We start from the raw sequence: 144,179 nt of genomic DNA, 5'->3' as shown, positions 1-144,179 counted from the left end.
CCCCTAAAGAAAAAAAAAGTAATGTGGTATATGGAGTCCAGTGTAGCAAGGAGTGCACAGATCTATACATTGGGGAGACAAAACAACTGCTCACCAAGCGAATGGCTCAGCATAGGAGGGCGAACTCTACAGGGCAAAACTCAGCTGTCTTTCTACACTTAAAAGACAAGGGACACTCCTTTGAAGATAGCAAGGTCCAAATATTGGATAAAGAAGACCGCTGGTTTGAACGAGGCGTGAAAAAGGCGATTCATGTCAAGGTGCAGAAACCATCCCTGAACAGAGACGGGGGCCTTCGACACCACCTGTCTGCTACATACAATACTGTTCTAACATCTGTACCCCGGCGGTTTCGGAACACTTCACACATACATTCATGCAACTCTCACAAGTAACACCTCTTTCTAGGAGTTGCATGACACATTGGATAATCCTATCACATGTCCATTACCATGCCCTGGCTACACAATTAAATGGTAAAGAGAATGGGGGAATGTGTGGGAAGCAGTGACATCTAGGAAGTGCTGAATGGAAAGTGAAAGAAATTGTCTGCCCCGCCTCTATGCCCATGGCATAGAGGAGGGGCAGACAATATTTGATTGACAGCTGAGATTTTTAAATGAGCTTACAACAGCTATGAATGCTTTAATAAAAAAATTAAATTGGATTTCATGTTTAATTTGAAAAGGACTTTTATTATACAGATTTTTGTGTCTGGGTGACAGGTCCACTTTAAATGAGAAGGATCTGGGGTTTTTTGTACATAACACATTGTCTAACTCTGGGCAGTGTCATTCTGTGGCTACTAAAGCAAATCAAGTTATGTCTCGATGTTGTGGTGGCTGATTCAGTTAATGCCTTTAAGAGGGGCTTGGATGATTACTTAGACAGACATAATATCAAAGGCTATTGTGATTTTTCAACCCGATTTAACTATTTAACTATGTAACTATCCCAGACACCTTACAGAAAGCTATTGTTTTATTATATGCATTTTTACTTTCATGGTCCCCATCACCTTGATTTCATGGTCACTTGGCTCAGTATGACCAGAAAGAAACTCATACTTAAATGAAACACTTAACATGCATAAAATAAGCTTCTGAAAACTTGCAGTTTACAATCACAACTGTTTTTGTGCAAAGGAGTTTATAGTCATTTTGACAGCTCCAGTCAAAGTTCACTGCAAGGAAGGTGGTTCAGAAATGATTTACCCGTCTAATCAGAAGCCTTCTGCATAGCTTGCCATCTTTCCCTATCCTCTAATGTAGCAGATATAATATTGCTGGGCTATTGAGGGCTCCAGGGTGAGAGAGGGTTTTATTTTGTATCTTATACAATGGCCTGACCAAAGCTCCCTATGCAAGAGGCTTCTGATTGGAGCATTCTTCTAAATAAGATTTCAATAATTTAAGATATTAAATAGCAAACATGCCCAGAGTTTTTAAAATTGCACGTCTGTAGCCTGGGTCCAGACTTTCTTTCCCTCTCACTAAGGGCCTTGGGGTAGGCAGGCAAAAGTGGTATGTGCCCAGTGCTACCCCCCCCCCCCACCCGTTTCTATTTAAAAAGCTAAATTTCTCTTGGAACTGTGAGTATGCTAAAAGAATTTACATTAATTTACTTACTTTGGAGACTGAAGACCTCAACAGACCCTTATCTGTGGCAAGGCCTACAGCCACAACATAGGTTTACATGGGGCACAGGGGTCAAGGTACGCAGGAGATCTTTTGGCCAGCATAAAATCAAAGTATGTTCTTGCGTGTGATCCCGGAGGGGGGGGGGGTATTCGGGATGGTGGGATGTTGTTGGGCCATTATGCTAACCCCAGGGCACCATAGCAATAAATCCAAGTCTGGAACTAAAAAACAATGTCCAGGCCTATATAATATTAGATTATCATGACTATTTAGATACAGTGCTACAAGTTGCAAACAGATGAACATTCATTAATCTAAAGTCACTCCTTATAGTTGTACATTGCATTAGGCACATCTCCCAATTGTGGCCTTAATTACACAGGAATTATGGAAAAACACTGCACTGTGGGTAAAAAACTGTGCAGTCTCCAAAGTAAGAAGGTTAAGTACTTTGAGGCCAACTTTCACTTTGCAGAAGCAGATGACCTTTTCTGAGATGTGTGCTGTGCAAGTCAGTGGGTTCCACATTGATAGTACAGAGATTTATTGTACCCTGTTATAGCAATAAACATTTTTTTCTCTAGGGAAGTAAAAAAAAAATAAAAGTATGGGTATGTTACTCTGTAAACCCACTATCCAGATTGCTAGTGGCAAGACTGACAATAATAGTCTACATAGTGTATTGTTTTAAATTAATGAATAATTAATTGTTGTATGATCTGCCATTTGTCAGCATTGAGTACAGTGCTTTGTAGCTGATAATAACTAAACAAGCATGCATCCGTGTTTATTCAATTTTTTAATTCTTAAATATGTTCAGTAAAGTTTGGACACTGCTCCAAATTCTAGATACAAACTTTTATCACTATCCTACATTTATATAATGCAAACATATCCCATAAAACTTTACAGAGATTGTAAATCATTAACATTAATCGTTGCCCCAGTGGAGGTTATATATAACTTTCTCAAGAGACAAAAAAATGCCAAAGTCCCGGGCATAGTGGATAATATAAACTGGTATATAGATTTACAATCTTACATAATTCATAACATAAATACATAATTCATATACAAAAACAGAACTTTTAAAAGGCTAAAAATCGTAGTAATATGTTAGAAACCTCTTAAATAATGTACATGGTAAAATCAAACCTTGTGAGTGACTATCATGACCATTTAACCAAAGAGACATTTGTCAGAAGCTGCTTTGTCCAGTCCCTGGTTACCTCCAATAGCAACTCATAAATTGGCTGCCGGCTCATTAACTCTCCTATTTCATTCTGAAAGGAGAAAAATGCATGAGAAAATAAAGACAGACTGGCCTGCAGAATTTACATAGATTTCCTGGAAAATGCTTGAACTGAATATACTTGTCAGGTTGTATTTATGGACTCATTGCTCCTCTAATCCTATCTCCTTAAACAAGTCTTTGTGACACAGTTCGTATTGGCTGGCCAAAGGCTAAAAGATTAATCATGAGGAATTTAATGGGTGATATTCAGATTGATATATTTGGCTCAGAATAGCTTCACCTCTCTATTGTGCTTAAATGGGAGGTGATGTGTAATTATCTTGGAGAAGAATCTTATATGCATTGCTCTAACTCCCCCCTGGGAGAGTAAACTTCACAAAGCAACATTTTTCCAGTACTGTAAATATTCAGTGTTCACACATTAATCGGGGTTAATAGGGAAGTTAAACGACCTGTAGCCTGCAAGCTGGTAACAACGAAACGTATACCTAGAAACACAAATTACTGCACACAAGCTCTGAATTGAATGTTAGACATCCATCCAGCAACTATGTAGCAAGCCAGCCAGTTCAGGTTATGATCGCAACAGTATATTAAAACTTAACCCTTAATAGTAACTATGCTTAGTAAAAACCAAATAGGCTCAAACCGACATAAACACACGCAGCATGTTCCAATCACAGCTGTGCAGGACAATGTCCTTAAAAATAACACATATTAAAAACTGAATGTGTAGGCGGATTAGGTAGGCTAGTGGTAACCAAATGTTTAAATGCACTTCACTGTTCACACAGCGTTAATACCAGTAGCGCTCTTAAATGTATTCCACACCTTCCAATGAGCCACCTTTGAGCCCCCCACCATTCCCTCCCAATGCTATAGTTTCTGCCTAGCTACGTTGGGAAGCGTGGGAACTAGCCTCACCACCTTCCACCTACACCACCCAACGCGTTTCACTGCTTGGCAGCTTCGTCAGGGGCCAGATGAGGCTAGTTCCCACGCTTCCCAACGTAGCTAGGCATGAAAACATTTTTTAACCCATCGAACTGCCAAGCTACAACCAAAAGTCTGGTAGTAGCTTAAATTAAATCGATGCAGAGTCAGCGCAGCTTCATGAGTCTTCAGTAAGTAAACAGCGTATCTGCACATGCGCAGTTGTAGTAATTTTCTGGTCCCGAACAACTTAACATGCGTTGACAGCCATGGAAATTGCCTAAGGGACCCAAAGATTCCGAAGCTGTGAAGAATTTGGCCGTGAGCTCCGCTGCGCTGACTCAGCATTGAGGTGTAATTAAAGACTTATGGGCATTTACAGGTATTAACACCTGTGTGTGGGGGAACAGGGAAGGGGACTATGGAGGGCAGGGGTTTTCATTAGTTTCGGGTTTAGTTCTCCTTTAACGTCCACAGTTCCCATTAACTGTCTTTTGTTGCAGTTAATGGCTGGGACCACTTGTTGCTCCCCTCCTTCTCCTCCATGGCATGCGCAAGTCTAATGATGTCTTGTCCAGAGCACTGGCAATTAGCACAAAGTAGATTTAAAGAGCTAGTAAATCTCCAGCATGTCCCCAGTGCTTCAGAATCCATTCAAGTTTGGCTGGGCAGCATGTGCCCTTTATTCTGCTTCCCTAGGGCCAGGCCATGGTACATATGAGGCTAGCACTCAATAGTAAAAATCCATGTCCCACTGCGACTACTTCAGTTACATTCAGTAGCATGTAATTTGGGAATAAAACGTAACCATAAAAATCATGACATTATCTCTTTAACACTAAAATTTCCAAATAAATAGTTTTTAACACACCGATTCCTGCAGTAGTTCTTCCCTAATTTTCACTCACCAAATAAACGAAATATAAAATATGGGAAGACCATCTTCAAAAGACACCATTTTTTCTTTTGTTCTGTTTTTGGTTGCCAGGCATTTACTGGGAAACATTGGTAACACTTTCATGATACTTAAAATAACTTCTGTTCTGGCAGTCCATGTTGTGATAGGATAATTGCACGCTTCTTTAAAATTAGCTATTATACTTTACACCTTTCACACCTCCTTTTAAAAATGCTGCAGCTTTGAAAAGGGACGAGCAATTGTCATGGTGCCAAAAAAATTCTACCAGGCAGTCAGTTGCCAGAGTATGAAATATGAACATATCTTATTAGCAAGGATCATAATATATGGAATTCCTTTAAAGGGCACCTGTTGGGTAAAAATGTTATCCCCAACCAAAGGTGCGGGCTAATAGACCCCACATTCTGGTTGGGAATAACAGTAGCTTTTTAAAAAATGCCCCCCCACCAGCGCTGTTCTACCTGAACCGGGAGGGAGCTCCCTGTGCGATCAGCCATGTCCAGTCACTTGCATGCCTATAATGTGAATGTGACGTCATGCGCATAATGAGCAATTCGGGCAGCTTTTAATTGAGTGAATGACCGGACATGGCTGCTTGCACTGGGATCTCCCTCCTGGTGCAGGTAGTGTAGCACTGGCGGGGGGCATTTTTTTTTAAAAAAAAAGCTACTGTTAACCCCAACCGGAATGCGGACTCTATTAGCCGGCACCTTTGGTTTGGGATAACATTTTTACCCAACAGGTGCCTTTTAAGTTTGCTTCTGATGTTTTTTATTTTTTAAAATAGTTTTTAGAAACATTAGTCTCTCCATTTTAAATGCTACATCTTCCCACAGTGTTGCCTAACTGCTACTTGATCCAGAGGAAGGCAAAAAAAAACCCATTTGAAGCCTCTCCAAAAAATTCCTTCCTCACTCCAAGATGGCAATCGGACCAGTCTCTGGATCAACTTGGACTATGAGCTATCTTCCATAACCCTGTATTCCTTCACTCGCTAAAAAGCCATCCAACCCCTTATTAAAGCTATCTAATGTATCAGCTTGTACAACTGATTCAGGGAGAGAATTCCACTTTAAACAAACACTTTCAAATATTTTCTTCTAATTGGAATGGGTGCCCACATGTCAGCTGGAAAGACCTACTGGTAAATAAAGCATTAGAGAGATTATTATATGATCCCATAATATATTTATACATAGTCATCATATCTCCCCATAAGCGCCTCTTCTCCAGCGTGAACAACCCCAATTTGGCCAGTCTTTCCTCATAGCTAAGATTTTCAATACCTTTCACCAGCTTAGTTGCCCTTCTCTGTACCCTCTCTAATAAAATAATGTCCTGTTTGAGTGATGGAGACCAAAACTGTACGGCATATTCTAGACGGGGCCTTACCAGTGCTCTATACAGTGGAAGAATGACCCCCTCCTTCTGCGAATCTATGCCCCTTTTAATACAGCTCAAAACCTTTTTTCAAATAAAACTCAGCCTAATGAAGTTGTGCACTGAGGGAGGCATGCATTCAGGGGATACACACTAATTCCTGTGAAACAGGAATGGGATTTTTTCCAAATCGAAAGAGAGCAATGATGAGATGATCAGATGTAAGAACTTTTGCGGTACTTTAGAGTTGATCGTCCTGCAAATCAGAAGCTGATTTGAGCTGAAAACTCTACTGACCATAGAAATCAAAGGAAACTTCATGCATCATTTATATAGAAAGCTTAGAGTACATTGCATGAGTATATAGGCAAAATACAGGTCTTTTTATAACAGTACATTTGAAATCACATATATATAAAAAAAATAAAAACAGTCAAATATGTTACCATGAGATGTGTAAAACACAATTTTCTTCTGCGAAGATCTTTAAACACCACCCTGTTCTGAATTTTATGTACAGTCTTGCACAGGGGCGTAACAATAGCACTGCCCCCCCACGACACATTTTCAGAGGGCCCTGAGCGCATAGGCACCCCTGGGATTTTAACAATATAGAGAACAGAACCTGTGGTCTGAACCCTCCTTTTCCCCAGCCCCCCCCCCACAGGGTCTTCTTCCTCTATAGTTACACCAGTGGTCCTGCATATAGTGAAACACGGTCTTTTATGTTAATATTAACATACCGCTGTTTCGAATTTTACTCTTTCATAACATGAAACACACTCTTCAATGCAGATATTAACATACCATCATATTTTGAACTTTAGAGCTGCAACTACACCCCTACAAAATATTTGCAACCTCTGTATTTTATAATTATATTTTCTGTAATTCTCCATCTTCACCTTTTCATTTTTTCCCTCTTGTGCTATAAGCCACTTTTCCTTGAACTTTTATTGGCAATTCTGGTCTGTTATTTACCTGGATAAGCAAACTCCAGAATACACAACCATGAACTCCAAATCAACAACAATATATCCATTGTTATCAGCCTTTTGATATGTTTTTGTGTAGGATTCCATCTCTCTTCCCTTGAGTTAAGCTGGCCATAGAGTGCAGATTTTAGCCTTGTATCCAACGAACGTTGCAATCTTCCGACCTGCAACTAATAATAATAAAGTAGTAAAAGAACAAATCAGACGACGTTCTGCCAGTTACAGCAATTGTACAATTGACAAATAGCAGTGACAGTCACCCATTGATATAGTCAGATAAGCAATTATCATTAGCCGACAGAAATCTTTTAACCTGTCTGATCGACTAAACGACCGATCGCCATGGTACAAAAAATGACAGGACAATCTACACACGGTCCAAAAATTGTACGAAACGTTAATTCGTACGACTATATATATATAAAAATTTCCTGTGCCTAGTTGATCCTTAAGTTGTGTTTTTTTTTCTAAAATTCTTTGTACTGTATCAGTATTTTGCTTGAGTGACCTGTTAGTAGCGATGAGTGAAATTTTGCCACAAAAATGACACCCATAGATTCCAATGGGTGAAAAAAATTGTCGCACAACAAAGAATTTGACACCCATAGACTTTACTGCATTTTGGCTAATTTTCGCCGTTTCACAAATTCACAAGCAGGCAAGCAATCAAATATGTTTAAAATTAGAATTTATTTGAATTAGAAAAAACCTCTAACATCTAACTAAAATTTTGATAAATAAGCCCATAAATAAGTCAAATGGCTGGGGTTTAGCTCACTGTTTAGGTTGTTTCTTTAAAAAAAGAAAGAAAAAAAAATGAACTAGCGATGAAGTTTCGCTGCAAAAATGACGCCCATAGACTCTAATGGGTGATTAAATTTGATGCTTGTCAAAAAATTGGTCACGTGTCAAAAAATTCGTCACGTGTCAAAAAATTCGTCACGTGTCAAAAAGATTTTGTCCCCCCCAGACTTCAATGCATTTCGAAGCGAAATGGGCCAAATTCACCCATCACTAGAATGAAGCTTTTGTAATGTTAATGTTTATTGCATTAGAATGACTGAATTTCAAATATTCTTTGGTTTAAAAAGCATACTTCTTATATGATTGTTCATATATTTAATTCATTGTATTTTCATTAAAATTCAATAAAAATAATTTTAAAAGAAAGAAAACGCATACTTCTTTGGATAATTTAATAGTGTATCAAATACAGGTATTGAATCTTGGAACATATGCAGAAAGCTCTAAATTATAGGAACGCTATTCCAATATTGCTATTCAGTAGATAAATTCATTTCTGACAGATTGGGTTGGTCTGATGAACACGCAAGACTAGTAACCCTGGACTGAATTACATACAGTATGCAGAAGGCATTTCTCTCAGTTGACTCTCAGTACATAGGTCAGCCTATGCATGACAAGGGGACTCCTAGACTGACCCTTTGCCCTCCCACTGAACCCCAATGTTACATACCTTAATGTATGTATGTACCTTAATGTACCAGGGGACAGATGTGGGGTAAAATGGCCTCAGCATTTATTCACATTTTATCAAATAAATAGGACCTTGCCAGCCTAACCCAAGGCAATATTGAAAGCCAGAATTTCATAAGAGATCGCTACTATGCTTTGTCATTCCTCACTGAAGACTTGAGATCAGCACTATGTCATTATATCCACCACTGAGTATTAGGCTGCCTCTACCTACAGAGAGGATGGACCCCAAACTCTGCTACAAGCAATGAGGTTGAAAAGAGCACCCCATAACTGTAAAGGCCCATTGAAGACAGGCTATAGATACAATGTCGCGGTCGGCACCCTAAATCCAGAACCAATGCTAAGCACCCTGTTCTCGGCCTTTAACAGCCGCCTTTCAACACGGGAGGAGCCCTCGGCTAATCAGATGCCGCCAGGTCTTATTAAGAGCGGTGCCAATCGAAGGGTTCTGGACGAGCAAAGGGGCACGACGGTAAAGCAAAGTCTTTTGGGCAGAAGGTCACAGTACAAGGCGTAGACAAAAGGCATAGTCAATCAGCCTAGGTCGAGGTAGGCAGAGTACAAGCGGAGTCAGACAGGCAAGGGTCAAACCAGGAGATCAATTAGAAGGGATACGGATACAGAAGAGTCGGTTACCAGGCAGGGTCAGGATTCCAGAAGTCAGGATAGTCTCAGGATAGTCTAAATAACACCAGGAACTCACTAGGAGAGAACCTATAACGGGCAAAGAATTACACACCGGAATTTCCTTTTATAGTGTTTGCGTCATCACACGACTGGAAACTGGCGCTTGAGAAGAGGAAGATCGGCATGGCGGGCGTCCCCGCAGAGAGTGCGGCAGGCGTCCCCACCGGCCCACTAGACCACCAGGGTGAGTAGCCCTCACATACATTATACAGAACCATGACACATTTATTAGTGAAGAAAAAACAATATTAATGGTAGCTCTAGGGACTGGATAGGGTTAAAGGGCTCAGTTTATAATGCAGCATAGGCTGCAACAATGCTAATAATGCAGTCACCTGACCCAGACATTTTAGGATACCTTTAATTCTAAACAAAGCAGCTATGTCAAGAAAGGCTATAAGCCTCTCATCCTGTTCCTTTAACAGTGTTCTGCTCTGATACAAAAAAAACTTCTGACAATCAGCATATGGCTAAATCCATCCTTTTTTCCATAACACACAGGCTATTCTATACTGAGAGGGCAAGACCTAAATGTAGATAAAAGTCTTTCATACAGTATGTGTTGTAAATCTGCTTACGTTTCATCTCCTATTTATGTATATCAAGAACACATAATCACAGGATAGACTCTTCAGATGTCCTCACATATGCAGAGAGCTTGTATCCTTTTAAACATTGCCAGATACATAACTGACCTCAATCAGGTTCACTTTTAATCTTTAAATTGCGAGAAACAAATGCAGCCCATAAAAGAATGAACCACAGTTAAAGTATAGCATCTTCTGATATGATATAAAGACATTAAAGGCAAGAGTGACTTTTTTCCTCCTTTTCCTGGTCACTCTACCACTATATATATATATATATATATATATATATATATATATATATATATATATATATATATATATATATATATATATTCGTCCCTTTTATAAAATGTATAATGAAACCATAGAATTCTTAATGAATCAAATGAAAATTGAGCATAGGACTGGCCAGATATGGGATGACTTTGACGTAGTTGGCCAGCTTAAATATATTGCAATATATGGACAAACAATCCCTGTGTTGTTTAAAGGGTAAGGCATTTTTCAGTAGCAGTATGCACAAAATGTCTCTGTCTTAAATATATTGATAATGGGTTGAGTGCAGAGGAATCTTGTATTTGTCTATATGTATTTTGTGGTCACACCCTCATTGCACCCCCGCCTAATGTTTTTAAAAACTAGTGGTGAGCACAACTTTCCCTTGTTTGTTATAGTTCTACAAGAGCAGTGACCAGCTCCATGTTGTAGCTCCCACCCCCTCCAACTATAGTCAGGTGATCCCACTGGTGTCTAATAAAAGGGCAGCCAAGTTTGGGAGTTTTACTTTGAAAGCAGCTAGTAAGTTGCAGGTAAAACGTATTCGTCCCTTTTATAAAATGTATAATGAAACCATAGAATTCTTAATGAATCAAATGCAAATTGAGCATAGGACTGGCCAGATATGGGATGACTTTGACGTAGTTGGCCAGCTTAAATATATTGCAATATATGGACAAACAATCCCTGTTTTGTTTAAAGGGTAAGGCATTTTTCAGTAGCAGTATGCACAAAATGTCTCTGTCTTAAATATATTGATAATGGGTTGAGTGCAGAGGAATCTTGTATTTGTCTATATATATATATATATATATATATATATATATATAAAATTCACATTACATCAGCTCCTAAACCAATGCATTCCGCATTAGAAATTAATTATAAGCCCTGCAGAATCAGCATCTAGGACACATGAACATGATTTTCCATTTGGTGATTTCCAGCAATCCTTCAATCCTTTGACCTAACAAGACAGTGAGCTCCTGTTCAAAATTCTTACAGAATGTCTGTGATGTTACAGTAAGTTTAGTATACAAAATACAGTATTTATAGCAATATTCATTTTCAGGCTCTGAAGTTCTCCTTTAATTAAAGTCTCCAAATGTTATGCACCAATTTTTTTTAGCAAGATCATTTTTCTTGCACTTATGTAGATACTAGATGTTCTTATTTATATATTTCTATATATTTTTACTTACTCTCTACTTTGCTTTTTTAATAATGATTCCAACTTTTGCTTCAGTTCATCTAGTAATCCTCCTATAAGTATTATATTCTCTATGCTCCATGTACTCATCTTTCTGTCTGCCTCATTAATTTTACATAAGCCCTACTATTTTAGATATCATTGAATGCTAGCTGCAAACATGTGCCCTTACTCCTGCTCAAAACTTGTGACTGTCAACAAGGTAAAGCCTCAAACCTCAAAGTCTCCTCCAACATCACATTTACAACCTCCCTAATTAGATGATGGAATGGGCAGTATTTCTGATAATGCAAATATGGACGTTTTGTGCTTCTAAATATCTTCTCCATCCCTTTTAACATTTGACTCATTGCAGCAACTATAGAGACTAGCGTCCTAATGTAAAAGCTACTGATGTAAAAGTGCTTTCAATCTCAGTGCAGCCTCTGTAAGAGTTTAAGACCCTGATCTTAAAGCGTTCGATGATGTCAAGGAGAATTTCTCATTCCTACTAATTAAATTCAAGTCAATTAAAGTCAAATGAAATATGAAATATTTGATTTTTATTTAAAGCAGTATCTACTTGCATTCATAAAACCTTACTGCTATATCTGAGCAATATGCTGTACATATGTGCACCATAATTATCTTTTAACCATAAAGAACATTACAGACTCCTGCACTGGGACAGCAACTTTCTCACAAGAAACTGTTGAGCAACATTTAATTCCTTTTTCTTTTCTTCAGTAGTTAAATGAGGGGATCTTATATTTACTGTCATCCCGTGTTTTACTATAGAGTAGAATTTGGCTGTTACCCAAAGTAGTTAGTAGTAAGTATACAAAAGCTATTAGGCCAGTCTTTGAGTTGATCTGGTTGAGCAACAGGTCAGTATCAGGTTTCTTACTCACAATCACTGGGGCACAGAAAGGAAAATTGGTATTTTATATTCAATATATTCAATATATAAAAGAGTTGGGAAGCAACACAGGCATATTCCTGGGTGGTGCAAAATAAGTGCTGTGATTGGCCATTTGGTAGCCCCTTTGTGGACTGGCAGCCTATAGGAGTTCGTATAACAAAGAAAAAAAGGGGTAGGAAAAATGTAGTCTTTTTAGTTCTGTTGACTCCTGCCGGTACTGTTTCAGTCTCTCAACTGTTAAGTATATGGAGTAATGGCTGAAAGATTATAACACGCAATTCTCAAACTACTATCTTATAAAATAGGCATTTCGGCTAACTTTGGTGGAATAAGGTATGCATGCCTAAAGGATCTAATGGTCATTTAAAGGGAAAGCACATGGGATATCCTTTTATGGTCTGAAAAAGTGAAATAACTTGGAAAGGGAAAATAGTATAATAAAGCACCGTTTCCATACTCCAACACATGGGGGCTCATTTATGAACAGTGGGCAAATTTGCACCTGGGCAGTAACCCTTAGCAACCAATCAGTGATTAGCTTTTTTCAGCGAGCTGCAGTGTGAGCACTGAAAACAATCATCTGATTGGTTGCCATGGGTTACTGCCCAGGAACAAATTTGCCCACTGTTTATAAATGAGCCCCATGGTGTCCAATTGGATTATTTTGAAAATACTACACTATATTTTGTTTTTTGTTTGATCCGTTTGTTTTGCCAAGCCTACAGGAGGCTCTTCTTGGCAGTACACCTGCTTTTTTATGCAATGAAAACTGGCCTCCAAGCCTGGAATTCAAAAATAAGTACCTGCTTTAAGGCCACTGAGAGCAACATCCAAGGGGTTGGAGAGCAACATGTTTCTCGTGAGCAGCTGGTTGGGGATCACTACTCTAAGCCAATATTTTGTTAGTTTCTTACATTTAAATATACATCTTGTAGAATTGTCGACTGCCCATTTCATACCTCCCAACATGTGAAAAATGGAAAGAGAAAAAACCAACATCTGCGTAATGAACGTGAATTTTTTTACCACACCCGTTTCAAAGCCACCCTCCCAAATAAAGTTTTGCTAATGAAGGTGAAATTGCCCTTTAAGCTGTGAGTATCAGTTCCACCAAGAGACCTGCTTATCTTAAATAGTTACAATTATATCTGCTTATCTTAAATTGTACAAATGTATCTCAGTGCAAGTGCTGACTATTCTGGCCTCTCTGCCAAAAAAGCCTCTTATTTAATTAGGTTTCAGAAACTTTGTATCTTTTTTCTGGCATCAATGCTGGAGATCAAAGAGAAACTCAAGGGTTTTTAATAAAAACCCAGGACTGCGGGCTGAGCTGTCAATAACAGGATGTCCTGCAGTTGTGTGGTAAGCCTATGAGTAAGTGCCCCCAATAGGCACGAAACGCGTTAGGTTTTATGTCCTAATAAATTTTTCTACTTTTTACATTTGTTTTCTCATTATTGGAGATCCTCACATTCCTTTTGGACTTGGTATGCTATTTATCCTTCTGGCTTCTGCACCATATCCACCCATGTTGTATAAAGCATACCTTCATACCTTCATAGAGTTTTGCACACAAATAATCTGAGTTTGTCAGAAGATTTGAATAATTTATATGCTGTAACATTCCAGTTTTGCTTCCACCAAATACCCTGCTTGCTTTACAATTGCAGCTGCACATTGCAATGTACATTAGGGGTTTGTTGTCAATAACAAATAATTTCTTTACACGCTTGAGATGTAAAAATATTTCCCCCACTTTTCATTCTTAACCCAAAGTTCTCAACCCAAGATAAGTCATAAGGCATATTTTTACAAAACGAAAGTATATTTAAGTCAAATACCAATATGCATTACAATGAATTACAATTTTTGCAATGGTTTTAAATGTTTTTCAAGATACTAAATGTTTTTGCAACTGAAAACAACAATTGTTTATACATTGCTGTACTCCGGTTCTTACTCCTAAAAGCAGAGGTTTCCCTCAATTAAGCATTAACAAGATGAGGTCTCAGAGTCTGAATAAAGTTGCAGTTGATGACAGCTGTGGAAGGTGTAAAGAGTAAATATAAAGTCATGCGACAACAACAAAAATAAACACACTACCATTCTCTCTTCAACATAGTCTGCATCCTGCTTAAAGGAGACCTAAACCTCAACAAAGAATTAAGGGATCATTAACAATGACCATGGCTAGAAGTGCATGAGCTCTAAGAGACACAAAAGCACTCAATTAAATAGCACTCGCTGGGCTCTAACTGTGCTCTCTACCTTGCACCAGATAAGCCCAGAGTCAACGGTAGGCTGGTCCTTTCCTTACTATTTCTCTACCACCCAGTGGGGCCCTTGTACTAAGCAATGTGATTTGGACATAAAGGTTTAAAGTGATATTGGCACCACATGGCAGCAGTATGACAGAACTGCATTACAATTTACCTTCTAATTATTATTATTATTTTAATGAATAATAATAATATTATTATTATTTTAATGAATAAATTGGAAAGTAAATCTGGTTACCTTACTCATAATGTGCAGTGACAAGTTAAGCCTCAGATCTCATGGCATATGTTCTGAAAATGACAGTGCGTGCACATTATAGGCATATAACAAGGCCTTTACATTTTAAATAATTCACTCTACAATATAAAATTGAATTCCTGAATCAGCAAGTATATTTTTTTTAGTTGTAATATTGGTGCTTTCAGAAAGAGCCAGCTCTTTAGGATGGAACTGCTTTCTGGCAGGCTGTTGTTTCTCCTACTCAATCCAACTGAATGTGTCGCATGTGGGACCTGGATTTTACTATTGAGTGTTGTTCTTAGATCTACCAGGCAGCTGTTATCTTGTGTTAGGAAGCCGCTATCTGGTTACCTTCCCATTGTTCTGTTGTTAGGCTGCTGGGGGGGAGGGGTGATATCACTCCAACTTGCAGTAAAGAATGTCTAGCGCCATGTCAGATTTCAAAACCAAATATAAAAAAATCCGTTTTTTTCAGAAATGGATTTCAGTGCAGAATTCTGCTGGAGCAGCACTACTTAAGGACTCACTCCCATGAATGCAGTGCCTGTATGTGGATCTGGAAACCCGGTATCCAGAAAACGCCAAATCACGGGAAGCCCATCTCCCGTAGATTCCATTATGATCAGAGAATTCTAATTCATAAAAATGATATCCTGTTTTTTTTGTAGTAATAAAACAGTAGCTTGTACAGATCCCATACTTGAAACAATAAAACAGCTTAGCGTTGTGTATATTTGTGCTTGAATGTAACTTACAGATAAAGCCACTTGGATTTGTGTGTTAAATGCATCATGACTCGAGATAAACTGAAGACATTGTCTTATCTAAACTCATTTTGTGAGTATCACCATCCACTAACCATCCACTCCAACATTTATATACAAGTGTTTAATGAGAAGGGGAAAAAATTAGTTCAAAAAATGAATTTCATTCATTGTATTCTCTTAAATAAGATCAATTTTGTCCTTATATTTTGGAAAATCTGCTAGTGCTGGTGGCAGCGGTTATTGCAATCAGGGAAAAAGTGTAGTTTCTTTTTGCTCCCTGGTCCCAATTTGTGACCAAGAGTAAAATTATTATTTTTTTCTCTGACCAGGGCTGAAATACAAATTCATCTCTTTTGATGGCTACATTCTCTTTCTCAATCCAACTTTAAAATTCTATATTATTTATCCCAGTTAATGTATCTGCTGAATTTTTATATTGTGAGCTGTAGTTACCTTTGCATGTAAATTGTTTTTACTCCATCCCTGCTTATATAAGATGACCTTGTCTTTTCTAAAGCTGCTACAGATTGTGAGGCACATATTCTTATCCTGACATGTTTCCAGCAATCTTAAAATCATGTGAAAGAAAAGAGATTTCTATCACATCTCTCATCTCCTTCAGATTAGTAGAAAAAAATACAGATGATACATAAATTTGATCCACAAAAAGTCTGGAGTGCAAAGACATGTTTTCCATCCCCATTTATATTTACCCCTCTGTTATATAACGGCGTGGCATCTGTTTTTCATTAAAATAAATAGTGTTTACTTCAACTATCAACACATTTTTCCTGTCTTATCTTTTGTTGTAGACAGTGGGTGTAGTAGTGTTTTGGACCACATTGATAAATGCAGATGCTCCTAGAAGTAAATGGAGCAGCTGCTGGATATTTCTTTGAATAAGGTGACTTCTAAGGTCATGATACTATGTTTTATTTATTTTTTTTCCTAAAAAAATAATTGTCTTGTTATTTGTTTGAATGACGCATGCCTCTGTGCAGAGTTAAAATATAATCATACATCCTGATTCAAAGGACCTGTATATGCTTTGTTAATATTCATATAGGTTTGGAAATTTGGAATTTGTCAATGCAGAAGCTACTGCATAAAACCCTGATCTGCCACAACTCTTTTCCACTTCTCTACCTGAACCGTGGAGAACCCACCACCAACTAGTCCATTTACATAAATCTTCCAAAGGAATTTTGCTGCACCCAAATGTTGATGAAAATACAATGTACAATGTTCTCTAGTTAAAGCATAGCATGAGCGAAAGGCTAGTAACCACAGAGACAGATTCTTAAAGCTGCACTGCACAATAAATAAAAAGTAAGTGTGTGTGCAAAGTAAGTTTTCTAGCCCAAATGGAAATCATGTCCGCATTGTTTATACTTTAATCTCTTCTGGGTTTGATATTATTATTGCTGGAGGTATGACTTTAGGCTAATGCCAGATGTGGATCTTGCAATGTGGAGAAATGCAGGGTGTGCGGAAATCTGCTCCTATGCTTCCTGGATGTGCACCCAGATACATTACATTGGCCTGGGTGCAGGCACATGTGACGGATATTGGTGCCAAAATTCAAATTCTCATGTTTTGCTGCTGAAATCCATTGTGTGTGTCTGCACTTAGGCTGATGTAATTTATCCAGCTGCAGGCACATCCAAGCAGTGTAGAAGAGCATTCACAGGCTATGTCTAGCATTACCCTTAGGGCAAAGTCACAAGGAGCATTTGCTCAGATGCTCTCCACATGTGGGTGCAAATTTACTTAATTAACCCTCGATATTCGACTGCCGAATTGAAATCCTTCAACTTTCAAATATTGAAGTTGAAGGATTTACCGCAATTCGTTAGATCAAACGATCGAACGAAAAATTGATTGATCGAACGATTATCATCCTTCGAATCGTTCGATTCGAAGGATTTTAATCCATCGATCGAACGATTTTTCTTCTACTTAAAAATCGTTCCAAAGCCTATGGGGACCTTCCCCATAGGCTAACATTGACTTCGGTAGGTTTTAGGTGGCGAACTGGGGGGTCGAAGTTTTTTTTTAAAGAGACAGTACTTCTACTATCGAATGGTCGAATAGTCGAACAATATTTAGTTTGAATCGTTTGATTCCAAGTCGAAGTCATAGTCGAAGGTCGAAGTAGCCCATTCGATGGTCGAAGTAGCCAAAAAAACATTCGAAATTCAAAGTTTTTTTTTATTCTATTCCTTCACTCGAGCTAAGTAAATGGGCCCCGTGATTTTTAATAAGGTGGAGAGAAGCGGTCCTCTCTAATCAGCATTAGTGAAGGGTGAATTTACTCCTCAAGCATGGATTTGCATTTTGCCACCTGTGAAACTGCTGCGAAAATTTTCCGGCGGAAAAAAGTTGCTCATATAAAAATTGACGCTCCTGTAAAAATTGTTGCATGTCTAAATAATTTTGACACCTATTGACTTCAATTCGTTTGCTTCAATGTACAATGCTATATGGAAATAGACCTGAAAATACAAAGGCAGGCATTTTTGGGCTGATCTCCACAGGGAGCTACAGGGAGATGCTGATTAGAGCAGATCCACTTCTTTCTGAGAGAAGCGGATCCAACGCTCTGTATGACCATACCTTCAATGCCCTTGTTAGTTACTCTCTGCATAACATGGTAAAGGACATCCACACCCCATATGTATCCTCTAATTGCAAAATGTAAAATGCAAGCAAGGAGAGTTGCAGGTCTATTTGTTCTTTGTACTGGGGAGCTAATTAGAATGTGTGAGGAGGGAGGGATGATGCCAATAACATTATGCTATATAGTTCTACCACACCTAGAAAGACTGAATCATTGGCATTTCAGAATTCATATTTGTGCTAAATCTATACCCTAATGCCTCCTTCTGCTGTCATTGGGGTTTGGTAACCTAATTTTAACACAAGCTACAGAACACATGTGTTCTACCATGATATAAAAAGCAACTTGCCTTCCATCTTCCTACAGCTGTATAGAACCTTTGTATTCCGTCTTCTGCATACCGATGCTGCCCTCTAGGGCCAGGACAGTTACTGCTCCATAAATACAGTTCTTGCTACTTGCATATTGGTTTCTGTAGCCATCGAGATATTAAGATATTATATTGGCAGGAGTAGATCATTTTTCCACTCATCAAAACGAAATAAACACGAAATCAAGCCAAATGTTACAAAAGCAAGCCATGAATACAAAAAAGGTAGTTTGTGTCCCTGATGTGTTGAAAAGGATATTCTACAGAACTGATTGCGACACTTGGAAAATAATGGAACGTGCCAGAATAGAAATCACTGCATTTTTATCATCTATTACTTCCAGACCAAGCCTACAACAAATATGGAAGATTCCATATGGAAAAGCACTCAAGTTACAGTGTGTTGTTTATTATACACAGCATTTCTATAAAACATGGTCTCTTAGTCTATGAAATAATAATGGTGGTGTTTGCGTTGTACAGAATGCAGATGTATTATGGATTATTAAACTGCAGAATCCTGCTCTCAGGAATACTCAGCGCACATCTGTCTTGGTATAAATCAGAATAGCTATATTATCAAGGGTTTTGGCAGTTATGTATGTTTTTACGAACTTCTTGAAATGCTGTTACCATAAAGTACTTGCTGAATATTAATAGCCACACATGTGTTAGTTGTGCAGTCTACTGCCGATTGTGACTATGAAAACTTCAATCCATGTGCTGGTTTCATAAGGGGACGGCAAGGGAAGCCTCATAAATATTAACTGTGCAGCTTATTACAGAAAAAAACAAAACCTGTTGGTTTTACTAGAAAAATCAGGGTAAGTAGAAGAAAAGCTATCTCCAGCATGCAATATGAATATGTGTGCACAAAATGTTGCTGGACATTGTTGCAATAAGCTATGTCACAAACATAAAAATATTAAAAAATACACATTATCTGTATATATGATACGATACAAAAAGTAATAGGACTGTGCTTCCTCAAAAGATGTATACAGCTCTTGGTTGCTGTATTGTAGCAAATGTGCCCATGCTACTACACAATCCACAGGAATATTCACATGTAAGCATTGGTCCAAAAAACCTTTTTTGAATGCTGTGCCACTCTCCATTATGGCCTTATGCCAAAGAAATAAGTGCACTCGCCCCCCATGTTCCCTTTTCTTCCACAATCATCCAGTGTGGGTATCATTCTCCAAATCTTTGAAGGCATGCAGGTAATTGCGCACCTCTGCAGTGAGTTCTGACCCATGAGAAAGGTGTTGACATGTGACTGCTAACTGTAGGGCAATTCCCATAGGGAGGAAGCACACCAAACATATGATTTTGCCTTTTAGGACATTTATTCAGCAGTGTTGGCACAAGCTTTCGGGGTCAACCCCTTCCTCAGGTGCAATCCCCGAAAGCTTGTGCCAACACTGCTGAATAAATGTCCTAAAAGGCAAAATCATATGTTTGGTGTGCTTCCTCCCTATGGGAATTGTTGTATGAAAACCAGGCTTGGAAGTAGCTGGAGGAGTTGAATGCACCCTAAAGAAAAAAGGAAAAGTAAGTGGTGTGCCGAAGAATATGTATGCAGGTATATGCTAACTGTAGGGAGCAATGCAACATCCCTAATGCTCTATGACTTAAATGTACTGGAACAATGTCTGGGGCCTATTGGCTCCTTATGGTGAAGTCCGGGCCAAGGAGGAAGCTTTAGGGCAAAGTTCAAGTTTGCGGTAACCAGAGGGATCAAGAGTAAGCTTAGTCTGAATTCAGGCAGTAGTTCAATAGGCAATTTTCTTAAATACATTTGGGAACAACCAGGAACACAAGCTAGCAATTCCTATAATCGGGCATTGAACCGTGACCTCATCCTCTTATTCTGAATTTTCAGGCCAAGCATGTGACATCATCACACCGGCATCCAAACCCAGCATCATTACCCACGTGGGTCATGGGTGCCACCATTTTGGACGCAGCTCTGCTGGAGACAGGAGCAACATCGGGCGCTCCTGACAGACAATTGTTTCTCTTGAAGAGAAAGTTCTTATATACCAGATTGATTCCCTTTCTTGGTCTCAAACTGCTGGACTACAAACAATGAAGGATTCCTTAATATATTTTGTTTAAGTAACTGCAGTTGTAAGGAAAATTCCAGTGAGACAGAATCAATGTATCAGGACCAGTCAGGATTTGAATTTTGAGGTGTGTTTACACTTGCCATTAGAGCCACCTGAGGCTCTCACAGCTACTCCTGACCAGTCCTCCTACTTATGTATTCAGTGTGTTCCTTCTGTCTGCTCCCTTGTCTCCGCCCACCTCATTAGTTCCATGTGTTATTCATCCTGTAATCAAAAGAGTCTGAATAACACATGGAACTAATGAGGTGGGCCTGTTCCTGACCATTTCCCACCAATTTCCCAAACCTCTATCTCCACTTGTGAATTTGTTTTATAAATAGACACTTTTCAGATTTGTCTTTTGCACAACATTTTTTCTTAATTTGTTTTTAACTCTTACTAAACCATCAGCCATCAAATTGGAATTTCTGTGGGACGGGGTTATTTTACCTAGGAAATTATACATCATTTTTTTCAGGATAACCTGGGCTTTCTGAATCTGCCTACATGTTTGTGTAATTCCACTTCTGTAACAAGATATAAGGGTCTTCACCCAAATTGCTAATATTGCCTCATTTGTTAAGATAAAACTAGTAAAATAATGCAAGTGTGAGTTGAAAACATTTAACATATCAAATTGTAGAAAACACTTTTTTTTGTTTAATCAGTGTTTTACTTGTTATGTTAATGAGGCTTTTACACCTATAGGGTTAGACAGAAATTTGTGCCCTGACTATAAAATCCTAATCCCTATTAATATGATAATTATTCCCCAATGGGGCACCTACAAGAGGCATGAAATGAAGATTGGGTGAACCAAAGCAGAGCAAATTTACGGGTATACCCCAGGATTACCGCCATACAAGCTCCCATCCGATTGTTACACTTAAGTGTCTGATCATTACACAATGGTCTGTATTGATAGTTTTTGTAAGTAAGTGATAATGCTACTTTACATACTGTATAATGGAATAAATTCAGTAAGGTTGAAGGACTTAATGACACTGATGAGTGACCCAAAACTGCTTTGAGCTAATGGATCAGTGAAAGTAAATTGTACAGGCTCAAGGAATTATGGACATTTTTGTTATTTCATCACAGAAAATTCCTTAATAAATATCTAACAACTTTTATGCAGTACCATACCTCTGGGAATATAGGTGCCAATTTATAAGCTGCTATAGAGTGGAATAATTTCCCTTTAATCAAATATACAACCAAGGAATGTTATATTCATGATGTATATATCAGGTCATACCAAGTTGGAAACAACTGTTTAGAAATTTTTTATTATAATCTTATAAATATCATTTACACTTCAGTTTGATTGGTGTTTTGAGTAAACATTTACTTTTAGTTTATTTTTATGTACAATATTGCTCAACTCTAGAGACTATCATATACAACAAGAGTTTGGTGATGGCATTTGGTTGGCTTTTAATTGAATAAGAAAGCACTACTTGTTATTTGCTCTATAACAAGTGAATTAAAAAACACTACTAGTCCCACCCATTTATGCAGAGGACCCAGCCAGGCTTGGACTGGCAATCTGTGGGTTCTGGCATATGCCAGAGGGTCTGCTGTACAATGCCATATAAAGTCACTATTTAATGGGCTAGTTGAGGGCTGTTTTGGCCTCTATGTACTTGAAATGGCAGGGCCTTTTTTGACTCCCAGTCCAGACCTGGATCCAGCTGCATTCACTGTAGGATAGGAACCAATCAGCAGCTAGATTGGTCTGATAAGGAACTGAAGCCTTTCTTTGACTTCAGGGTGTGATTGGCTATCCCCTTGTCCTATGTTTCTGACAGGGACAGTTGGGACATGTCAACTTTTGAAACTCGGACAGACAGATCTAGAGGGAGCTTGAATAAAGGCGGCATTTTTAAAGTAAAGGATAATTGGCCCAAAGTAAAACAAACACCATATTTAATTCACTATTGCCTATAAGATTAGGGCAGGGGGTTCACTTATCTTATATGTCTCCATTTAGAAAATTTGGGAGCAGAAACTGTAGGAAAAGACGATAAGCCAAATTCTCAACAATGAAACTGTGTTTAAATTGGAATACAATGGCACTTTAACATAATTAAATGATTCATTTTATTGTGTTATGACCCTATCTCATAAAATATTTGAGGTGATAGTGGCAATGCCCTTCCCTGCCATTAATACTGATTACTATGGCAAACACAAATCCTAAAGGAGTAGAAACTCACTTTAGAGAAAGCATTCTTGTACTGTAATTGTTGGACACGGAACAGAATTAAATTTTTTCCGCGGTCTCAACATACTTCTAGCATAGTCTTGTCAAGTTGCTGTGTCACAAATCATTTCGAGCAAAAACACATTTCCAAAATATTATTTGTTGAGATGATAACACTCCCGACAAGGCAATATCTTTTTTGTGTTGTAAATTTTTTTTATCTACATGATAATAATTATAAAGGGATGTTTGTAGTAGTTATTTGTTATGCTAAATGATTCCAGATCTAACACTTGGCCTACGCTTTGCCTTATTTATGACATATCAGTTAAAGTGCAAAAAAAATGGCACAAAGAGTCCCATTTTTCTTTTTCTTTATTTACTTTGTGCCTTGTCCTGCGTGTTGTGTTGTATGCACGAGAAAGGGAACTCTGAGGACCACAAGGCACTGGGAATAAATGTACTTGCTAAATGTAAGATCTAAGATTTTGATAAAGAGTTCCCTTACACATGACAACACTGCATTTTTCTTCTTGCTCTGGTACAAGGGAGCTGTGCAATAGTGAAGCCTAGCTTGCACCACCAGTGTACTAGCAGGATACAAATGCTTCCAGCATGGGCCCTAAGGGGTGCAATAGTGTGCTCTTAAGTATGCCAGCACTTGCAACTATGACATTGGTAAAGTAGCATTTGCAGGGAAGAAGCACACCAACATATTCAAGGCATTTTCCCACATGTACAGTTGACGAGTGTCATGTATTTTCAAGGGAAGTGTTGCCCATGGTAGCACAGATTTCCCAAGGATGAAAAATCTCCCATCTGCCAGGACCCTTAAAGCTACTATGAAAGTTTGTGAAACAGATAATTTAATGTTTTGGGGGTTCACTTAATACTCATCATAACGGTAGACTGCGATCCAGTAAAATGTGCAGAAGAAACCCAAATTTTGTATTAATTCTGACCTGAGCACACTGTTTTAAAAATTTTTTGCACATATAGGCAAGAAGGAAATAGAGGGGATATTGAGCTTCAGAATCTAATACACTGCTTTAGGACCGTGAAAGGTTTATGGAGAAAGTGGTAATGCGTGTGTGTCAGTGTCTTTTTGTTTTGTTAAAACATCTGTGGCAAGCTGGCAGCTTGAAAAACCAATTCAGTGCAGGCACTCAAAGAAGGCAAACTTCCACCAGGCAAGTAGTTCAGAGTGAAGAAAGTTTATTTGTGTCCGTGTTTATGACACGAAAAGCGTGGCTGTGGACACAAATGAACTTTCTTCACTTTGAACTACTGGCCTGGTGGAAGTTTGCCTTCTTTGAGTGCATGCTCTCAATTGGTTTTTCGGTTTGAGCCCAGGGCCGGAACTAGGGGTAGGCAGAAGAGGCAGCTGCCTAGGGCGCAACGATTGAGGGGCGCTGAGCAGCTGCCTCTTCTGCCTACCTCTATACCGGACGCACCTTATAGCCAGCTTGCCTACTCCCCTTTCCATCACGCATGCAACGTCAATGCGCACACACGCGTGTGACGTCACTGCGCATAAAATGTTACAGCCCATACGCACGCAGCCACAGGAGAAGGAGTCGGCGAGTGTCGCCGCACCACTGATCCACAGGAGAAGAAGGGGGCCAGCTGGCCGGCTGGGTTGCCTAGGGCACCCTGCCGGCATGGCCCGCCTCTGTTTGGGCCACTTCCCTTTTGTGGTGAGTAATCATTTACTTCTGAAGACCCTAATACCAGAGAAGCTGGCAACTTGAACACGTATCTTTGGGGGAAATTCAGCAAATGGTAGGGCAGGCAGCATAGGAAAAGGAGCAGTTAGACAGGGACACGCAGGCTCTTCAAAGAAACATTGGTTTATTTTCCCAAACAGTAAGTCATTCACAAATAGGGTTGCCACATTTTTAAAAATTCTTTACCGGCTGGTGGGGGGTGGGGACACAAAGGGGGTGGACCGTGACGTCAAAATGGGCGGGCCGTGACGTCAAAGGGGGCGGGGCCGCGCCACGGACGCCAAAAGAAAAGCTAAGTTCAAGGGGATTGGGGGCAGGCTGAGGGCTCTTTTTAATCATATTACAGATTTACCGGCAGCTACATTGCCGGTTAATTTGTAATACCGGCCCCGGCCTTGGCAGGTATTTTACCGGCTAGGTCGGTAAAATACTGGCCGGGTGGCAACCCTATTCACAAACAGGGGTGACCATTTCAGTATTTATAAAAAACCATAAAAAAATAAATCCTTGCCCACTGGGCACTACCTTCATATGAAGTGTTCCCTCACTATACTGGGTCCCTTGTGGACTACCAGTCAAAACTTAGGTTGGGGTCACCCCTGTTCTCACAGTCTTTGAGGGAATTTCTCAGCCTCCTGGCTTTTCCTGAATGTCCCACACAGACAACGAAACCTGGCTCTAAAGCTGGCCATAGACGCAAAGATCTGATCGTACGAATCGAGGATTTGTACAATTTTCAGACCCATGTGTGGAGTGTCCAGAAATCTTTCGTCCGGCAGAGATTTCTGTCTGCTGCGGGTAATATCTCTGCATGTATTGCTGATCGTACGATTTTCGGTGGGAGACTGTCACTAACTTCAGTCGGACATATTGCTGTCAGGGGCAGAACATCGGCTGATCTGTTCTTTTGTACTTTATTTGATCGCAATGGTTAGTGGCCGGTCGGGAGATGGGGAAGTCGTACGATCGGATCTTTGCGTCTGTGGCTAGCTTTAGTCACAGCCACGGGCTCCCTCTGCTTCTTGCAGTAGCAGGCAGCACCCCCAGCTCCATTGGGAGTTCCTAATACAGCCAGGTCTCCTACCTGCTGTGCCCTGCTGAGAGACCCTCTCTAAACTTCCAATTAAGTTTAAATACCCTTTCCACAGGATAGCCTTACTGTGGAAGGTGAGCTCCAAAATGCGAACTGTACCACTAGAATGGATTGCCTGTTCCTTCCAGAACACTATAGCATCCAGGGCCAGATATCAATATCCATTAAACAGGGAGACTATGCTTTGATTAATAACATTTCCCTTGCATCTTTCATCTCCTATTGGGGAGAAATCAAAGGTAAAACAAACCTTTTTACACTTTCCTTGGGCACTCTACCCCACATCCTACAGAAATTATATTTTCAATTTATGGGCAGCCAATTATTTCTGTTAGACTAAATGAATCTACATTTTCCATTATGGATCATGTAAGATTATTAAAGCTTTAAATATATCACTTTTGAATGGTGTCTGACTTGAATCCAGATACTACTTTTATAGAGCAGTGATAAAAGCCTTTTAGGAAACATTTCAAGGTGATTTGCAGCAGACCCTCATGTGCCAATTATATGTACATTTTACTATTTCCACAAACCTTAATACTCTTAGTAAATTGTCTATGAGACCAATGAATAACCCAACACTTTGTAGAGAAATAAATCTGACACATATTTTAAAGAATCTGTTTTGTTATATAAGAATATAAATCCCCTTATCTACCTTGTGCTTATTGTTGAATACAGGAGTTTGTGATGAGAAGGATTACAGTTTTATCTTGGAATGTCAACTTTAGACCTAATTATGTATTCATCAAAGAAATATTTTCAACAGCCCTATTTTTCTGAATGTATTAATAACAAATCTTATCAGGAATATATTAGGGTAGAACAACATTCAAAATCTGTCAGTATAATAATTAAAGCAAATTTAGTTTTTAAAACCTCAACAGCTTTTACTTGGGGGCAGTTTTGTATTAGAGGTTTATGGTTTTTACACTAAGGGGCAGATTTATCAAGGGTCACATTTCGAAGTAATTCAAGTTTTTTTGAACTCCCATAACTTCGAAATTATAAAGAATTGTAAAATGTCATTCTCTTATAATTTATATCATTTTCATTTTTGCTCTGTTAACAAATTGCTTTACTAAAGATGAAACTGCATGCTATAATTTGTTATATTTCTGGCTATTTGGATCAGGGGCAATCCTGGCCCCTCTGCCATCCTGATGCAGCTTGCTGCTGCTGCCCCCTCCCCCACACTCACCTTTTCAGCATCAGGGGGTCCACTATGCTATTCATTGCATAGGCCAGGCTTAGAACCTAGGGATGGAGTGACAAGGGCAACTGCATGCTGCAATAAAACACTTTCATACAGAGGATGTGGAATTTTTGGCAGGTCACAATGAGGCACCTTAAAGATATTTGTTGCTCAGCGTGAAAATATTTTTTTAACCACTGCCAATGAAAATAAATAATTTCACTGTGATCGTACAGTCGACTTGTCCCTGAAAGGGTAACAACTCAAGCTGGTAAAGATGCCTGTCTTAACAATTGGAAACTTGAAACCTCTCCAGACAAAGCTTGGACCAAATGCTTGGACTAAACACAATCATCTTTTCACCATAACAATGTGTACAGAGAATGATTCATGGCTTGGATTTTCCAGTAACATCTCCTCTGCTTACAGTGGTCTTTAACACCAATCTTAACATTTATAAATTGCAACAGTATCAAAATATTTACAGTAAAAAAGACACATATTGCTTCATTACTAATAAATTACATTATGGTAATATAATGATTCTTTATGCGGCAATTATGCAAGGGAGAAGGAAACAAGGAACATTGTTGCAAAGCAAAACCTTTTTGGTTCAATAGAAGTGTTGGTGTTGAGGTGGGTAAGAAAAGACGTGCTTTTAAGACTTTCAAGTTAGCTGGGACAACCGAATCATTTATATGGTACAAGGAGGCCAATAAATCATGCAAAGAAGCTATAAGGCAAGCTAAAATTGATATAGAAATGGATATTGCAGCAAGCAGTAAAAAAAATCCAAAATTATTTTTTAAATATGTTAATAGTAAAAAAATGAAGCAGGAAGGGGTGGGACCCTTACTATCAGAGGGGGGTCAGCAGGTTGATGAAAACAAAATAAAAGCGCAGATTCTGAACTCATATTTTTCATCTATCTACACAAATTCTAGTAATACGACTAATGATGCATGGTTCACACATGAAGAAATTCAAAAGAGACTAGAACATGTTAAGATTAACAAAGGTCCGGAGCCAGATGGTATTCATCCCAGGGTACTTAGCAATTTTAGCTCTGTGATTGCCAAACCTCTTTACTTAATTTTTCAAGATTCATTGAAATCTGGCATAGTGCCGAGAGACTGGCGAATTGCTATTGTGGTGCCTTTATTCAAAAAAGGATCCCGTTCTCAGCCTCAAAACTATAGGCCAGTTAGTCTGACATCAGTGGTAATCCTTTTTGAAGGATTAATAAAGGATAAGAAACTGGACTTCATAGCAAATCATAATCCTATGAGTTTATGCCAGCATGGTTTTATGTGTAATAGATCTTGCCAGACTAACTTAATTTCTTTTTATGAGAAGGTAAGTAGAGACCTTGATTCTGGGATTGCAGTGGATGTGATTTAAGGTGGCCATACACGGATAGATCCGCTCGTTTGGCGATGTCGCCAAACGAGCGGATCTCCCTCCGATATGCCCACCTTGAGGTGGGCAATATCGGGCTGATCCGATCGTGGGCCCTAGGGCCCAACGATCGGATCCTAGCGTTCGCCAAACGGGCGGTCGGATCGCGGGACCGCATCAACGAACAGATGCGGCCGCGATCCAACGGGATTTTTAACCCCATCCGATCGAGATCTGGCCGACTTTCGGCCAGATCTCGATCGGGGAAGCCCGTCGGGGGCCCCCATACACGGGCCAATAAGCTGCCGACTTGGTCTGTCGGCAGCTTTTATCGGCCCGTGTATGGCCACCTTTACTCAGACTTTGCTAAAGCATTTGATACAGTGCCAAACAAAAGGTTACTGGTTAAATTAAGGAATGTTGGTCTGGAACATAGTATTTGTACCAGGATAGAGAACTGGCTAAAAGATAGACTACAAAGAGTGGTGGTAAATGGAACATTTTCTAATTGGACCAGAGTTGTTAGTGGAGTACCGCAGGGCTCTGTACTAGGTCCCTTGCTTTTCAACTTGTTTATTAATGACCTGGAGGTGGGCATTGAAAGTACTGTTTCTATTATTGCAGATGATACTAAATTGTGCAGAACTATAGGTTCCATGCAGGATGCTGCCACTTTGCAAAGTGTCTAAACTGGAAAACTGGGCAGCAAACTGGAAAATGAGGTTCAATGTTGATAAATGCAAGGTTATGCACTTTGGCAAAAATAATATAAATGCAAGTTATACACTAAATGGCAGTGTGTTGGGAGTTTCCTTAAATGAGAAGGATCTAGGGGATAAAACGTTGTCTAATTCTGGGCAGTGTCATTCTGTGGCTACTAAAGCAAATAAAGTTCTGTCTTGCATAAAAAAGGGCATTGACTTAAGGGATGAAAACATAATTATGCCTCTTTATAGGTCCCTGGTAAGGCCTCATCTGGAGTATGCAGTGCAGTTTTGGACTCCAGTCCTTTTGAGGGATATAAATGAGCTGGAGAGAGTGCAGAGACGTGCAACTAAACTGGTTAGAGGGATGGAAGACTTAAATTATGAGGGTAGACTGTCAAGGTTGGGGTTGTTTTCTCTGGAAAAAAGGCGCTTGCGAGGGGACATGATTACACTTTACAAGTACATTAGAGGACATTATAGACAAATAGCAGGGGACCTTTTTACCCATAAAGAGGATCTCTGCACCAGAGGCCACCCCTTCAGACTAGAAGAAAAGAACTTAGGGGGTTCTTCACAGTCAGGACAGTGAGGTTGTGGAATGCACTGCCGGGTGATGTTGTGATGGCTGATTCAGTTAATGCTTTTAAGAGTGGCTTAGATGATTTCTTGGACAGACATACTATCAAAGGCTATTGTGATACTTAAGGGCTCTTACTCACTGGCGTTCTGACCTGCGCTCCCCTGCGTTCCGTTTTTGTCGTTCAACCGCAGGGGAGCGCAGGAATAGACGCATGTCATTATTTCAAATGGGGCTGTACTCACTCAGGTGCGTGTAGGCGCCGAACGCAGGAAAAATGCAGCATGTTGCGTCTCAACCTGTGTTCAACGCAGGTTGAGACGCAACATGCTGCATTTTTCCTGCGTTCGGCGCCTACACGCACCTGAGTGAGTACAACCCCATTTGAAATAATGACATGCGTCTATTCCTGCGCTCCCCTGCGGCTGAACGCCAAAAAACGGAACGCAGGGGAGCGCAGGTCAGAACGCCAGTGAGTAAGAGCCCTTACTCTATAGTTAGTTTAGATATGGGTATATATAATTTATGTGAAGGTATGGAGGGGTGTGTGTATGGATGCTGGGTTTTCATTTGGAGGGGTTGAACTTGATGGACTTATGTAACTATGTAACAAATGCAAGGAGAGAAGATTTTACAAGGTTATAAAGGAAGCAGATAGGTTAAATATTCACTGATTAGTGATGGGCAAATTTGGCCCATTTTGCTTTGATGAAAAATTTGCGAGACGTCAAAAAATTAATATGTAGTCAATATTCTCCACTATATATTTATGAATGAATGGCAGCAGAAACAAGATATGCTTAACTAAAAATATTACCCAGTTATAAAGACATCAGAAGTAAATAAAATGGCCATTCTTGGTTGTGAACCCGAGAAAGGATGAACTGAGCATTCAAGGTATTAGCATTTCATTAGAAAACGATTGACAGTAAGTCTTATGACACTAGTATGTTCCTCGGCATGTGCTGAAACAGCCCTTCCACTTATACCTGAGGAAGACCTCAAATATGAGTGAAGAGGTGCAGGCTAGGGAACAGACCAGTTTGGCATTAGCCAATTAGGAAAGTGGTGTAAATATGTTGGATGATCTCAAAGAAAGGAAACAGTAGGGAAGAATATAGTTAAACAAAATGAGAAGTAAATTAGGAAAGGGTAAGGAAGATAGGAATAACCACAAAAATGTCAGTGGGTGGAAAAATTGTTAAAAACATAATTAATTCTGGGAAAATCACCATGCAGAACAATTGTTTTAAGGATTTTCCCTGCTTGAGCAAAGTGGAACAAGTGAGACCACTGGGGAAAGAGGGAAAGAAGCCACATGCAACCTTGCATTTTTTGAAAGGGGATGTTAAACTTGACTTTTTTACTTATTCATTTATAATAAAATTTGACTTTTTTAGTGTAGAACACTGCTTTCTACATTAGGGATTGCCCGTCTTTGCTTGAGTCAGACCAGGAGGAGGAGGGGTGCCAAAAAAGCCTGGATTGGCCTGGATAGTAACTTGGCAACTAACAACAGAAATTCTCTCCTCTTGAGAGTCAGTATAATGGATATAAAACGGATCTGCCTGTGCATTACTCTGAAACTGAACGGATTTAACTATAAACTCAGTGGGCTGCTGCACTGTGCTCATGAAGCTTATTGTAAACCACAGTGTAAGAAGAAATGTTAGAAAGCCTACAATATCAACAATGGAAAATAGTGGAGCATAATTTATAGCAGCTGGAATCAAGAAGTTCCTCTTACTAGTGTTTAAGGGAACTTGTTCAACAGTGCTTCCAATATGCATAAAGCTAAAGCTGCATACTTTGTGTTTCTCCAGGAAAATTTATAGCTGTTTGAGAGCACTAAGTTATCTAAACACTGACCAGCAAAAGGGTTTTATCTACAGAGTACATCTCATTGGATTTATAGCAAATGGTAATCAAGAGCTTCCTTCACATTTATTGTTTTGATTAGGTGAAACATATTAAAAAAATGATAAATAACGGCAAGAAAAAAGCAGGACAGTTACACACAAGGCGATATATATATATATATATATATATATATATATATATATATATATTATATATATATATATATATATATATATATATATATATATATATATGCACACACAAAATCTGTATGTTTTTCTTTTCTATATTTGTTGCTGTTTCATTAATTTAACACATCCTTACAAATATGAGACATCAACAATACAGGATTCAGCTAATGAAATGACCAGCTCCTGATATTCTTCATGATGGGTGGGAGTAAGGCAGAAGTACCCAACAACTGTTTTTATACTTCTTTAACTAAGTATTTATTAATTTGTCCAAAATGCGGTAGAGATTTATTAGACAAAATGTTTCCCCTCTCTTTGAATTTACAGCTGTAAAAATAATATTTTAGATTTATGATACAACATCTAATAAATAACAATACAAGGGAAAGGCACATCTTCTTCTATTGACAATGGCAAAAGCACTGAAATGTTAAGTGGGGCTATATTTCACTGCTTATGTCCTGTAAACACAGGGCATGTCATAGAAGAAATAGAAATTAGTGTGTTGTACTGTATTGTCTATGGTAGCTAACACTCTAGAATTGTATATATGTGGCAGTTAGGTGAGTACAAAAAGCTACATAGTAACATCGTAAGTTAGGTTGAAAAAAGATACACATCCATCAAGTTTTTTTAAAACTTTTAAATCTGTATCTACCTTGCCTAACTACTAGTTGATCCAGGGGAAGGTAAAAAGCACCATTTGAAGCCTCTCCAATTTTATTTAGAGGGGGAAAATTCCTTCCTGACTCCAAGATGGCAATCAGACTAATCCCATGATCAGCTTGAACTACAAGCTATTAGCCTGTACCACTGATTCAGGGAGAGAATTCCACATCTTCACAGCTCTCATTGTATAAAAAACCCTTTCCGAATATTTAGCCGGAACTTCAGTTGGAAAGACCTACTGGTAAATATAGCATTAGAGAGATTATCATATAATCACATTATTTATTTATACATAGTTATCATATCACCCCTTAAGCTCCTCTTCTCCAGCATGAACAACCCCAACTTGGTCAGTCTCCTCATAGCTAAGATTTTCAATACCTTTTACCAGCTTAGTTGCCCTTCTCTGTACCCTCTCTAATACAATAATGTCCTGTTTGAGTGATGGAGACCAAAACTGTACGGCATATTCTAGATGGGGCCTTACTGGCACTATGTACAGTGGAAGAATAACCCCCCCTCCTCCCGCAAATCTATGCCCCTTTTAATACAACTAAAGACTTTATTTGCCCTTAATGCTGCTACAGCAAAGTTTACTATCTACAAGAACTCTTTCATTTATCAACATTGAATCTTATCTTCCGCTTAGCTGCCCAGATTGCCAGTTTGTCAAGATCCTGTTGCAAGGATGCTGCATCCTGTATAGAATTAATTGGGCTGCATAATTTTGTGTCATCTGTAAACACTATTACATTACTTACAATACCCTCCCCTAAGCCATTAAAGAACAAGTTAAACAAAAGTGGACCCAATACCGAGCCATAAGGGACCCCACTAATTTGGGAATGTAATAAAAGTCACAAAGAGCGAAACAATTTGTGCAAATAATTAGCATTTCACAAAGTAATACTCTTCCTTAAACTGTTCTTTCATTGCAAATTTTAAGTGCTTGAATGTGTTGTAATCTTTTGGAGTAAACATAACAACTTTTTCAGTAAGAAGTTTTATTAACTACCAAATTCACAAACGTCATCATAAAAAGCAATCAAATTTGTCTGACATGACCTATCCCTCATAAAGCCATGCTGATTACTGCTTATATTGCCATTCACTAGGACAACATTTTGAATGTGTTAACAAGCCTTCAAATAATTTGCCCACCACATACAGCATGTCAAATGTACTGGCCTATAATTGCCAGGCTTAGATTGTAATCCCTTTTTAAATATTAGAATGACATCAGCTTTCCTCCAAACCATAGGTACCATACCAGATGAAAGCGAGTCTGAGAAATAGAGGCTGGTCTAAAAGCTGTCTAGAAGCTTTCGTAGAACCTGGGGGTGTATGCTATCTGGCCCTGGTGTCATGTTCACATTCATTTTTATTAAAGCTTTATACCATATCCTGAGTCAGCCACTGACTAAATTGAGCTGAGCCAACAGTGCAGCTATGAAGTGACCATAGGAACGCTCGCTCTTCTATTGTATACAATGAAGAAAAGAACTGATTTAACACATTGGCCTTTTCAGTATCTGTTACCTTACTTAAGGGAATAAATTGAGAACAGTAAGAATTTAATATAATTTTAAATGACAACCATTGCTATTTCTTTTTAGCTGAAAACAAAATGTCTCAGTGCTCTGGATAGCAGCCCTTAGGGCACTAAAATTAGGTTTTCTGAAATTCATGGATTTTGTTGCCCCAGTCTATGTGTTTATTGCATCGACATTAAATGAGATTTAATCACATTATGGTCACGATTACCCTGGGGATTAATTTCTTGCAAATTTGCTATACATTCTGGGTCATTAAAGATCACTAGATCCAGTATAGCATTTTTTTCTGGTTGGCTCCTCAACAACTTGTGCCATTATATTGTCATACAACAAGTTATAAACTTGTTCCTGTTAACTGTCCTGGCCGTACTATTGCTCAAGTCAATATCTGGGTAATAAAAATCCCCCATTATCATTACTCTCCCCAAACTAGCAGCCTTTTCTATTTGCATCAAGAGCTTAGCCTCCTCCTGCTCACTTATAGAGATGTCGCGAACTGTTCGCCGGCGAACTTGTTCGCGCGAACATCGGGTGTTCGCGCTCGCCGGAAGTTCGCGAACGTCGCGCGACGTTCGCCATTTTGGGTTCGCCATTGTTGGCGCTTTTTTTTGCCCTCTCACCCCAGACCAGCAGGTACATGGCAGCCAATCAGGAAGCTCTCCCCTGGACCACTCCCCTTCCCTATAAAAACCGAAGCCCTGCAGCGTTTTTTCACTCTGCCTGTGTGTGCTGAAGAGATAGTGTAGGGAGAGAGCTGCTGCCTGTTAGTGATTTCAGGGACAGTTGAAAGTTTGCTGGCTAGTAATCGTTTTGATACTGCTCTGTTATTGGAGGGACAGAAGTCTGCAGGGGTTTGAGGGACATTTAAGCTTAGGTAGCTTTGCTGGCTAGTAATCTACCTTCTACTGCAGTGCTCTGTATGTAGCTGCAGTGGGCGGCTGTCCTGCTTCTGATCTCATCTGCTGACTGCTGCAATAACAGTAGTCCTTGTAAGGACTGCTTTTATTTATTTTTTTGTTGTTTTACTACTACTACTACTACTACTACTATAAGAGCCCAGTGCTATTAGTCTAGCAGTGTTGGGGAGTGGGACTGGTGTGCTAATCTGCTGCTCCTAGTAGTTCAGCAGCACCAACTTTAATTTTTTTTTTTTAATATTCATTTTTTTTTTATTTTACTTTTTTTATTTTACTACCGCTGTAGTAGTGTATAAGTTGACCTTTTAGGCATTATTTGCCCTGTAGGCATTATTTGCACACTGTTTTCTTCAACCCGCCATCGAGCTGTGTGACCTTGTTCACATTCTGTCTAAATATCCATAATATTACCGTCTCCAGAAAAAACACCGGAGTCACTTTTTTCAAGCAGCCATAATATATTTTACGTAATCCGTATCCACCGCTGTAGTAGTGTATACGTTGGCCTTGTAGGCATTATTTGCACACTGTTTTCTTCAACCCGCCATCGAGCTGTGTGACCTTGTTCCCATTCTGTCTAAATATCCATAATATTACCGTCTCCAGAAAAAACACCGGAGTCACTTTTTTCAAGCAGCATTCATATATTTTACGTAATCCGTATCCACCGCTGTAGTAGTGTATACGTTGGCCTTGTAGGCATTATTTGCACACTGTTTTCTTCAACCCGCCATCGAGCTGTGTGACCTTGTTCACATTCTGTCTAAATATCCATAATATTACCGTCTCCAGAAAAAACACCAAACAATGCCTACAAGGTCAACGTATGGCAGTTGTTTAAAGAAAACAGTAGATTACTAGCCAGCAAAGCTACCTAAGCTAAAATGTCCCTCAAATCCCTGCAGACTTCTGTCCCTCCAATACAGAGCAGTATCAAGCAGATTACTAGCCAGCAAACTTACTATCATCTGTCCCTGAAATCACTAACAGCTCTCCCCCTACACTATCTCTTCCAAGCACACACAGGCAGATTTTTCAGATACATTTTTGCCCTTGATCCCCCTCTGGCATGCCACTGTCCAGGTCGTTGCACCCTTTAAACAACTTTAAAATCATTTTTCTGGCCAGAAATGTCTTTTCTAGATGTTAAAGTTCGCCTTCCCATTGAAGTCTATGGGGTTCGCGAACCGTTCGCGAACCGCTCGCATTTTTGCGCAAGTTCGCGAATATGTTCGCGAACTTTTTTTCCGACGTTCGCTACATCCCTACTCACTTACATTAGGGGGTCTATAGCGACTCCTACAATTCATTTGCTGGACTCTTTACAATCAGTGAAGAACTCGCCCTCAACTTTCCACCTAGTTTTTTAAAATCAGTCTTGAGGACTTCTCCACCTCCTCTAACTTTGTCATTGGTACCTATGTGTACCAATACCGCTGGGTCTTCCCAAGCCCTTCCCAATAAACAAGCAGCAGACTGTTCAGCAAGAAGGGTCCGTATGACAAATTATCCTATCCACCTTTCTTATAATTTAATCCCCTATAACTAAAACCTGCCTATACTGTGCTTCTTTGCACTCTTCCCACCATTTGTATTAGAGACACTGCCTCCCAGGATGCTCTTATAGTCAGCATCTTCAGCCAAAATGGTTAATCTGTTGCTTTGGACGAGCTGTGGACTAGCCCACCTACCCTTCCGTCCCCTCCTTCCCTCTTGACTGTCCCAAGCACTTAATTCACAGGCAACACCTAGATCCCATGCAACACTCACTCGCTCCCACACTTGCTGTGCAGTCATAAACTTATTGAGGTATCGAGAACGTTTCTAGTTTTTATAATGACTCTCTGTTAGTACCACAATAATAAACATAACACCAAGACATTTCTTTGTCTCTCACTAGTTGTAAGATGTGTAGTGCTTTTTCCTACTGCATAATAGACTGCTGTTTTAAGAACAGTTAAAACGAATGAGAAACGGGGAATCTAATTATCCACAGTGCAAGGACCAGACATGGAGTAGCTTCAATTTCCCCTTTAAACGTCTATTATTCTAAGAAAAAATCCACTTAATGTCTTTGCCTGTCTAAATATATTGAGAGGTGTAGTTCAACGCCAGCTTGGGGCTGCAGAATTAACCTTGAAAGTGGCTGAATGTTAGGGTTAGGGGTGGATCTAGTGCACAATAAGTAATTGGTAAAGGCACATCATCCCAACCACTTAATAAAGTGAGATCAGTTAGCTTCTCTAGCACAAAGACAACAAAAAGAACTGCTTATAGTCATGCCAAGCACAAAATACCACTAGGGGTAGACTAGGCTGCAGGAAATTTCTCCCACCAGCCTAGCCAATCCTCTTGAGACTGTACTGGGACTTCATCTTGAGGGGAAACAAGTTTTTCCCCCTTCTCTCGAACCTTTTTCACCAGCCAGGTTTGGGAAGGCTTAGCCTTCCCTAGCCTTAGTGAAAATCCACCCATTCATTTTTGCTTTTTGTTGTGCTACTAAAAAATCAGGTCTTTTCATATGGAAATAAAATATGAGAGAACACACCGACTGACTGTAATGCATTTGGCACAAGAAAAGTAGGAACAAAATGATCTCTAAAGCATTTGGCACAAGAAAAACCTGATATTTCGCAAATTTGTCCTGTGATTTTACAAATTACTAAGCATAATGGGTTTATTTATTTAAATAATAGGAGTGTTTCTGAAGCAAACACAGCAGTTTTACTAGTGTAGGGCAACACTGTATTATAATTTTATTACTTTAAAACAATTTCATTTTTTGATGTTACTGGTCCTTTAATTTTTAGTATAATGTAGACAATGGTCTACTATTCAGTATTCGACAATTTAGCTTCATAAAGACTGGGATATGAATAATAGGGTGCCTGAATAGACATATAAGTAATAAAAAGTAGCAATAATGGTAAAATTGTAGTCTCAAAGAGCAATAGTTTGACTCCCATTTGAAAGCTGAAAAGATGAAGACCAAAAAAATTTAATTTTAAAGGGGTGGTTCACTTTTACGGGCAGATTTACTAAGGGTCGAAGTGAATTTTCGAAGTTAAAAACGTTAAAAAGGTCGACTTTCGAAAATTGAAGTACTGTCTCTTTAAAAAAGTTCGACTTCGACACTTCGCCACCTTAAACCTGCCAAATTGTTATGTTAGCCTATGGGGACCTCCTAGAACCTATAGCCAACATTTGGCTAAGTTTTTAGAAGTCGAAGTAAAATCGTTCTATCGATCGATAAAATCGAACAACCAATTCTAAGCAACTTTTCAATTGGTTTTCATTATTTATTTTTTTATAGTTTTATAGTTATTTGTCTTTTTCTTCTGATTCTTTGCAGTTTTCAAATGGGTGTTGCTGTCCCCTCTGTAAGGCTTAAAATGTATTGTTATTGCTACATTTTATTACTGATCCTTCTATTCAGACTCTTTCCTATTCATATTCCAGTCTCTTATTCAAATCAATGCATGGTTACTAGGGTAATTTGGACCCTAGTTACCAGATTGCTTAAGATGCAAATTGGAGAGCTGCTGAATAAAATGCTAAATAACTCAAAAACCGTCAATAAAAATTAAAACAAATTGCAAATTATCTCAGAATATCACTCTCTACATCAATGATCCCCAACCAGTGGCTCGTGAGCAACATGTTGCTCTCCGACCCCTTGGATGTTGCTCTCAGTGGCCACAAAGCAGGCTCTTATTTTTGAGTTCCTGGCTTGGAGGCAAGTTTTAGTTGCATATAATCCATGTGTACTGCCAAACAGAGGCACCTGTAGGCTGCCAGTCCACATAGAGGCTACCAATAGCCAATCACAGCCCATATTTGGCAAAGGAGAAACATTTTTTTTTTATGTTATTTTTACATTTGAATGTTGTGGCTCATGGGTAAAAAAAAGGTTGGGGACCCCTGCTCTACATCATACTAAGGGGCACATTTACTTAGGGTCGAATATCGAGGGTTAATTAACCCTCGATATTCGACTGTCGAAGTTAAATCCTTCAACTTCGAATATCGAAGTTGAAGGATTTACCGCAATTCAAAGGATTTTAATCCATCGATCGAATGATTTTCCTTCGACCAGAAATTTGTTAGAAAGCCTATGGGGCCCTAACATTGATGTTCGGCAGGTTTTACTTGGCGAAGTAGGGGGTCGAAGTGTTTTTTAAAGACACAGTACTTCGATTATCGAATGGTCGAATGATTTTTAGTTCAAATCGGTCGATTCGAAGTCTAAAGGTCCCCTTACATGGAGAGATCCGCTCGTTTGGCCACCTTGAGGTGGGCAATATCGGGCTGATCCGATCGTGGGCCCTAGGGCCCAACGTAGTCGAAGGTCGAAGTAGCCAATTCGATGGTCGAAGTAGCCAAAAAAACATTCGAAATTCGAAGTAATTTTTCTTCTATTCCTTCACTTGAGCCAAGTAAATGTGCCCCCAAAGTTATCTCAAAGGTAAACAACCCCTTTAAGTTAAACTATCCCTTTAAAGGTAAAAAAATACATTCTACTTTTTATTAGGGTATATTGCATCAAAACAACATTTTCAAGAGTTAATGTTTGATGAATTGTGTGAAGCCAGATGAATCATGGTGGAGATCTCCATTGGGTGTGTAAAGTTCAAGGGAAAGACTTTCTGGAGGGGGATGATGTAATGAGAAACGTATGAGAGGTGAAAGTTGTAGGCAGAGTGGAGACCATTTTCAGTGTAGGCAGGAAGCACAGGAAGAAACACAGGATATTGTTATGGCATGATAGTATCAAAATATAAAAACTGGTACAAGAAACCAAGCAGCACCATATGTTTTAGCATTAGCTATGAAGGCAGAAACTACACCTTTTTGATAAAAAATCAACAGAATTCGGAGGAACTATAAGTACAGTTTTTTCCTTCTTGCTAATTGCTTCTGTTACTTGAAAATATTGGGCGCTGCTGTTTGATTTGATAATAATCCATTAGTCAGATCTCAGTAATAACAATCTTGCACAACAATGAACAAAGTCAATTTAAATCTGAGCCCAGCAGGAGCAAGCTTCTTGGTTGGGTAGACCCAATCATACAAATAATAAATACAAATAATATAATATGTGAAGACTTATAATATGTCCATAACATTATGGTGTCCCAAATTGAAGCATCCATGGTTAGTGAGTAGTGTATTTACAGAACTGAACTCTGAGAACTCTGAGCGTCAATGCACTCTAATGTGAAAACTCTTGATTTTCCAGCAAATTCCAGGCATGAGAAATGTCGAAGAACATTCCCTGCTATTTGGGTATTTGTCATTTGTCACTTCAATATACTTAAGTGTAAAGCACATGATTATTTTCCACTGGATTTGATTTACTTTAATTGCAAAGCAGATCAAGCAGATCAAGCATTCCTAACACCTTCTGACAATTACCAAATAGGTGCAGTGATAAAAATATTTCCAAACAAACCATGAAAGAAGCAGCAAGAATATCCTCTGGTTTTATCCTCACAGCCATTTAATGCATCAATTTAAAACACTCAAGCATCAACTTGCTGATATCCTACAATTAGGGGCATATTTATCAAGGGTCGAATTTCGAGTTTGAAAAACTTCGAAATTCGAATTCAAAAAAGGCCAACTGAAATTAAGTCGAAGTTTTTTTTTTTGCCCGAATAGGTCAGTTTTTGATCAAATAGGTCTGTATTTGGCGGAATTCGAATCATTCTAATTGAAGTAATAGCGCATTCAATCGAATTCGAATCAAAGTTTTCCCCCCAAAAAACTCAGATTTTTCAAAGTCCACCACTTGACTAGGTTCTAGTAGGTCCCCCATAGGCTAAAACAGCATTTCAGGAGATTTTAGATGGTGAATGGTAGAATTTTTAAAGAGACAGTACATGATAAATTTCGATATTCAAATTTTTTCAAATTCGAATCAAATTTGGAATATTCCCTAGTCGAAGTACACAAATAATAGCTAGAAATTAGAATTTTCTTTATTCAAATATTCCCCTCAAACTTTGATAAATCTGCCCTTTAGAGTCTACCGACGCACAGTTGCACAATTAAATCCATGCTATTTCGTCTTCTGGTATAGTGTACTTTTTTTCTTGCTTATGATTTACGAAGATCTATATAGCTAAAGGGGGTTGTGGAAGCACTCCAAGGATAATGAAAAATTATAAACATACTGCAGTGTGGTCTGGCCAAATTAGTTACAAGCATACAAAAATGGGGGTTGATCTGGGCAGTCTCTCCCCTTTAAAAGCTAATGTGGGGGAGTACTAAGCCCTTTGATGGAAACCAATGCTCAGGTCAGGAGACACTTATGCCAAGAAATGCTACCATGTAGGGAGGTGCCAGCCTTTGACTGGAGGTAATCACCATATGGGGTTTACCTTATGCCGATTTTATGATCATAACTTTGTAACTAAAACCTCCGTTTTTAAAAAAAAAAAATATATATATATATATATATGCACCCAGGAAATAAGAAATGTTAGAGTGAGAACACTTGGACTAAATATATATATATGAGTACTGCTTTGTTTAAAGAAGAAGGAAAGTCATCTTGCACTTGGGGGTGCTAAATGTTAGGCATTTCCAAGTGATTGTATTGACTTACCTGTAACCCCTGGCTGGTGCTCCTATCAGCAGAAAACGACACCTGCCGGGGTTATACCAGTGAGCACCATGGAGCGATCCTCTTCCCTCTTCCTCTTTCCTGTGCGCAAAAAAAGAGCAGTAGAGCAACTAAAAAGTCGGCTATTTCGTTCAACTGTGCATGTGTTTGCTCCAGGAAATTTGAAGAAAGAAGACGTTGGAAGAGGATCGCTCCTTGGTTCTCACTGGTATAACCCTGGGGTTTAAGGTAAGTCAATACAATCACTTGGGGTGCCTAAGATTTGACACCCCCAAGTGTACAAAGCCTTTCCTTCTCCTTTAAGGAATGTTTGCTTTAATTATTCCAAACAGAAAAAGTTAAATGACTGTTGGCTGTTATGGACATTACACTGGTAACTATATTTATCATCAACATTTTTGGCTTATAGTGCACTTGTTGTATATGTTGCTCTCCTCTATCGTCTCTATCAAGTCATGACAACTACTACACATGAATACTAGATTATTTGTAGGAATAAAAATGTCACCATATTTTATATGTAAATCTCCAGCAATTAAGAATTGTATTACAGGTATAGGATCCATTATCTGGCAATCTGTCATCCAGAAAGCCAAAAATACGGAAATTCCATTTTAATCAAATAATTCAAATTTTTAAAAACAATTACCATTTCTTAGTAGTAATATAACAGTACCTTGCACTTGATCCTAAATAAGATAAGATTTTTTTTATTGGAGGCAAAACAATCCTATTGTTTAATAGATTTTTTTAGTAGAATCCCTTAGATCTCTGATCCAGAAAACCCCAAGCATTCTGGATAACAGGTCCCTTTCACATTCACATTGTTTTTCCCCCAGTGGCACAATGTATTTGAGCTTTATCTGTGGCGACGCTGGGTATACATAGATGTTTCCGCTCATCTAGGTTTTTAAGGAGCTGATGAAACAAAGCAATACAATGCCAATTTCCCTGATCTGGTCTGGTCATAGCCACTGGAATCATTCTTTCTAGTGACGGGCAAATAAATTCATCAGGCGCGAATTTGCTGTGAATTTCTGCGTTTTGTTGCTGGCGAATAAATTCGCAAAAGTGCATTGAAAATTCACGACAAAAAATCCGTGCGTCAAAACAATTGGGCACACACCAGAATGGTCGCATGCATAAAAATTGTCGCACATCAAACTTATTCGGACGCCCATTGACTTAATGCATTTGGTCAAAATAGGCGCGTCTATAAAAATTGTCGCAGACGTCAAAATTGACTCGCATCAGACAAATTTTGACGCCCATTGACTTCAATGCCTTTCGTGAATTTTTTGGGACAAATTCGCCCATCACTAATTCTTTCCCATTTCTAATTGTAGGTTACTTTTCAATAAAAAAATGATCTTGTTTTTGTTTTAGCAGTAGTGGTTATTATTCTCTGGAATCTATTTCTAACAGGCCTCAGTCTTTGTTTCAGCCATAGCAATATGATATAAAATCTGACCTGCAAGGGATTACAGTAGAACAATGTGTATTGTGTAGAATCACGCAGCATTACCCTGGGATCACTGGGCTCCTACATCACCAAATCACTCAATGAAGCTCCTATCTGCACTCTAGTGGTTATTTCATTTCATCTTCTCTGTGAGACAGAGTTGTTTCTGTTGACTGCAAAGTTTTCTAAGTTCAGCTCAGTTCCTTGTTTTCTCTTTTCCTGATTTACGATCTTTAGTCATTCTCGTGACAGATCATCTCTCTAAGAATTCATTTAAAAACCCAATAAAAGGTCTGTAAGTGTTCAGCTAAAAACAAGCCTGGGTAGATGATGCGATTTGCTAAATGCCTTTTTTTTATGTTTTTCCTGTTGGTTCGTGTGTTTATATATTTATTTTCCATCTAGGCAGATAGCCCGGCTTATAACAGAGTAGATGAATAATTGTTAAATATAGTTGCAGATGGGCTAGTAACTTAGACTGTAAGCTCTATGGGGCAGGGAGCTCCTTCTCTCTTCCACTCTTACCATATGGTACTGCTTACTGTACATAAATATAAGGGCATACTTATAAATTTCAAACTTGGGAATTTTCCATTTTTTTAAATTCAGTTGAACTAACTAAACTCCAATGTGTGACCATTTATTTAAGAAACTTGAATCCTGTGAAAAAAATGCAGTGATATTGCACTCTACTCATCATTTTCAGTCTAAAAAAATCATTATAAAAACACAGATTGAAATAATTGCTTACAATTTGCCTAAAACAACTCTCAGTAGTAAAACTCGACTTTTTCTCACTATAATAAAAAAAAAAAATTGACAAAACTTCCAAACCCAAATCCCCTTAATTTACCAATAGTTATTCTCGAAAAAACTGGTGCAAAAAGACATTGTAACAATGTGTGTGTTAGTGATGTGCGGGCTGACCCGATACCCGTGGGACCCGCGGGTCGGGCGGGTTTGTGTCGACCTCGCAGTGCTCCTCGCGGGTGGCGGGCAGGTGCGGGTTGAGCTTTTCTCCTGTTCTCCCCGCCCACCACCTTAAAATGCCGGCATCTGACTTCCGGGTTCCTATTTTATACTCTCGCGTCTGCTTGCCCCGCCCCTTTTGTGACGTCATTGTGATATCATCGGCGGGCAGGTCGGCACGGGTCTATAAAAGGACCCCCTGGAAGTGGGTGCGGGCGGGCGCGGGTCGGTGCAGGGCGGGTTAGGGTCGGGTCAGGGAAACCCTGACCCACACATAACTAGCGTGTGTCAATTCAAATTGTGCAACTTTTTCAATTTTATGTTCAAATCGTATGACCTTTTTGAGTCAAACAGCGCAAACAGCTCAAAACTATTGAGAATCTTGAAGGTAAAAAACAACTTCCAATTGTTAAAGGGGCTGTATGTCCTAAAAAAACGTGACCAGGAAAAAATTGAGGTTTAATAAATAGGCCCCTGAGTATTTACATGATCACAGACTGTAATATGATCTCAATTAGGCTCGGTAGTCGGTACATATTTTCCCATTTTCCCATTTCCCATTTCATATGTAGTATAACAGACCACATAGTCACATTAGGTCGTGTTCAATATTTCATAGCTCTAAATAATTAAAAAACTGAAATTTTAGGAAACAACTGAAATCAGTTGAAAATGCTGTAAAGCTTGTTGAGAATTATTAGTTTTTTTAAGGTGGTAAGACCATTAAATAGAAGCATGATTCTACAGTAGTCTACTAAGGTTCCATTTAAGACTGCCCATATTAAAGTAAGGAAGCAAGTGTAGCAATATTTTATTTTTTTGTGCGTTGTTGGCTTATTAATCCCTCCTGAAGCCAATGTATCTTTGTGGTTCCATTTCATTTACTACTAAAAATGTTCATGTGTTATTTTTGAACTCCCTGTTGTTTGTGTTGGAGAAAATAAGATGATCAAATATTAGATCTTGTTGTGAAGGTATTTTGTTTTCGCTCATACATCTGCTTTACATTCTGCGCTATCCTAATGTAACCCCTATGTTTCTATAAGAACATATGAATCATGCACACCGCCCATCTTGGATTCTGGAACTTATTTTTATCCATGGAAGACACATCCTGTCCTGTCTGATGGTGTTTAGGACTGAACTATTAATCATCAGAGGAAATGTGTTGATTTGTCAAATTATGTCATTTTAATATTTCATCCTTTCTATGATGTGAAGGGAGTGGGAAGCAATCCACATAATGTTCATCCTTCTGTACCACATTATGTTTAGAAGCTGACAGAAGGAGTCAGGTTCAACTGTGACCTAAAAGCAAAATAAGTCAGGCCAGGAGAAACCTGTGTTTGGGTGTGGGGGGAGAAAGTTGGAAAATTAATTCATAGGAAGTCTTATAAATTGTTGTTTCTGGGTGTAAGCAGACGATAACAACTTAAGTCTAGGAAGCAGGTTTGAAAAATAATCTTGTTTCAATATTTTTTCATTGTTAACAATAACATTCATATAATATATATTCAACATTTTATTAACATTCTATGTTACGGCTTACAGCCCTGTTCATAATTTGGTCCCAGAATCCCGACATACATATACATAGTGCTGAGACTATAGTTGTATGCTATGCTACACTAGCAGAAGCAATATATTGACTGCCCTCGCCACACAAAATCATGAATTTTACCAAGAAAGTTTCATTTGAAGAAATGTAAGTATAGAATAAATTTAAAAGAGAACAAGAAAGAGAAAGAACTGACCCATGTATTTGCACCCTCCCATCAAAGCATGTCCACAAGCTCGTATTTATACACCATTAAAACTTAAATTTTATTACTGATAAATAAGATAAAAGTCCAGTGATAATTAAAACATGGTTAGGACCGGGGAGACGGATTAACTTAATTAGTCTCCCCAGTCCTAACTATGTTTTAATTATCACTGGACTTTTTTATCTTATTTATCAGTAATAAAAGTTACGTTTTAATGGTGTATAAATACGAGCTTGTGGACATGCTTTGATGGGAGGGTGCAAATACATGGGTCAGTTCTTTCTTGTTCTCTTTTGAATTACCACTTGACCCTGCACACCTTCTTCTGTTTTTCTCATTTGATGGGAGGTTCTCCCCAACTTCTTTTCTAGAATAAATTTAATTCAATCACAATTTCTCTTTGTGATTGAGTTTAGAAAAATACTCAATTTAAGAACTGTCAACTCTTCCTCCCCAGCAGCCGAGTTGACCTTTTTCATGTTTGTCGTTTTTTTCTTTGTTCTGTTTTTGGTATTCTCTTTTAAACAGATGATCAACTTGTGAGCCTACAGACACACGTTTTTAACCTTTTATATATTTGTTATCTTTCTGGCTTGTCTAGGGCCAAAACAACAACGCTTTTAAATCTAAAAAACTGTTAAAGCTGAGGTTTGAGAGACTATAACCTCCCAGGAGAAATACGAGGTGAGGAATGATAGCTTGGACACAGCTGATTCCAAATAGATGCTTTTAAACACAAAATATATTGAACAGGAATTTATGTTGAGAAAGGAAAAAAATCTTACAATCTTTTGAGAAACTTCAAGGGACAGCAACATGAAAAAATGAATTTGCTGTGTACTAACATTGTGCCCCAGTTGTAAAAAGAAATAGATATGTAGCACAATATTTTGTATAAAGAATAAACTCCTCGTCATAACCTTCAAAGCCCTTCATTCCTCTGCACCTAACTACATCTCATCTCTTGTTTCTATATATGTTCCTGGCCAAAACCTCTGTTTCTCTCAGAGCAACCGCTTGGTTGTACCCCCCACTACTACTGTGGCTACAGTGGAATTCCCTAACAAACAAAGCATATCAAACAAAAGCAGACTATACAATATGAAACAAAAAAGACAGGAAAAAAAATGTTACTCTAGAATTCCATTAACAAACCATAAACCACATAATTATTTTTTTGGGTCACATAATTTGCCTTTTTAACTGACTTCAACAGTTTAAGAATGTATATTGTAATTTTACCAACCCATTCCAGGGATAATCTTGAAATCTGAATTAGAATTAGAATTAATGGCTATGCTTGTTTTAAAGTCAACAAAATGAACCAGAATCACAATGGAGGCCATGCTTGGCATATTTATTTGTATCACCTTTTCATTTGGAGAAAATAATCTTGAAAAAAATAATCTTGACAAAACCTTTATGCATACAGCATTTTTATATGAATTGGTGAGATTTTTTATTCCTGAAATGTTATACAGGTGCTATTTATAATATTTATTAGGGACAGAAAATGACAAGGAAGTAAAGAAATAATAGGGTGAAGAAAAAGGAAATATATATATTTTCTGAGGTATTGTGGGTTGCATTATAAAAATAATCATATTTTGACATAGGAAATAACACTGAGTAAGTTGCAGTAATAGAAGAAGAGGGATAAGGCTTTAGAAACATGTCAGGAAAGTCTGTGTTTGCTATGGAATATATTTGTTAGCTGATATTTCATTCTCTTGACATGCTAACTACTGTATGTCAGCTAAAGAATGACTTTATCTGTACCATATAGATCAATAACATAAACCATAGCTAAACTTATCTTTATACATTTACCCATCTCTATTGCAGGGGAGCAGCAGAATTGTAAGTTTTAGGGGGTTCTTTATCAAAGTCCAAATTTATCTCAATTTTTTCTGAAAAAAATCTGCACCGGTTTTTTCACCTTATTTATTAATACACTTTTCCAAAAACTTTGTTAGCAGGCAAAACCCCGAAAAAATCGTGAAAAACACAAATCATACAAATTTTTCAGATTTTCCACCGAAAACTCTGATTTTTTCTGATTTTTGGCCAAAAACCCTGAAATCTTTGGGTTATTGCACGAACCCCAGCGCAAATCAAAAAATCTTTGTGACTTCTCCCATTGACTTATATGCAACCTCGGCAGGTCAGAGATGCCAGATTTTCGGATTCTGACTTTTTCCATCCTCGGGGTATAATAAATCTTGAAAAATGTGTGGGTTTTTTTCCCACAAAAAAATCAGATTTTATACTAAAAAAACATATATTTTTCAAGTTTTTGACATTTTTAGTAAAAAAAAACCTTAGCTTCTGTACGGCTGTGAGACAGACATACAGAACAGTTGCTTGACAGTCATTAGGGAGTTGGTTCAACAACTTTCCCATGCTGAAATAATCTTTATGAGATATGTCATGAATGATAAAATAAAGAATTTGAGTGATATTTGGTTATAACCTCTATAAGAAAAATTAAATGATGGTCTTTTTAATATTTATCAGTAATGCAAATCCCTGAGACAGCTTCACACTGAGCAGACAAGCCATTTTTGAAGCACGTTTCACTGCATCTCTTTATGTTTAACTTCAGATTTTGCAATTAATTCTCCTAATCATTTATAACTCTACTCGAAGTGGCAATCATCATTAGAGAATAGGATTTTTAATTAGTGTTTATGGAAAGCCATTTGTGCAGGTTAGTGAGTGAACACTGCCCAAAACCCCTAGTCCTACCTGTCTAATAAAACATTTAGTGAAATATTCCAAAACCTGAGAAAACTAAAATGTATTTATTTTAACGGATTCCTCTTTCAGTCTTTTTCATTTGACCCTTATACATTAGTTGGGAAGAAGGAAAGGGACTACCTGGTCATAGAGTAAAATATGTGCAAAATAACAAGGTGAGAATTAGAACAAGCGACAGAGAAATGGGTAAAGTACTAGGTTTTATACAAATGCAATGCTTGAATGTTTCTTTAATGGTATACTCCAGCAAAGGGTCAGTTTCCTGCAAATAACTAGTGATTAAAAGCTGCATCTACACAAGAGAACATGAGCCATGTGTACAGTATGTATTACTCCCATAGGAAACTTTTTTAGTTATTATTTTTTTTATTCATATATATACTGTATATAGCACTGACATAATTAGGCAACAGAGATTGTTTGTCATATAAATAATTCTCTGCCCTAGTCTTACTTTATATGGACAGTATAGGATAGTGTTATTTAAGTAGGAAAGAGGTGTGAGTTTGCATGAAAGAACCACTAGGTGGCAGGAATTTTTTTTAAGATAAAAATTCAACATTGTTTATTAGAGAAATGCCAAGGTAGATGAATGGTGATCCTAAGCTAAATAAGATGGTTAGGTTTAAACTTTAAGGGGCAGATTTAAAAAATACTTCGAAATTCAACCATCGAACTGAAATACTTTGAATTAGAATATCGAAGTCGAAGTATTTTTCACCGAATTTGGCCATGGAACGATCAAAGTAAAATCGTTCCTATCGAACGATTCGAATGATTTTTCTTCAATGAGTGAAAAATGGTCTAGAAGGTCCCCATAGGCTAACAGCACTTCGGCAGGTTTAATATGGCGAAGTATTGCAGTTGAAGTTTTTTTAAAGAGACAGTACTTCAATTATCGAATATTCAAACTATTTTACTTCGAATCGAATTCGAAGTAAATTCAAAGTCATAGGGGCAAATTCACTAAAGGACGAAGCGCCTAACGCTAGCGTTAATTCGCTGATTTACTAACGGACACTGGCGTAAATTCGCTAGTGTTACTTCGCACCCTTACGCCTGGCGAATTCGGCAATGGACGTAACTACACAAATTCACTGACTGCTACCTTTTACGCCAGACTTCCTTCGCCACCTCAGACCAGGCGAAGTGCAATAGAGTAGATTGGGATTGCTTCAAAAAAAGTTAAAGTCCCAAAAAACGCTGGCGTTTTTTCCTTTTTTATGGGTGATAGGCTGAAAAAGATCGAAATTTTTTTTGGGGCTACCCTCCTTCATCCCTACATTTCCTAACTCATGGCACCTTAACTATACAGTGGGCACATGTGTAGGGCAAAATAAAAATTTTATTTGCTGTTTTGAAGGTTTCCCAGGCTTGTGTAGTGATGCTACATATACCTCCATTGTAACTTCAATTTGGCGCCGTATGCAAATTAAGCATCGATAGTGTAACTTCGCTTTGCTTGGCGAATTAACGCTAGCGCAACTTCGCAACCTTACGCTTCCCCTGAGCACAACTTCGGATTTTAGTGAATTTGCATAGCGTTGGCAAAAATACGCCTGGCGAAGTGTGGTGAAGCGGACGCTGGCGAAACTACGATTCTTAGTGAATTTGCCCCATAGTATCCTATTCGATGGTCAAAGTATCCAAAAAATTACTTCGAATTTTGAATTTGTTTATTTCGAAAATTCCCTCAATCTCACTTTGACCCTTGATAAATCTGCCCCTAAGACTCTCCTGGTTGTCAACTGAGTCCCTGAACTAATGCTTAAGATATTTTTGATAAATAACTCCCTATATGTGTTACTGATGTGTGGTCAGTGTGTTAGGTAAGTATGCTAACTTACTGGTGATAATGTAAATGCAGTGACTCTGTATGACGTTGTATGGACACTTTTGTGTTTTGATATCAAGTTTAGGACTTTGCTTCAATGTTGTAGAATTACTGGTGTGCAATTTATGCCTGTCTGAAATGTGGTGCAAAGACATTATAACCAGAGATGGGAGTGATTGTTTGAAAACAACAGACAGACATCGTTCCAGTGCATGTTACTTAATGCAGGCAGGGTCTATTGTTACTGTAACCCTGTGTGTTTTACTTCTGACTTTAGTATGCTTTGATTGCGATACAATACCCCAACACCCCATAAATACATTCCAAACACAGATCATTTGGTGAAAAAGGCCGCAACTTGTTTTATTAAGTAACATTTTCATTCACTTATTCTTATTTAACTTCCAAAAAAACATAACAGCATAAAATAATACCGCATAACACTTATAATAATAAAAATAATAGCCGCTGAAGGCTGCACATAACATTTAACAATGTTTACAATAACTTCCCAAACCCTTCTTAGTCAAAAGCCATTAACTAGCTTAAGGCTAGCCTCCTTGCCCCTTTAGCCTCGCCCCAGGCCTATCCAACCAACTTCACTTTACCTTCCAGCCCCTTTTTTGGCTACCCAGTAGGGCAGCCCCACTATGCCCTGCTGCGACATAACCATCCCCCCACCGCATTTCCAAAGGGTGGGCGGGAGGGAGGGACTTTGTAACTCCTGTGCCATCTACAGGTAATGTGGTCTCCAGCACTTTAGCCCTTATTTAAAGGCTAAGCCCTGCCCCCTTTTCATTCCTGCCTTTCCACACTACAACTCCCACAATGCCTGTCACCTCTACCCCTTAATTTCCTCTACTCTCCCCTTAGTCATGTGCCCCTTCCACTCCACCTGTTCCAGGCTCGCTATTTGGGCTTCTTTCCTCTTCCTGTCTATGAAAAGTTCCTGTTACACACATGTTATGCTGAAAGTGTTTATGCTGAGTTCTATAAAGCAGCCAAGTTACTGTTCACACAGAAGTTGGTGTGTGTCCTCACTTACAGAGAAGCTGCACATGGAGTTCAGATCAGCTCTATGATAACAGTGATCAGATAACATAGTTACCTGGGGATATAATGGCAGATTAATTGGAGGAACAGATACGCTTCCCTGAAAAGGAATGTTTTCAGGGAACCTTGCAAGACAGCACACGTTTCAGTTCCATATCAAACATATACACCCAGCTAATTACCCCATGGTGATAATTCTATTGCTTTTGTGAACTCGGAAACTTCGATCACTTTCAACAATGGAAGAAAGATGTTGAATTTTTCCACTTTTCTTTCAGTGCACAGTGTATACTCCAATATGCAATTAAAATGTGCAATGCGATAACAGTCTAACGAAGAATATTACAATCTGAGAGGCAAACTTTTATTTTTATTTGCTCCAATTTTTTTTGTCTGCAACTTTTATATTATGTGAGCATCAACAATTCTATTAATATGCAAGATAAATGGTCTACATTTTACATGGACTTTACATTGAATATACATCATGCCACAAAATATCTTTTAAAATGTACTATAGGGTTGTGGTGGTGTATATTGGTGTGTAGGACCTTTCTTGAGAAAGGTCCAGACTGGACCGAAATGTTGACAAATAAACTTCACTTTGCTTGATCTCATTATGAAGTCCTGGAGTGCGTCATTCCTTGGAACACGACTATATATATATATATATATATATATATACTGTGTATATATATATATACAGTATATATATATATACACATATACCAGAGGTCCTCTGCACTCAACCCATTATCAATATATTTAAGACAGAGACATTTTGTGCATACTGCTACTGAAAAATGCCTTAACCTTTAAACAAAACAGGGATTGTTTGTCCATATATTGCAATATATTTAAGCTGGCCAACTACGTCAAAGTCATCCCATATCTGGCCAGTCCTACGCTTAATTTTCATCTGATTCATTAAGAATAGTGATGGGCGAATTTATTCGCCAGGCGCGAATTCGCGGCGAATTTGCGCGATTCGCCGCCAGCGAATAAATTCGCGAAACTCCCGCGAAAATTCTCGGAAAAAATTCGCCGGCGTCAAATTTTTTTTTTTCGAAAAACGGACGCCGGCGTCAAAAACGGGCGCCGGCGTCGGAAAAACGGGCGCCGGCGTCAAAAACGAGACGCCGGCGCCGTTTCGCGAAATTCGCGAATTTTCCGGCGAAGCGAAACGGCACAAATTCGCCCATCACTAATTAAGAATTCAATTGCTTCATTATACATTTTACAAAGGGACTAAGTTTTACCTGCAACTTACTAGCTGCTTTCAAAGTAAAACTCCCAAACTTGGCTGCCCTTTTATTAGACACCAGTGGGATCACCTGACTATAGCTGGGAAGGGTGGGAACAAGGAGCTGGTAGCAGTATGTCTCTGTCTTAAATATATTGATAATGGGTTGAGTGCAGAGGACTCTTGTATGTGTCTATATGTATTTTGTGGTCACAGCCTCATTGCACCCCTGCCTAAGGGGTATATTTATCAAAGAGTGAAGTTAATAGTGAAGTTCCGCCACTAGAGTGAAATTCCGCCACTCTCCATTCATTTCTATGGGATTTTTATAGGCGTATTCATCAAAGGGTGAACTTTCACTTTCACCCATTGATAAATACGCCTTTGAAAATCCCATATAAATGAATTGAGAGCTGCGGAATTTCACTCTAGTGGCAGAACTTCACTCTTTGTTGAATTTACCCCTTATGGTTTTAAAAATATGTGGTGAGCACAACTTTCCCTTGTTTTATATATATATATCATTGTCTTCATGGCTCATGGCCAAGGAAAATTCCCAAACTCTACTTTTGTTTCATCCAGTGCTTGAATTGAGGCGGGATGCGGCGGGATGGCATGCCGTTACTTTTTTTTAAATGGCTGATCTCCATCCCCTCAGGCGGGATGGAACGAATTATAATACCGGAGCTATAAGGGGACCGTGTATTTTTAAAACTTCAATTTGTTTTTGCGCTGTAATTGTAAGATTGTCCTGTTCTGTACAGTTCCGTGAGGGCGCCAAATAAGACGATATCCTATTGGCCGTGCGGGCCCTAGAAATTGACAAACCAGCTGGCTGCGCACTGCACGCACCAGCCAGTCAGCGCGAGTGTTGCCGGGGGAGCGTGCGACGTGTGGGAGTTAGACAATGAGAGCGCGCCCAGTGGGGATGTGGGTGGGGGCGTGCATAGAGTCACCGCTCCAGTATATGCAGCTACCGGTGAGTACACGAGTCTGTGTTACAACTTCCTATTGACAAACGGCCACTGAATGTTTGTGTGCGGAAGTGGGCAGAGTTGTTGTGTGGGCTTGTCACAACGGGAACAAGGCACTTTTTTTCTCCTGTGTGTGCTGTGATGTTGCAGGAGCTCAGCTGGGATGGGCGTGATTGGTGTGAGCGTGTGTGCAACATCCTGCCAATGTGACATGCTTGCTGCGTGTGTAGAATGTGTATGTGTGTGTATATAGTGTGTGTATGTATGTGTGTGTGGGTATGTGTGTGTGTGTGTGTGTATATAGTGTGTGTGTATAGTGTGTGTGTGGTTATGTGTGCGTGTATAGTGTGCGTGTATAGTGTGCGTGTATAGTGTGCGTGTATAGTGTGCGTGTATAGTGTGTGTGTGTGTATAGTGTATGTGTGTGTATAGTGTGTGTGTATAGTGAGTGTGTGTGTGTGTATGGCCACCAGCCTGCCGGGTCTCCACATTGGCCAGTTTGTCTGTGTGTCCAGTGTTCCAGTCTCTTCCTATTGCAATCGCCTGTAAAAGTATGTGGGCTAGTGAATTGTTTTGAAGAAAACAGGAACCTGCCAGGCAAAACAGGCTTCGTGACCTGGTATTCGTGTATGTGCCTGACAAGTAGCTTTATGTGGGATTGAGCAGGAGAGACTGACCCACTGGCCCCTGTGATACTAAACTCTATAGTTAGTATAGGTATGGGTATATAGAATTTATGTAAAAGTAGGGAGGGGTGTGTGTATGGATGCTGGGTTTTCATTTGGAGGGGTTGAACTTGATGGACTTTGTCTTTTTTCAACCCAATTTAACTATGTAACTATTTAATTGTAAAAAATTAGGGTCATTCTATTTCTTGCAATATTAAAAAAATATTTTTCATAAACATGGAAATAGCAAAATAACTGGTGGGCGAGACTTATTTAAAAGTGGGTGTGACCTACAATTGTGGGTGTGGCCTACAATTGTGGGCGTGGTCTAATTATTTTTGCCGCGGCACATATACCATCCCTCCACCTTTTTCAACCCAATTCAAGCACTGGTTTCATCCTGGATAAAGTCAGTATTTATATCACAAGGGTATATTCTCGCAGCTATTTAAACTGGTGGTAGAAGTCACATAGAATTTTTCTGTGGGAAATGCAGTAGTATAAAGAGTTCACGGGTACTTTAATATAAAAGATGTACAGGTTTCAATTAATTAAGCTGAGTTTGCAATCAAAAATTGAATTCAGTTAACATTTTTACTGAGGTTAACAATCTTGCAGTTTTATTTTTTGGCAAGACCCTAACTAATTGCTAATTTCATGTTTTTATATAAGAGAAAATGATGTCTTTCTTTGCCAGAGCAGATTTATAAAGAATAAAATGACTTTAGCATTAGTGTTGTGCTTAAAATGGCGCAATATTTATTTTATGGCTATTAAGAAGCTGTAAGGTAAAAAGCTTGCTATACTATTTCCTGGTGCTAAGCCCTGATTTCCAATGAGTCTCTAATCCAGAAATATAGAACCTACGGCAGTGGCACACTGGTGCTTCTATGGCAGAACTATGGATTCTACAATCAGCAGCATGGAAATTGAGCCGTAGCACGGGATTGGTGCTGTTGCGTGGAATCAAACTGAAGCTGTTGACAACAATAATTATTTAAAGAATACACCTACATGAATACAGTATTTTAGGTTCTTAAAGCCACAATTGCTGGAGCACTATTTGGGACAAACTATTTGGGATCATTACAGGCTCACTGAGCACGTGAGGCTCTATGATTCGTTGTGCACTTTGGTTGAGCACAAGAGAGCACTATACTCAATGATACAATGATGATCTATGGGCATGTAACTGTATGCTCACTTGCCACCCCATTGGTAAGCAATACAACTAAATGCAGGCGGCGCAGTATACAGAGTGAGGTTCATTTCTTTACACTTGTGATGGATTTTTGCACTTTGTGCCTGCTCTGAAATGTTAAAAAAAACTTTCTATATTTTGGCAGGTGGGCAGCTCCTTTAAGTGCCTTCTCTGTGAGGTCTGTAGACAAGTTTTAGCAGAAGCAGCTCTCTCCCTACTCTCTATGGTTTTTTTTTAAAGCCATCCATTACCTCCAATTCCTGAGATTTCTCAGTATGACTTTTCTGCTAACATGTCTTTGAGATTATTCTCTATGAGTTAATGTATCTGGTTAATTTCAACTCTGGCCACTGCCAGTGAAATGGACATAAGGTACATGAATGTCCTCCTCTCTCTCTCTTTTATTTATTTGAATCACTTGCAGAGTTTGTGTTGCTTGCCTCTAAAGACCAAGTATAAGAGGTACCATACAACCCCTCCATCCCATGATTTTATTCTGGTGTTTGACACTGGCAATCAAATAAGTATTATTCCACTTAAGAAGCAGCCCTCTGAAGCTCTGTCATTTTATCATGCCTTACTGTGATTTCCAACACGTGAAGTCATATAACTGTTACTAATCAGATGGTAATTGGGCTGATGTTGGCATAATTGTAAGACACAGGGTAAAGTCCAAGGAAAAAAATATAAAATATCGGTTTGTTATCGTACCAAGGCCTTATTTGTGCAAAGACGTGCCATTATAATTATTACACAATGCATTTGTAATGAAATCATTTTGCTTTATTTGAGAAATAAACTGTAATAAATTCCCAACTTCTTTTATCAAAATGTAAAAGTGGTATACGTCATTTTCTCCTGTTTTACCGTGGGCGTTAATAGATAAGCTGTAAGCACGAGGGATCTTAGTCATAGTATTCACTCATAATTAGACAATCTTTTTAGAGACAAGTATTAGATTCTATAGTTCTACTAATTTGGTCACACCGATTATAATTAGGGATGCACCAAATCCACTTTTTTGGGATTCGGCCAAATCCTCGAATCCTTTGTGAAAGATTTGGTCAAATACCGAACCCTAATTTTCATATGAATATCCTAATTTGCATATGCAAATTAGGGGAGGGAAAGCAAAACAGAAAACATTTTTACTTCCTTGTTTTGTTAGAAAAAGTCATGTGATTTCCCTCCCGCCTATAATTTACATTTGCAAATTAGGATCCAGATTTGGTTCGGCCAGGCACAAGGATTTGGCTGAATCCGAATCCTGTTGAAAAAGGCTGAATCTTTGCCGAATCCCGAACCAAATCCTGTATTCGGTGCATCCCTAATTATAATATTTTTCCTCTATTAACCCTTAGGTAGAAAGAGTAATACAGATATAATGAAATAGAAAGACAATCCCTTGTTTTCTTGCTTGTATGTGGAGAATATATTATTTCAGCTGTAGAAAACTAGAACAAAGCTCTGCAATATGTTGTAATTGACATTTACGTGGGATTAATACAATAGTGGATTTCCTTGCAGGAAAAAATAAGTTATGCAGTAAAATATCTTACAATTAGCGATGAGTGAATCTATCCCATTTCACTTCACGGAAAAATGGAGAAAAATTTGCAAAAAAAATTGAAGTCAATAGGCAAATTTTTTACACGCACCAATTATTTTTACGCCAAATGCATTTGTCAATAGGCGTTTTTCTTGTCGCGACATTTTAATCTCTGCAACTTCTTTGTCTTAGCTACATTTTTGTCCAAATGCATCTACGTCAACGGGCATTTTTTCTTGTGCCAATTTTTCGCTGCAGATTTTTGCCGCAGTTTTGCAAAAAATTTTTTTACAGATGGCGAAGTGTAGAAATTCGCTCATCACCACTTACAATACCATCAACAGAGGAAGCCCATCAGATGGTAATAAAGTGAAGCACAAATAATCCTTGCCATGAACTATGCCATTTTAGACATGGCTGTGATTCCATTCATTTGGATCCTGGCAGGTTGATATTATTGGAGGGATCAATTCTGAACTCATGATTTCTAGTACATGACTCCCAACTGTCCCGATTTTCTTACTGAAATGTTCTGAGTTTCTTTTTGATCTCCTGCACTGATGCCAGAAAAAAATGCTTAATTAAATAAGATGGTATTTGGGTTGTGTGGCCATAAAATGGGCAAGGTTAAAAATGTTTCATCTCGCTATGCAAGGCATATCTTTTTGTCCCTCTTTCTGTTTTTTAAATATATTTTATCTGTGGTTTTTGAGTTTTTTAGCTTTTTATTTAGCAGCTCTCCAGTTTGAAATTTCAGCAATCTTGTTGCTAGGGTGCAAATTACACTAGCAATCATGTATTGATTGGAATTAGAGACTCAGACTGGATTATAAATAGGAGAGGGTATGAATAGAAATATGAGTCATATAAAGTAGCAATAACAATACATTTGTAGCCTTACAGAGTATTTGTTTTTTTAGATGGAGTCAGTGACCCCCATTTCAAAGCTGAAAAGAGCCTGAAGAAAAAGACAAATTATTATAAAACTATTTAAAAAACTATAAAAGTTGCTTAGAATTGGCTGTTATATGACATACTAAAAGTTAACATAAAAGTTAACCACCCCTTCAATATGGAATAGTGTAATTTGATTGGTGAGATGAGCAGGACTTTGAATTGTGGTAAACAGATGCAGCACTTAAAGGACAAGGAAAGTTAAACTAAAGAAGTTGCTAGAAATATTGTACATATGTTTTGGGTTTGTGTACCAGGCCAAGGCAACCACAGCCCCTTAGCAGTAAAGATCTGTGTCTCCAAAGATGCCCCAGTAGCTCCCCATCTTCTTTTCTGCTGATTCACTGCACATGCTCTGTGCTGATGTCACTTACTGAGCTTAGGGACCCACTCACAATTTACAGTAAGCATAATGTCACAATATAAGGCTGATTAGTAATTAATACAGATGATTACTACATGGCAGCACAGAAACCAGTGCAATTAGCATCAGAATTTAATAATTAGCCCTGTAGCATCAGCTTATATTACAGACAAACCTAATTTTCTGCTGGATAATTAGTGATGACCCCTAAGCTTAGCTTCTCAACAGCTGCTCAGAGGCTACTGAGCATGTGAGTGTCGCAGACACTTTCCAAGATGGTGACCCCCTGTGACAAGTTTGAAGTCCTGGATCATTGTTGCTATTGACAAGCTGAAACTTTAGGCTGGTGCAATAAGATCAGTATATTAATCATGGCAGTTTTAGCCATATTAATTTTTTGGGTTTAGTTCTCCTTTGACTTATAAGTTTTGCTGCTGAGCAGAATAGCACCATTTTATTGGTCAGATTTGCAGATCTGTGATCTACATGATTCAGTAATACAGCTTTATATAGTGAATAAAGTACCACTATCATTAAATATAAGAATATTATAAGTCACAGAGGAGTTCCATTTATACAGGTCATGGAACTCCGAGGTTACTTCTAATATCCTCATATTTTCCAACAAGGGCTACTTTATTTATTATAATACACAAGTTTTAGTGAGTCATGTGACAAAAATTACATCACTAAGCTCCATTTATAACTGATGACATCACTAAGAGCCGTTTATAAGGATATAATTTACAGGAAATTCATGGCTTTTGTGTACTACACTGATATAATTTACAGTTGGGAATATGACAGGAGGTTGCAGGTTTGTATTACAGGTAAATAACAACTATAATACCCGCAGCATGTACCTTAGATAAATTATGATCATAAAACACACAAAATATTTATGTTTACATTATAAGCTCATTTAATGGGGGAATGTAATAAATGTCAGTAATGGAAAAAATATATTTGCAATGCAAAAAGTTATGCCTTTGTGCAAACAAATTGTCATTTGCACGAATTTAATATAGCTTTTGCGAACCTGGAAACTGTTTAGCGACCTCTTCCGACAATGGAAGACGGCTTGCGAATGTTATCGTTTTCGCCAGTGTGCAGTGAATGTAATAAAACGTCTTACTGAAAAAGTTGTTCCAAAAGATTACGACACCTTCAAGCACTTCTTACAAGTGGGCAATGTACAATTAGAATTTACAATGCAATAACAGTTTAAGGAAGAATATTACATTTTTATTCTTATTTGTGCAAGCTCTTTGCTACTTTCATTCCATTCCCCCATAAATGTTTTGTTCATGTCACACCTAGTACCATCAATTCAGTTCAGTTAGTTGTTATTCACTATTAATAGCAGAGTGATAAAGAGAAATGATATGACTAGCTGGAATGTTTAACATAATCTTCATGTTCTGAAATATTTGCAAAGATGCAGATGTGGTCCATCAAGTAAAATGCACTGCTAGTTTGCCATAGTAGTCTTACTGCTCTAGCTAGCAACACAGGTTACTTATCATCTGTCTATGTCGTGACATGAGTACTGAGCGCACACGTCGTGCACCGATGTAAGCGAGTGTGCGTCATGATGCATCAGCATGTCGAAATGGACGAGGCCATCTAAGCGCCCACTAACACGCATGTCGACGTTACCACTGAATGCAGGTGTCGTTACGTTTGGCACCAAAACGCCTTCCTTAATAGGAAATGGTTCTGTGCTTGGTTATAAACTTAGCTCCTGGGACCCAATGACTTTTAGGGGAAGCAGGGACTTGACGGGGCCTAGGAGTAGCGCAAAGCCCCGTCCCCTTTTTTTGTTGCAGGGCTCTGATTTGGCTGGAGGGGTTCCCGGGCTTGCGGAAGGGCCAATGCATCAGTTATACTCACCATTCTGTGCCGGGACGTGGAGGCAGCAGGACGCAGCATCCCGCCCTCCCTCCCTGTATATGGGTTGGTTTTGTCGCAGTTGGCGGAGGGTACCTTTACAAGGACCCCCAGGGGAAGTTAAAAGGGGGTATTTCATATTGAGTGGAAGTAGCCTGGTAGGCCTAGGTCCTCATGGGAAGGTCGGCAGCCCAGTTTAGGGCTTGGGAGAAATGGAACAGGAACCTATCTAGGCAGTTGGGGTACAGCCACCCCACCCCCATTCCCCTTTCCTCCCGGTGGGGGAATAATATTATAAAGGATGTTAAAAGTTTGTTATACAAACGGTTTATAAAATGTTAAAATGTTATACAGGTTAATTATTCTTATTCTGTTTAAAATAAACAACTGCGGCCATCTCTTTCCAAACCAGGGTTGTGTGTATGTGTTATTGGGGTAGGAGGTATGTGGTGGGGGGGGCAGATGGGAGAGGTGCAGAATCGACACTGCACCCATCATGTGAATTTGTATCCTGCTACAAAATGGTAATGACACAGTACCCTGTATAACTGTATACCTAATCAAGCTGTCTGGAGCACATGATTTTAATGTGTGTATGTATATATATATATATATATATATATATATATATATATATATATATATATATATATATATATATATATATATATATAGTATATATAAGTGGTGGAGCTTACCATGTAAGGTCCCTATCACATCCACACACTAGGGTCAATTGTTCTTTTTCACAGTTATTCACATTTAATTACTGAATCCTTTATTTGGCTGCATATTCATGGTTGTTCCATGTGCTTCCATCTACTCCTTATTTTTGATAGATAGATGATGGACAGACAGACAGACAGACATACATAGATAGAGATAGATAATAGAGATAGATAGATGATAGACAGACAGATAGATAGATAGATAGATAGATAGATAGATAGATAGATAGATAGATAGATAGATATAGAGAAATGTAACTTATGAGTGACATTTCCAGGGCTATAAAAAAAATAACCTGAACTTGTTCTACATTCTATCAGTTGAATTATTAAATATCCGAAGTCTGAAAGCTTTAACAGAGAGAGGTGTGGTCTACAACAGTGAGGGGTGTATTTGTCCTGTTCTGCTGCACTGAAAATTTTTTGGCACCCGCATCAAATATTAAAGTCAATGGGCATCCGAATACTGTTGCGAGCGATTATTCCGGCACGTGTTCAAATTTTTTTTGTCGCGGGTGAATTTTCGCCACAGTTTCGTGAATTTATTCTACAACACTCCTTGGTACCAAATGATGTAATGCTGAGCAATAGCCTAGAGATTTTTGTGGTTTTTACATTAAGGGGGTTATATATCAAAGGTCGAATTTCAAATTTATGTGAATTTTTTAATCTAATAAATTTGAATGAAATCACAACTCGAATGGGAGGCTATTTATGAAAAAACTCGAACGTCAAATATTCGATCCAATAGTCCAATAGTCTCGACCCAAAAACTTGAATCGAATTCGAATAGAGTTTTTCTCCAAAAAAGGCAACAAACATTGACTTGTAAATGAACTTGGCAGGTTTTAGGTGGCGAATATTCGAAATTAGAACTGTTTCCATGGTTGAGATGGGCTAAATCTCATATTCAAATTACATTCAAGTTGGTGCTTTTAAATTTGAATTTGTGAGTTTTGACACAAAAAAAATTTGAAAATTCGAATTTACCATTCAAACCTTAAAGGAAAAATATAACCCACCAGTGTTGGTCTCTATAAAAATATATTACATAAAACAGCTCATGTGTAAAACCCTGCTTCATGTAAATAAACCATTTTCATAATAATATACTTTTTTAGTAGTATGTGCCATTGGGTAATCCTAAATACAGTAGGTCTGTTTCCATGGTCGAGATGTGTAAATCTCACATTCGAATTTACATTTGAGTTGGAGCTTTTAAATTCAAATTTGTGAGTTTTCACACTTTTCCTTCCAGTTACAGGGGGTTATTTATCAAATCCCGAATTTATCTCAATATTTTCTGCGACAAACGCCGATAAAATCCGATTGGGTTTTTTTACGCTTATTTATTATTACATTTTCCCAAAAATTTGCTTTGCAGGAAAATATTAGATTTTCATGATTTTGGGAAATAGTTTTCCTTTAATAAATCTTCCCCTAAGTAAATAGCAACAATTTACTGTTTTAAAACCATTTTAACGTAAGATGTTTAGAGATAAAAAGAGTTAATAAATTGGCCCCATCGTGTACAACTTTAGCTACTTCTGTCTATAAATACTGTCATGTTGTACTTACATTAAATAAAACTTAAGGATCCGTGTTGTTTCTTTGCTTTTATACATTTGTTTTTTATACATTTATACATACATTTTGCTTTTTGTATTTCATTTTCATTACCGTTGGCTAACATTTCCCAATCCATCTAGAAAATTTACTAAAGCGTATGCCTATTATTTGTATGTGCTTTTTTTAAAAAGGAATTCTTCCATATGATTTAATAGATAGCGTGACGAGGAATCTCTTGCACACCTTGCTTGCCTCTGTCCTCACAACATAGCAACTGTTTTTTTTTTTTTCAAATGATGTTTACATAAGGCTTGCAGTGAAAAAGACTGGGGAGGGGGTGAGGATGGAATCCAAGTTGGTTTAGTCGAGGCCTTATCTGAATCATTTAATGATAATATGACATATATTTATCGTAGGTGGCTGGGAACATTCAAAACAGGTGAGGGTGCGTCTCTCTCTCTCTTTCTCTGTCTATGAGCTGCACCCACACTGGCTCAAGTAGTTGATTTTACCATTACAGTATATTGTGTTTCTCACTAACTACCAAGGTGACTGACAGTGGGGTTGTTTGGCTTGACCTGCAGTTGTTGACAGATAATAATGAAGCTTTGTGAAGCCATGATGGACATGGATATGCCAGATTACACAGAAACCCTGGACTCCTCTTACACCATGCTGGAATTCGATAGCATTCGAGTGCTTCCAAGTAACACAGGTGAGTTTCTGAGACACTTTTATCCTGGTAGGCACTTGCTGTCTTTTATTACAAGTAGGTGTGTGAAGTAAATGACATGAAGAACAAATATGTTACAAAGGCTAAAACTGGCAAATGTTTCTACATCCTCTGACTTCGGATTTTGGATAAACAGAAGTTTTCCTTTGGAAAACAAATAGAGTTTATTTATTAAGCACCAGGACAATAGAAATAAGAAGTATGGGATCCTTGAACTGCAGTGTTTTGGCTTCTGAATCCTCCAAATGCTCTTGATGGGACAGGGTTATTATCAAGTAAAGAAACATACAATTTGACTCCTGTTATAATACATACACTTGTATTGCCTACATAAATCAAGAAATAGATTAGATTGGCCTATGCCTACTATTGTTACAAGAGTAACAGCAGTGCTGCAATTTAGGATAAATTCCCAAATAAAGGGAAAATACAATTAAAAAACACCTTATTTGGCTTGGTGGACAATACAAATGTATACGCTTTAAGATGAGCCAAATATCACGAAACAAAATAAAAAAAACATCTTTTCTTCACAAATGTAATTATGTTTTGCGAATCATTAGTAGCTATTTTTCACAAGATGAATAGAATGTTTTCAGGTACAAATTATTTTCAAAATAAAATTCAAAATGTACAATGCAGCAATATTTCGTAGGCCAGCACAGGAGGAATAGGAAGCAGCAAGTGTCTTGGAAACTTAGAACGTACTTTTTAAAATATAAAAATGTTCCATCTGTTTGACCAATTGTGGCACTGCTGGAGAACCAAATCCATTTGCCTCTTCTTTGCTAGGCTGTTTTATTCGCAGATTTTGTCAGTGAATAGAAAGATTTGGAAGTTAAAAAATGTGTTCTCTGTATATAGAGAAATATATTGGTGAAATATATTGTAGAAATCTCCCCTCTGAAAATTCTGTGCATCTCTCTCTCTCGCTCTCATCTAATTCTACTACAGGTATGGGATCCATTATTCAGAAACCCGTTATCCAGAAAGCTCTGAATTACGGAAAGGCCATCTACCATAGACTCCATTTTATCCAAATAATCCAAATTTTAAAAAAATATTTATTTTTTCTCTGTAATAATAAAAGAGTAGCTTGTAATTAATCCAAACTAAGATAATTAGTCCTTATTGGAAACAAAACCAGCCTATTGGGTTTATTTAATGTTTACATGATTTTCTAGTACACTCAAGGTATGAAGATCCAAATTATGGAAAGATCCATTATCCAGAAAACCAAGGTCCAGAACATTCTGGATAACAGGTCCCATACCTGTACTTTATCACTACTGTTCTGAAAATTGTAACTATAATTTAAACATTGATTTTTATTACATATGTATTTTGTGGGTAAACAGCTTTAAGCTCTAGGGAAATTTTTAAAGAGAAAAATCAGAAATTCAGAAAATAAAATATTCGGAACTATTTCCACGTATGTCTAGAGGTCAGTCTTAACTAGGCGTACACCATATCCAGAATTTGGTTCAGGTTTCAGCTGAATCCTTAGGCTGCGTTTTTCCTGCAGGTGGAAAGGAGCTTTGTGTACCCTCAGGCAATAAAAATCCAAACCCTTAAACTGACCTGACTTTTTGGCTTTGGACAATCACACTTAACAATCTTTTAAAACAGCGGATACTATTTCCAGATTCAGTTTAGCATTCATTCAAATCCAAAACTAATGGATTCAGTGCATCCCTAGTCATAACAGACATCACTTGCAATAAGGATTCATTTTATGTTAGTTTGGATCAACTACAAGGTACTGTTTTATTCTTACAGAGAAATAGGAAATCATTTTAAAAATTTTGGATAAAATGAAGTGTATGAGAGACAGCCTTTCCATAATTTGGAGCTTTCTGGATAACAGGTTTCTGGATAGCAGATCCCATACCTGTATTACTCATGTACAAGGTACTGTTTTATTATTATAGAGAAAATCATTTTTACAAATTTGGATTATTTGGATAAAATGGAGTGTGTGGGCGATAGCCTTTTCCGTAATTTGGAGCTTTCCGGATAACGGATTTCCCCCCGACTCTGTCCCTATATTTCACCCCTCTTCTTTACCTGTGTTTCATCCTAAACCTATAACTCTTTTGTTCCAGACACTAAACACATTTGCCAGTTGTTTTAAGAGACAAAACATTGACACTGGTAGAACAGAGAAGCGTGCCATATTGTTTGCAGTTTATACAGTCAGCACAATCCCAAGCTGCAATAAAACTGTATGTCTTGTCTGTTCAGGCTGAAACTGTTATTAATTATGAATTTATTATTATGGGTATATTTCGACATAGGAAATTGCATTCATGGATGTTGTGAATTTAAACGAAATGCCCTGTGTGTTTGGCAACAAAATTCATTTTTTATAATTATACATTTATGTTCATAATAACTCACTATTGGGCAAGAAATGTCAAGTCTTTCACACTTTGGCTGCTACACATTTTGGTAAAATACCATCATTTTTCTTACCAAAGATAGACACATTTTGGAATGTTTTTTAGAGGAACAGAATAAAAGGCAAAGATTGCGGGGTCAGGTTTATCTTGTAATATTTGTTTTCTGTTAATCAGTTACCTACTATCCTGGTACCATATTATTTGGGAAATCAGTTGTTTATGTTGAGTAATCATCTGAATTACACAATATGCAGATAAATAATATGAGAAGCCATACCACTACTAGGGCAATGCAACACAGGCAGCTATTCCAGATGATTTGTCTCACTATTTGTCCAGGTAGCACTGCAGCCAGGTGACAAAGCGTCCAGCATTGCTATCCATTCATCTCAGTGGCAATTAACTGGATTTGTATAGTTCACTTATAGGTCAGGAGACTGTTGATTAAAAATAGTGAACTGACACATGGTCCCAGGCAATGGCTATTGAGATGAATGAAGAGTGATTAAGGATGTTTTCTCACCAGGCAACAGAGCTCCTAAATGCCTGGGTAAAGAATTGCTCAGAACGATTGTTATTGAAGCAACAAAAAAATGTCCATCCTTTCTATTTTATATAATTTAATTTTGGAACTTTCTTTGCAAGTAGAGAATGAGACATAAGGTTTTAGGCACCACTAGAAAATTCGCCAGCTCGTCTGAAAAGTTGCTTGCATCAAAACCGTCACACGTCAACATTATTTGGATATCCATTGACTTTAACACCAGCGTCAAAATTGACGTGATCGTCAGAATTGACGCTGGCATCAAAATTTGCGTTTCGCTAATTTTTCTGGGAAAAATTCACCCATCACTAGTTATTATCCATGATGATTTATCCATCTACAGAAGGTAGAAATGATGCCCAGTAGTCTGCCTGAGAGCTGCACCATAAAGTTTCACCTGAAATAAAGTTTGGCTGAAATTTAATGAATCCAAATGTGAAATGCCAGTTAGCTGAGCTCTCTACTGAGATTTGTCTTAGTATATGGCTTGTTTGTCTAGTACCTTTGCAAACCAGTTTTTAATAGAAGCCTTTAAATAAGGAAGCTATGATCACTAAGAATCATCACAATTCCTCCTGTTATCAGACACACAATTAAGATAAGGTGAGTGGGTTGAAGGGGAATTATGTCTTTATAGAACTAATTGCTCCAACAAGCTAACAAGACTGGACTAAGGCTGCTGGGACAGTTGGGGCTTGTATTTTGGCACAGCCAGTGTATTAATTACCGATACAATACAGCAGACCCAGAGACAAGAACCCCAAACTGTATGGTAGCCTCCTGCCCAGCACCCTCAACCTTGGGCAAGCAGATGACTGGGGATGGGAGATAGAAAGGAACTGAACTTGTGCCTCCCCGCACCAAAGAAGGGGCCCTAGGCATTCCTTTTCACAGGATTTTACTTCTTGATCTTTGCAGCGTTTTGACATTAAAGCTCTAAAAGGGAAACGCTATCCAGAGATTGCAGGAAAATAATGGCTAAGATCATAGGCAGACTTTCATTAAGGCTAAGCCTCACCAAAATTATCTGAAAAAAAAAACTGGACTAAATACTCTGCTCAATAACCCTTGCTGACTTTATAATGTGAAAACTGTGTATGGGGAGAGTAAGGAGTAGCGTATGTCCTATTACCTCCAGCAAACATCTTCTTTGACTCCTAAAAGCTTTGAGACTGCTGGTTTTGCCATGAGGGTTTAAGTCCCGGTATAACCTTGACCTGGATTGGCAAGGAGGTAAACTCTGAACCACTCTCCAGCCAATCCAATACCTGCATGGCTGTGTGGGAAAAAGCCTGTAAAAAAACATGAAAAAATTTGAATCATAAGAATTTTTCAGGTTTGACGCCCAAAAACTCACTAAAAATTATTCGAATTATCACCCAAAACCAATAATCATTCTGATTAACATATGAAACCCAGGGCAGATCATGATATCTTCCAACTGTAAAAGGGACATCTGCCATTGACTTCTACATGACCTCGACCGGTTTCAGATGAAGTATTTTTGGATTCTGACTTTTAGAAGCCTTAGAGTATAATAGACCTTGAAAAATCTTGAGTTGTGTTTGCCCTTTAAAACCTTTACCAGAAAAATTCAAGTTTTTTTTTTTTTTTGTATAAACTTTTTTATTGTATTTTCAAAGGTAAATAGTATAATTTAAGCAGAGAAACTGTACATATTATTGTATGTTCGTTATGACAAATGGGTATACAAATATCATTATTCCATGAGTTTGTTGAGCAGCAACAATCACTTTTAACAAGGTGTCTTGATATCTGTATAACACAATAAAATTTAAAAATAGACAGTTGGGGTAGGAGACAGAATAGAAAGAAAGATGGGAAGGGGAAAGAGTAAGGAACATTGGAGAGGGGGAAAGGAGGGGGTAGAGAGAGCTTCTTTATCATGTCATTTCCGACAGTTAGGAGGTAGCAGCCATTGACACAGATATATGAGTTGGGGAGAGAGAAGGAGGAGGGGGCGAGTATCTTTTTTTTTTTCCCTTTTCGCCTTCTTGCTCTGGAGGTGCTAGCTAAGTTCTCCTCTGAGAGAGTTTTCTGCCCACCATTTAGTACATCTGAAAGGGGCTAGTAATTTTTGTTGTTTTTGTCCTTCCAATGTGTCTAGGTATTTGCTCCAAATATCAAAGAAAAGTGAGCCTTTGAGTTCCTTGTCTTGTAATGCCAAGACCCATTGGAGTTGCATTGTGTACAGTAATTTGCGTTCCCAAAGTTGTTTTGGAGGTGGTTGCGCGTTAGTCCAATATTCCAAGATGGTCTTAACTGTAGTTAGTACCATTATATCTGCAAGTCTGATGTTACCTTTGATGGTGTTGTCAGCGGGTGTGGGATACAATCCCAATAGTATTTGTGGGTTTGCTCGAGTTATTGTGATGTCGCACCAACTTGCGATATTGGATAGAACTGTACTCCATAAAGCATTTAATTTAGTACATGACCACAATGCATGTTCTAAAGTGGCGTCCGCGTGATTGCACTTTGCGCAGTTGGATGACTGTGTTAGGCCAATTTTGTGTGCTATTTTGGGTGACACATATGCTCTATGGAGGAGTCTAAGGGCCACGTCTTGGAAGTATACTGCTGATAAGGCTTTTGTGCGTTTCATATATGCTGTAGTAATTTGGGTTATTGTTGTGTTTGGTATGATATTTGGCCATCTCGATATTCCTTCTGTACGTATGTTGTAGTCTATATTTGGTCTAATGATAGCATATACTCCAGATGTTGTAAGAAGCCGTCCCCTATTTGCCTTTAATAAGACATCCAATGGATTATTTGTTAATTGTGCTTTTATACCCCGAATCACTAGCTCTGCATAGCTTTTGACTTGCAGGTATGCAAAGATATGGTTATTAGGGAGGTCATATTTGGATTGTAGTTCTGGGAATTTATATATTGTGCTCGTGTTGGGGTTAAGGAGTGAACCAATCGTGGTTAAGCCTTTAGAATGCCATAGTTTGAAACGAGGGTCTGCTTTAGCATCTTGGAAGCGATTATTGCTTAATAGTGGCAGGAAAAGTGACAGTTTGTATGTATCGTATAAGTTGGTTCTGATTTTTTGCCATGCTGCAATTGTGGTGTGTATCAGTGGATTAGTTTGGCAGTGGTTTGGAATTTTCGAGGGTAGGGCATGTAGCAGATAGGCTAAGGAGATATTTGGTGCGAAATTTTGGTCTCTTTGAGTATCGGTGTACATATTCTCTTGGTTGAGCCAGTCTTTGGCTATTCGCATAAGACTAGCCAAATTGTAATATTTTAATAATGGTAGGTTAAGTCCACCATTGCTTTTAGGTTGTGCTAGTTTCATTAATGATATCCTGGGTCTTTTACGCTTCCATATGAAGGCTTGTAGTTTTTTGTCAAGTTTAGTTATGTCGGAGGGTGTTATTATAAGTGGTAGTACTTGTACCTTATAATACAGCCTAGGAACGGTAATCATTTTGTATAGATTAATTCTGCCAATATAATTTATGGGTAGATTTTCCCAGCTCTTCAGGTCTTGTATTACTTTTTCTATGGTTTCCGTTATGTTTAGGTTGTACAGTTGCGTTATATCCGCTGGTATCTTTACTCCCAGATATTTTAAATAGGAAGTGGTCTGTTGGAACATATTAGCTGCCAGTTTTGTATTATTATCAGGAGGGGCAGAAAAATTCAAGTTTAAGTAAATAACCCTCTTACAGTCGCTATGTGCTGATGGCTTTGCAGCATCTCCCACCATAACAGCATTAACCCTTGCCTTGTAACCAGCCATGCTATTTTTAAGTAGGTGCACGCTCTCTGTGGATTAAACGTTGGTTCTTATAAGCATTACAGGCTATAAACATTTATCCTGCTATGTATGTGTATACATGAAATTTGTAATGCATTTATTCTGTCTTATTAAATGGGTTACTTATTATAGATGGAATTAGTATTGCATTTCTTATATTCGGTTTTCATAATACATGAAACTGGAACAAGCAAATGTTACCCAATGTGCAGTGGGTATTGTAAATAAAAATGGCAACTTATTTACCATGCATGCATCCTAACCAGAATATTCCATGATATTTTATAATGTAATGGAGTGTCGTTATCCGCTTCCTCTCACTGTATTTTATATGCCTGTTGTGTAAGTGTCCAGTGCTTTTCACTAGATGCTTTGGATCAATTAGCAGGCTGGTTTCATTTAGAGAAAAGGGCTCACTTGATAGGTGTGTGTCTTTATTCAACATAAATTACTATATTATTATGTCAGTGATTTTAATTCTGGTATAGTAAAAGGTATTTTTAAAAAAAAGCACTCCCACCTGCACTTCTGCACTGAAGTCAGGGGAAACAATGGGTAGTTGCTATTTTACTAGAAACAAACTTGACCTAACACCCATCAATGAATTTGGCTAATTTACTAATAATTCAACTCGAAAAACAGATTGAAAACTCTGAAAAATTTAAGTTTTTACAAATAGCTTGAATTTTTGGAGTTTATACGTTTAAAAATCTAAAATTTTTGGAGTGTATAGGTTTAAAAACCCAGAATTCTTTGAATTTAACAGGTTTTTGAGCGAAAATGAGCATTCAACACCCTAAAACAACCTAAAATCCTAAAGGCAAAAACATCTTCAACTGATTAAATGTACCTCTGTCATTAACTTTTACATGAATTTGACAGGTTTTAGCTGGAGTATTTTCGTATTCTGATTTTTTGCTGCCTTGGGGCATAATAAATCTCGAAAAATATGAGAAGAACTTGATCTTTGATAAATAGACCCCTCACTGGAAATTACCCTGTGTATGGCCAACTTTAGCCTCCCCAAACAAAAAAAAATCACCCACTGTCCATGGCTAAAATCATGTTTTCGGTCAGTTTCAATTAGTTTAGGGGTAAATGTGTTTTTGCTGTCCTTGATATTCCTGAATCTCAGACTAAGGCTATGGACACACAGGCTGTTGTCAGCGGCTGTTAATTGCGCTGACCTCAGCCTATGCTGCGAATAAACATTGATAGGCTCCAATGCGTATATTATATATGGCTGTTAATTTCCTAACCTGATTAAAATAGTGCAGGTTTCTTTGATGCAAGTTAGTTGTACGTTGTGCTATTATGTTAAAAAATAGTATTGAATGAATGCACTAATTTGCCTCCAAACTTAGAGCCCTTTCTATAGTGTGTTATATTTGTGCACTAATTTGTGTCACCTATGTTCCTTCACATCATGGAAACCCTAGGTCCTAAGTATCCTTGTAGATGTTATACCAGTATATATTGTGTATGTCTGTATATAACTTTATATTGTAAAGGACCCTCTTTATTTTTTGCATGGATAAGTATTTGTATGTATTTTCTATGTTTGACATATATACCCCTTTTAATATACAGCACTGCAAAATATGTTGATGCTTTTCAAATATATATATATATATATATATATATATATATATATATATATATTGATGCACATACAGTATCACTGTTCTCCTGTTCTGCTGGAGAAGAGGGAATTAGAAATACCTGAGCTTTGTGTAGACCCTGTAGTCTAAGACATCATTAAATAATATTGCTGTGAGACATAACTGCTATGAGATAACATTCTATTTTGTTCCACAGAAATTATTACAGTAGAAACTGCCAGCCCAGGTTTACTCAATAATGGAATCAACTCCTTTTGTGCAATTTGTGGAGATCGGGCAACAGGAAAACATTATGGGGCTTCAAGCTGTGATGGCTGCAAAGGATTTTTCCGAAGAAGTGTCCGCAAGAATCACGTCTACGCATGCAGGTAAACTAACTTCATTCGATATCATGTTCTGTTAGGGAGAGAAGGAAAGTTCGCTGTTGAGTGCATTTTCAGAAAATATGTCCAACAAGATAAATTATCAAAATACAAACTGCAAAAATGAATACACATGGATAAATGCTATAGTACCATCCAGCAGAAATCAATGACAGACACAATTTCCCAGTCTACAACGAGTTACTCCTAAAAGTAGTTAAGGACTGTTTTAAATTGTATGGGGGCATTTGCTGATCCAGTGGTGTAGGGGGTTGGTCTTTTGTACTGTACAAATTAATTGTCCTGTGAAGTAACCAATTAGATCAGTGTAATCTACAGAGTGCTGGGCTAGGGTGTCTGGGACCCCAAAAAAACCTATGACCACAAGCACAATTTCCAAACTATTTTCCCATCTCTCTTCATTCAGTTTCTTTATGAATTCTGCTTTCATAGTATCATCTCTAGTATCATCTTCCCCCAAAACAGTCAGTGGGTAGTTTAATAAAACTAGTTAAATACCTTAAATCCAGTTGCCACAGGATGCATATCATTATCAAAAATGTATTTTTATGCTGTATCTGTAGGTTTCCTTTTTAATGGAATAAAGAACTCTAGGCCAAACCTTTAAAAATAAGACCACTATTCCCCCACCAAAATTTACAACTGGTTTTATGCATTCATCCATGTTTTAGACTTTTTTACTTTGGAGCAGGGGTCCCCGACCTTTTTCCACCTGTGAGCAACATTCAGATGTAAAAAGAGTTGGGGAGCAAAGAAAAAATGAAAAATGTTCCTGATTGGTGCCAAATAAGGGTTGTGATTGACTATTGGCAACCCTGGCAGCCTACAGGAGCCTCTGTTTGGTAAGACACCTGGCTTTTATGCAACCAAAACTTGCCTCCAAGCCTGGAATTCAAAAATAAGCACCTGCTTTGAGGCCACTGGGAGCAACATCCAAGGGGTTTGGGAGCAACATGTTGCTTATGAGCTACTGGTTGGGGATCACTGCTTTAGGGAACCTTCTCAAGAGTCCAATTGAATGGGCCCTTTCACCAGTGACATCATACCACCATACCACGTCAAGGTAAAACCCATATGGCGGTCCCTAACTATTTACCTCTGGTCATAATTTCAAATTCTAAAGCCTCCCGGCATAAGAGCATTACCTGAAAAATAAGGTCTCCCGACCTGGGCATTGGTTTTCATCATAGGGCTACAACCACATGGAAGATCAGTAGCACTTCCAATGTATTTTAGTACATTTTTATTTAGCCATGGAGTGCTCTCACAATTTTTCCTTTTTGTATTTTGTATTGTAGCAGATTTATTCTGTTTGGAAGTTCAGCAGCTATGCTGCAGGCCAGGCTTCCATGTGGTTGTAGCACCCCCATACCTGTCTCTTTAAATGGTGGAACAATGCCTTTGGAAATGGGTGTTGGTCTGGGCAGTTTCTCTCTCTTAAAAGCCGCAAGCGGGGAGGATTAATCTCATGGAACTAATGCTGGGGTCTAGGTTATCTCTCCCCTTTGAAAGCTAATGGCGGGGGAGGACTAAGCCCTATGATGAAAACCAATGCCCAGGTCGGGAGACCTTATTTTTCAGGTAATGCTCTTATGCCGGGAGGCTTTAGCATTTGAAATTATGACCAAAGGTAAATAGTTAGGGACCGCCATATGGGTTTTACCTTGACGTGGTATGGTGGCTTATCAATCTTATGATCATAATTTTGTAACTAAAAAACCCCCTGTCTTTGTAAATACATGCATCTGCATAGATTACTGATATGACAGGGGACCAGGGAATGTGCATTGATCAATTTTTCTTCTTTTTTTCTGTCTGTAGTTAGTTTGGCCAGATCAGTAGCACTTCCAATGTATTTTAGTACATTTTTATTTAGCCATGGAGTGCTCTCACAATATTTCCTTTTTGTATTTAATAATAAAACATTTTTTTGTTTTTTCACTAAAACCCTGTGAATGCCGCAATCCTATATATATATATATATATAATGAAGGTGGTCCGCACTCCAAGCTTGGGGCAGAGTTATCAAAGTGTAAATTTAGAACTTACCACAAAAATACTCACTCGCTTTCTATTCATTCCTATGGGATATTTAAAAGCAGACCTTTAAGTTTATCAGTTAGGGCATGCAGCTTGGATTAAGCAAAAAATGAGGTTGACCTGAAAGTTGATCTACATGCACTCCCCACGTATATGGCTCTAAAACCACGGTCATGTTTGTTCAATAGTGATGTCATTATATGGGCTGATGTTATTGCCTTGCAGACACCTAGGTAAGTAAATATTTTAGTAGCACAGACATCTCAGTTGATACAGCACTACAATTCCCACAATGCGATTTTGCTATGATTTTTCTTAACTATGAATCCGATTATTCTGTACCATCTACACTCACTAGATGAATTATTTGCATAATTAGAATTAACCCCATGAAAATACACATGCATCTACAGCTTCCACTGATTGCAAATAGCAGCAATAGTAATTTGAGCCTGCTGGAACTAGGGGTATTCAGAAGAGGCATGTGCCTAGGGTGCAAAGCTTGGGGGCGCCAGGCATGTAAGCAGCCTACTACTATGGTTATGTATGGTTATACAAAATGTTACATATTTTAAAACAACAGAATGCATATATCTGCATATAACTGAGGCTCTACATTGAAGATCCTGTAGTGACAAGCTACACACAAAGATTCGCCTATTCTTACAAAGATTAACCCTTTTTTCTCATAGATTCAGCAGACAGTGCATCGTTGACAAAGACAAAAGAAATCAATGCAGGTATTGTCGCCTGAGAAAATGTTTCCGAGCTGGGATGAAGAAGGAAGGTTAGTGCCATGGACTGAAAGTTTTTCTTTTATTCAGATGACCAACGATCTTCTCATTTATTCCGATGTAGCGCATTCATCAGCAAGCATTCAATAACATTGTCACATCCAGGCAACTATTCCAATTATGTATTTGTTATCCATTCCTGCTCCTTCCTTACTTACTGCATACAAGTGTCTTATGGCACAGTTCCCTTTCCTGTAATTTTAAGCACAGACACCCCCATATTTCCTCTTATAATGGCTGCAGCCATCCCTTTTTTCTCTCTAATGCTCTCCAGATAGACAATTCAGCTTCTTCTACACATAATTATATCATATATGCATCTTGCCAAAGTAAAAGTGTGCTCAGATTGGACTTGCATTTATAAACCTATATTTTCTCAATTATCAGGAATGAAATGAAAGTGCCCTGTGCCATGGGTATAAACTGTTTTTATTTATCTGTCCATATAGTTTTTTGTTCATGTAATCCATTACGCCAGACGCTATACAGGTATGGGACCTGTTATCCAGAATGCTGGGGACCTAGAGGTTTTCCGGATAATGGATCTTTCCGTAATTTGGGTCTTCATGCCTTAAGTCTACTAGAAATGTATTTAAACATTAAATAAACCCAAAAGTCTGGTTTTGCTTCCAATAAGGATTAATTATATCTTAGCTGGGATCAAGTACAAGCTACTGTTTTATTATTACAGAGAAAAAGGAGATCATTTTTAAAAATTTGGATTATTTGGATAAAATTGAGTCTATGGGAGACAGCCATTCCGTAAATTCGGAGCTTTCTGGATATCGGGTTTCCGCATAAGGGATCCTATAACTGTATAACATTTTCTCTGCAGCTGTAGAGCCTATGCATCCACAGCTGTTCTACCAGACAATATCAATATACAGTGCGGCTGCATTTTACATATACACCTTTTACTGTAATTTTACTATGTTAGGTTATGACACTTTACACAACTGCAGTTCTACACAGGAAATCCAGACATGTCAGTTGTAGCAATATTATAAAAACACATTACACCTTTAGGAAATATAATAAAAATACACCAACCTATATTATCTGTGTATATATAGGGCTGTACACCTTGCAGGGTCACAACACATCAAAGTGATCAGAGACGTTTCTGTTTTTAAATGGCAAGTGCAGTAACAGTTTAAATAAATGTCAGTGTCAGCCTAGGAGTGAATGAACCTTCAACCTTGTTTTCTGTTGTCAATGAAATATTGACTGGCTGCCTGCACCACTGAAATTCCTTTTCCAAGGCCTAATGAAGATCATTTATTCTGCAACAGCAATTGGCTTTTTGGGCATATGTAAACTATTAGCATTTGTTACCTTGCCTGGCTTGTATAGGTCTAGGATCTAATATCCAGAATGCTTGGGGCTATCAAGATAAGCGGGGGAATGTAATAAAAGCTGCAAAACAATTAGCGCAAATAAGAATAATATAAGTCTCATTGCAAATTTTAATTGCACATTGCCCACTTTTAAGAAGTACTTGAAGGTGTCGTAATCTTTTGGAGCAAACATAACTTTTTCAGTAAGAAGTTTTATTACATTCTCTGCACACTGGAGCAAACTATAAAATTCGCAAACCTTCTTCCACTGTCCACAGTTTCTGGGTTAGCAAAAGCTGTATCAAATTCGCACAAAGGCAAATTTGTTCATACAGAGGCATAACTTTTCACATTGCAAATATTTTTTTCCATTACCGACTTTTAATACATTCCCCCATAGGTGTTTTTATGCATATATCTTAAGGGGCAGATTTATAAAAAAAAAAAAAAAAAAAATAGAATTTCAAGCTATTTTTGTGTACTTCGACTAGAGAATGGAAAAAAATTAAAATATCGAAATTTATCATGTACTGTCTCTTTAAAAATTCGACTTTGACCATTCGCCATCTAAAACCTGCCAAATTTCTGTTTTAGCCAATGGGGGACCTCTTAGAACCTATTTGGAGTCAATTGGTAGACTTTGAAAATTAGAATTTTTTTAAAAAAATTTTTCGAATCAAATTACTTTGATTCGAATTATTCAAATTTGAACGAATTCGGCCTATTCACCCGCAGAAAAAAACGTAGAATTTTTTAATACATTTTGGTTGGTTTTTTTTTATTCGAATTTCAAAGTTATGGGAGCTCACAAAAACTCCCATTACTTCGAAATTCGACACTTCATAAATCTGCCCCTTAAGCTGGCCATAGATGCAAAGATCCGATCGTACAAATCCTCGTTTCGTACGATTTTTGGACCGTGTGTGGAGAGTCCCGACATTTTTCGTCCCATGGAGATCGGTCGTTCAGTCGTCAGGTTAAAAGATTTCTGTTGGCTGACGATAATATCTCTGCATTTATTGCCGACCATACGATTTTCAGTGGGAGACTGTCACCAGCTTTTGTCTGAGATAACTTTCATACGATTGCTGTCAGGGGCAGAACATCAGCTGATCTGTTCTTTTACTACTTTATTTGATTGGAATGGTTAGTAGCAGGTCTGGAGATGGGGAAGTCTGATTGTTCAAGGATTCGAACAATTGGATCTTTGCATTAATGGCCAGCTTTAGTCTACTAATAAAACATTTAATCAATAAATAAACCCAATAGGACTGTTGGGATCAAGTACAAGGTACTGTTATATTATTACAGACAAAATAAAAAAAATAGAAATTTCCTCTCTCTCTCTCTCTCTGGGAGATGGTCTTCCCATAATATAAAAAATTCTGGCTATTAGGTTACCTGATAAGGGTTTCAATATTAATATATATTATCAATATCTTTTGTTTGGCAAGACATGCTTTGATGAGGAACATGTTTACAAAGTGAAAAACGAGTCTGCACGTGTATATATCTTAAGGGTTTATCAGTATTTATACGATTTCCCACACATAATGTACATTATAGAGGTAATAAACATACCATGACCTTAATTGAAAGAAAGATACAACTCAACAACTGTAAACTCATTCAATGTTATGATGAGGTGCAATCAAGTACTTGCACAGCCATGAAAGCTTTGGTCAGATTGGTTGTTTATACAGGTCTGCCAGTGGTCTGTTCTTTATTGCAGAGTTGCAGTTATAAACCTATTCTGTGGTTTACCTCTAAGTATATTAAAAATAATGAAAGCATGACTCCTCCACATTGGCTTATCATATTAAAGGTATACCCATCAGAAAACATTAGTGGAACTTAAGTTTCAGAAAACTTGTGCTATGAAATTACTCATTTTTAAGGGTGGTGGCAGACGAGGCTACTGGGGGAGATTTGTCGCCCAGCGACAAATTGCCTCTTCTTCGGGCGACTAATCTCCCCTAAATGCCTTCCAGACGGCTAGAATGTAAATCGCTGGTGGGATGGCACTCGGATCGCTTAACGAAGTCGCCCAAAGTTTCCTCGTGAAGCAAATTCGGGCGACTCTGGAAAACTAAGCGTTCCGAATTCCCTCCCGCTGGCGATTTACATTCTAGCCAGCAGGAAGGAATTTAGGGGAGATTAGTTGCCCAAAGAAGAGACGATTTGTTGCTGGGCGACTAATCTCCCCCAGTAGCCTCGTCTGACACCACCCTAAGAAGTACAATGATTTTTCCCACAAAGCTTACAATCTAAGGTATTATCAGTGCTTGTGGCACAGCAAAATTATTTTACCTAACCAAATCTATAAGATGATGATACTGAGGTTTCAGGTTTTTTTTAATTAGATCCTAGTAAATGAAAGTCAATAAGCCTTGTTTTTTACATTTCATTAATACTTATGTAAATATTGTGAGCTAAACCTATAATTGGTTTCCAGAAACCATATTGCCTACTTGCTATGATTATTCACTCTTTCACTAGTCCATACCATGCCTTTTATCTGAAAAAACCTGGCCTCGCCCCAATTCCTTGTCAATTCCTTGTCTGGAAGCAACCTCCTTCCATTGGTGAAAGTGGGCTGGGTTCATTGATCACCCCCTGGGTTTTGGGTTTGCCCCATGTGAAAAAACATAGCTCATTAGCATTTCAAACCAGAACCCAATGATGCTCCCCAGAAATCTATAATGACACTTTTCTTAATCCATTTTATATTTTTGGCAAATCAACAGTAACAGTTGAGACATATGATAGGTATGGCTCTTTACTGAAAATGAATCAACCATACATTGTAGGGGTATACTGGACCTTACTACCTCTGCCCCTTTCATTCTTTTCTGCTTAACACACAGTACTTTTTATGAAAGGTTTTATTTTAGCTATTCTCCCCCATATTACTCTTCTTTAAAGGGATCCTGTCATCGGAAAACATTTTTTTTTCAAAACGCATCAGGTAATAGTGCTACTCCATCAGAATTCTGCACTGAAATCCATTTCTCAAAAGAGCAGTTTTTTTTATATTCAATTTTGAAATCTAACATGGGGCTAGACATTTTGTCAATTTCCCAGCTGCCCCTGGTCATGTGACTTGTGCCTGCACTTTAGGAGAGAAATGCTTTCTGGCAGGCTGCTGTTTTTCCTCCTCAATGTAACTGAATGTGTCTCAGTGGGACATGGGTTTTTACTATTGAGTGTTGTTCTTAGACCTACCAGGCAGCTGTTATCTTGTGTTAGGGAGCTGCTATCTGGTTACCTTCCCATTGTTCTTTTGTTTGGCTGCTGGGGGGGAAAAGGGAGGGGGGTGATATCACTCTAACTTGCAGTACAGCAGTAAAGAGTGATTGAAGTTTATCAGAGCACAAGTCACATGACTTGGGGCAGCTGGGAAATTGACAATATGTCTAGCCCCATGTCAGATTTCAAAATTGAATATAAAAAAATCTGTTTGCTCTTTTGAGAAATGGATTTCAGTGCAGAATTCTGCTGGAGCAGCACTATTAACTGATTCATTTTGGAAAAAATGTTTTTCCCCATGACAGTATCCCTTTAAAAATGGCCAGTGAAGACTTTGGTTAGTAGTGAAAAGTGTACCTACAACTAGAGCTTCATTTCCTACTGACTACAGCATGCCAAACTGCCCCCAATGGGTTAACGTTGCTGCTCTTCTAAAAAATAAATATACAGTCTGTGCTTAGGGGAAGCCTATCAGTGTTTTGTGGTGAACTCAAAAGATCAGTTACAGAGAACACTGCAATTACCAAAAAACTTGGAGCATTACAGACATAACACAGCATGACGGTTGTTTTCAAACATACTTCGCTTTTGAAATGTTCCTCTGTGCCAGCTCACATGTCTGAGGTTGTGCCTAAAACATCTGTTAGCGTCCCCCTGGCGTCTCCAAATGCACAGTTTATTGCTTGCACTTAAGAGTATTAAACAATCATTTTTATGGAAGTAGTGAAGATTAAAGTAAATTTCAGGGAATAGCTTCTAAAGATGGGGATGCCATGGCCTCGGCATGCCTTGATCTCTGCTGTAATTTGTACATTTGTGGGTGTGAAGTAAACCAATAGGCTGTAGATGGCAAGTGCAAAATCGGGTCACAACTACAGGCAAAACAATAAACAATTCTAACAAGATCACAGTTATCCTGCCCGATTTTTATTTCATATGTTACATGTTTCAGAAATGTGGTATTATAGTAAACACACATGGGAGGTTTTCATCACTTCCGTCTTCCCAGGAGGAACGAAGGTGATCAGAAATCCCTTTCCCACTTGCAGCCATTTCTGTTAAAGGACAAGGAAAGACAAAAAAATAAAATCCCATTTTTACTTTCTTTAATGAAAAAGAAACCTATCTCCATTATACTTTAATTGCATAATGTGTACCGTTTTTCTAAGAAACCTGACTGTATGCAGTGAAATTCTCCCTTCATTTACTGCTGTGGATAGGAATTGTCAGATGGTCCCTAACTGCTGAGCAGGGAAACAATCATACTTATGAACAGCAGGGGGAGCCCCCGCCTTACTTCCCAGCCAAGCAGAACTCAAGCAGCTTAGTTTATGACGATCCCTAAGCAGCCCAGACCACACTGAGCATGTGCAGGGTCAGGGTCAGGAAATATGTTTAACAAAGTTACAAGATGACAGCCCCCTGTGGCCAACTTTGAAAGCATAAATTATTTGTTTGATTAGGCTTGTGGTGCAGTAAGTTCATGCTTATGTTTAGTATACAAAATACAGCATTTCTAGCCTTATTCTATTTTAGACTTTCCTTGTCCTTTAAATGGGAAACAGCTGTTTTGTCGGACAGGTGAAAATACCAACTATTGCTGTCCGTTAATGCATGTCTCACCCAAAGTACAAGTGGGTTTTAAGTTATTACAGGTTAAAAATATAAATGATATAAATATACCATTCCTGTAACATGATTATAAATCTTGGCTGGGAAGTATTTAAATAATGATTTCAGACTTAAAGAAGTATGCAAGCTGGGCCAACAAAGAACACTTGTAGAGGCAGATTTATTATGGTTTGAATTGGAAATTTCCGATTTTCGAGTTGGATTTTTGGTCAAAACTCACAAATTCGATTTTGGAATAATCCAAATTCAGATTTGAAAATTATCAGTGACCCTTTTAAAGATGTTAATAGTCTTCATGACATTCAGTTTTTTTGGAGAAAAAATTGATTTGAGTTTAGTGGAATTCGATTCGAGTTTTCGGATCTGTAATATTCGTTCGAGTTTTAAATATTCAAGTTTTTTTCTTAAATAAGATACTAGTGGAATTTGGAGGTCATTCAAGTTCATTCTAATTAAAAAAAATATTCGACCTTTGATAAATCTGCCTGTAATGTCACATCTAAATGATGATCAATTCAATATGTAATTGTAAAAAGTATAGTGGAGTTGAGTACTTAGATCATTTCTGCCCCCCTGGGGGATCTATGGCCTTTAGGCTATTATGGTTCCACTAGAAGGTGTGATGTAAATAATGAACAATATCTGTACAGCACTGTTGCATTATAAAATAAAAGGCTAACAATAAATACAGACAAATGCCTAGAATGAATACAGCCAATTGCAAAGATTAAACAAGCAATTATCCCATAATCTATATAAAAAAAAAAAAAGCGGGGACACTGTTATCTTAACGTTTTCGCTTAGAACATTTTTGCAGTGCAGAGCTCGACCTCTCCTCTATTTTACAGGGGTAATAAATATCTCCTGATGCTTGTTTGAAATGATAACAGGCGTTCGGGTTAAATATTATCTACGTGTTTCTACTATTTCAAAGGGATGAGTTGGTTCAGAAATAGAATTTCAATCACAGCACTAATTAAGAGACTCGCGTATATGATAAAGATGACTAAATCCTAAGGACACAAGAGTGAAACGTGGCACTGTGTTGTAGGAAGAAAATGACACCAATATCGACAGTATTGATCATTTTACAAAATTCATATCAGCAGTTTAAAAATATCTTATTAGCTTGAAATTGAAATACAGCACAAATGGGAAAGAGCACTCTGAGCAATTTTACAGGTAGTGTATATTTTTGGAGCTTTACACAACCTATAACTTAAAATCTTATAAATTAGCCCCTCACATCACTCTGAAATGCTCCCTAAGAAGTCACTCATGTAAAGCACTGTAGGATCAAGTTTAAAGGAGAAGGAAAGCTACGGAGGCATTTTATTGCCAATAGATTAGCTGCAATAGTGCAAGCTAGAATGCTAGATTTATTCTGTAGAATGTTTTACCATACCTGAGTAAAAAGCTCTAGAAACTCTATGTTTTTTTAGGATAGGAGCTGCAGTATTAACGTGTTGTGACATCACTTCCTGCCTGAGTCTCTCCCTGCTCTGGGCTCAGATTACAGTAGAGAAGGGAGGGGAGGGGGAAGAGGAGCAAACTGAGCATGCTCTTGCCCAGGGCAATGAGGTTTAAGCTGAAGGCAGGAAGTCCGATACAGAAGAAGCCCATGTGCACACAATAGAAGGAAAGAAATGCAGTGTTTCTTTTGACAGGGGACTCAGAGCAACATTACTTTGGGGGTTTCCTGATATATTTAGATGGACCTTTCTGATAAGGCTTACTTAGTTTTAACCTTTCCTTCTCCTTTAAATCACGAACCTCATTTATCTCAACATTTTGTTTAGAGAAATATGTAATTACTAAGATAATTAAGCCCTTTGAACATTCAAATGTACTGATTAATCTTTCATTTTAGCCCTGCCCTTTAACACTGCTTTCTCTTTCTCACGCACTTGCACACTCACAGCAGAAACATGATTAAATAGACTCTGTGAAACATGCCCAAACATAGCCTTAGCCCATATAAACACAGGGACACTGAGTAAGTTAGTTCACAAGTGATCACTGGCATTCTGGCAAGCACCATGAGGGACCACTTTCCATGCCCGGAAGTCCCCCAAAATGCCAGACATTGTGCATATGCAGTAGCTAACTATGCCTCTCACATTGCACGTAAGGGCTAAGCATAATGTGTGCTCATTAGTCTTTGAATATTGCATTTATACATAAGAAAAGTCAAGGAAATTGACAAGCTTACTTACTGTCAACCTAGTCTCCCTAGGTAACAAGAGACAAATCTTCTCTACTTCGAGCAACTAATCTCCCGAAAATGCCTTCCCGTCGGCTAGAATACGAATCGCCGGCGGGATGGCATACGCATCGCTTTGGATTTGTGAAGTCGCCCCGAAGTTTCCTCGTGAAATGTAGGCCATCCCGTCAGCGTTTCGTATTCTTGCCAGCAGGAAGGCATTTGGGGAGATTAGTCGCCCGAAGTAGGGGAGATTTGTCGATGGGCGACTAATCTCCCTGTCTGCCACCACCCTTATACATGCAAGTGGACAGAATTAGCCTGTCATCTCACCCACAGAGTATATATATATATATATATATATATATATATATATATATATATATATATATATATATATATATATATATATATATATATATATATATATATATATATATATATATATGGCTCATTATGGCCTCAGTCTATATTAACACAAGGAGACAAAATAATTAAAGGAAAACTATAACCCCAAAATAAATACTTGAGCAGCAGTTTATATCAAATTAAGTGGCGTATTAAAGAATCTTACCAAACTGGAATATACAGTATATTTAAATAAATATTGCCCTTTTACATCTCTTGCCTTGAGCAACCATTTCGTGACTCTATCTGTGCTGCCTCAGAGATCACCTGACCAGAAATACTTCAACTCTAACTGTAACAGGAAGAAGTGAGGAAGCAAAAGGCAGAACTCTGTTTGTTAATTGACTCATGTGACCTAACAAGTATGGTTTGTGTGGTATGTTTGTGTTCACCGTGAATGATATGATCCCAGGGGGCAGTCCTTACTTTTTTAAAATGGCAATTTTCTATTTATTATTACCTAATGGCACATACTACTAAAAAAAGTATATTATTATGAAAATGGTTTATTTACAGTACATGAAGCAGGGTTTTACATATGAGCTGTTTTATTCAATATATTTCTATAAAGACCTACATAGTTTGAGGGGTATAATTTCAAAGGAGATCACTGAGAATTTCATTGGAACAGAAGTTCCCCCAATGCCAGGCATGCAGAATATACAAAGCTAGCTCTGTCTCTCATGGTTTTGCACCATCTCTAGATGGTGAGATTACAGAGTTGGTATAATCAGTGCCGGACAATGGCAGTGGGGTTCCCACAGGCAGCCCGGCTGGTCACGGCGCTCCGCGCAGCCGTGTGCAGACAGAGATGTGTGTGCATGGCTGTCCACAAACGAGGACGCACAGGCAGCTGCAAACGAGCAAGGTTGAGCTACCAGCTCAAATGGCAAAATAATACTTGATGCCTTTGTAATTATAGGAGAATAAATAATTAGAAAGGAATAATGATCCATTTTTTCAGAGAATGGCAACAATACCTTAAAGTTTAATTTGGTAGAATACTAAACATAATTAGGGTCCCCACCTTTTCTGGAAAATATACCTTCCTTCCTATATTTTTTCCTTTCTTATTAAAAACATTTGCATATTTAGACTGTCCCAGAAATCGATAATGCTGCCCAGACACAAAGGCGGTCTGAATGTACTTTATTATTATCAGGCCGCACAAATTATGCCGATAATCCACTTTTATAGGCCCAATCTCCCGTTATGGGCTCAAATTGAAGTTGCGTATTTAAACCCAATAAATCCTGCAGCATTGCCGTGGATGCCTAAGCAGGACAGACCTACTGCTTCCACTCCTGTGCTCAAAATGGCATTATCTGTTTGGGACCAAACTGTGCAAACAACTCCTTTGATGTCTCCCCATTGTCCAGCTATGCCTATACTTGGTAATCCTATTTTTGAACCAGGGCTTCAGGCCAGGGACTTTTGTTGGTGGGAGTCCCACAATATGACATATGTCGCTCACTTTTTAGGCTTGCAGGGTCTTAAGAAATGGTCTACTGTTGTTGAGCAACATCATCCTCCAAGATCAGAATGTTTTCGGTATCTCCAAATTCAGCATTTTCTTAATATAGTGGTTAAAGGGTGTACTGACATTTTAACCTCTTCTGCCTGGGAGCAAATGTGTGTTAAATTCCCTTTTAGTGGAGGAATAATCTCCATTCTGTATAAAGACATTTTGAATTCCTCGATTTCTTCCCGTCCAACTTATTCTAAGCAATGGGAGAGAGAATTGGGTACTATGGTACATGAATCTACATGGCTGCAAGTTTGGACAAATACGTCTAAGATTTCAACGAATGTTTTGGCTCAAGAAACATTATATAAGGTAATATCTGGATGGTATATGGTCCCCACGAAATTGCATAAGTTTTTCCTAATTCCAGCCCGCTCTGCTTTCGTAATTGCGGCATGGACGGTACTATGCTTCATATTTGGTGGCAATGTAGACAGGCGTTCCGATTTTGGTCCAGAATATTTACATTGATTGATTCCATTATGGGGATCAGACTTCGAAAAGATCCCCTGATGGTGTTACTTAACACGACTATTCCAGCTCCGAATAAGTATCATCGCAAACTCATACTATTTATCTTTACAGCAGCGAAACAGACTATTGCTACGTCCTGGAAAAAGTGCTCAATTCCTATAAACATGTTCAGGCTCAAAATGAACTGGATTATGGTAAATGAGAGAATGTTGAGTATTACTGCAGATAATTATAATGTTTACACCAAAATCTGGATGCCTTGGATATCATACACCAGGTTATAATAAATATGTTGGATGCAACCTTTCTGGTTTAATTTTCTATAATTGTATAAGTGTAGCAAATGGGGAGATTGGATGGAGTTGACACCTACGGGATGATACTTTGCGTGGTTTTATATACTGCATTAGGAGCAATACTGTAACTTCATATTAAACATGGACACGGAAACGGTTGTTTAAGTTCATTGGTTTAATTTTTGTTAATAAGCAATTTCCAATACTAGAATGTTCTGATTTATGCTGTATAACTGTGACAAATGATGGGAAAAAGTTTTTTCTTTTCTCCACCTTTGAATCTGCTGGGAATGTTCTCCTCTGCGTAGGAGAGTATCCATTATCTGAAAGTAAAAATGTACAAAAAACAGCTATGACGAAAATGAATGCTGTAATGTTGTCAAATAAAAAAGTTTTAAAAGAAAAACATTTGCATATTAATAACATTATAAAAAGCACCACTTTTATCGGCCAGGCCAGTAAATGATCGCCTAGGTGGCAACCCTAAGCATAATATACTACATGAACTGTGCCCTTTTTCTGTTACAGCTGTGCAGAACGAGCGTGACCGGATAAGTATGCGCAGAAGCAGCTATGAAGACAATGGTTCCCTGTCCATCAATGTTCTTACACAGGCTGAAGCAATGGTGCATCAGGTAAAAGAGATTTTTATTATTTCTTTCTTCATTTTATATTCTCAGAATAATTGCATGTCCCTTGCAAGGCCTGAGAGCTGTGTTTCTACAATGGTTGGTGGGCAAATCTGCAAATATTTCTAAGGAATGGAATTTTTTCACTGGCAGATGTGCAGGCAAATGACTCCTTCTCACCTCAATGGAGATATAAAAACAACACATTTTGGAGGACATATATTTCTCCATAATTCACTTTATGTTTGCTGATGCCGAATGATTGGCATATTTGCCCTGTGGCTGCATAAGTAGTAATACCTGGTTGAAGACAGCATTCCCAAAAAATTGCTAAATTAAATAATCTATCCAATTCCATTTCCCCCCAATTCTGATAAGCCTTACATGGCCAACTAGCTAAACCTAAAACACCCTACATAGAATCAAGTGTTATTTTACTGATAAAAGGACATAGTAGAGACTGTGCCACACCTAAAGAGTTTATCTTATATAATTAAGCTGTCCTGTGGAAAAAAACCTTATTACCCATGCCAATAAAAAAACACAGGTACTGCATTTATAGCAGGTGATCTCCAGTTGTCATTTTGTGGTCTATCAGAGCTAAAATTGCATAATGAGGTAAAATGACTCTCAACATTAGAACAATTAATTTCTGTACCTTTCTGTGTATAGGGTTGCCACCTGGCTGGTATATTACCGGCCTGGTCGGTAAAAATGATGGTTGATCCCAATGTTATTAATAGGGGAAAAAAGATAAATATATATAGGCAGGTATTTTTTTCCAGAAAAGGTGGCAACTCATTTTAATTATTACCAATCACATTACCTCTATGTATCTGTTCTTCATCGCTCTGAAAACATATACAGGTATAGGATCTGTTATCTGAAAACCCTTTCTCCAGAACGGAAGGCCATCTCCCATAGACTCTATTGTAAGCGAATAGTTCGCATTTTTTTTTTTTTTAAAAAAATGTCTGCAATAAAATAATACCTTGTACTTTCTTTCTAACTAGGATATAATGAGTCCTTATTGGAGACAAAGCACTGGTGTAACTATAGAGGAAGCAGACACCCTGGTCGTGGGGGGGGGGGAGGGGGGTCTGTTTCCTCTATAGTTACACCAGTGCTACTTCAATAAACAAAACAAAAAAAACTTCAAAAATTTGATTGGTAATTGTGTAATATTAGACCCAAAGAGACTGTTATTACATACGTAATGCAAAAATAAAAGTGAGAGGAATAACCAGGGTGGCCCCCAATAGAATTTAAAAATATTGTAAGCGGCAGCATTTAGGGGCAGATTTATCAAAGGTCGAAGTGAAGGTTCGGAGTTAAAAACTTGGGCACTTCAACCATCGAATAGTCCAACTTCGATTCAAAGTTGAAAAAAAATTTGAATATCGAAATTTATCATGTACTGTCTCTTTAAAACTTCGACTTCGACCATTCGCCACCTAAAAGCTGCCGAAGTGCTGTTTTAACCTATGGGGGACCTCTTAGAACCTGTATGGAGGCAATTGGGGGAGTTTGGGAGATTGAAGGTCGAAGTTAAAAAAACTTCGAATCAAAGTAGCGCTACTTCGAATCTAATGATTCGAAGTAGGCCCACTTTGACCTGAAAAAACTTTGACCACCATTCGGTTGGTCTTTTTGAATTCGAAGTTCGACGTTTTTTTAACTTCGAACTTCAACCGTTGATAAATCTGCCCCTTAGAGTCTAGTTTAAAATAAATGGAATAAGTCTGTTTGTGCTATTAAACTGCAACTAAACAGAAAGCTTCAGACTTTTTGCATTTCATATACCCATTCGTTCATTCACATTTTTAATACACAAATTTCTCTTTGTGCCTTTTCCTGCAGTACTCACCTGTGAGCCCGGTTCACAGTTCTGATATTTCCATGAAGAAAGTTGCCTCTATTAGTGATGTCTGTGAGTCCATGAAACAACAGCTCCTTCTCCTGGTAGAGTGGGCTAAATACATCCCAGCCTTCTGTGAACTTCCTCTCGATGATCAGGTAAACTGGAGCCTATAAAAATGCCTATTCAAAGCTGCAGCTTAATCTGAATATTTGAAATGAAAAAGATAAAGACTCCAGTGCATGTGAGCTGTAATTGGTAAAAATAAATTATCAAGAAATTAGTGGCATGCCAACTAAAGCTGAAAACTCAGAAATAGTATTTTGTGTTGTGTGATACACTGGGAGGCCAATTTATAGATTTTTGTTTTAGAATTTGATTTCTTAAAAAAACATGATTAAACTCAATTATAGTTATAGAATATGTGAAATTGGACTTAACTTTTGCTATGTTATGAAATGGCTCATTCTAAGCAACTTTGTAATTGGTCTTCATTTTTTCTCTTTTATAGTTTATGGTTGCTAGGGTAATTTGGACCCTAGCAACCAGATTGCTGAAACTGCAAACTGGAGAGTTGCTAAAAAAAAGCTAAATAACTCAAAAACCATAAATAATCAACAATGAAAACCATTTGCAAATTGTCTCCGAATATCATTCTCTATATATCATACTAAAAGTTAACTCAAAGGTGAACAACCCCTTTAAGGTGGCCATACACAGGCCGATAAAAGCTGGCGAGTCGGCAGCTTATTGGCCCGTGTATGGGGCCCCCCGACGGGCTTCCCCAATTGAGATATGGCCGAAAGTCGGCCAGATCTCGTTCGGATCCGACCGCCCGTTACCATTCATTAGGATCCGATCGTTGGGCCCTACGGCCCTCAAGGTGGGCATATTGGGGAGAGATCCGCTGGTTTGGCGACATCGCCAAACGTGCGGATCTCTCCGTGTATGGCCACCTTTACTCAATTGCATTAGTTTGAAGGGGGAGGTGCTCAATTGCCACCAACACATTGTTATACAGTATGCTGTTAAATGCTGAAACTTGAAATATAAAAAAGCCCGAATGCTGACAATACTCCATTTGAGTGCTACAGAAACGCAGCAGCTTTTAGTAAGCACATTTATTCATTCAGTTTTTCATTCATTTAATTAAAATTCACAGTTGTTTTTTTGCCTTGATTCAAGACAATCCTAATAAAAAATTGTGAATTGTGAAATATTTTCAAATTCAAAAGTTTGGAATTTTCAAGATTGCTAAATGTTCACTTCCTTATAAAGATCAGATATTTTTCCAATTCATAAATCTTGAAAATTCTTGAATTCACAATTTCTTTCTAGGATTTTCTTGAATCAAAAACAAATGTGAATTTTAATAAGTTTGCCCCTAAAGCTGGCCATATACTCCAAGATCCGCTCGTTTGGCGACATCGCCAAACGAGCGGATCTTTCCCCAATATGTCACTAATGGCATGGCTATATTGGGGGTAATCCGAAAGCTCGACTGTATGGTCGAACGATCGAATTACAATACGCCAATTGGCTCCGACGGGTTGGTCGGGTAAAAATCAAAGCTTCCCGATCTATATCGTGGCCATATATGGATCGGGAAGACCCGTCGGAAGCCCCCATACACGGGCAGATAAGCTGTCAAATTGGTCTAAACGACTGATATCGGCAGTTTTATCTGCCCCTGTATGGCCACCTTAAGGGTTCTGCTTAGAACTTGACCGTTTGTTCCAGCCAACATAACACTGGGTGAATATTTGTATTTATGCTCTCCACAGGTTGCACTGCTCAGGGCACATGCTGGGGCTCACCTTCTCTTGGGAGTTGCTAAACGTTCACTTCCTTATAAAGATTTTCTGTTACTTGGTAAGATGCAGCAGGGATATACATAAGCCTTATTGTCCTATCTGAAACTTGCACTCCTTAGTTACCCATCACTATATCAGTGTTACCTTAGTTAGATGGGTTCTTAGTAAGCACACAACTCTGCTTTTTCTAGAACAATGTTTTTCAGAAATTATGAGTTTAAAACTTTGTGGTTCAAGCTTCCTTTGACCCATACCAAGGTTAAAGAAAGATATATAAAGTTCCTTGCAAAATATATTAGGAGGCGATAAGAATCAGTACATCCCACCTCTTTCACCCATATCCTGCTTACGCCCGTTGCTGCCCCCCTAACAGGAGACGGTGGCAGGAGGCTTGGGAAAGTCTATTTATGCCCCTGCAACAACCAATAAATGAGCCAAAATGAGTCCCACACAGTGTGCAAAGCTAAAATGTACCCAAAAAGCTTTAAAGCTGTTATTTCTTAAAAGGGCATGATTTAGTATAGTAAGTTGTGAGAATTAAATACTTATGCAAATAACATCTTTCCTTTTTTACATTCTTCTTCAGATTTTTTTCTCTACCGATGTTATAGAAAGGTCGCATGAAAGAAATTTCAGGGAACAATAGTGGGCAAGCCTCTGAATAGTTTTGCAAGACACTGTATAGGGGTGCACTTCACTCTTTAGTGACAAGGAAAGAGAAAACACACTTTTGTAATGGTAAATTGCTGTAGGATTTGCAATCTTACACAGCAGTTACTAGGTGGTAAAGAGGTTTGTTCTTGTCCCAAAGAGCTTACAGTTTAAATAATGTTTCTGTTGCAGGTAATGATTTCATCATGCCAATGCATTGCCCAGAGCTTGAAATTGCCCGCGTTGCTTGCCGAATATTAGATGAGCTTGTGAAACCTTTGCGTGAAATTCAAATCGATGACAATGAATACGTATGCCTGAAAGCAATTATATTCTTTGATCCTGGTAAGAGAAACACAACTGTGAGTAACAGCAAAACAAGCTGGTACATTTCCAGATTTTATAAATATTTTGTTCAGATTGCACATACTGTACTTTTTATCACACAGGATTTCAGTTAATAGCCACTCTCCTAATATATATTGTGGCCACTGATTAAGTGATGGGCCACCATAATGATAAATTCACTGTGCTTGTGCAAAGAATGTACCAGGTAGACCGGCAGATAGAGGGGCGGTTGACCACATTGTTTTTAAACAAACGTTTTTTTACCGGTCTGCCTTTAAGGAGGCAATTAAAACATTGTATAATAACCTCTACTCTCCCACTTGAAACTATTCCCACCATGTTGCAAGTATAAAGAACAGGTAGGGTTATAAGAAGGATATAAGAATATCTTCTCCTTCTTCCACACTTTGGTTGCACTTTTTTTGCACAATTTAGTAAATTATGAGGGCAAAGGGGGTTTGAATGTTTGTGTGGGTTTCCACCTACTCTCCTAAAATATACAGGTAGTATAATTGGTTCTTGATAAAAATTTAATGTTAAAGGGAATTTAGACTGCAGGCTTCACTGGAACAGGGACTGATGCAAATAATGTATAATCTCTATTAACAGTAATACCAAAAAATTAAAGCGTTTTTAAAGTATTTCAGTTATAATGTAGAGTTGCTCTGCACTAGTAAAATGTACGTGTTTGCTTCAGAAACACTATTATAGTTTATATAAACAAGCTGCTGTGTAGCCACGGGGCAACCATTTAAGCACAGGATACACAGCAGATAACAGATAATTCTGAAGAATCCCATTGTATACTAACAAACGTATCTGTTATCTGCTGTCTATCCTGTGCCTCTGGTGTTTATAAAAAAGTAACGAATTCTGATTTTTTTCAGATTGTAAAGGACTAAGTGACCAAACAAAAGTGAAGAATATGCGGTTCCAGGTACAAGTAAATCTGGAAGATTATATTAATGACCGGCAGTTTGATTCCAGAGGGAGGTTTAGCGACATCCTTCTCCTCCTTCCGCCACTCCAGAGTATCACGTGGCAAATGATCGAACAGGTTCAATTTGCAAAGCTCTTTGGAGTTGCTCGGATAGACAGCTTACTGCAGGAGATGTTGCTGGGAGGTACAGTATAACTGAATTACATTAAGGGGCAGATTTATCAAGGGTCGAATTTCGAAGTTAAAAATACTTCGAAATTCGACCATCGAATTGAAATACTTTGACTTTGAATATCAAAGTCAAAGTTTTTTTCATCGAATTTGGGTATCCTGCGGTCAAAGTAAAATCGTTCGATCAACGATCAAATCCTTCGAATCGAACGATTCGAAGGATTTCAGCGATCGATCGAACGATTTTACTTAGACTTCCAAAAACTTAGAAAAAATGCTCTAGCAGGTCCCCATAGGCTAACATAACACTTCAGATTTAATTTGGCGAAGAATTGAAGTCGAAGTTTTTTTTAAAGAGACAGTATTTAGATTATCAAATATTCAAACGATTTTACTTCGAATCAAATTCGAAGTTGTAGTATCCTATTCGATTGTCGAAGTATCCAAAAAAATTACTTTGAATTTCGAATTTTTTTACTTCGAAAATTATATGTGAATCTAAGTAGGAATAACATTTGCAAAACTTTGCTTTTATTGCCCAAGTTTTGCACAGGATTACACATTATGGGGCAGATTATCATGGGTCGAATAGTAAATTTGAATTTTTGAGTGTCAAAATTCCCACATTAAAATTTTAATCACCCTATTCAAATGTAAATACGAATGTGAGATTTATCACACCTCAACCATGGAAACAGTCCTAATGCGAATATTCGCCACCTAAAACTTTACACGTTCTGCATTTCTTTCGGAAGGGATGTTGGTTTGCTTGCTGATGTATTAACTAACCAAGCATGAATGTAAATTTACTGGCTGCCTTTTCATCGAATTTGGGTATCCTGCGGTCGAAGTAAAATCGTTCGATCAACGATCAAATCCTTCGAATTGAACGATTCGAAGGATTTCAGCGATCGATCGAACGATTTTACTTAGACTTCCAAAAACTTAGAAAAATGCTCTAGCAGGTCCCCATAGGCTAACATAGCACTACAGCAGATTTAATTTGGCGAAGAATTGAAGTCGAAGTTTTTTTTAAAAAGACAGTACTTAGATTATCAAATATTCGAATGATTTTACTTCGAATCGAAGTATCCTATTCGATTGTCGAAGTATCCAAAAAAATTACTTAGAATTTCGAATTTTTTTACTTCGAAAATTCCCTCGAATCCACTTCGACCCTTGATAAATCTGCCCCCAAATGTCATTTCTTATACCTGCCTTACACATACACTATACTTATTGCTTTCTATGCATCTCTAAATACTGCTGCTTAGACTCTACTCATGTAGTTCTTGAGTCTCGGGGTAAAAATTTTGAGTCAGAACATTTTTTTTGCCCTAATTTAAGTAGTTTTGATAGCATACTCTAAATAAGGAAACGGTGTCAAGAGCAGAGTTTTCCCAGTTTCAGTGAATGTGTGAAAGTTGATACCTTTCCTATTGCATCTACAGGAACAACTATGGATGGAGGTCAATATATTAATTCAGGACATTCCAGCTTGAACCTTGATCTACTTCCGGGACCCACAGTCCATTCTCACAACCTTCATTCAGTGATACACACTGTATCCTCTTGTAAGTATTTGCTTTGTTGTTGGCTGTAAAACTAAAACTTTTGGTTTTCAGTCACTTGTTATCATTTACACAATGTAGGCTGGCCCACTTCATGTACGAGAACCTAACATGATTACCTTGCCCCTTAACAATCCATCAGGGTCTAGGAATCTGGCTGACATAGCAGATGCTGGAAAACATGGGTGGAGGGAAAAGGTGACATGGTGGTTCATTGGTTAGCACAACTGACTTGCAGCATTGAGATCCTGAGTTCAACTTAGACCTTATGCACCTTCTCCTGTCTCTGAGTTGGTTTCTTCCTGATAACCAAGTTTCTCCCCATTCTCCAAAAACATACTGGCAGATTGACCGGATAATAATTAAGTTGATCTTAGTATGTGTAAATGTGCTAAGGAAGTTGGACTGTAAGAATTCAGGAAGAGACTGGAATCGTTTTTAGATATATAGCACTATATGAAAACAATATTTTGCAAAATTAACGCAAATCTTGTTCTTAAATCTCCTGAGATTATTTCTTTCAATAAAATCATAGTCCGATGTCCGGATTATATGAGAATCTAAGTAGGAATAACATTTGCAAAACTTTGCTTTTATTGCCCAAGTTTTGCACAGGATTACACATTATGGGGCGAATAGTAAATTCGAATTTTTAAAATACACACTTAAAATATTCAAATGTAAATACGAATGTGAGATTTATCACACCTCAACGATGGAAACAGTGCGAATACAAATATTCGCCACCTAAAACCTTACACATGTTACATGATGTTGGTTGCTGATGTATTAACTAACCAAACATGAATGTAAATTTACTGGCTGCCTATTCTAGTCTAATTAAGCATTACTGTATCATTTTCTTTTTTAGTATCTCCAGAAACTTCTCCTCCTACCAACTCAACTAGTGAAGACTACAAAATGAACACAGCCACTGTATCCTCCATCCCGTTAATGCAGCGCACGGTCATTGCGAAAAAAGAAATACTATAGAGGAAAACCATCATGCCTGCAAATTCATTTAATGTGCTGCGAGAGAACTACAGAGACCCTACAATTAAAAGGCACATAGGACACAAATTCAATTATTTTAGCTTCAAGCTATTATTGATAATGTTTTAAACTGTGCAATAGTAATTTTAGAAAATGCAGTCCTTTCTGCTTTAATCCTTGAAGATTCCGATAACCCCTGTTAAGTCATAAACAGCTTTCCTCATTGGTGAAGGTGCACATGAACAAGGGGTTTGGTCATTTTGAGGAGCACAATAAATTCAAATATTCAAGACATTATAATTTGTATTCAGCTAAACCAAAGGCTAGTTATATTATTGCATCATTGTTTATACTTTCCACTAAATTCACAAGGAATTAAGATGTGAAGACAACCTGAAACTCATCTTCCTGACCGCTCGCTGCTTACATTCTTGGTACTGATGACAAATACACCCTTTTCTCACCATCCATTAATGCTTTTAAATCAAAGGACATTTGCCAGCATTTAAGATTGTCAATGTTGGCCTTACCTTTGAGGTAGCAAATGCTGCTATCGTCAAGCAAATAGTTATTTTAATTTCAAATAAATAAAAAAAAAAAAACAGTAGAATGTGTCTGGTTGTTCATTTTTATTATAGTCAAACCTCAATTTTACACCCTTTTTGTTCTGTTCCCCTGAAAAATGAGGGGGTTCTACTGTATTTTGAAAGTTTTATAATGAGTACTGCACTCGTAATTTTTGCCTCACAATTTGAACTTCGCACTAAAAATCTTGCATGTGAAGAATGATTAACATTTTCGTTAAAGGGTTGTTCATATTTATTTTGGTATGATGTAGGACAGGGCTGTCCAACTGGTGGCCCGCAACCCCCCTCTGTGTGGCCCCCCACGTGAAAGTCTGCCTGCTGTGTCTGTTTACCATGTATAAACTGTAAAGGGTTTCACTACAGAGATTAACTGGCCCCTGAATTGTTTAATCAAATTCAGACTTTAATGCCCTGTATTCACCCATGTAATCCCCCTGCATTATTTACACCGGGACACCTCTATTGTTCACAACCCTAAATCCCTGAACTGTTCACATCTGAGAACCAGACTAAAACTGCCCACGTTGTTCACACCTTATTCAAAATGCTAATGGAGCACCAGCAATGTGTCACTGTATGTAGTACATCTTAGAGGGGTCCTAATGGGTTTCCCTGTCTCCTGCTCTGATTTGCCTTCCTTAGGCTCCCTGTGTGTGCTATACTTTGCCTGCTCTATGTTCCCTGTTTGTTATACTCTGCCAGCCCTATGCTCCTTGTGTGTGTCATACTCTGCCTGCCCTATTGTGATTGGGTGTGCCATACTCTGCCTTCCGTGTGTTCCTTGTGTGTGCCCTGATCTGCCTGTGGAACATAAGTCTGGTATTTTTTTTCTGGGGGTTTGTTAGCATTTGAAAATTATTGTTAGGGGCCCAAAGGTGTTTAATCATGTGCTGGGGGTACTGGGTTATCCACAGGGGAGGAGGAGGTATATGGATTTAAGGGTATGTCTTAATATGACAAGTTTTTTCACATATGAGTGATATCGCAGCGAGCACCAACCATTTGGTTTTTAGTGTGCTATAATGTGGGCATGGGGTAACATCGGTTCGGTTTAAAGTGGGTGTGACTAAAAACAAGGAGTGGATAACACTGGCTTCTTTTATTGGCCCTCCACCATGTAGACAAGAAAAATTCCGGCCCTCTGTACAACAGAAGTTGGACAGCACTGATGTAGGGAGTGCTAGTCTGAGACAATTAACAATCAGTATTAATTATTATTATTTGTGTTTTTTGAGTTATTTGGGTTTTTATTCAGCAGCTCTCGGTTTGTAATATCCGCAATCTGGTTGCTAGGGCCAAAATTACCATAGCAACCGTGCATTGAGTCAAATAAGAGGCTGGAATAGGAATAGAAGAGGCCACAATAGAAAGACGAGTGATAAAAAGTGGCAATAGCAATAAATACTGTATGTAGCCTTACAGAGCATTTGTGTTTAGATGCGGTCAGTGACTTCCTTTAAAAAGCTGGAAAGAGTCAGAAGAAAAAATAATGAAAACAAAAAAGATCAAGTGAAGAAAAAGGGGAAACATATAAAGAAGTGCAGAAAATTATAGGATGGTTTAACACTGGCATTTGCCTGAATGGAAAGCTCCCATCACTGCTTGAACCAGATTCCCTACTCAAAAATGCATTTTGAGAGTTTTTGGGCAGAACTGCATCTTTTTCTGCACTTGCAAATGAACTGTACAATCCTCATTATTTTGATGTTCTCTCACTAACATTATTACATCTCTGGCAACTAGAATTTCACCTAAATTTGCCATCCTTTGCAGTTTGCAGTAGAAATAAAATTTCAGCTTGGTGGAAGAGAGTAATTTTGGTGCTTCACCAATAAAGATTTACTTTTACCCAATGAATTCATTTTTGTCAAGTTACAAAAAACAAACAACTCGGTCGATAGTAAATTTATTTTACATATAAAATTACAATTAAACAAAGGATGTAAAAAAAGATTTCAAGTAGCAGACTTGCTAAGAACATTATGATTGAAGTAAACTTGCAACTCTGTGATAACTTTCTGTATTTACGGCCAACAGGACTGACAATTTCAAAGTTCCCAGTTATTTCAAAAGAGAATTATTTTACAGCAGCAACTATCTGTAGCAAATAAAAGGCATATAAAAAGGAGAAGAGAAACTGGATCCATTTACGTAGCAAACAAATTACATTTAACATGCTGCAAGCCCCCATTACGATCACAGGGACATAATATACTTTTTTGCCAAGTAAGTTTCTAACAAGCAAAGCAAGAAGACACTGAGCAACACGTAGATGAAGCAACATTGTTAAAAACATAAATGATTTTGATAATGAGATTACAATTCCAGTTTGCTGAAGTTTTAAGAAAAGCTGGGGCAACATACTGACAAAGCCAATGCCACATGGGTTACTGGTAGGGATGCACCGAATCCAGGATTCAGTTCGAGATTCGGCCTTTTTCAGCAGGATTCGGGCGAATCCTTCTGCCCGGCCAAACCAAATCCGAATCCTAATTTCCATATGTAAATTAGCGGCGGGGAGGGAAATCACGTGACTTTTTGTCACAAAACAAGGAAGTAAAAAAGTTTTTCCCTTCCCACCCCTAATTTGCATATGCAAATTAGGATGCGGTTCGGTATTCCGCCGAATCTTTCGCGAAGGATTCAGTGGTTCCGCCAAATCCAAAATAGTGGATTCGGTGCATCCCTAGTTACTGGGTCCCCTGTGTGGCCATATCTGATGTGGCTAGCTACAACCAGTCATATTTGGGTGCTTGATGTAAGCAGAAGAGAAGCACCCTACTGACAATGGAGCTTTAGAGACTGGTTGACAATGGTCCATTTGCCTGTAGAATTGTTAGAAGGGAATGTATATTTGTTAAAAATTGTTCAAATTTTGTTAGAGAATTAAAACAAGAATAACAGATTGTTCGATAAGTTTCAATCGGAAACCAATTGGAAAAGTGTAGAACTCAAACATTGTTTTTAGAAGAGTTAAGATGGGTAGATCGCCATCAAATTGCACAGAATTCCCATTTAACCATAGGGCAAACATGCTTTCCATGACAAAAAACACCCAGGGGTAAGTGAAAGAATGAGAAAAAATCTCAAAAAATATGTCGGGTGAAGTTGCAGCATTGATCCGACGCAACACCAGACTTCATCTGACATTTCTAACTCTTACCTTATTTCTGTCAAATGGGATTTGTCGCCTGCGTTTTGTCGCAGCGCGGCTGATCGCGTAGAAAACGTCTGTGTAGTCCTACCCTAAGGGGCAGATTTATAAAAAATGTAAGGTTAGAACTCCCCACAGAAAAAACTCACTTACTTTCTGTTCATTCCTATGGGCTTTTTAGGATTATTTGATAAATATGCGTTTAAAAATCCCATAGGAATGAATAGAACATGGGTGCTTTTTTCTGTGGTGCGTTCTTGTGTCACATTTTGATAAATCTGCCCCTAAATGAATTCAAGAATGGACCACAAATAAATCATACACATAGGCTGTGCATAAAATGGAAAGCATTTAGAAGGAAAATAAAAAGCTCCAAACACAGCACAGATAACACATCAATATGGGTAGTTACAAAATCTTATGATAGCAAATAGCCATATGACATTATGGTATGTCTTAAAACAGCTCCACAAGCCTTTCAGAGGGGTTATCACTGGTTCTACACTGGTACAGGCTATATAATGACCAGAAGAACAAGTAAAATGCATATACTGTATAGTAAAGTGGTTAAACTAGATCCTGCACCTCACAGGAAAACATTTGGGCTACACCCCCCTGAACGCTTTGAATAAAATATTCCCCCAGTAGTCATAATATCTCCTTTTATAATCACACCTCTGGAAGTAGTTTGTATATTATGTATAAGATGTTCATATGTAAATAGAGACTCTCTACATCACTATATATGCATTTTTGTCATCAAATCACCTATAACAACCAGTGTGGCCCCTTTTGAAGGGCTTCTAGAGCAGATTCTTATTTATAAACTGATGCTATAAGGTTCATAAATCTAATGAATGCCCATCTTGAGCACCAGTGGTGTGGTTTGGACCCCATGCTTCTGCTCCAACGCTCTTGTTAGGATTGGTCTTTTTGTGTTTCCATCTAAAAGCCAAGGATGATTTGCTTGGAAGTAGGACTAATGCAAATATCATAGGTACGTATATATAAGTTTGTTCTTCAAGAGCAGTGCCCAGCGTGTAGGAACCCCCCCAAATCTAATTTAGAATGTGAGGCTCCAGGTAATGACCTAGCCAGATGTCTTTCTTACTTGCCTGATAACTGATCTTAGTAGCAAATTCCAAAGAAACAGTTAGCATAGCATATGGGCAGTTTTTCATACACTTTATAAGGTACATAATGGAGCATGGTAAAGTGTCACTTTAAGACTAATCAAGGTTTTTACATCTCTAAAGTATGGGAGAGATACACTTCAATCTATATATATATATATATATATATTAATATTTAATAATTATATATCAATCTTTTTATGGGGATTTACTGCCCCCTCCCCCACATAAAAAAAATATTCCGATGCAAGACTTTCCTATAAGTTTGCATGCAGCTTGACTTTTCATATACGGCTAAAAACTTAATTTTCACAGGCAAACCTTTAGTAAATCTGCCCTTCCACGTGAGTTAATTTGAATTCGCTAAATTATGTTTTGTTTTTTTAAGCCATTCGGTGCCAACAAAACGACAACACCTGCATTAACATTGTGGTGCTACCGTACATTATTCATTCTCACAATGAACCTCGTGTGGTTAGGGGGCCCTGGCATGTAAAGGGTAAGACACTCTACAACACACATGCGATGATATTTCTTCCGTTTCAAAGCTACACTTCGCTATGAAACAAAGAACATAGTTTCACTGCACGCAAGCAGCTGATAGGTCAGCCAGCAATAAATTAAATAAATAACTAAAGGTATAAAGATCCTTAGCTAGAGTAGATATGGGTATGGGTAGTATCCAAGTGAGTTAGCATGTATCCAGTCTTTCAATTTATCTGTCATTTTAGGGAAACAACAGAAGCAGTATGAAATGAAATATTCCCATGTTTAATATACTGTAATACTGGAACTGATCCCTATTCCATACTGTAGGTGTATGCAGCGTAGTGTTTGAACTGTAAGAATCTGAATACTTTATTTCAGAAGTCCGTGCATAAGAGGACCCCATACCTTGCCCCCTCTTTTTACAATATCATACTTTAATGAATGGCAATAACACAACTTTCACTCCCAGGTGAGATGAATATTTTACACATGCAATAATTCAGACACTAACCTATGGAATGCAATGAGCAAAGGTGAGCACCATGACAGTTTTTGCGCCAAGTGCATTAGTGGCTTAAATGGAAGCATCCATGCTGAAAATGCCTATGGCTGCTTCCAGCCAAAACATACATGTATGCTATACATTAAAAACAAAGACCAGCACCAACCTAACTCAATTTCCCATTGCAAACATTTTATCAAACACGATTCATCCACTTACAAGCAGTTCACTCACTGAATCTGAAAGGAATGGTAAATGAGAGAGTGGCAGTCACCCATGGAAATGATAAAGGAATCAGATCACCATTTTTGTAAACTGTGTAGAGTTCATTTAGCTTTGGTTCATAAATAGTTTGACACTCCTTTTCTATCCTAGCTACAATATTCCATGTTTTAAGAAGACTCATATGTTTCATTTAACTTCCAGATTCGGTATATGAGGATTAAATGCCAAAATTGGCAGACAGCGGCAGCATAAAGGAGTGAAAACAAGGACTGCACAGATGGAAAGTAAAAGTGGATGAAATGAACAATGAATAATGTTAGCAATTGAAAGAGAGATATATATATAGGCAGCATAGAGACGATAGGGATACAAAGAGAAAATGCCTTATTACTGCCATTATGACACCTGCATGCTCACACCACAGCCGATCTCTGCTATCTGCATGCCGATGCTTACACACATATTGCACAGTCAGGGTGTTCAAGGTTTGTAGCTCTGTCCAGCATCAAGAAAATCAAATCTTCCAATAATACAGTACAGAAAAGTGAAACAAAAATCAGCTAAACAGCATTGAAACAGAATTGCATAATGCACAAAAAGTCATTCAGCTTGTTATTCAAAAAATTGATGAATAAAAAAAGTTGATTAATAAAAAAAATGGGCAGGTTGACTTGTACAAAGGAAAAACAAAAAAAAAAAAACCCTGTATAATTATAAATTAGATTTAGAACAGACTTCATTTTAAATCCTTGTTCATGCTGGCCATATTAAATAGACTGCTTTTAATAAAAATCTTTGCGGAAGGAAATACTTGCATTTTTTTCATCTCTTTATCTTTGACCCTGTTGATAGCAGGAGTGATTTTCCTTACATAAAATAAATAAATTTGGGATAATTCCAGTGGAACAAGAAGACAGTTCAGACGGAGAACTCTGTACCCCCTTTCCTTGCTCTCAGGAAGCGTCTGACTTGCAAACCTGCGAAAGGATTAATCCATAGGAAAGATGGCTGCCCTCCAAAAACCGACCTCATGCCATCCCATCGTAACCTCCTCTCCCATGTTGGCTTCTCACTTTTAAGACGTTCAATTTCCTGCACATAAAATAAAATGATTGCTTAAGACTGGCCAGTGCAATAATATATGCCCTAAATCAATGGCATAGATACATTGCCCTCCCTTTTTTTCCATTCTAATGTGGCACTTCAAATGTTTTTTTATATTATCTGTCTATCTCTTACTATCTCGGGTAACAACAATTACGTAATAACAGACACTATACTTTATAACCTTATAACACAGGTATACAATCTTCTCCCATAAACGTAGGATTCAACCAAAATGGCTAATCTCCTGATTAACCAAATTAACCGATTATGCAAATCTTTACAGGGAGGCTGCAGTGTTGCAGGATCCTCATAACTTAAGTTATCTATGCAGTGTTTGATGCAACAAATGTAAAGTTTTTAAGGAAATGTGTATCATATCTAATCTTTAAAGCACAAAGGTATAGCTAATTCATTACTGCAAGCTTTGTGTGTGCAACACAAATATATGACTAAAATGGCATTAAATCAGTGTTATCTGGCATTAGGTTATAAACTACAGCAGCTAAAATGATGTGTATTTAGTAATGATAAACATAAAGCCATCTTACCGTTTCATCATTGCAAATTGAGTGTATCTGAGTACCAAACATAACTGCTGTAAATGTAAGAAAGAGAAATCCCTCAAGACACAGGAAGATCATCAGGATTACAGTAACGGGGGGAGAGAAGCTGCTACATGCTATAAGAGAGAGAGAGATATTAATTATGACTCTACATCACCAATGCATGCACACCATAATATCCTATAGACAAGCAAAGCCCTATTCACAAAATGTGGGACAAAATATCTAGGTTTTTTTCCTTGGCTGGTGGTCCTCTTGGAAAATAAAACTTTCCCAGCTAGTGAAGTATGAACTGCATCTCACCTTGCTTAAGGTGGCCATAGACGCAAAGATCCGCTCGTTTGACAACATCGCCAAACGAGCGGATCTTTCCCCGATATGGCATTAACGAGCATGGCTATATCGGGGGTAATCTGATTGTTCGGCCGTATGGCCGAACGATCCGATGACGATGCGCAATGGGCTCCGGCTGGATCGGTCAGGTCAAAATCAACCCATACCGATCGACCAAACGACCGATCTCCGCCGGACGAAAGATGTCGGCACATGCCACACACGATCCGAAAATCGTACGAATCCTTGATTCGTACGATAGGATCTGTGTGTCTATGGCCACCTTTACTCAACTTCCCAGTTACATTTATATGGAAGTTTACTTTACATGCAAATCTTAAATGGACAGAGGGAAGACTGGGAAAGCAAGGTAAGATGGCGCTGAGGCGATTTAAACTTCCCAGTGCAATTTTTCTTTCTAACTGTTCCCACCTCCCCCATAAATAGGGATTTCCTGGTCTTTTAACAAATCAATGTTGTCTGGCCTTTCAACAGTGGAAAATACTATATTGAAATAATAATGCCAAATGCCTAGAGATACCTTAGCCAGATTGGAGGCCATTAACATATTTTGAGAGCCAATCCTGAACAAAGGTTGATGGGGCCCCAGAATTTAAAAAAATAAATAAAATAAAAGGTACCTAGTTGGGATGCTCACTTATACACAGCTTATATACATGCATCTTGGAGTTGCCTCAAAACAGTTTGCTAATTGCCTAGCAAACACAAGCACACTATAGAAAAACCATTAAGTCACCATACAAAGCACTTATTTTACGCGTCACAAGGGAGGTCCATTTCAAGCTCTGGGTAAAGTACTGCCGAAATACCTACATGGGTCTCCATTTAATCCAACTGTTGACCATGGGGCCAAATTTTGTTTGTAATTTCCAACACTCAGAAACATTGTTCCCTTAAGATGACATATCTATGTAACATGGATACTTGTCACTTCATTGATTGAACATTGAAAAAATTTAGCGGTTGATACACCATATCTGGCAGTGTAAATCTTATCACTACCCTTGTGTATAGTATAGTTAATGGCACCCCATACGCTACTGGGGGAACAAATAAAATAATTCACATGGTGTTAGCCAATTCAGGAAAAAAATCGGGAGGTTCGGCTGCCTATAAGGAGTTGATTTTTGAAGACAAAGTTTATTAGCACTAAACTTCCTTGGCATAACTTTGTTTTTTTATTTCAATTAAATTGAAATACACTTCATGTTTGAGTTGTCCATTTCTTAACATACCAATAATGCCCCAAATATTTTTCTTTACAGTCTATGACATATCAGTTTCTAAAACCAAGGGTATCATATTTATGTCATTGACTTTTTTCAGTCTTAATGGCTCAATAATTCTGGTAACCTACCTGTCCATTGTCCTTTGACACAAGTGAAAAGCTGTAACCCACACAAAATTAGGGCATACGTTGAGATCAGAGCTATATACATCTAAGGATAAATAGAGAGAAAAAGTTTCCATAAATAAATTCTCAAATTAAAATAACAATGTGCTTAGTGCTTGTATATAGGTTAGACAAACCAACTATTGTAATCTGCCAACACACTATTAAGCATCTTAAAATATAACCTTTATTCACTGAAAGTTAAAAAAGTTATATTTTAAGCTGCTAAATAGTGCATTGATACTTTATATGTTATAATCAACCTGGGATAAACGCTGTAATTATAGCTATAGGTACCAACTAATGATAAATAGAATAAAATTGGCGCAATTGAAAACTGTTTAGCGACAAAGGGGCAAATTTACTTGCCTCCGAAATTGCGCCAGCGACGGGTTTGCTGACATCGCAACACTTCGCAAGGCGTAGATTCGCCAGGACAATGCTAATCCATGAAAATCCGAAATTACGCCCAGGGTTCCGAACGCTTGCGAAGTTGTGCTTGTGATAGTACAATAAGCAGTTTGAAGTTTCACTAGCGATGCCTAATTAGCATAAGGAGTGAAGTTAAAGTACAATGGACGTATATGTTGCAGTAACTACATTACACTACACAAGGCTAGGGAACCTTAATAAAATAAAATAGAGGTGTTATATTGCCCTACACATGTGCCCACTGTATAGTTTAGGTGCCATATGTTAGGAAAAAAAATTACAATCTTTTCCAGCCCATCACCCTGTAAAAAGTAAAAGACGCCAGTGCTTTTTTCAACTTTTTTTTTTTTGAGGAACTCCTATCTACTGTATTGCACTTTGCCTGGCTTGAGGTGGCGAAGGCAAGTCTGGCGCAAGAGGTAACGTTCAGTAAAAGCTGCATCTTAGTGAATTTGCGTAGTTACGTCCATTCGCCTGGCGTTAAGAGTGTGAAGTTACGCCAGCGCCCGTTAGTAAATCAGCGAATTTACTCACTCTGGTGAATTTTCGCCAGCGTTACTTACTTTGCCCTTTAGTAAATTTGCCCCATAGTCCCCAAATCCCGGTGATCTAAAGTGAGAGTTGAATGCCTGTGACTTTGACGTCTGACACAGTAGTAAATCTCGCGTGACGAAATGACGTCGCACGTGGAAGTGCTTAAATATTCAGCATCCAGAGGAGACACACATTGCCTTGAGAAAGCAGGAGCGAAACGCGCCTCAGCAAAAGATTTGAATACTTTTTCTATATACCTAACGGTTTTGGCGAAAGATTGAAACACTTTTTCTCGCTGCTATCAATGAATTTCAGTAATGAGCTTGATTAATTCCATGGATTAAATGATTAGCACTTAAATCACTTTGAATCTATAAAATCCTTCTTGGGGAATTAATGAAATAACACTTAGTTACTTTACTTATGCAGATGAATTCATTTTTAATCCATTGAATTTTGTGGCACGGCACTTTATTGGAGGGAAATTGGCAAATTACAATAATTGGTTTATCTAACCTATATCCAAGCACTAAGCACTTCAATATATATAAATAAGTGGCAATTGATAATTTTTTAAGGCGTAAATAAGTTAACTGATCATGACACAAAAGTAGTTAATGAACTTAACACTATTGAATTTGTAAAGTATAAATAATTGATAGAGCTGATTGGTGGTTAATGAATTTATTTTGTCAATACATATTTTTCTTGAAGAAATCATCTAACTGTTTTAAGGTTGTGAAATTGCTCGGTATCTTTAAACTTTTTTTAAATATCCAATTGTAGTATGCACATTATTCAAAATCCTTACGCATGGTGTGGAGAGATAATATGGAGAACACTATGTAAATCAAGTTAACACAGGGAGACGAGACATGGGAAAAAAAAAAGAAAAACCAGAAATAGACAAATAATGTAGGCAAAGGCACAGGCAGACTGCTGGCATTGCACAATTTTCTCTGGCCACAATGTGTATGCAGGTTTGTGATATGCTGAATCTGTAGGCACGCATAGTTAATTCAATTAATTTGATTTTTATTTTGATTGTTCGACATGTGTCCAAAGAGGAATTAGAAAACTATAGCCTGATGATCTAAAAGAGGGTTTATAAGAAGTGTTTTCATAGCTGTGAAATCTAAAAAAAAATTGTAATTCTTCTGAATGACAGGTTCATCTTATAGAATCCTGAAATTATATTGGTCTACAGTATTGTGCCTTGCCAGAGCAACTATTTAAATCTACACTTCCTGATACTAGTAGCAATTGACCACCAATCTCTTGTCTGGCTTTGGCCATATGCTATCAGACTCAAAAGCTAATGGAACCTGCATACACAGTGAATGCAAGACTTTGTGTTAATTATTAATGAACACTCACAGTAAAAAGCACGAAAAACCTCTGATTCTTTTCTCCCACGCAGTTGTTCACCCACGGACAATGGTGATCCATCTTACGAATACATCTCTTGCAAATGCTAATGCAAAAAAAAAAAAAAGAGGGGGGGTAATTTGAAATACAAATTTTTTTTTGTTATGAAAATGCACAACTATTATCAGCCAAGGAAAGGAAAATATTACTGGAATAAAAATGAATGTCAGCATTTTTTTTGATCAACTTTCGACTGTACATCAGGAATTACATATGTACAGAAGGAGATACAGGTTTGAATTTTGGATAATAAATCTTGGATAATTCTCTTTGTTGTGGATTTAGATACATTAATCAACTTCAAATCAACCACAATCTAGATTTGAATTGTTGCCATGTGAATCCTATTACCGTTCCTTAGCACTCTCTTTGCATTGGTAAATCAACTGTGATTTGCTCCCTTAAAATTTAGTTCCATAGACATACAATATAACAATTTAATAAACCCAACGTTTTGGTCATTCTTGGTGACAAAGTGGTTTTGTATGTATAATACAAAAATAATATGTTTGTCCTCCTTAACATGTCACATGACAAAAATTGTCTGGGTTCTGATCTGGCCAAAACGAATCGGAACCCTAACAAAATCAGAAAAATTTGCTGCGGTAGTGTCTGCCCGTGTGCCGGTAATTTCAGGGTTCGGATTCAGCAGGATCAGAGAGAGCTTTGCCCATCCTCCCGGGTGCAGGACACTTAAACAACTGAATGGATTGAGTACAGTGTGTGGGGTTAAGCTGGACCACCATAAACGCCCCTTTTTCAATATTTTAATAAGTGTCCTGCCTGCTGGAGGATGAAGCTTAACCCCTACTGTCCCCTGTGTCCCCCAGAGACGACAGAGAAAGAACAATTCAGCCAAATCCCAAATAATAGGGTTCAGTGCATCCCTTGTGGGAAGTGCAGTAAAGGAAGTGAAAGGGCTTTCATTACATAGCTTTCTATTTCCGAGTGAGATTTCTATATTGACAATGGGGGTATATTTATCAAAGAGTGAAGTTAGAGATCACCACAGTCGGCTAGAGTGAAAATATCGTCTCTCTACATCCCTTTCTATGGCATTTTTAAAGGAGTATTTATCAAGGGGTGAAAGTTCGCCATTTGAGAAATCCGCCTTTAAAAATCCCACTGAAATGAATGGAGAAAGGTGTAATTTCATGCGATCTCTAACTTCACTCATTGATAAATATACCCCAATGTTGACAACAGCTTCAAATTTTGATCTGTCAATGCAAGAAAATTATGTTGTATAAACCAAAACAATATCACACTCGCTTGACTAAAATAAAGTGCAATTGCCTTAATGAATAAAAGAAAGAATGTTTATGGGGATGCCTTTATTTACCTGCAGTGGTGGGCACGTTCTGGTTTGATACTGCAGCATTTCGGACATTTATATATTACTTCTCCTGGTTTCAACTGCAAACTTTCCATGTATTCTTTAGTGGCATTGCCCTTGGGAACCGCCCCCTGGAAAATACCCAAACATATATATATTGTGAAACTATTTTTTAAATAGCTGTTCTAACTGAAAGGGTTTAAAGACAAGTCATCCAACTGCATAAAATGAAAAACTGACAGTAATTTAATGTACATTGACAAACAGTTCATAAATTCTTAATGTAACGGTGTAAAAATAAAACCGTAACTAAAAGGAGGGGAAAAATTAAATCAAAGGCAGCAGAAGACCTCAAGCAGAAAACGTATCTATTAGCCACTCATTCCCCAGGGGTCACCACAAGCAAAATCCTGTAAGCTGCAGCCACTGATATTAAATACTAAACAAAACTAAAGTGACGGAACTCACGTGTTCCAGTCAGGGAAACTTGCTGTAATTGCAGTGCAACGTGCAAAGTGCTATAAGTCATGGGAAAACATGTTTTTTTCAAAACGCATCAGTTAATAGCGCTGCTCCAGTAGAATTCTGCACTGAAATCCATTTTTCAAAAGAGCAAACAGATTTTGTTAAATTGAATTTTGAAATCTGACATGGGGCTAGACATTTTGTCAATTTCCCAGCTGCCTCCAGTCATGTGACTTGTGCTCTGATAAACTTCAATCACTCTTTACTGCAAGTTGGAGTGATATCACCCCTCCCCCCCCCCAAGCAGCCTAACAACAGAACAATGGGATGGTCAAGAGATAGCAGCCCCCTAACACAAGATAACAGCTCCCTGGAAGATCTAAGAACAGCAGTAAATACTAAAAGCCAAGTTGTGTTGAAAAAGTCTACCTCGGCTTATACTCGGGTCAGCGGGCAGTAGCTGAGATTGCAGTCACTTTTAATCATTCCTATACCAACAGTTCACTTGGGGAGAGACTGCAATATCATACAGAGCCCTCTGTTGGTTATATGAAAGAATAACAGTGACTGCAATATCACACAGCGCCCTCTGTTGGTTATATGAAAGAATAACAGTGCGCCCTCTGTTGGTTATATAAAAGAATAACAGTGACTGCAATATCACACAGCACCCTCTGTTGGTTATATGAAAGAATAACAGTGCGCCCTCTGTTGGTTATATGAAAGAATAACAGTGACTGCAATATCACACAGCGCCCTCTATTGGTTATATGAAAGAATAACAGTGCGCCCTCTGTTGGTTATATGAAAGAATAACAGTGACTGCAATATCACACAGCGCCATCTGTTGGTTATATGAATGAATAACAGTGCGTCCTCTGTTGGTTATATGAAAGAATAACAGTGCGCCCTCTGTTGGTTATATGAAAGAATAACTGACTGCAATATCACACAGCGCCCTCTGTTGGTTATATGAAAGAATAACAGTGACTGTAATATCACACAGCGCCCTCTGTTGGTTATATGAAGGATTAACTGTGATGGCAATATCAAACAGCGCCCTCTGTTGGTTATATGAAAGATTAACAGTGATGGCAATATCACACAGCACCCTCTGCACATGGTAGTGGGACAGTGGGACAATGCACACAGTAATCCGTTTGGCAATTCTCTGTCACCATCAACTTTGCAAAGAAGTCCGGTTGATCACTGGGGGGGTCGCTTTGGCGGAATGTGCGCTGCTGGGAGACAGGGCTGTAGTTGTGTCTAGGCTTATACTAGAGTCAATAAGTTTTCCCAGTTTTCGTAGGTAAAATTAGGTACCTCGGCTTATACTCGAGTATATACCGTATGTTTTTTCTGATACAACAGTATTCACACTGCAGGGTAAACGAACAAAGAGAGGGTTTGACCAATGAACATGGGCTGGTCCCGCTTTAGTAAAAGTTAAGTCTGTGCATTTTTAAGTTTATGATAAAATAGCTAAGCAACAATATCAAATCAATGGTAAGAGGAAATCAGCTGGCTTTCATCTGTGGCTCCCTCATTAGCAAGCAGCAAATGATCTGAATCAGCCCCAGCATTGATGTGTTAAAGTGATTATGCAATGCAAGGCTTATGAAAGCTGCCCTGGGTGAAATTACCAGGGCAATTTTCTCAAAAAGACTACACGAAGAGAAAAGTCTTCAAAAATACAACAGGGGCTGAAGAATCACTCCAAGTCTAATTACAGTAAACAGAATACATAATGGATATGTGAAAGTGCAACTGATTTAGCATGATTTTGTACAGAAAACGTACAGAAGCATGTTCTGAACAAAATCTGCCTTGTGTGCACAGTAATAGATGGATTCTGTTTCTGTTACTGACTACATACATGGGGGTAACGTGTATGTGTCTGTGTAGTGTGTGACATTAAAGGACAAGGAAAGTTAAACTAAAGAAGTAGGCTAGAAATGTTGTACATTATGCTATGGGCTTCTGTACCAACCCCAGACAAACACAGCCCTTTAGCAGTAAAGATCTGTGCCTCCAAAGATGCCCTCATTAGCTTGCCATCTTCTTTTCTGCTGATTCACTGCACATGCTCTGTGCTGTTGTCACTTACTGAGCTTAGGGTCCCACTCACAATATACACAAAACAGAAATGTAATAATATAAGGCTGATTAGTAATTAATATGGATAATTACTACATGGTAGCACATAAACCAGTACAGCAAGCATCAGAATTGTATGACGGGCCAACCTAATTTTCTGCTTGATAATTTGTGACGACCCCTAAGCTTAGCTTCTCAACAGCTGCTCAGAGACCACTGAGAATGTGAGTGTCGCAGACACTTTCCAAGATGGTGACCCCCCTGTAACAAGTTTGAAGTCCTGGATCATTGCTGCTATTGACAAGCTGAAACTTTAGGCTGGTGCAATAAGTTCAGTATATAAAATGTCATTTTTAGTCCTATTCATTTTTAGGGTTTCACTCTATTTTAAAAGAACAATAAAAACTGGGTAACTGTGCAAAATTAAATTTTTTTTAATATAGTTAGGCAAAAATGTAATGTATAAAGGCTGGAGTGACTGGATGTCTTATTTCACAGAACAGAACACTACTTCCTGCTTTCCAGCTCTCTGAGTTAGTCAGTAACTATAAGGAGGCCCACATGGGACATAACTGTTTGCAATTGATCCTCAGCATTCAGCTCCGATTCAAAAGCAACAGTTATGACCCATGTGCCCCCCTCAAGTCAATGATTGGTTACTGCTTGGTAACCAATCAGTGGAAACCAAGAGAGCTGAAAAGCAGGAAGTAGCGTTCTGGCTATTATGTAATACATCCAGTCACACCAGTCTATATACATTATATGTTTTACTAACTAACTGTATTAATAAAATTTTTTATTTTGCAAGGCCTATTTACCCAGTTTTTATTTTTATACTGAGCAATTCCTTTAACCTGAAAGCAAGAGAAGTGCCTCTCAAAAAATTAAGCATTGTCTGTGCTGTGCTAACAAACAAGCTACTGAATTCTGGGAGTCAGATTTATGATTATAACATAAAGTGAGCCATACACAATAGATCCAATCATTTGGCATCACCAATCTAGTTGATCAATGCCCAATTTGGCCACTCATATTTTAGGCCAAAATGGGTTGATCGGATAGTTTGGCCCTGCGAACTGAAAATCTGATCATAATTGGTACCTATGCAGGCCTGATGGTATCTGGATTCTGTAACCAAATATCTATTGGAGAGGAGCCATACAAGTTGCTGATGACCATTATTAACGCTGAATAAATCTGAAATTTAAAGGAACAGTAACATCTAAAAATTTGTGTTTTAGAGTTTAAGCACACGGGCAGATTCGTGACTAATCGCCTCTTCTTCAGGGCGACAATCTCCCCGAACTGCCTTCTGCCTGCTAAAATGAAAAATAATAATAAAAAAAAAAAGAATATTTCCAGCTACTGACCCAGACAGCTCCTGTGCTGTATCAGTTCATTTAGAACGGATACAGCACAGTGCATATTTAGATATAGCCATTTTATTATGTTTTACTGTAAAGTCATGGGTTTAATATATTGCTCTGTTCATTATATCTTAGATTTAATTAACAGGACTTATATCACCTGTATAGGCTCGCTCATCTAACACAACCTTTAACGGTGATCCAACTTACTTTACTTGCACTATTAGAGGTCTGCAACACAAATGTTTTACCTTCAATCATTTTCTGCTTTCCATTTGCCTCTATAAATAACCACTTAAAAAAAAAAGCGGATATTATATTGGAGAAATTTGGAGTCAGCTATAATAGATGTCTGAACTAGGTATGAGGTACATAATCTTACCGGATCGGTTAGCATTGTCCTTAGGTGAGATGTCAAAGCAAGTACCGCCAAGCAGTTAAAAAGTGTTCCATTGATGACAGAATACCAGAAGTCTCTTGAAGGCAGCAGCATAACAAAAGTCACCACAAAGTCTGCATAGACGACTAGTAGCCAGGTAATCACAGCACAGACCATGCCACACCCATCCCGTATGAACCATACTTTGTCAGAGAGCTCACCCTCACAAGGGGTAGAGTCATATCCATCGTTTTCATTGAGAAGAGGGTGGTGCTCTACATCACGGAATCTGTGGCTTGAAGACTGCATGACTTACGCAATTGTCCTGGAAGAGTGGGAAGCAACAGTAATTAATTGATTAATTGATATAAAAGTTTACAAAACTGGTATCATGTTTAAGACCTCTTAAGGTAAATCTATACCCATGGACTGCTTTCTGATACTTTGTAAAAAGTGTTGCATAACATGCATAAATATGTCGGTTTAATTATTTTGTATAAATATCTAAAAATTAGTTGAGAGCAACACTTTCAGTCCCAGTTCAGTGGAATGCATATCAATATCATGAAATTATTTTTGGTTCAGTGAAACAGCAATTTGAAATATCACAAATTCTGTTTTTATACAAAGATTCTAACAGTTAACGTGTGAGAAAGATTTTCTTCTGGCACTGTAGTGATAATTATTTCACTAATGCAAAAAGGAATGCAATTGTAATCCATAAATAATGTACTTAGTCAATGTAGAATGCAAAGTGGGTCCCCCATATTTATGTGAAGCACAACACACTGAGCATATTGCTAACACAAGATTGGTAATGTGGCTGCTGTTATGGGTGATTTCATAACTGATTTTGCTAGTTTGATAATTTGGACCAGAAAGAGAGCGGAATAAACTTCATGGGATTATTACTTATAAGTTGTATAAGTAAACCTTTAAAGAGTTCGGAGTATGGTTCTCATTGTGTCCGTTTGCCCAGAAGATTTCTAATAAAAGGTATGGGATCCATTATCCGGAAACTCGTTATCCAGAAAGCTCCAAATTACGTAAAGGCTGTCTCCCATAGACTCCATTTTGTCCAAATATTACACATTTTTAAAATGATTTTATTTTTATATGTAATAATAAAACGGTACCTTCTACTTGATCCAAACGAAGACATACAGTTAGGTCCATATATATTTGCACAGAACTTTTTTTCTAATTTTGGTTCTGTACATTACCACAATTAATTTTAAATGAAACAACTCAGATGCAGTTGAACTGCAGACTTTCAGCTTAATTCAGTGAGTTGCACAAAAAGATTGCATAAAAATGTGAGGAACTAAAGCCTTTTTTAACACAATCACTTCGTTTTAGGGGCTCAAAAGTAATTGGAAAATTGACTCAAAGGTTATTCCATGGGCAGTGTGGGCAATTCCTTTATTATTCAATGTAGAAATTTTTATTATGTCATTATCAATGAAGCAGATAAATGAGTTGATTTGAGGGGGGGGGGGTAATTGTATGTGGAAGATTTTGCTGTGAACAGACAACATGCGGTCAAAAGAGCACTCTATGCAGGTGAAACAAGCCATCCTTTAGCTGCAAAAACAGAAAAAAACCATCCGAGAAATTGCTAAAAAAAATTAGGAGGGGCAAAATCTACAGTTTGGTACATCCGGAGAAAGAAAGAAAGCATTGGTGAACTCAGCAATGCAATAAGACCTGGACGTCCCAAGAAGACAACAGTGGTGATGATCACAGAATCATTTCCATGATGAAGAGAAACCTCTTCCAAGTCTCTTGATATCCAAGTCTACCATAAAGAGAAGACTGCATGAAAGTAAATACAGAGGGTGCACTGCAAGGTGAAAGCCACTCATAAGCATCAAGAATAGAAAGGCTAGATTGGACATTGCTAAAAACATCTAAAAAAAACCCAGCACAGTTCTGGAAAAACATTCTTTGGACAGATCAACTTCTACCAGAATGATGTCAAGAAAAAAGTATGGAGAAGGTGTGGAACAGCTCATGATCCAAAGCATACCACATCATCTATAAAACATGGTGGAGGCAGTGTGATGGCTTGGGGGTGCATGGCTGCCAGTGGCACTGGGACACTAGTGTTTATCCATGATGTGACACAGGACAGAAGCAGCCGAATGAGTTCTAAGGTGTTCAGAGACATACTGTATGCTCAAATCCAGCTAAATACAGTCAAATTGATTGGGAGGAGTTTCATAATGACCCAAAACATACAGCCAAGGCAACCCAGAAGATTATTAAAGCAAAGAAGTGGAATATTCTTGAATAGCCAAGTCAGTAACCTGATCTAAACCCAATTGAGCTGCATTTCACTTGTTGAAGATTAAACTTCGGACAGAGAGGCCCACAAACAAACAGCAACTGAAAGTTGTTGCAGTAAAGGCCTGGCAGAGCATTAAAAAGGAGGAAACCCAGAATTTGGTGATGTCCATGAGTTCAAGACTTCAGGCTGTCATTGCCAGCAAAGGGGTTTCAACCAAGTATTAGAAATGAACATTTTATTTTCAGTTTTTTAATTTGTCTAATTACTTTTGAGCCCCTGAAATGAAGTGATTGTGTTAAAAAAAGGCTTTAGTTCCTCACATTTTATCCAATCTTTTTGTTCAACCCACTGAATTAAAGTCTGCAGTTCAACTGCATCTGAGTTGTTTCATTTAAAATTCATTGTGGCAATGTACAGAACCAAAATTCGAAAAAAAAAGTTGTCTGTACAAATATTTATGGACCTAACTGTAATTAATCCTTATTGGAAGCAAAACCAGCTTATTGGTGTTTTTTTTTAATTATTACATGATTTTACAGTAGACTAAAGGTATGAAGAATTACTGTGTCCAAACGGAATGTGAGGGTCTCCAAAAAATACGAAAACAAAAGTAAAAAATTAGAAAATGTATTAGGACATGATACCTAACGCGTTTCGTGCCTATTGGGGCACTTACTCATATGAAGAAGATCCAAATTACAGAAAGATACTCCGGTGCTACCCTCAGGCAGAATGACATTTTTAAAGAAAAGCTCTGAAAAAAATATATACAGGTATAGGACTTATTATCCAGATTGCTCGGGACCTGGGGTTTTCCAGAAAAGGGATCTTTCTGTAATTTGGATCTCCATACATTAAGCATATTTAAAATATAAACATTAAATAAACCCAATAGGATTGCTTTTGCTTATAATAAGGAATAATTAGATCTTAGTTAGGATCAAGTACAAGTAACTTTTATTATTATAGAAAAAAATAAATGATATTTTAAAAAGTCGGAATTATTTGATTACAGTGGAGGCGGTGGGAGATTGCCTTCCCATAATTCAGAGCTTTCTGGATTACGGGTAACCAGAACCCATAACTACCCCACAATTTCTTATATTAATGAGAAGGCACAGGTAACGATCGGCACCCTAATCCAGAACTAATGCTAGGCTCCCTGGTCTCGGCTCTTACTTCCACCTTTAACAGCCGCCTTTCACCTCGGGAGAAGCCCTCGGCTAATAGGATGCCGCCAGGTCTTATAAAAAGAGGAGCCAAGCTAAGGGTTCTGGAGAGCAGAGGGGCACGATTATAAGCAAAAGTCTTTTGGGCAAAAGGTCACAATTCAAGGAGTAAGAGAAAGTGTAGTCAAATCAGGCCAGGTCGGTGCGGGCAGAATTCAAACGGAGTCAGACAGGCAGGGGTCAAAGCCGGGAGATCAATCAAGAATAGACGATACAGGCACCGGTCGGAATACAGATATCAGAATAGTCGGTTACCAGGCAGAAGTCGGGATCACAGAAGTCAGGGAAAGTCAGGCAGACAGGGTCAAAACAGTTATCAGAACACAGGATTTACACAGAAATAGCACCAGGATCTCTCAAAAGATGAACCTATAACGAGCAATCAATAGGTTGCCAAGTCCCCTTTAAATAGTTTGAATTTGGCGCCATTACGCACGCAGTACATGCGCACTGCGCGCGCACTAATGAACTGGCGCAGAAGAGGAAGATCAGCGTGGCGGGCTTCCCAGTCGAGAGTGCGGCGGGTGTCCCCGCTGGCCCACTAGGCCGCCATGGTGAGTACCCCTCACAGCACCACATGGAAATAAGGGACTCACCAACACTAGCTTTTGGGAAAGGCAGCATTTCCCTTTTCCAAAATAAATCAGATTACTGTGCTAATTCAAACTACAATATGATTGCAAAAAAAAAAAAATTAACTTACCTCCCTATATCTGCAAAGGTTATCCTGACATAACTTTGTTTCCAGTGAACATAAAGTAAGGATATATAACCATGTCTGGCATGCCCTACAAAGAAAAACATCAATAAACTGTTTAATACTTTCACATCAAGGAGACCGTTGCCAATAATTTTCCCATCCCTGAATATCTGCACTGAGGAAATTCTACATGTCACTAAATGTTATCAGAACGGAGTGGACAGCCACCCGTGAGCACATTACTGCTCAAAGGGAGATATGCATTTATAAGGAGCTATAAATATAGGCTCCATGTTCACCAATCATTTGAGTGTATATGTCAGCAATGAAAAGGGAGTGCCTGCAGTTATATTTATTATTATCCTTTATTTTAAAAAAAAAAAGTGGAAAATGCTAGCATCCCAAAACTATTTTCCCTGAATGCTTGAGAGCTGGGGTTTTCTAGTTAAGGGATCTTTCTGTAATTTGCATCTCCATACCTTAAATAAATAAACCCAATATACCACCAATATGGATCATTCAGCTTAGTTAGGATCAAGTACAAGGTATGATTTTACTATTACAGAGAAAAAGTAAAAATATTTTAAATATAAGAATTCTTTGCTCAAAATGGACTCTATAGGAGATGACCTTCCTGTAATTTGGAGCTTTCTGCATAACAGGTTTGTGGATACAGGATCCCAAATATTGTATCACTCAGTCACGATGAAATAGTTGTTTTTCATGCACATAGTTTTAATAAAACTTTATGGGATGCTAGTAGGAAGTCCTGGAGGGGGCTGTAGGGTTTTCGCTATTTAGAAAAACCATGGTACTGTACCAAATAGTATGTGATGTACAGTATTCTTTCATACAACCAACAGATGGCGCTGTGTGATATTGCAGTCACTGTTATTCTTTCATACAACCAACAGATGGCGCTGTGTGATATTGCAGTCACTGTCATTCTTTCATACAACCAACAGATGGCGCTGTGAGATATTGCAGTCACTGTTATTCTTTCATACAACCAACAGATGGCGCTGTGTGATATTGCAGTCACTGTTATTCTTTCATACAACCAACAGATGGCGCTGTGTGATATTGCAGTCACTGTTATTCTTTCATACAACCAACAGATGGCGCTGTGTGATATTGCTTATACACGAGTATATACGCCCAGCAAGAAATGTTTTTTCCCCTCAAGCTCCTCTAACCTCTGTCCTTCCCTTCTCAATATGTTCCCAACATCTATTGTCCTGGATGTTCTACCCTAACTTTTTTTTTTTTTTTGGCTCTGTCCTTGTTTTAGTCTGCTTTGCCCATCTGTCCATTTCTTCTCTCTCTACTGCTCTCCCCATAAATGTATCAAGGCTATTTAACCTGGGTAAAGCTCTTTGGTACTTGCCCTAGTATTATCTTGCTGGAAACTACAGGGTGGATTCCCAAGTGTTTATTGTCCTCTTTTTAACCTGTCTTGTTCCCTTTGTTTCTGGACGCAGACTGGATAGTAATGAATGGTGTATCCAGGGGAGGGCATATAGGAGAGTGTGTTCTGTGACTGGCTGTGTTGGAAGAGATGAATTGTGTGGAGGTGTGAATGTGCATGTGATTTCTATATTAATTTAAGACCAATACTTACATGGCAGAATGAAATAAAATTATCAGAAATATTTGTACAGTGAAAATCTTACAGAAAATACCACTATTTTTGGGCAAAAAAACCTCCACCCAAAAACAGCTAGTTTGCATAATGAAAGAAAATCTAAATCATATTTCCAATATAGATTCATTAAATTTGTACAATGGTTGAAAAGTTATGCGTAATTGTAATTGCAAATGAAAGCAGTGTTTATCTTTTTCTGTTCTCTGGGTCTGACTTTTAAAGGAGAACTAAACCCTAAAAATGAATATGGCTAAAAATGCCATATTATATATTCTGAACTTATTGAACCAGCCTAAAGTTTCAGATTCTCAGCAATGACCCAGGACTTCAAAGTTATCAAAGGGGGTCACCATCTTGGAAAGTGTCTGTGACACTCACATGCTCAGTGGCCTCTGAGCAGATGTTGAGAAGCTAATCTTAGGGCTTGTTGCAGATTATCAAGCAAAAAATTAGGTTGGTCTGTAATATAAGATGATGCTACAAGGCTGATTATAAGATTATGATGCTAGTTGTACTGGTTTATGTGCTGCCATGTAGTAATAATCTGTATTACTAATCAGCCCTATATTGTGACATTTATAGTCTATGTGCACTGTATATTTTGAGTTGGTCATCAAACTCATTAACTGGCAGCACAGAGCATGTGCAGTGAATCAGCAGAAAAGAAGATTGGGAGCTATTGGGGCATCTTCATAGGCACAGATCTTCCCTGCTAAAGGGCTGTGGTTGCCTTGGTCTGGTACAGAAGACCAAGATAGAATGTGAAAATGTTTTAGCCTACTTTAAACTTTAGTTGTCCTTTAAAACAATGTAACAGGAGTCAGTTTTAATCAGTTGGCTTACAAACCATGTTTAAAGTCGGGCCAGAAGAGTAAAGAATGCAACAATTCTGTTTAAAAATAACTAAAACCATTGACTTTTTTTAATCAATCAATATTGAAAAATTGCTTAGTTATTCAGTGGAGAACACCTTTAAGAAGTCCCTAAAATGTGTTACGCATAGTTACAATTTGCAGTTTTTAACTAATACAGAATTTTACAGTTTTGATTTATACAGTTGTTACGGGGAAATAGAATGATTAATAATTGCCTACTTTTTCAAGAACTTCCCTTATTGTAGTTGAAGGACCTTACCCTATAGGTGGTTACACATTACATGAAATTATCTTCTCGAATGTAAAGAAAGTGAACATTCAGCACAATGCTTTGAGCTGGAATGCACTGAACAAATTCACCCTGGAATACAGGCTCTACCTGTATAAACAAGAATAAAGGGCATGCAGTGTAGGTTATGAAACAGAAATAGGCATAAACAAAGTATATTGGATGAAATTTCTAAAATATCAGCAGGTCTCCCTTATTGAATGCCACATAAACATAACTATATATACAATTTGTTGAAGCCGTATAAGGATATATAAGCTTAGTGACCCACTCATGAATGCTGAATGCAGTGTTTGACACAAGTTCCTTTTCCACCTCCACAACAGCATGGATCACTCACTTATTCCGCCATTGAAGCAGGGTTAGTGCCCAAAACACGTCTAAGAAGTATCCAAAATGGCAGCCACCTATCCCATTATGCTGCTTTACTTTTACAAACCAGGTACTTGAGAAGGAGGGCAGTCTGTTGGGTATAGTGTCACGATGTTAGGAAGGGTTGGATCTGTGGGGTATTGTGTCACTATGTAAGGAAGGGAGGGCAGTGACTTGTGAGGAGCGAGGCTTACAAAAGATGAACTAACAAGATCATAGATGGGTAGCTTCAATGGACAATTTAAAGGCATAGAACATTACTGTTGTAGGTTTACCAAACCTCTGGGCTGGAATATGAGTCAAGTATGTAAAACAGAGCATTATTTGTCAAATACATTTTTAGGCTTTTCTTCTTTAAGCGTAGATTAAAAATTAACTGTCACTCACTAATATGCTCTTCAATTTAAAGGGCAGTCAGCATGATCTAGCCGGCAAATAAATACCAGAGTTGTTAAGTATCAGACCATTAAGGCATTTTTAAACATGGGGTTCAGTGTTCTCCCCAGGAAGAAAAATGTCTGGGAAGGAAATAAAAATATTAGTTTCCACTACTGTGTTGCTTTTAGGGATACACCGAATCCACTATTTTGAATTCGGCCAAATCCTTCGTGAAAGATTCGGCTGAATATCGAACCAAATCCGAATCCCAATTTGCATATGCAAAGGATGGGAAAATATTTTTTACTACCTTGTTTTGTAACAAAGTCACGTGATTTCTCTCCTCACCCCTAATTTGCATAAGCAAATTAGGATTCGTATTTGGTTTGGCCAGGCAGAAGGAATTGGACGAATCCTGCTGAAGATTCGGTGCATCCCTAGTTGCTGTAATAGTTAACAGGTTTTACAAAAGCCAATAATGCCCTCTGCCTCAAACGCAGATCTAAAAGCTCCGGTAATGTTCAGCCAAATAACACCATGAAGTAAAGATAATTTGCAGGTATAATTTTATAATCAAGCACCAATGACACAGATCTGTAATTGGGGATGCATTTAAAAATGATGTGCTTACATTTACATCTACACTGTTACATTTAGATCATTATTTAGGCGTATCCAATAAAAGGGTTGATGTGGTCAGCCTTCTATAAAATATTGATGCTGGGTGGCTTATTAATATTCGGTTCAGACGCTTCTATGTAACCATGTAGAATGCGATTGAACTAATTAATATTTAGCTATAATAAGGTTTGCATTTTATTAGTACACAGAATCACATAACCTGCTAAAAGGGCTGATGGATTTAGCAATTTTTCCAGTTTGGTTAAATTTGGAATCCCTCTTTTTATTTTGAACTCCTGATGAAAGCTAACTTAGTTTCTTCTAAAACTGTTATTTTACAATGCCCCCCTAAAAACGATTTTCACTGCTCCTACACATACTGATAAATATTTGGGGGTCCGTTTACCGTAAGTGCAGTAAAAATATTCGCACAAAATATAGACAAACGTGTCGCCAAATATGTTTTCGCCAGTTTACTAACCTGCAGTAAATGCAAATTTTCTGGCGTAAAAATATGTTTTCGCCAGTTATCGCATTCACTGAAAATAACGCTATGTACACATTAACACCTGGTTTACTAAACAGCTAAATGTGCAAAAGAAAAAAAATTACGCAAGAATATTTGCAAAAATTTAACCGCCACCTATGTAGTGGCGTAAAAGTATTTTTTCTCCAGAAAATTCTCAAGGGCCAGGAAATATCCCGTAGTACTTTTTTTTTTTTACCCATCATTCTTTTCTGACAGGAGAGAGATCTGTAGCCATTGCTCACAGGATATTTTGGCTTCTGCTTCTATCTGTTGCAACAGCAGCAGTTTCAGCTCAGAGTCGTATTATTGGCAGCGGGCATCACAGTCCAAGGATTCGTCAGTCTCTACGCTTTTTTGGTTTCATTGTGATTGGCTACATTAAACTGTGCATTTTTATGAAGCAAAGAGATTGACTGGTATCATTTCTTGTTTATATGATTCTATTGGCAGAAGGGTTTATATGATGCATACATCTTTAATTGGTGTTACTCTGGTAATTTTGTTGCATGGTATAATCATCAGTCAAAGTTTTGAAGATGCATTTCTGGCCATAAATGTCACAGTAAAAACTGCCATAATAACCGGCATAAAACAAGACTATTTTATAGCATAAATATTTGCAAAAACTTAAATTTATCGCCAGAAAATTCGCAACTTGCTAAAATTACCACCAATGTAAGCTGGTTCGTTAACGCAGTTACCGTAAGTGATCACAATGACTTCTGAGCGCATCGCTGGTTAGTAAATTAAGTCGTTGCGAATATTCGGGCGGAAAAATATTCTCAGCGATAACATGCGGAAACTTAAAAGCGTGGTTCACCTTCAAACAACTAGTGGTTTCAGATAGATCACAAGAAATTACCACTTTTTCCTATGACTTTCTATTTTCTATGTGTGATGGTTTTTCGAATATTGAAGAGTAAAGTCATTTTTCACCTTCTGAAGCAGCTCTGGGAGGGGGGTCGCCAACCCTGTAAACTGTTGATACATCGCTTATCTTTGTCCCTGCTGAGCAGAATCTCTGGGTTTCATTGCAGGTGGCTGTTAGAACTGATACAATAGTTGCTAATACTCCAGAGATGATGCTGATGAAATGTTTCAGCTCAATGTTGCAAAACTGTAACAGTTTAGCGTCTGCGCCTGAATTACTGAGCTGCCAGACTGAAACACCAGAGACAGGAACTAGTGATGTGCGGGCCAACCCGATACCCGCGGGTTTACCCACGGGTCGGGCGGGTTCGGGTCGACCTTGCACTGCTCCTCGCGGGTGGCGGGCGGGTGCGGGTTGCTCTCCCCGCCCGCCACCTTCAAATGCCGGCATCCGACTTCCGGTTTTATAGTCTCGCATCTGCTCGCCCCACCACTTTTGTGACGTCATTGGCGGGGCGGGTAGGCACGGTTCTACAAAAGGACCCCGGAAGCGCGCGCTGCAACAGGGCAGGTTAGGGTCGGGTTCGGGTCAGGAAAACCCTGACCCGCACATCACTAACAGGAACATTCAACTTTAAACTTAGATTTTGGAAAAACCGTAAAAAATAAATAATGAAGAGTAATTGAAAAAAGTTTTTATTTCTGGGGAACTATCTAAAAACAACGGAATTGGAAAAAAGTGTTTGGAAGATGAACCACCCCTTTAAAGTCAAATTTAGTGCATTTTAGTAAACAGCAAATCTGGACTGCAGAGGTCCTACCAGAAATAACAGAGGTGATCAGAAGCCTTTCCCCACTTCCTATTTGTGAGGGGAGCTCATAAAGGTTCTGCCAGTGGGAGACACTCACAGGGGTGCCTCACCAATGAGGCAAGTTGAGGCTGTCGCCTCAGGCGGCAGCGCCCCACTAGGTACCAGGGGCAGCAAAAATGCTGCTCCTGGTACTTTAAGAGCAAATTTCCGGGGGAGGGGGGGCAGCAGCAACTGCTTCTGCCTCAGGCAGCGGAGGGGCCAGGATCGCCCCTGGACACTCAGAGCTGTCACATGGGGATCCTCTGACGTCAGCATATGTCATAGGCAGCAGCTTTCAAATGGGACATGGCTATTACACTTCCCTCTTATCAACACTGTATCCATCAAGTAGCCGAGCTCGTCCCTGAACGGAAATGTACAAGGCATTTTAAAGGAACGGACCATAGAAGCTCTGTTGCTGGTTCTAAAATTGCTTTGAGGGTCTCTAAGAAATGACCACCCTTTACGAAGCCTATCAAAGAATTGAAACACCTGCACACGCACTACTGTACTTTTCCCATTTACCTACCGTCTAACAGTCCCGCTTTTTGCGGGACATTGACGATTTTCTTTACACCGCCAGAATCTCTGCTTAAACGTCCCGCATCCCGTTAATATCCAGCTCCTTGATTCCTGCCGGACTGCTAATCCCGACGTCACAAGTCTCATATCGCGAGACTGTGCTGTCACGAACTCAGGTATAAAAACGCAGGGACGCAGCACGTAGCCGCCCTGGGAGTGGCGACCCAGGATGTAGTGGTTCAGTGGTACACAATAATAAGATGCTGCTGGCTTCTAATAGTCTGTGCAACGTATTTGTTTTTCTCTAATCGCAGCAAATCTGTTTTCAGGGAACAAAAACAACGAATGAGACTTGGTGTCTGGCAGCAGTGCATGATGTGGCCACAAATAAAACATTCATTGTTTTCCTGTGCTCGTTAACAGTCATACTTGTGTCAGAGGCCAAAAACTCTAATAGTTTATTTTTTCCCCTATAGCAACATTATATGCCACTGGACTCGCTGCACTCAGTCTTTAAAGGACACCAAAAAAATTAAAAATGTTTTGAAGGATTACAAATATAAAGTACTGTTGCCTTGCCCCGAAATGGTAAAGTGTTGTGTTTGCTTTAGAAACACAACTATAGATTTATATATACAAGCTATGGGGGCAGCCATTACGGTTGTCACCTGTCTGGATTTAACCAGTATATAGGGGTGTCGCATGGTACTTTACCGGCCTAGCGGGTAAAACACCTGCTGGGGCCAGTATTACAAATTTACCAGCAATTAGGGTTGCCACCTGGCCAGTGTTTTACCTGGCCGGTAAAAATTATGCTTGATGCCAATGTTATTAATTGGAAAAAACGGCAAGAATACAGGAAGGCCGGTATTTTTTTACAGAAAAGGTGGCAACGATACCGGCAATGTAGCTGCCAGTAAATTTGTAACACACCTAACAAAAGCCTGTGGCCTGCCCCCAGTCTGGTCAAAACTCACCTTTTGCTGGCTTCTGGCCAATGGCATACTGTGGCCTGCCCCCTTTGATGTCACGGCCTGCCCTTTTGTTCCCGCCCCCTCCACCGGCCGGTGGAAATTTTATTAAAAGTTGGCAACCCTACCTGTACAGCCCGGTATTTGAAAGGGCTGTCCTGGTAAATCCAAATAAGCAAAAGGAGGAACCGGCACACAGGAGCATATGCAAACGGGGTTAACCCCATACTTGTTTATTAACATCAAAATGATGCACAATGTTTCGGGGGCTGGCCCCTTCGTCAGGTGACAAATCCAAATAAGGAAATCCGGACAGGACAATGAAAATAATGGCAAAGTGATCAGCCAATTGCCTGCCCCTGGTGTAACCAGTCCCACCCCTGACATCACTGGTCCTGCCCCCAACATCACTGGTCCCGCCCCACCACCAGCATTATCTGCCCTGCCCACTGCCCATTTTGCAGCCCCAGAAAATGTGGCAATCCTAGCAGCCATTCAAGCACATAATACCCAGTAGATAACAGATATGTTCTGAAGAATCCCATTGTATACTACAGAGCTAATCTGTTATCTGCTATGTATCCTGTGCCTTTTCTCCCTTTTCAGCTGCCCCATGGCTACACAGCAGCTTATTTATATAAATTATAGTAGTGTTTATGAAGCAAACACAGCAAACCATTTTACCATTGCAGCGCAACACTACATTATATTCTCATTACCTTAAAATATTTTAATTTTTTGGTGTTACTGTTCCTTTAAAATAGACATTTTTTTCTGCTCACACCTCCTCAGAGAAGAAAGAAAAACACGATCTTTAATATTCCTGATGGACAGCTACCACCAAAGCCTCTTTTTAGGAGAATGCAACAAGCTGCTGTGTTGCCATGGGGGCAGCGATTCAAGCATAGGACACAAAGTAGATAACAGATACAGTAAGTTCTGAAGAATCCCATTGTATACTAGATGGCTTATCCATTATCAGCTGTGTATCTGACAATCTTTTCTCCTTTTTCAGCCTTGAAAGGCTGCTCCCATGGCTACACATCAGCTTGTTTATACAAACTATAATTGTGTTTCTGAAGCAAAAACAGCAGTTTTATTAGTGGAGGTCAACAATACATATATAATACACAAAAGCCATGAATATCCTGTAAATTATATCCTTATAAACGGTGAGTTCTGATGTCATCAGTTATAAACGGTGAGTTCTGATGTCATTTCTGTCACATGGTTCATTGAAATTTGTGTATTATAATAAATAAAGTACCCCCAGTTGTAAAATATGAGGATATTAGAAGTTACCTCGGAGTTCCATGACCTGTATAAAAACACTCGGCCTTCGGCCTCATGTTTTTATATGGTCATGAAACTCCTCGGTAACTTATAATATCCCTATATTTTACAAGAGGGGGTACTTTATTCACTATATATTCATTACTTTAAAATACTTTCATCTTTTGGTGTTACTGTTCCTTTAAAGAACAATGCAAGCCTAAATCAGAAAGAATGTTTTGTTCAGTAAACACACACAATTAAAGGAAAGAAATATTGTAACAGTTGAAAAATAATTATTAAACAAGAAATAATAATCGTTGATATAGACAATATTGTGTGTGCTTCAACCACCTTATTTTACCTTGTAGGTTGGGTGCAAAGCAGTCCAGAAACCCTTGCCAGGGGTGGTCTGCATAGACATACAGGAAAAAAATACCGCTGCAGCACCTCTTTGTTGCAAAAAGTGAAAGCTTGAATTTATTAGGTCAAACAACCAGGCAACATTTCAGGGTTACTCTCGCCCTTTCTCAAGCCTGTCTGGTGATACAATATACATACTATTTAACCCTCTTTAACCCAATTATTTTCCTGTATAATAAATAGTGAATAAAGTACCCCCTCTTGTAAAATATAAGGATATTATAAGTTACCGAGGAGTTTCATGACCATATAAAAACACGAGGCCGAAGGCCGAGTGTTTTTATACAGGTCATGGAACTCCGAGGTAACTTATAATATCCTCATATTTTACAACTGGGGGTACTTTATTAATTATAATACACAAATTTTAGTGAGTCATGTGACAGAAATTACATCACTACTCACCGTTTATAACTGATGACATCACTACTCACCGTTTATAAGGATATAATTTACAGGATATTCATGGCTTTTGTGTATTATTAGTTGATAAACATTATACTGAACAGCAAAAAATAAAAAATCAGCACTGTCATAAGAATATGCATTTGACCACCTGAATTGGAACTTCATAAAAGCTATAGGAAATGCAACAGGGATAACATAGTTTTGACTAAAGCTATTAACTTAGTAAAGGTATATCTAACAGCAGCATTAAAACATAAGGATCACGCTCATGTGAAGGTTTCTCTAAACTGGACCGCTCCAAGATGGACCTTCATAGAAGTGATCTGAGGTATCTGAGGTTAAGGCATAACTGTTTATAGCAGTTTGGACCACTTGTTATAAGGGACCTGGGATGTTGCCAACTGTCTGAGCATGGTCACCTTGTAGTACTTTTTATGTCTGGAATGCCACAGCCTTCAAATGAATAATGATGAGTCAATGTGGACCAAAAAACTCTATGGGGCAAATTTACTAAAGGGCGAAGTGACTAACGCGGGCGAAAATTCGCCAGCGTGATGTCATTTCGGTACTTCGCCGATTTACTAACGGTCGCTAGCGAAGGAGATAAACTCTAGAGGTACTTCGCTTCCTAACGCCTGGCAAATTTGCGCTCTGGCGAATGGACGTAACTACGCTAAGATGCTAATTTTACTGCACGTTACCTCTTGCGCCAGACTTGCCTTTGCCACCTCAGGCCAGGCAAAGTGCAATAGAGTAGATAGGAGTTCCTAAAAAAAATACTTTTCTAAGTCCCAAAAAACGCTAGCGTCTTTTCCAGGGTGATAGGCTGAAAAATAGCGTACATTTTTTTTGGGGTAACCTGCTTCCCCCCTACATTTCCTAACATATGGCACATAAACTATTCACTGGGCTCATGTGTAGGGCAATATAACAACTCTATTTTATTTTAGTGAATTAGCGTTGTCCTGGCAAATCTACGCCTGGCGAAGTGTTACACTGTGAGTGAAGCGCTCGCTGGCCAATTTTCGGAGGTTAGTGAATTTGCCCCTATGTCTCTTATAACCTCTGATAAAAATAAGGTATTTTGTAACAAGATAAGGTAACCTGTCAAGTATCTTTGTTGGGAGGGTTGCCCTTGATAGAATGACCATGTTTATTGCTGTGGTCCTGCCTGTGCAGAATGTAGAATGTATTTGGAAGATACAAAGAAAAACAAAGGTATTGAACTGGCAGCATCCAGTACTACCCTTAGGGGCATATTTATTATGTTGTGTAAAATGAGATTCTCTGTAAAAAACGGTGTAAAAGGCTGTGTTACACAAAAGGTGAAATTATCAAGGTGTGTTTTATTTTATACCATGACAACATCCCATTGCCCCGTTATTTAAAATTGCTTTCGGCAGAAGTCACTTTGGTTGTGCCAAACATACTTTAAGACTTTTTTTTTTAATTACAAAAAATCTATGATTTAGCTTGAGATAAACAGGGCAAACAGGTACAAGTATGTGATCTGTTATCCGGAAAACTCATTATCCAGAAAGCTCCAAATTACAGAAAGGCCATCTCCCATAGGCTCCATTTTATCCAAATAAATTTTAAAAAATTATTTCCCTTTTCTCTTTTATAATAAAACAGTACTTTGTACTTGATCCAAACTAAAATATAGTTAATCCTAATTGGATGCAAACCCAGCCTATTTGGTTTATTTAATGTTTAAATGATTTTCTAGTAGACTTAAGGTATGAAGATCCAAATTATGAAAAAAAATCTGTTATCCAGAATACCCCAGGTCTGGAGCATTCTGGATAACAGGTCCCATACATGTATATTGAAGCTACTCCATGTTTAGTCCTTGTAAGGCAGATAATTACATAACGAGTATACAAACCCCTGCCTCCACAGTCCCTTGTGATGTTTTGTTAGCAGGAGTCCACTAAGATAGCAGGGATTATCTTTCCAACCAACAGCTACAAAATAGCTGTTCCAGTCCTGCTCCAGTCCTGCTCGCATCAAGCTCTGCTTTCTCAATCTGCGACTGTCCTGTTCCAGTCGACCATGACTCTTCACCCTCTTCACCCTGTTCCAGTCCTTTCCTCTCTCTATCCCGTGTGCACATATAGCTCTTACCTGAAAGATTCACCCTTCTCACCTCTGCCTCCACAGCGCCTCCTACCTATCCCTGACAGCTACATTTCTTCATGCAATTCCTTGTAGTGGAATGAATATACTGTATTTACTATATGCACTGGGCCAAATCAGGCTCAATATGGCCAGCCTTGCCCTTTATTTTTCTGATATTACTTGTACTTTAAAGGGGAAGGAAACCTCGTCGGCGCTAACCCCCCTCCCCCCTCCCGTGTATTGCCCCCCCTCCCTCCTCCCCCCTGGCCTACCCCTCCCGCTGGGCAAATGCACCTAACTTGTTACTTACCCTTCTGCGCAGGTCCAGTCCAGGGAGTTCACAGGCGACATCTTCTTCCACGCCATCTTCTTCCAGCATGCGCAGTAGGATCGTTTCGCCGGTACGGATCTACTGCGCATGCGCCAAAAGTCACGCGCATGCGCAGTAGATCGCACTGGCGAAACGATCCTACTGCACATGCGCCGGTCAAAGGAGGAAGAAGATCGCGTGGAAGAAGATGTCGCCTGTGAACTCCCTGGACTGGACCTGCGCAGAAGGGTAAGTAACAAGTTAGGGGCATTTGCCCAGCGGGAGGGGTAGGCCAGGGGGGAGGAGGGATCGGGGGAGGGGGGTTAGCGCCGACGAGGTTTCTGACTGGTAAGACTTTGATCTATGGTTAGTGGCGGGTCGGGAAAGTCCGATTGTACGATGATTCGTACGATCGGATCTTTGCATCTATGGCCATCTTAAATTAAATGCAAACTATGCATAACAACAACTCCTATCTAGCCTCCTGAAAAGTCACAACAATTATGAAATAATAGGAGCATCCTGTATGTCCTTATCAAAGAGCAAGCATATTTATATATGTGGCCCAATAGTGACACCAACTGGTGCCTTCTGGTAATATCCAGATTTAAACATTATTCGGGTAGTTCAGTATTTACAAGTAATCAATTTTTTCCACAAATCTTAAAAAATGTGTAGTTTTCCCATATTTCTTAAATCTGAGTTTTAGTAAGTATAACAACCACAAAAACATCTAATGCAAAACTTCGCCAAGTAAAGGCTGTCGAGGTCCATGGGAGCTGTGCTGATCTTATTGGAACGCTTTTAATCATTCGGAGGTTTTCAGATTTTTTTCTCTAGGAATAAAAAAATACACACATGTTTAGAGGTATTCATATTTTTAGTGCATCGTTCATAGCTTTTTTTGTTTGTACTTTTTATATTTGGATCTTTTAATAAATTCCATAACATTCATGGTTTTAGAGAATTTGAGTTTAGTTTTGGTTTCAAAAACCTCTAAAACCGCTAAAATGCGAATGTTAATAAATAAGCCCCCAAGTCTAATGGAAAGGACATGAAAGCAATGTTTCCTCTAAGGTTTATACACAAAACAAGTCTGTCTGTTTGTGATTTTTAGAAACATGCAAGTTAATAGATCAGTTGTAATACAGGGTATCCTATTATTAGTATCCTTTATATTGCTCTGATATGATGCTCAGATCTTTAGAGTGATTGTTAATCATAGTTCTTTGTGCCATAGGGTCTTACAATCTAAGATCCCAATTGCATTCCAACAACACACTATAGGGCAGATATACTAAAGATTAAATTGTGTTTTTTTGGCAAAAAAAATCACCAAAATGACAATTTGCAGGGACTTTGCCAATCTACCAACAGGCAAGTAACACACTTCACTAGTGAAAAACTGCACCTCTAAAGAACTTTCTCACTGTTTCGCCAGGCGAATTTGCGCTCAGGAAATGATTGTTAATTTGTTTGTTTATCAAAATGTAAACATTTCTATTCTTTACCCTTTTGGCCAAAGTCTATATCGCCAGGTTAGGACTGGCGATTTAATAAGATGAAACATTATTCTGTCAATGACAGCATATCCTGTATTATAAAAAAAAGTTCAAAAGTCAAAATTCTGGCGTTTTTTCACGTGTTTACAAGTTACTGTAAATATTAAAAATATCTTATTTTCACTTTTTATTAAAGGGGTTGTTCACTTTTAGATGATGTAGAGAGTGATATTCTGAGACAATTTGCAATTGTTTTTCATTTTTTATTATTTGCGATTTTTGAGTTATTTAGCTTTTTATTCACAGTTCTCCATTTTGCAATTTCAGCTGCCTGGTTACTAAGGTCCAAATTACCCTAGCAACCATGCAGTGATTTGAATAAGAGACTGGAATATGAATAAGAGAAGCCTGAATAGAAAGATGAGTAATAAAAATTAGCAATAACAATAAATGGGTAGCCTTACAGAGCATTTGCTTTTTAGAAGGGGTAGAAAGCTGCAAAGAGCCAGAAGAATAAAGCAAATAACTATATAACTATAAAAAATAAATAATGAAAACCAATTCAAAAGTTGCTTAGAATTGGCCATTCTATAACATACTGAAAGTAACCTTAAAGTTGAACCACCCCTTTAACATTTGAAGCTCATGCCACATTTGATTCAGGGTGGGCTCATGGCATAGGTCAATAAAGGATTTCTAATCACGTATTTTCATGAATATGCGTATTCAATACTCAATAGTAGTTGCATGAAGTATGGTGAAGATTTCCGAAGTATATCTGCCCATAGATCAATTTCATTGGGAGCCAGCCTATAGGTTTTTGGAGTATGAGGAATCCAGTAGCTTATCTATCAGATCTGCCATATTGTACCCTCTGCCTCTTCCTGTCACTTATACCACTGGTGGAATCCGTATTACCTGTAGGTAATCCATATACAAACATAGGAAGAACATGCAAATGCTTTGTCTCTTTGGGATTCACGAGTAGAGCTAACCAGCTAGAACAGTAACCGTAAACAGCTGTAGCAAACAATGCCAATCGCCAGCAGGAAGGGCCAGCAAGGTACCCTGTATTAAAATAGAGGAGAGCGAATTCTTCCCTTTTACAAAGCACTGGGAATAATCATCTAGAATATGCTGTGCTTAGAAAGGATAACAGTAAAATAGAGAAAGCCAGAAGAACCACAACTAAATATATAAAGGGAATGGGAGGTCTCAGTTATGAAGAAAGACTGGCTAAAGCTGGCCATAGACTTTCCCATCTCCCGACCCTTCACTAACCATTCAGATCAAAGTCTTTACCATTCCGATCAAATAAGAACAGATCACCCAATGTTCTGCCCCTGACAGCAATCGTACGATACTTATGTCTGACAACACTAGTGACAGTCTCCCTCTGAAAATCGTACGATCGGCAATACACGCAGAGATATTATCGGCAGCCGACAGAAATTTTCTAACCTGTCCGATCGACCAAACGACCGATCTCCGACGGACGAAAAATGTCGGGACTCTCCACACATGGTCCGAAAATCGTACGAATCCACGATTCGTACGATCGGATCTTTGCGTCTATGGCCATCTTAAATTGGGATTGTTTACACTGGAGAAGCAGCCTTCTATTCTGATTAGAAGAAAAGATATCAATAGGGTTTTTGGTAATGAGAGCTGTGAGGTTGTGGATTCTTGAAACTGTTGTACTGGCTGATCCCCAATCAGTGCCTCAAGAGCAACATGTCACCAGCCCATTGGATGTTGCTCCCAATGGCCCTTAAAGCAGGTGATTCATTTTTTTAATTTCCTGTCTAAAAGAAAGTTTTCATTCAATAAAAACCACATGTACTGCCAAACAGAGTCTCCTATAAATTGCCAGTCCACATAGGGGCTAGCTAATCACAGCACTTATTTGGTGCCACAGGAACGTTTTTCATGCTCATGTTGCTTTCCAACTCTTTTTACATTTGTATGTGGTTCACTGGTAAATAAGGTTGGGGACCCCTCCCCAATAGATCATTAAATGTATCAGCATGTACTACTTATTCAGGGAGAGAATTCCACATCTATTTAGATGAAACCTCATTTCATCTCCTTTGGAAAGACCTACTGGTAAATAAAGCATTAGAGAGATTATTATATCATCCCCTTATATATTTATACATAGTTATCATATCACCCCTTAAAGGAAAACTATACCCCCAAAATGAATACTTAAGCAACAGATAGTTTATATCAAATTGAATGACATATTAAAGAATCTTACCAAACTGGAATATATATTTACATAAATATTGCCCTTTTACATCTCTTGCCTTGAGCCACCATTTCATGACTCTATCTGTGCTGCCTCAGAGATCACCTGACCAGAAATACTACAACTCTAACTGTAACAGGAAGAAGTGAGGAAGCAAAAGGCAGAACTCTGTCTGTTAATTGGCTCATGTGACCTTACATGTGGTTTGTATGTGTGCACAGTGAATCTTACGATCTCAGGAGGCGGCCCTTATTTTTTAAAATGGCAATTTTCTATTTATGATTACCCAATGGCACATACTACTAAAAAAGTATATTATTATGATAATGGTTCATTTACATGAAGCAGGGTTTTACACATGAGCTGTTTTACTCAGTATCTTTTAATAGAGACCTACATTGTTTGGGGGGTATAGTTTTCCTTTAAGCGCCTCTTCTCCAGCGTGAACATCCACAACTTGGCCAGTCTTTCCTCACAGCTAAGATTTTCCTCATAGCTAATTAACTGGGCTGCATAGTTTTGTGTCATCTGCAAACACTGATACATTACTAACAATACCCTTCACTAAGTTATTAATGTACAAGTTAAATAAAAGTGGACCCAATACCGAGCCCTGAGGGACCCCCTTAAGAACCTTACTAAAAGCAGAGAATGTACCATTAACAACCACCCTCTGTACCCGATCATGTAGCCAGTTTCCTATCCATGTGCAAATGACTTCATTAAGTCCTTAGTTTAGAAAGCAGTGGTTTGTGTGACACTGTATCAAACACTTTGTCAAAATCCAAATAGATCACCTCTACTGTTCCCCCACTGTACAACATCTTACCTGATCATAGAAAGCAATCAAACTTGTCTGACATGACCTATCCTTTATAACTCTAACCTGACTTAGCTGGGAGGTGTAGCTTAGTGAGCTTCTTAGCAGTAGGACGTCAGATAAAAAGTATGCCATAGTTCAAAAAATTCCAGAGAGCTGTAGTGAAACAATGAAATTCAGCAACAATGCACAGAAATGCAATTTGACAATGGTGTTAAGGCTAGGGTTGCCACCTTTTATAATTTTTTTTACCGGCTGCTGGGGGGCGGGCCTCAAAAGGGGCGGGCGTGATGTCAAAAGGGGCGGACGTGACATCAAAAGGGGTGGGGCGTGACGTCAAAAGGGGCGGACGTGATGTCAAAAGGGATGGGGCGTGACGTCAAAAGGGGCGGGGCCACACCACAGAGACCCGCGGACGCTAGAAGAGGCAAAGAAAAAGGTAAGTTGCAGGGGATTGGGGGCAGGCCGAGCACTCCTTTTGATCGTATTACAAATTTACCGGCAGCTACATTGCCAGTAAATTTGTAATACCGGCCCCGGCCTTGGCAGGTATTTTACCGGCTAGGCAACTAGGTGGCAACCCTAGTTAAGGCTGAAGAGCATCAATGCAGAAATATACAATTCAGACATAGGCAGCCACAGCAACTATTGATTGTGGTCCAGTGTATGCCAGCCTGTTCCTGCAAGTTTTAATCAAGTGATCCTCCCTGATCTGAAGATTGGTTTGCTTGACTTTTATTAGCATTTAGGTTTAATAAACCACCTGCCCCAGTCCCCTCTGGTGTGTGTTGTCTACTGCATAGCACAGAAAGATAAAAATAAATACTATGTTAAGACAAACATCTGTCTAAGTTGCATTTAATAAGTAAATGTATAGGTTTCAACTTCAAACCTACAGACCCTATCTCGTACGTAACCCAGGGACTGCCTGTACTTTGTTACCCTTTCTTCAAGTTTTATGAGAATGTAAACCTTGCCTTGAATTTTGTAAAGATCATCATGGACATAAATTCTGTGTGTACTAAAAGTCTTGTGCATATGAATACCAGCCAGGTATTGGATATTTTCAAAGAATTGCTGCTGATCAAGAAGGAAACTCATAGACACAAGCCTAAAGTCGTATGCTTTTCAGATGATGTGTGGGTCGTCCCAACAAGTTTCTGATAATTCGCTTGGTCTGTCCCTTGCTGTTCTCTGCACTAATGTTCTGACTATTGAAGTAGTGTAAACCAGCTGATAACAGATCCCAACATTTTATTTTTGGGATTACATCTCCTTTAAGAGAGTATTGATTTTTAATGGTTATATTGTTCAACTATCTTATACAACGGTTTAAGGTGCCCTACTTCTGGACAAAATGTGATTTGAACAGATTACAGTATTACTTGAGCAACAGATATTGTACCTCTATATTTCAGTGTTTTTGTGTATATTTTAGAACCAATATCTTTTCCAAAATACAAGTCTCCATAGTTACTATCTAATATTTAAAGCCCTGTATACAGACAGAAATAGTAGATTATATCTGCTGTCTGTGTTATCACAGTGTTTAGAGCGCTCTGTTTCTAATGCTAGGTCTCTCCATATTTTGGATGGATTCCTTTTTTGTTTTGTGTAACATTCTGCAGGCTCTCATTATGAGCTCAGCAGGGTTTTTCCTGTTATGTAGCCTGAAATTATAATCAGAGGGAAACCAGACCTGAACCACTCTTATTTTCAAGTAGATAAGACTTCTAAATGTTATTAATCACAGACATGAATAGCTCCACTGGGAGCACATTGGTGATACACAATTAGAGAAAACACGTCAGTTTTCTTTATGCTTTGGGCTTTTGTCCAAACAAGTTTGCCAATGATGAGTCTGGTGCCCAAAATGAATAACTAGGGATGTCAAACCCATCAGCTTCCAACTTTTCCTGAACTAGAGGTCAAATCACTCTCACCTATTGGACATCAGCCCCTAGAGGACAGTTAGCCTTACACTTCTAAAGTGAATTGTTGTCAGGGCATTGTGATATCATGGAAATAGAAGTACATCAGCGAGGTACTTCGATTTTAAAGTAAATTAAATTATGTGAATACAGTAAATTTGAAAGTCACCAGGCAACAAATAAAGAGGATTTGTGATTGTTCCATTTTGCCCCTCCACCAAAATCTATTAGAAGTGCTATTAGAACCCTGTTCAGAGCTTAGCGTTAAGGTAGATAGAGGAGCAACCCTTCTCTTTCAGGCATGGTCCCTGTTGGAAAATTATAGAAATAAGAACTCCTCTTTGATCATCCTAGGGGCTAAAGCATATTAAATGTAAAAAAGGATTTAAATAGACTGCCAAAATGTTATGCACTAATTGAGATGTGATGGAATCTTTAGCATCTCATTATTCTTCTTATTATCAGCTTGAAATGCTCAAATTGTGATTAATCCATTTTATCCCTTGGCAGAAGTACAGAGAAGACAGTGAGCCCTCCCTGTTCCATTAAATGACATATGGGGATTACAGACAAATAACAATCACTTTGTGAGGAAGCAGAGACCTTTAACACCTTTCAATTTTGAGGACAATATATCTGTCAAGTGTGTGGCCATATCTTAACCACTATTTTGACTAGTATTAGTAAAGCTATCATAGATCTCATTTTAAGTGTCACATTAGTAAAAGGGGGGCTAGATTAGTCCTATGTGTATTTCTTGAGCTATTCAAGGGTGCTTATTTTATCTGAGTCTCCCAACAAACAGATAACGCTTGAAAGCATGTTTCAGCAGTCTGATGTTGACAGATGGAGCCCTGGAGACTATGTGATTCGCACATGCTGCTGAGTGTGGAGGTGTTGAGAGAAGAAGTCAAAATGCCTGGGATGAATATGGCAGCTCAGTTAAATGTAGGTCATGGCCAAGCAAAAATAAACAGGGTAGGTGCAATGAGCAAATACAATTCCGAAAAGACAGCCTCAGCACTGCTACTGAACTCCAATAAAACATCTGTTAGCTGCTATCAGTTGAAAGGAGGCTCTCGTGATAATGTATGTAGTCTGCTATTTTTGTAAGATAACACATACACACACATTCATGTATGTTTTAGATTTTTTACAATAAGATATTTTTATTACAATTTCTTCCTTTTAGAATCTTAAAAGTGGGTCCTGTTACAAATACTGTATATATCAGGGCACATAACTCAATTTAGTGGAAGCGAGTTTCCTTTACAGTAGGGTACAGTAGGCTATAAAGTTAGTGGGTGATTCCACATTGTTTGTCTAACACTAACAACTGTGAAACAGGTAGCAACCAAAATGTTAAATTACGCATGCACTGAATCTACAATTTTTGGACAAGTATTAAATCAAATCCAAACCCTAATTTGCAAATATGAGGAAAAAAAACAAACCCATTTAAAAAAAGTAAATAAAATCCTCACCACCTAAAACATGATGAATTTATATATTTAAAAAAAACTGCAATTGCAACAAAGCAAGATGTGAAAATGAATAAATCTGCAATTAAAGGGCCCAATCAATCAAATAACGTTTTTCTCAATGAATCGTGAAAGCAATACAAATTCGAGATTTATTAACTGTAAAAACCCTGGAATGCAAAACTTCACCAAGTAAAAGTTGTCGAGGTCCTATAGAAGTCCATGGGAGCTTCGCTGATGTTATTGGACCACTTTTAATCCATTCTGAGGTTTTCTGATTTTTTTTCACTAGGAATTGTCTGAAAAGAAATGAGCAATTTTGAATAAGGTTGAATAAAATTTACTCTCTTCAACAGGAGTATGCTAACATTTCTGGGAAAGGTTTCCAGGACCATAATAAAGTGTCTTACAAGAGGTTTTTGAAAGTTTATTACTCCATTGACAGATGTCTTGCAGGAATAATCACCCAGTTGGTTCTCCAGTTGTCTGCATGGTAGTGTGAAATTCATGCTCATTGTTCCAAGGGATTTTCCTATGTCTCAAGTAATCCCTGCGTGAACACCTAAAAAAACAGTTCCGCACAGACAGTGTTTTCTGTGAAAGGGTTGGGGGTGGTGGAGTAAACTTTTTCATACAACTGAGGTTGCCAAAAGTTTATCCCTTTACAGTGACATCTCAGCCATGGAATCATGGAGAGTCCATCTGATTAGAGTGTGGAAAGGTAGGAAATAACAGAATTTTGTTCTAAAGGACCATTTCAACAAATTTAGTTTTAGTGTGTCCATTCAAGTGTTAGTGTGCTGCCCTTAGTGCACATACAGAAAGAACTTCTACCCATGGTCTGTCTGTGCGCTGGATAAAAAATGGTATCATTATTCAGTGCAGGCCAACCCTGTCTTTATTGCCTGACTTATCTTATCCTCTTCACTACAAGGGCATAACTGGACCAGTCCCTGGATCAACTTTATATCAATAGTTAATAAAGTCATACAAAGGCATCCAACAATTCCTTGAAAATATTGTATGACCCTGCCATAGTCTGTTTACAGAGAGAATTTAAAAAATACACAGCTCTAATTTTTTAAAAAGAAAATGTTTTCATTTATTTGTTTGAACGTCAACTTTCTCTATTCTGTACAGTATTGTCGGAAGAAACCAATGCTCTGGTAAAGGGTCAAACATTTTTTGTTCTTATATAACACAGTACAGATAGAAAGGTAGAGTTAAAAGAAGGGGAGGGGTACACTGTGTTAATACATAAAGACATACATGCATTTAGAATACAGTTATTGTCCTGTGGTATAGCTGGGTCCAGTGTATCAGCCCATGGGCCCCAGACTTTTTCAAATTTGTAGGAGCAGCCTCTAATCATGTATATCGCCTTAAAGAGAGGGAGTGCTTTGTTTATTAGTGATTTCCAACATTTTAGGGTGGACACAGTGGGCAACTTCCATCAGAGGATAATTGTTTTCCTAGCATAGAAATGCGCCGGGGCTTGTCAACCACTATGTTTTCCACCAGCCCCAAAAGACATTCCTTCGGAACCGCAGGTGTGTCATATCAAGGGTTTGGACTAAAAAGGTTGCTACTTTCCCCAAAATGTATTGCTCAATGGATAGGTCCAAAAAGCATTTATAAATGTACCTGGGCTGGCTCTACATTTACACAACAGCTCTTACTTAAAAAGAAAAAAACTTTGTTGGACCAGAATATGAAATCTCTTTTCTCAGTGGATGCATATGGGGTGTACCTTGAAATGTAATTAAAGTCTTAAAGGGGACCTGTCACCAAAACATAAAAAGATGTATAGTAAAAGTCCTTTTCAAATTAAACATGAAAGCCAAATTATTTATTTATTCAAACATCCATACTTGTACTACCTTAACTCCCTCCTCTTACCTCCCTTCCTGACCCCGGTCACGCCGGAAAAGGTACGCGGGCGGGAGGTGGGGATGCTGGTAGAGAGGACTTTGCAGCTGGAGTGCCCGGGGGATGGTGTGAGGGGGGTTCCTGGGGCTGAAGTCCTGGTGGGTCCTGGGCCCCCCAGTCCGATGCTGCCTAGATGTCACTGTATTCTTCACATTTACTCTCCCTCCTCACCATCTAATTATGTAGCCAGTGCATTGGTATCAGTTCCCCCATTCTGGTACATAAGCAAGTTTTTGACATAATGCTTGCCTTAATAACGTTGTCCACAAAATGACTCCCGTCTGCTTAATGGGATTGTGAATTCCAAGACTAAAAGAAACAAGACTGAAATAATTTATATATTGTAAGTGAACTTTATTTTGTTTGATAAACATCATAAGATAGGATTTGAAATTATTTCTTAGGATGACTGGTCCCCTTTAAGTCCTCTTTAATATCTGTTTTGAAACTACCTTCTGGCTAGTTGCCATGGGTTACAAGTAGCAAACATAAGTGTTTTTCATAAAATCAAATTGTGGTGGCCACAGAGATGAAGGTAAAACAATGTAGCCTTTCACACCTGGGATTCAGGTTCTTGAACTTCATTTTTCAAGGTGCACCCTCTGTGAATAGTATTGCTTGCTAAACATCAATGCTCGAACTGTCTAAACTTCAACTCCCATTATTCGGGGACCAACCCACTTAATGGGTTAGGCAGTCTAAAGATGTTGGAGATCACCAACTTAGGAGCTGGAGATTGAATTCTGGAAACAGCTGAGGGAGGTTGACTAGGATCCAGAGCACAGTGAGAACAATGGGCAATGGAAAAACATCTATACCATATAATAAAATGTTAGCATCTTCAGTACATTATCTTTTGGATACAGTCCCCACAAGCCAATTACACAGTTGAAGGAAGCCCAGAATTATCTATGGAAAATGGATATGAAAATGGTTTATGTACATGAAGAAGGATTTTACATTTGAGCTGTTTTATTCAATATATTCATATAGTAACTGGCATTGTTCTGGGGTATAGTTTTCCTTTAAATTAGCCCATTTGAAAAAATTGGGGATTTGGACAAAAGCTAATGGGAATTGCAACAAGTGTAAATGTATTATATTGTTAACCTGTTCACAATTCTTAGACACTCAACAGCTAAAAAATAGTGCATACAAGAAATTGAGTGAAAAATGCTTTGACATCAGCTAAACCATTAGATCTTACGTGTAGGAGTAGGGTCCTATGTGTACAAACCCCAGAGTCCAGGCAGCCCAATTGGAAGCCCAATGGGTAAATGCAGCCTTCATGATTTCTGTATTGCATTCAGATTGAAGTAGAATAACGTTTGTTTGTGTAATTGCAATAAATGATAATTGCAATAAAGTTCCAGTTCTTGGGAATTAAAGCTTATTTTTCTCAGTATAAAAATGTTTTTCATCTCTAAGCAGTAAATTGTACTGAAATAATCCCCTATTTATTATAATATACCACTTACCTTTTAACTATGATAAATAATTAAATAAGTTCAATATCAGAGTTTCAGTATCCAGTAACAATTTACAGCTTGAATACTAGCAACGATTATATTTGAAAGAGAAATTGATCCTGGTTGTATCTGTTCTTGAAGTTGTACGAAAGCTTTTGTGCTGCACATATTTCAGGCTAAGGCATGATATCATTTTTATCTTTTCCTAGTTCACTGATAAATTTATTTCAAGCTGTGATGCATAACATTAGGCCCCCAAATTGTCTCAATCCTAGTTAAAATGACATTAAAACAGCACCAGGATAACCTCTAACAGTAACAGTTATCGGAATTGTAGTAATATGCATAACTTGGCAAAAGCATTCCCTGCCAAATCCAAGTACTAATTACTCTGCTTGGGTGGATTTCAATATCAACAAAATAATTGTGGAAGAGAAATTTAGTCTCCGCTTGTAATGAAACAAAAATAGCATTAGCGAATGTGTCTAGCCCTATATCACATTCAGGAAATGTATGATTTTTTTTCCACCCAAAATGCTTAGTAAAACAATGTGTGGGCATTTCGCTAAGTACAGTTTTTTATTTTAATTTTCCTAAGAAAATGGATTAAACAACCCACTGAATTTAATCCCTGTAAGCACATCATTTGATATATATTATAGATCAGCTCTTTAACCAGTGTTAGAGTAATAAACCTCCTGAACCTTACACAGCCAAATTAAAAAGCAAAGAAGGGTCATTATATAAGGAAGAACTCTGCATCATAAGACTTATTTACTCACTATTTATTTACTTATTTATTTATTTACTCACTAAAAGTATGCATTTTTACTTATATTTTATTTTACTTATTCTTTGAAATAAAAAAAATTATTTTGAGCCGTGAGTATGTGAATACAGTAGTAATGGAAAAGGGATTTAAAGTATATACTAGTTTCACCACTAGATGGCAATGCATGCCTCATTATTAACTTGAAATAATGATTAATGTACTTTTACTGTATATGCCATAATTTCTTAATGTAATCTGGGCATAAGTAATCAAGGCTTTACTGATAATAAATTATGTCATTCAGCAGGAAAGTGGTTTGTGTTCTCTAACCCTTAAAAAAGTTTTTTAGTACCTGAGGGACTCAGTATTTTGTTAAATTACAATTTCCACAAGAAAATAAAAGATTTTTATGATATGTACTGGTAGGTTACTGCTACATAATATATGTTGTTATAAAAGTGTATATAGGGACATGGATTACTTTATGTCTTTCATTATTGCCCTATTTTGAAATGTACAATTAGCTTCATAAATATAAAATTGGTTTTAGCAAGGTCAAATTTAGAAGTAGTAGGAGTAGTAGAAGTAGGAGTAGTAGAAATAGGAGTGCTCATACTTTGTGTTCCATTGGCAAGCATCTCTAAGTGTGGCTAAAGCCCTACTTTTTTGGAATCATGACTCCTCAGTTATACCTGTAGTCATAATAATTATAATTTTTATATTTCTTTAACTTTTTTTGTTTTTATTTATTTTTTTACAAGAGACCCTGAAATGTAATATTTAATATTTCCTTATGGTTAGATTTTTTTATGTTCCTTGTATTTGTATATGTATAACAAGTGAAATAAGCATGTGATAATTTTGGAACTAATATAATATTCTCCTTCAATAAAACAATGGTGCAGAACGGCATTACTAGTGGGTCTTTTCAGTCCTTGGTAAAATAAGGTCTTGGATTGCAGGTGGGCAAAACTGGTTTTCTGTTAACCCTGTATTACTCAATGCTTTAGTCTTAAGTTGGATAAGCAATACATTTAGACATAATTACAGTACCTGTCATATATCAGTTGTTGTGGAAGAATATTTCCCATTACCAGGGCCCCCGTTTGAAAATTTTGTCTGTTACAGATCGGGATGCAACGAATCCAGGATTCAGTTTGGGATTCAGCCAGGTTTCGGCCTATTTCAGCAGGATTCGGCCGAATCCTTGTGCTTGGCCGAACCCAATCTGAATCCTAATTTGCATATGCAAATTAGGGACAGGAGGGAAATCAGGTGACTTTTCGTCACAAAACAAGGAAGTAAAAAAATGTTTCCCCTTGTTTCCTTTCCCATTCCTAATTTGCATATACAAATAATAATTCGGTTTGGTATTCTGCCAAATCGTTCAAGAAGGATTTGATTATTCGGCCAAATCCAAAAAAGTGGATTCGGTGTATCCCTAGTTACAGAAAATGAGGAAACTGTGCTGATCTCGTGAGCAACATGTTGCTTTCCAACCCCTTAGTTGCTCTCAGTGTCCTCAAAGCAGACTTGGAAGCAAGTTTTGGTTGCATAAAATCTAAGTACACTATAGTGCAAATTAGAGCCTCCTATAGACTGCCATTTCATTTAGGGGCTACCAAGTAGCCAATTAGAGCCCTCATTTGGCACCCCAAGGGACTTTTTCATGTTTGCATTGCTCCCCAACTCTTTTATATTTGAATGTGGCTCACAGGTAAAAAAAGGTTGGGGACCCCTGCTCTAGATAATATATATGTGCTGAGCCAGTACATGAGAAATGGTACTGTTCTATTACAGTGGCTACACGGAACTTCTGGAGTGAATTTATGTTGTCCAATTACAATACATGGGCTGCTGGCAAAACTTGTTGTGATCACTACTGAAAGCACTTGTTCTGAATTACTGCAGGGGATGTCAAGTGGAGAGGTGTTTTGGACACTATTAGGTGACAACCTGGTTAGAAAAAATAATACCTTATACAAACAATGTCGTTAGGTGAAAACAACTGGAAGTCTGGTGATTTTTTTCTATCCTTTATATGGGCTCCTGTACTGGGAAGTTTTTCTGCTGATGTATTGCACGAGCTGTTGGGGAAAATTTGGGCTGATCCACTGCCGAATTTGCTGGAGTTACCGTAGGATTGTCGCTGATTGATTTACAGAAGCAGGTATGGAAAACTGTGCTGAACCACTGCAGAAGCTGTTGAAGGGAATTTATGCTCACCCGTTACAGTGGAGGGGATCTGTGCTGATTCTTTACAGGCACTAAAGGGAAAGCATTTGTGCTCATCTATAATAGGGCTGCTGGTGAAAAATATCCACTCACTCACTGCATAGCCGCTGTTCAGGCTATTCAATATGCAACAAGGCTTTAAACAATAATGCATTTCTTAAAAATACAATCTCCGTTACTAATATGTCCCTGTAAAAAAAGGATTAAAATCGTAAAAATAGTTATTACTTTCAGGGTACATGGTGCTTTATAATTGAGTATCCTAGATGGTAATGCTCTAATTGTAGATCACAACTCGTTAAAACCCTCTCCAAAAGTCAGAAAATATATTTTAGCAACTTATAGGCAAATGTTTGTAAACAGGAAACAATTTGCTAAATGAAGAAAACTAATGGCATTTCTCAAAGTAATTTTGTTTTGTGGATTTTAATTATGCCCTTTTTAAGAACTCGAAGAAAGCATATTATTTTACCAGAAAATAATGAGTTCCCCCAAAATAAATTATATTACATATTCTCCACTACAGCAAACTTGAAACACCCAATCTGTTCCCCAGTGGAAGAATTACTAAGGGGCCCATTCACTAAGCTCGAGTGAAGGAATAGAGGAAAATAGAAGAAAAAAACTTCGAATTTTGAATGTTTTTTTTGGCTACTTCGACCATCGAATTGGCTACTTCGACCTTCGACTACGACCTTCGATTTCGAATCGAACAATTAAAACTAAAATTCGTTCAACTATTCGATAGTCGAAGTACTGTCTCTTTAAAAAAA

At 38.2% G+C, this 144,179-nt stretch overlaps 2 protein-coding genes across 4 annotated transcripts; one reads left to right on the top strand and one right to left on the bottom strand.

Moving 5' to 3' along the window:
- Window positions 1-62,948: 62,948 nt before the first annotated feature.
- On the top strand, window positions 62,949-95,402 carry hnf4b.S (hepatocyte nuclear factor 4, beta S homeolog). Its single transcript, NM_001088070.1, is given in 10 exon segments — window positions 62,949-63,100; window positions 71,676-71,847; window positions 74,595-74,689; window positions 86,349-86,455; window positions 88,310-88,465; window positions 90,092-90,179; window positions 90,965-91,117; window positions 92,008-92,244; window positions 93,683-93,805; window positions 94,674-95,402. Coding segments are annotated over 10 exon segments (1,368 nt in total). The 5' UTR covers window positions 62,949-62,985; the 3' UTR covers window positions 94,796-95,402.
- Window positions 95,403-100,509: 5,107 nt separating this feature from the next.
- Window positions 100,510-123,676, bottom strand: zdhhc7.S (zinc finger DHHC-type containing 7 S homeolog). 3 transcript variants are annotated; one of them, XM_018260571.2, is made up of 9 exons: window positions 123,519-123,675; window positions 119,339-119,458; window positions 116,563-116,647; window positions 112,344-112,665; window positions 108,039-108,163; window positions 106,646-106,742; window positions 104,267-104,348; window positions 102,541-102,671; window positions 100,510-101,977 (listed from the first exon to the last, which is right to left on the bottom strand). In XM_018260571.2, the coding sequence occupies exons 4-9, from the start codon at window positions 112,647-112,649 to the stop codon at window positions 101,804-101,806; spliced, it is 915 nt and encodes a 304-aa protein (XP_018116060.1). In that variant the 5' UTR covers window positions 112,650-112,665; window positions 116,563-116,647; window positions 119,339-119,458; window positions 123,519-123,675; the 3' UTR covers window positions 100,510-101,803. The 3 variants fall into 3 exon arrangements, with proteins under 3 accessions (XP_018116060.1, XP_018116059.1, XP_018116062.1); XM_018260570.2 differs by lacking the exon at window positions 119,339-119,458 and having other exon boundaries at window positions 123,519-123,676; XM_018260573.2 differs by lacking the exons at window positions 116,563-116,647; window positions 119,339-119,458.
- Between the last annotated feature and the right edge of the window lie 20,503 nt (window positions 123,677-144,179).

The sequence above is a fragment of the Xenopus laevis genome, chromosome 4S, assembly GCF_017654675.1.
Source record: "Xenopus laevis strain J_2021 chromosome 4S, Xenopus_laevis_v10.1, whole genome shotgun sequence".
Lineage (NCBI taxonomy): Eukaryota > Metazoa > Chordata > Amphibia > Anura > Pipidae > Xenopus > Xenopus laevis.
The sequence above is the reverse complement of the archived record's forward strand: the minus strand, read 5'-3'. Positions and strand labels throughout refer to the sequence as shown.

Excerpts from the sequence above, each read along its gene's own strand:
- zdhhc7.S (XM_018260570.2), bottom strand. The coding sequence starts at position 112,649 with ATGCAGTCTTCAAGCCACAGATTCCGTGATGTAGAGCACCACCCTCTT. Across the intron at positions 104,349-106,645 it reads GGTTTTTCGTGCTTTTTACT|ATGTATATAGCTCTGATCTC; the intron begins GTGAGTGTTCAT and ends ATTTATCCTTAG. Across the intron at positions 102,672-104,266 it reads TGTCAAAGGACAATGGACAG|CATGTAGCAGCTTCTCTCCC; the intron begins GTAGGTTACCAG and ends TCTCTCTTATAG.